This window comes from Rhinolophus sinicus, chromosome 12, assembly GCF_057876585.1.
Source record: "Rhinolophus sinicus isolate RSI-liver-muscle chromosome 12, RSI-T2T, whole genome shotgun sequence".
Taxonomy (NCBI): domain Eukaryota; kingdom Metazoa; phylum Chordata; class Mammalia; order Chiroptera; family Rhinolophidae; genus Rhinolophus; species Rhinolophus sinicus.
The window spans coordinates 6,005,941-6,149,728 of NC_142512.1; the positions used below are offsets into that span (position 1 = coordinate 6,005,941).

The 143,788-nt window shown below is 44.5% G+C and overlaps 3 protein-coding genes, 1 long non-coding RNA gene and 1 pseudogene across 11 annotated transcripts; 2 read left to right on the top strand and 3 right to left on the bottom strand.

Annotated features, from left to right (window-relative positions):
- The first annotated feature begins 15,576 nt into the window (after positions 1 to 15,576).
- Positions 15,577 to 16,247, top strand: LOC141568961 (sorting nexin-24 pseudogene; annotated as a pseudogene).
- Positions 16,248 to 17,637: 1,390 nt separating this feature from the next.
- Positions 17,638 to 28,864, bottom strand: LOC141568924 (uncharacterized). Of its 3 annotated transcripts, XR_016022837.1 has the most exons (4): positions 28,725 to 28,861; positions 19,692 to 25,119; positions 19,436 to 19,530; positions 17,638 to 18,057 (listed from the first exon to the last, which is right to left on the bottom strand). It is a non-coding gene; the product is annotated as an uncharacterized LOC141568924 (long non-coding RNA). The 3 variants fall into 3 exon arrangements; XR_016022836.1 differs by having other exon boundaries at positions 19,436 to 20,343; positions 28,725 to 28,864; XR_016022835.1 differs by having other exon boundaries at positions 19,436 to 25,119.
- Positions 28,865 to 29,180: 316 nt separating this feature from the next.
- On the top strand, positions 29,181 to 49,022 carry ALDH3A2 (aldehyde dehydrogenase 3 family member A2). Its single transcript, XM_088801893.1, is given in 10 exon segments — positions 29,181 to 29,695; positions 31,136 to 31,367; positions 32,111 to 32,196; positions 33,989 to 34,197; positions 35,373 to 35,490; positions 37,882 to 38,023; positions 39,602 to 39,768; positions 41,344 to 41,443; positions 47,798 to 47,838; positions 47,840 to 49,022. Coding segments are annotated over 10 exon segments (1,275 nt in total). The 5' UTR covers positions 29,181 to 29,542; the 3' UTR covers positions 47,867 to 49,022.
- A 2,521-nt stretch (positions 49,023 to 51,543) lies between these two features.
- Positions 51,544 to 76,304, bottom strand: SLC47A2 (solute carrier family 47 member 2). Of its 6 annotated transcripts, XM_088801892.1 has the most exons (17): positions 76,087 to 76,303; positions 75,033 to 75,134; positions 74,702 to 74,770; positions 73,519 to 73,667; positions 72,102 to 72,148; positions 69,359 to 69,399; positions 69,009 to 69,106; positions 68,483 to 68,580; positions 67,274 to 67,387; positions 66,408 to 66,475; positions 65,332 to 65,440; positions 64,369 to 64,444; positions 63,888 to 63,957; positions 54,591 to 54,723; positions 54,418 to 54,512; positions 53,175 to 53,268; positions 51,544 to 52,118 (listed from the first exon to the last, which is right to left on the bottom strand). In XM_088801892.1, the coding sequence occupies exons 1-17, from the start codon at positions 76,207 to 76,209 to the stop codon at positions 51,898 to 51,900; spliced, it is 1,707 nt and encodes a 568-aa protein (XP_088658018.1). In that variant the 5' UTR covers positions 76,210 to 76,303; the 3' UTR covers positions 51,544 to 51,897. The 6 variants fall into 6 exon arrangements, with proteins under 6 accessions (XP_088658018.1, XP_019612990.2, XP_088658014.1 ...); XM_019757431.3 differs by lacking the exon at positions 69,359 to 69,399 and having other exon boundaries at positions 72,106 to 72,148; XM_088801888.1 differs by lacking the exons at positions 69,359 to 69,399; positions 74,702 to 74,770 and having other exon boundaries at positions 72,106 to 72,148; positions 76,087 to 76,304.
- A 29,914-nt stretch (positions 76,305 to 106,218) lies between these two features.
- On the bottom strand, positions 106,219 to 115,739 carry ALDH3A1 (aldehyde dehydrogenase 3 family member A1). The gene is made up of 11 exons (XM_019757385.3): positions 115,633 to 115,739; positions 112,795 to 112,961; positions 110,885 to 111,116; positions 110,307 to 110,392; positions 109,850 to 110,058; positions 109,096 to 109,213; positions 108,459 to 108,600; positions 107,629 to 107,795; positions 107,082 to 107,181; positions 106,525 to 106,655; positions 106,219 to 106,428 (listed from the first exon to the last, which is right to left on the bottom strand). The coding sequence occupies exons 2-11, from the start codon at positions 112,954 to 112,956 to the stop codon at positions 106,414 to 106,416; spliced, it is 1,362 nt and encodes a 453-aa protein (XP_019612944.3). The 5' UTR covers positions 112,957 to 112,961; positions 115,633 to 115,739; the 3' UTR covers positions 106,219 to 106,413.
- Between the last annotated feature and the right edge of the window lie 28,049 nt (positions 115,740 to 143,788).

Below are 143,788 nucleotides of genomic sequence, written 5' to 3' on the forward strand. Positions count from 1 at the left end.
CTATACATGCACTAGATGGCTATAATAAAAAACATAGATAATAATAAGTATTGACAAGGATGTAGGAAATTGAAACTCTCATACATTACTGGTAGAAATATAAGATGGTGCAGCCACTGTGAAAAGTTTCACAGTTCCTCAAAAAGTTAAACATACTTGTAGAGTTACTGTGGGGACAGAGTCCCAGAGAGCAGTTTCCAGACTCTTCGCGTGGGGAGGTGCTGACTCCGGTGGTGAATGACCATCGACTGTGATTGGTTGGCCGTCAGCTGTAACCAGTTAACCAATTGGCTACTGATGTAACTGCCAGGCTGCATTGATTGGTTGGTTGGTTGGTTGTCAGGCAAAGAAGTGAATGGCGGACTGTGGATCATGTGGATCGTACTGTGTGTGCCACGCCCAGCTGCCAACAAGAATATAATGGTATGATTCCCCTATCTATGGCTCCATGGGTGTTCATTTTTGGCCTCCCCATATCCTGCGTTCTTATGTGAGGAGTGGGACCAGAGACCCTGCTTGAGTCCCTGCAAGACAGTTACCATATGACCCAGCAATTGTATTCTTAGCTATATCCCCAAGAGAACTGAAAACATGCCTATGCAGAAACTTCTGAATGTTCCTAGCAGCACTATTCAAAATTGCCAAAAACTATTTAAGGAAATCTTTATCAAATCACTAGGTGACTGCTAAGCTAATGGAACAGAGACTCAGTGGCAACACACAATAAAGAATACTGTCTTAACTAAAATAGTTTAGAAAAATAACTAAACAAACAAAAAACAACAATCCTTATTAATCAGCAGTGAAAAACCCTGGGGAGTGGGGGAGAATTTGTTTTCCATAGTTGTTGAATTATAATATTCAAAATGCCCAGTTTTCAATACAGAATTACTATGTATGCAAAGAATCAGAAATGCATGACCATTAATATGAATGAAAGATTAATAGAAACTGTTCTTGAATACGCCCAATGGACAGAAAACTAAAGGAAACCAGGAGTATAATGTCTCAACAAATAGAGAACTCCTATAAAGAAATAGAAAGTATGGGCACCAAATAGAAATCCTGGAGCTGAATAATACCATAACTGAGATGAAAATTTCAATAAAGGGGCTTAGCATCAGATTGGAGCACGCAGAAGAAAAAATCAGGGAACTTGGAGGTAGGACTATTCTGATACCTATTATCTGACAACTGGTGTTACTATTCAATTCAGTTCTGACACCAACTAATTGGAATTTCCACAAGTTAAAGAATAATGTCCCCAACAAGGCTAGACTTACTTCAGATGCCAGCCACAAGTGGGGTCCCCAGGCTACCCACAAATGACCAATAAACACATGAAAAAATGCTCAACATCACTCATCATTTTGGAAATGCAAATTAAAATCACAATGAGACACTACTTCACAGCTATTATAAGGGCTATTATCAAAAAGTAAATTTTTAAATAACAAGTGTTGGTTAGGATGTGGAGAAATTTCAGCCCCTGTGTTGCTGGTAAGAAGGTAAACTGGTGCAACCACTATAGGTATTTGTCTTTCTCTTTCTGACTTATTTCACTTAACATAATGTTCTCTAGGTCCATCCATGTTGTTGCAAATGGTAAGATTTCTTTTTTCTTTATGGCTGCGTAATACTCCATTGTATAAATGTACCACAGTTTCTTAATCCAGTCATCTACTGATGGGCATTTCGGTTGTTTCCAGGTCTTGGCTATTGTGTATAGTGCTGCAATAAACATAGGAGTGCATAAAGATTTTTGAATTGGAGTTTTGGATTTCTCCGGATAGATACCTAGGAGTGGGATTGCTGGATCATAAGGTAGTTCCATTTTCAGATTTTTGAGATACCTCCAAACTGTTTTCCATAGTGGCTGCACCAATCTGCATTCCCACCAGCAGGGCACCAGCGTTCCCTTTTCTCCACATCCATGCCAGCACTTGTTGTTTGTTGATTTATTGATGATAGCCATCCTGACTGGGGTGAGGTGGTATCTCATTGTGGTTTTTATTTGCATTTCTCTGATGGTTAGTGAGGTTGAACATTTCTTCATATGTCTGTTTGCCATCTGTGTGTCCTTTTTAGAAAAATGTCTCTTCATGTCCTCTGCCCATTTTTTAATTGGGTTGTTTGTTTTTTTCGAGTTGATTTGAGTGAGTTTTTTATAAATTTGTGATATTAACCCCTTATCAGATATATCGTTGGCAAATATCTTTTCCCAATCAGTAGGATCCCTTTTTGTTTTATTGATGGTTTCCTTTGCTGTGAAAAAGCTTTTTAGTTTGATGTAATCCCACATGTTTATTTTTTCTCTTACTTCCCTCGCGCGAGGGGATATATCAGTAAAAATCTTACTCCGGGTAATGTCTGTGAAGTTTCTGCCTATATTTTCTTCTAGGAATTTTATGGTTTCAGATCTTACATTTAAATCTTTAAGCCATTTTGAATTTATTTTTGTATGTGGTGTAAGGAGGTGATCCAGCTTCATCGTTTTGCATGTGTCTGTCCAAGTTTCCCAGCACCATTTATTGAATAGACTGTCGTTACCCCACCGTACATTCTTGCTTCCATTGTCATAGATTAAATGGCCATATAGGCATGGATTTATTTCTGGACTCTCTATTCTGTTCCATTGATCTATGGGTCTGTTTTTATGCCAGTACCATGCTGTTTTGATTACTGTAGCCTTGTAGTATAATTTGAAGTCAGGTATTGTTATACCTCCCACTTTGTTCTTATCTCTCAAGATTGTTGAAGATATCCGGGATCTTTTGTTATCCCATATAAATTTTAGGATTATATGTTCTATTTCTGTGAAAAATGTCGTTGGTAGTTTGATAGGAATTGCGTTGAATATATATATTGCCTTAGGCAGTATGGACATTTTAACTGTATTAATTCTTCCTATCCATGAACATGGTATGTGTTTCCATCTATTTGTATCTTCTTTCATTTCTTTCTTCAGTGTCTTATAATTTTCTGAGTACAGATCTTTTACTTCTTTGGTTAAGTTTATTCCCAGGTATTTTATAGTCTTTGGAGCAATTGTAAATGGAATTGCTTTTTTAATTTCTCCTTCTGATGTTTTATTATTGGTATATACAAATGCAACGGATTTCTGAATATTAATTTTGTATACTGCTACTTTACTAAATTCATCTATCAGCTCTAATAGTTTCTTGGTGGAGTCTTTAGGGTTCTCTAAATATAGTATCATATCATCTGCATATAATGACAGTTTTACTTCCTCCTTACCAATTTGGATGCCTTTTATTTCTTTTTCTTGTCTGATTGCTGTGGCTAGAACTTCCAGCACTATGTTGAATAGAAGTGGAGAAAGTGGGCAACCTTGCCTTGTTCCTGATTTTAAGGGGAATGGTTTTAGCTTTTCCCCATTGAGTATGATGTTAGCTGTGGGTCTATCATATATGGCCTTTATTATGTTGAGATATGATCCCTCTATTCCCACTTTCTTAAGGGTTTTTATCATGAATGACTGCTGAATTTTATCAAATGCTTTTTCTGCGTCAATTGATATGATCATATGATTTTTATTTTTCATTTTGTTAATGTGGTGTATCACATTAATTGATTTGCGGATGTTGAACCACCCTTGCATACCAGGGATGAATCCCACTTGATCATGATGTATGATCTTTTTAATGTATTGCTGAATTCTGTTCGCTAGTATTTTGTTGAGGATTTTTGCATCTATGTTCATTAGCAATATCGGCCTGTAGTTTTCTTTTTTTGTGGTGTCTTTGTCTGATTTTGGGATCAGGGTGATAGTGGCTTCGTAAAAAAGTGTTTGGGAGTCTTCCCTCCCTCTGGATTTTTTGGAAGAGTTTGAGGAGAATAGGTGACAATTCTTTTTTGAATGTTCTGTAAAATTCACCTGTAAAGCCATCTGGTCCAGGGCTTTTGTTTGTTGGGAGATTGTTGATTACTGATTCAATTTCCTTGGTGGTAATCAGTCTATTCAGGTTTTCTGTCTCCTCTTGAGTTAGCCTTGGGAGGTTGTATGCATCTAGGAAATTGTCCATTTCTTCCAGGTTGTCAAATTTGTTGGCATACAGTTGCTCATAGTAATTTCTTAGGATTTTTTCTATCTCTGCGGTGTCTGTTGTCACTTCTCCTCTTTCATTACTGATTTTATTAATTTGGGTCCTCTCTTTTTTTTAATGAGTCTGGCTAAAGGTTTGTCAATTTTGTTTATCTTTTCTAAGAACCAACTCTTGGATTCATTGATCTTTTGTATTGTTTTTCTGGTTTCTATTTCATTTATTTCCGCTCTGATCTTTATTATCTCCTTCCTTGTACTCCCTTTGGGCTTATTTTGTTGTTCTTTTTCCAGATCCCTTAAGTGTGAAGACAAACTGTTGATTAGTGATGTTTCTTGTTTCTTTAGGTAGGCCTGCAGTGCTATGAACTTCCCTCTTAGGACTGCTTTCGCGGCATCCCATAGATTTTGGGTCGTTGTATTTTCATTTTCGTTTGTCTCAAGATATCTTTTGATTTCTTCCTTGATCTCCTGCTTGACCCATTCATTATTTAGTAACATATTATTCAGCCTCCATGAATTTGTGTGTCTTCCAGTCTTTTTCCTGTAGTTCATTTCTAATTTCATAGCACTGTGGTCAGAGAAGACAATTGGTATGATTTCAATTTTCTTAAATTTATCCAGACTTGCTTTGTGGCCTAACATATGGTCTATCTTGGAGAATGTTCCATGTGCGCTTGAGAAGAACGTGTATTCTGCAGCATTGGGGTGGAATGCTCTGAAAATATCAGTTAAATCCAAGTGGTCCAATGTGTCATTTAAGGCTGTTGTTTCCGTATTGATTTTCTGTCTGGAAGACCTGTCCCTTGTTGTCAGAGGTGTGTTGAAGTCCCCTACTATGATAGTGTTACTGTTGATCTCCGTCTTTATGTCAGTCAATATCTGTTTTATATATTTAGGTGCTCCTATGTTGGGTGCATAGATGTTTACTAGGGTTATGTCCTCTTGTCGAATTGATCCCTTTATTATTATATAGTGTCCATCTTTGTCTTTTAATATTTTCTTCATTTTAAAGTCTATTTTGTCAGAGATAAGTATTGCAACTCCAGCTTTTTTCTCATTTCCATTTGCATGGAATATCTTACTCCAACCCTTCACTTTCAGCCTGTGTGTGTCTTTTGCTCTGAGGTGAGTCTCTTGTATACAGCATATACAAGGGTCTTGCTTTCTTATCCACTCAGCCACCCTATGTCTCTTGATTGGAGCATTTAAACCATTTACATTTAAAGTGATTATTGATAAGTACATAGTTATTGCCATTTTTAAATTTGTGGTTAGATTGTTTTCATCTTTCTTCTATTTACAGAAGTCCTTTTAGTATTTCTTGCAATGCTGGCCTGGTGGTAATGAATTCCTTTAGCTTATTCTTTTCTGGGAAGCTCTTTATCTCCCCATCAATTTTAAATGATAGCCTTGCTGGATAAAGCAACCTAGGTTGTAGGCCTTTGTTTTCCATCACTTTGAGTATCTCCTGCCACTCCCTCCTGGCCTTCAATGTTTCTGCAGAAAAGTCATTTGATAGTCTTATGGGAGTTCCCTTGTATGTAACCCTCTGTCTTTCTCTTGCTGCTTTTAGGATTCTCTCTTTGTCTTTAATCTTTGCCATTTTAACTATAATGTGTCTTGGAGTGGACCTGTTTGGGTTTATCCTGGTTGGAACTCTCTGCACTTCCTGGACTTGTATGTTGGTTTCCTTCATCAGGTTAGGGAAATTTTCAGACATTATTACTTCAAATATGTTCTCAATCCCTTGTTTCTTCTCTTCACCTTCTGGTATTCCTATGATGCGCATGTTGTTGCACTTGATGTTATCCCATAGGTCTCTTAAACCATCTTCATTGTTTTTTATTCTTTTTTCTTTCTGTTGTTCTGTTTGGGTGATCTCTGCTAACTTGTCTTCTAAGTCGCTGATTTGATCCTCTGCTTCATCTAACCTGCTGTTAATTCCTTCAAGTGAGTTCTTTATTTCGGTAACTGTGTTCTTTAGTTCTAACTGGTTGTTCGTTATGATTTCTACATCCTTCTTAATGTCCTCTCTAAGTTCCTTAAACATTCTTATCATCAGTATTCTGAACTCTGTCTCTGATAGTTTGGTTACCTCTGCTTCATTTAGTTCCATTTCTGGAGGTTTCTTCTGTTCTTTTATTTGGGATATGTTTCTTTGTTTCCTCATTCTGGCTGACTCTCTGTGTTTGCTTCGATGTATTAGGTAGATGCCCTGGAGTTCTTAGTTCTTGCTGGATTAGTATATAATAAATGTCCTTTATATTTGACTTGCACTACTTCGTTCTTCTCCCCTGCATGTGCTCTAAAAGTGACTCTTGTGTTGTGTATATTGTCCTGTTAAAGAAGATCCTTAATTGCTTTTCGCTTGTGAGTAGGTGGGGTTAACTCCTAGGCTGACTAGTTGTGAGACTTGGCTCTGCCCACGCAGGGTATTCTGCTGCGTGAGGGTTGACCGCTTAGATGTGGTTTGCCCTTTGGCCTCTATGTGCCTGTAAAGAATCCCCTCTGGGTGTGTCACTTGTAGGTCAAACCCGGTAGTACTCTGGCTTGGTCTGGAGTTGGCCGCTGGGTATGTTGAATCTTGTGCCTCTTAAGCTAGGCACTGGTAGGGCAATTACAGAACAAAGCAAATCACCAAGCACAACAACAACAACAAGGAAAAAGTCAAATACATTCACATGTAAAAAAACAATCGACAACCCCCACTCGACACAGGCAAAGATGTCAAAAATATAAAGACAAATCAAAACAGAACAAAAATACAGCGCCAGTTGTGGCTTAAGCCCACCAAGTAATCTCCAGGTTGTTCTCTGCTGTAGCACAGAGTCCCCTGCATATTGTGCAGGTAGAGCCGGTCACCTGGTGCCCAGAGTGACGCTGGGGCTGCAGCTTTAGATGCATGGGGCTGAGGGGTCTGGACAGTAGGTTTTACAAAGCCAGTGCAGATTCTGCCCTTGCCTGCACATATGCGCACTGAGAGTAGCACCACCAGCCCTGTGTCCAGTTCTCCTGAGTCTTAGGGCACCTCTTCCCTGTGTGTGTGTGTGGCAGGCGGGGGATTCCTCAGCTGCTGAAAGCTGAGAGCTGCATCTGCCACTTACTGCTGATCCCTGGGAGTGCCTCCGCCGATGTAATTGCCCCGCCCTAGGCAGGCCAGAAAGGGTGGGGGCTGGGGATGGAAAGAGGGGTCTTCTCTTTCCCAGCCCAGCTGTGTCACACCCCACCCACAGGCCAGAAAAGGTGCTGTCTGGGGATGGATGAGTCTCCTGTCTCCTAGGCCAAGGCAAACCACACTCTTCTCAGCCTCTTCCCTGGGCCAGAGCCTCCGGCCAGTCTTCCCATAGCCCAAACCCCGAGGCTCCTCTGTAATCTGACACTGCTCTTCAGATCAGGAGCCAGTTCAAGTCTCTGGAAGGGTGGGGGTAGGATTGGAAGAGTGGGGGGAGGGGCCCAGGTATGGAGTTTGTGTCCTTTGTCCAGCTGAGGTTAATTGCCTCAAATGCTAGATATCCTGCCTCTGCGGGGGGGGGGGGGGGGGGGAAGGTCTGCTGTGGGACGCAGAGTAGAGTCCTCCACCTGGCTTTTGTGTTCTCTCTTTTGTCCTGGGAACCCCTGCGTCTCTGCAGCTGGGGATGTGGTTGCCCCGCCCTAGGCTGGCCAGAAAGGGTGCGGGCTGGGGATGGAAGGAGGGGTCTTCTCTTTCCCAGCCCCGCTGTCTTACACTCTTCCCGCAGGCCAGAAAAGGTGGTGGCTGGGGACGGAAGATTCCCCCCTCTCCCAGCCCAGCTCCTAGCCTCCTCCCTGGGTCAGAGCCACCCGCCTGTCTTCCCGGAGCCAGGGCTCCAAGGCGCCTCTGTAATCTACCGCTGCTCCTTAGTGCAGGGGCTAGATCAGGTCTCTAGAAAGGCGGGGGTAGGGTCGGAAGAGCGGGGGGAGGGGCCCAGGTATGGAGTTTGTGTCCTTTGTCCGGCCTAAGACTTATTGGATGTATCTGGAGTTATTGCCTCAAATGCTGGATATGCTGCCCCTGCAGCGGGAGAGGTCCGCTGTGGGATGCAGGGCAAAATGCCCACCTCCTGGCTTCCGCGCTCCCCTCCGTCCTGGGATATCCTGCGTATCTGTAGCTGTGGGTGTGGGCTGGATTTTCACAGGCACAGGTGCAGAGCAGATTTCCACAACCCAAGGGTGGGGGCCGAATTTCTACAGCCACAGGTGTGGACCACGATTCCAACCCGCGTCCCCTCCGCCGCCGCAGGTGCGGCGTGTCTCCACTCCGCTCCCTTCCTTCTTCCCCTGCTCGCCCAATTTTTCCCCACCTGCAAGAAATCCCTGCGCGAGTCTCTTCGCTGTTCTGCGTGATGAGCAGAGAGTCCTTTGATGGGTTATAAGCTTCCCGTTTCTGATAAGATCGGACGGAGAACTCAAAAAGTGCGCCCCACTGCCGCCATTCCTATGACGTCCTTGGTGCAACCACTATAGAAAACAGTTTGGCAGTTCCTCAAAAGTAAAACACAGAAATACCACATCATCTAGCCATAGACTATGTCCAATGTGCTATACACCTGAAGGTGAAGTAGAATAATATTGAATGTCAACTATAACTAAATATATATGTATATATAGTCACAGGATGTGGAGTACAACATAGGGAAGATAGTCAATGGTATTGTAACAGCTATGTAGGATGTAAGAGGGGAAGTAGCTTGGGGGGTGCGTTATCACTTTATGAGGGGTTTTAATGTCTAATGATTATGTTGTTTTGTACACCTGAAACTAATAAAAAAATATTTTAAAAAAGGTTTATGAACTGATAGCAACACCCTCTGCTAGCAAAGATTAGGACTCGCTTTGTTGCGACACTCGCTTTATTGCTGTGGTATTTGCAATATCTGTGAGGTATGCCTGTAATATGAAGCATGGGAAGTGACCTTGTCATTTGGAAAGTGGTTTGGCTCTCAACTGGGTGGAAAGGACATTAGTGATGCATTCTTAGTTCTTCCGAGAATCTGCACTATCCTATTGGAGATCAAGAAAGCAGTTATAAAAAAATAAAATGAAAGGAGTTATAATTTTAAGTGAACTTTTCTCCCAAATGTGAACTTATCATGGTTTTTAAATCCGTGAATGTGACTTTCCCTGCTGTAAGTTTCCTTTATTCTTTCTTAAATTGAATATCTTTCTTTTTCCAGGAAAGCAGTTCATTGTTTTCTAAAATTAATTGCTCGTCTAGTTTGTTTATATTTCTCTGTTAATGTACTTAATCTTGTCAACCTGTTCAAGTCCTATCTCAGGTGTTGCTATATAAGCTTTTATAAAATGAACACCTTAAAATTTTAAATGTGTATGGATCATATTTGGGACTATAAAATCTATGTAATTGATAACTTCGAGTGTTTTGCCTTTTAACAAATTTATGTGCCAACTTTCATATTAATTTTAAAAATATATCTATATTTCATCTGCTGCTCAGCTGCTAGAATGCTGGCAGCTATGGCTGCACCCTCCAGGCAGGAGTGTTATGGAGCTTTTTATAGAGAATTTGACCAAACCAAATAGAAAATTCTAAAAGCATTGCTAATATCGGGGATTCCCCAGCACAAAGCCCACAGATGACCTGGCATATAACTCACAGTTCAAAGCCCACCAAGTGACACCAGTGTTCCCGTTCACTTTTCATCTCCCTCTCTGAAATGTGAGAAAGCCTAGGATGATCAGGTAACTGTGAAAAATGAATCATACAAGAAAGCAACTACAAAGAAACAGACTTTATAGGGAGAAGAAAACATATATCCTGAAAGGGAGAATGCCAAATATTGCAACCATGATACTGAATAAGATACTATAGAATAAAATATTCAGAAAAACAAATTGAGGTAAAACCTACATAACATAAAATTTCAAGTGTACAATTCTGTGGGGAGCCATGGTTACAGGAAACTCTGAGCTTTGCAGAATGGCTCAGTTTATGCTACCTGTTTCCTCCCCCTGAGGCAATTGTCTCTGCCTGCACCTGAGGGGATCTTGAGCTTGTAAGCTGCTGAGGAATTTGGTGGGAGCGGCCAGTTTCCAGACACAGAAGGCTGATGCCTATCAGGGCAATTGATAAGATAATTACTTGTGAGTTTTGGTGAATTTTGTATCCTCTATGTGAAAGCTAAAGAATTTACATTTGTTATGTTAATACATACTTGCACGTGCTCAAACTGCTTATATGGGTGCAGTAAAATAAACTTAGTGTCTTCAGGATCACTGAAGTCCCGCGATCGCCATCATATGTGAGAGTGTCTTTTATTCATTCCCACTCCCCCATTCGGGAACCCATCGACTCGTGACGGCTTGCCCGTCACACAATTCAATGACTTTTACATTTAGTATACTTGTGATTTTGCGATGTTGTTTTTTAAATTATTATACCATCTTAGTAGGAGTGAAGTGTCTCATTGTGGTTTTAATTTGTACTCTATGCAAACGAATGATGCAGAGCATCTTTTCATAGGTTTGTTGGGCCATCTGTATGTCTTTTTTTGGAGAAATGTCTATTCAAGAAAAATGTCTGTCCTTTGCCCATTTTTAAATTGAGTTGTTTGACTTTCTGTTGTTTAGTTGTAAGGTGTGTGTGTATATATATATATATATATATATATATATATACATTATATACAGATGGCCCAACAAACCTATGAAAAGATACTCAGCATCATTCATATATATACACACACACACACACACACTCATATATATATATATATATATATATATATATATATATATATATATATAAACTACCAGACCCTTATGAGTTGTATGGTTTGCAAATGTTTTCTCCCATTTAGTTGGTTGTCTTTTCACTTTCTTTCTAATGTCCTCTGTTGCACAAAGTTTGTAATTTTGATGAAGTCCACTTTATTTATTTTTTCTTTTGTTGCTTGTTCCTTGGTGCCATATTTAAGAATCTATTACCAAATAATCAAAAGAAAAAATTAAGTGTTGTTGGAATCTAAAAATATTACAGAAGAAATTAACAACTAAATGAAGGTTTGAGTTTTCAGTCTAATATGTAAGTAGCTCTGAAGTCATCTCTGTAGGAGAGGCAATATTTTACCTTTCACCTCTTAGCATTTTTCAGCTGGGCCTGAGAATTAAACTGACATAGGACAAATTAACAGGAAAAAAACATATAAATTTACATGATTTTTATGTGATACACAAGCCCTCATAAGGACATGAAGATACAATGAAATGGTAAAATCTACATGCTTTTATATTAGGTTGAACAAGGAGAGTCAGTTGTGGAAAAGTAACTATGTGAGGAGGCTGGAGGAAAATAACAATTATTTTTACACGGTCTGTTTGTATAGAATTCTCTCAGTTTTGACTCCCTGTCAATTAATGTTTCTTTTTTCCTTTCAAATGTGAGTTTTTATCTCCTGTTTTAGGAAAAAAGGTAGAGAGTAGAATAATTTTTCAATGTCTTTCTAACAATTTTTCAATATCTGCTGTTTTTCAAGTGCCTTTATCTCAAGATAATTCTTATGCCAAAGTGGCATGTTTTGGTGTGACATAATATGCTACCCTTCATTCCCCACTTTTTGAAAATTCTCCAAGAAGTTTCAATTGATCAACTCAGTCCAGAAACTGAGTTGATAATTTTTTCCATAGCTCATTGAACTAGTCTTTTAGTCTTTGGGATATGTCAATTCAGTTAAAGAGTTTTGTCTTCGTATTGGTATATATGGGAGTGTGTGTCTACCTAAGTTAGGTCTCTATATGGTGTGAGCAATCAGGCATTTAATGAGGGGAATTTCTATGGAAGGGAAAGAAAACCAAAGATAACAGTTGAAAACCTAGTTTCTGAGTCCAGAATGCAACCATTTAAGGAGATTTCTAGATCTATTGTGGTGACTTCTCTGAAGTTTACATCAAGTCATCCAGCTTTTGCTTGTAGGGCTTTGAGAAAAAGAGTTTTAATTTTCAGTGATTCCAAGTCAGCAGAGTGGGAGAAAAATTGGAAATGTTAGTTTGGACAATTGTAGCTAGATTTTGGAGGAAATTAAAACAATTCAGGATCCAGCCCAGCTTACAGGTAGGTAACAAAACCTCAACGAAAATGAACAGGGCTAGAATCTATAACCATGGGGTTGATCCCCCTGGAAAGTCCAGTGCCCATCTGGTACCTTACATGATCTTTACAACATTGTTGATTATATTCCCCATACTGTATTAACTGTCAATTTGTATTTCTTAATGCCTTCACCTTTCACCCTGCCCCCAACCCCATTCCCATCTATCACCCTGATAGATCTAGTACCTATCTGGCACCAAACATAGTTATTACAATATTATTGAGCACATTCCTTATGCTATAACCTGCATCCCCATATCCCTTCCCCTTTCACCCATCCTTAACCCCCTGCCCATCTTAAAAAAGTCCCTCTAAAATTCCTTGTAATATTGGTTTGGTGGTGATGAACTCCTTCACCTTTTTCTTGTCTAGGAAGCTCCTTATTTGTCCTTCAATTCTAGGTGATAACTTTGCTGGGTAGAGTAATCTTGGTTGTATGTCATTGCTTTTCATCACTTGGAATACTTCCTGCCACTCCCATCTTGCCTGCAAACTTTCTGTTGAGAAATCAGCTGACAGTCTCATGGGGGCTCCCTTGTAGGTAACTAACTGCTTTTCTCTTGCTACTTTTTAAGATTCTCTCTTTGTCTTTAACCTTTGGCACTTTAATTATGATGTGTCTTGGTGTTGGTCTCTTTGAGTTTATCTTGTTTAGGACTCTGTGCTATCTAGGTTTGTATGTCTATTTCCTTCACCAGGATAGGGAAGTTTTCTATCATTACTTCTTCAAATAGGTTTTCAATTCCTTGCTCTCTCTCTTCTCCTTCTGGTACCCCTATAATGTGAATGTTGGTATGTTTGATATTGTCCCTGAGGCCCCTTAAACTCTCCTCAATTTTTTGGATTCCTTTTTCTTTTTGCTGTTCTGGTTGGGTGTTTTCTGCTACCTTGTCTTCTACATCACTGGTTGCATCCTCTGCTTCATCTAATCTACTGTTGATTCCCTGTAATATATTCTTCATTTCTATTACTGTATCCTTTCTTTCTTTTTGCAGTTTTAGGGGTTGATTTTATTTTTTATTTGTAATAAAAGATTTTTTGAATTAGTTTCATGTGTACAAAACAATGTAATCATTAGACATTTATCATTTATATCCCTCACACAGTGATAACACCCTCCCCCATTTACTACCCCTCTGACATCGCATACGGCCGTTACATTTCCACTGTCTCTCTTCCTAAAGCTGTACTCCACTTCTTGTGTGTGTGTGTGTGTGTGTGTGTGTGTGTGTGTGTGTGTATATATATATATATATATATATATATAATTATAGTTGACATTCATTATTCTTCAGCTTTAGCTTCAGGTGTACAGTGCAGTGATCAGGCATCTACATCATCCCTGAGGTGGTCTCCCTAATGAGACAAGTGTCCATCGAATATCCTACAAAATCTTTACATTATTGATTACATTCCCCAAATTGACTTTCATATCCCTGTGGCAATCTTGTGGTTACCGATTGTGTTTTCTAATCCCCTCACCTTCCCCCTCATCCTTCCCCCCATCTAGCAAACCTCAGTTTTTCCTCTATGTCTCTGAGACTGTTTCTGATTAGTTTGTTCATTTATTATTTTCTTTAGATTCCACATATAAGTGAGATCATATAGTATTTGTCTTTCTCTGTCTGACTTATTTCACTTAGCATAATGTTCTCTAGGGCCATCCATATTGTTGCAAATGATAAGATTTCATTCTTCTTTGTATCCTTTATTTCTGACTGGTTCTTTTTCATGATTTCCATCTCCATTTTTATGCTTCCTAACTCTCTGTTGAAGTTCTCCCTGAGATCACCGAGCATTCTTAAAACCAGTGTTTAGAACTCTGCATCTGATATATTGCTTATCTCCATTTCACTTAAGTCCCTTTCTGGAGCTTTGTTCTGTTCTTTTATTTGGGACATGTTTCTTTGTCTCCCCATTTTGGCCGCCTCCCACCCCGTGTTTATTTCTATGTATTAGGTAGGGCTGCCATGTCTTCCAGTCTTAGTAGAGTGGCCTTATGTAGTAGGTGTGCTGTGGGGTTCAGTGTCACACTCTTTCTGGTCATCTGAGCCATGCACTCCAGGTGTGTTCCTGTGTGGGTTGTTTGTGCTCTTCTTTTGTAGTTGAGCCTTGGTTGATACTTGCACATCAATGGGAGGAAGTGGCACTTGGGCTCACTGTAAGGACTGGCCTTGACTACAATGGAACAGTTGTTGTGCAGGGGCTGATCCTACCGAGCAGGATCTGCCTCAGCAGGGTTCTGATGCCTGCCCACTCCACCCCTTGGGTGTGTCGTAGTTGGAGGCATCTAGGTAATGCTCCACCTGATTTTGAAGCTGGCCACTGGGAGTACCAGCCCTAGGACAACCTTGGAGGAGATCTGCTATGGGTCAAGTTCAGTAACAGCCTGTGCACCACCTAGGGCCACCCAGAGGGAGCCACAAAGAAATCTACAGATGTCTGCCACCCGTGCTGTGCTTGGAGGTGCTTTGAGAGGCCAAACTGCAAATCAAGACAGGCTGCCACTAGTGACACACTTAGGGCTGCTCAGCCAGAGGCACAGGACATGCTCAAGCCAGATGATGCTTCTCTGAGTTCCTCCAACCTTTGAGAGACCCTAGGAAAGTCTGCAGCTTGAACCAAGGCAGGTGATTTGCATGAAAAAGCTACTAGAAGCACCTGGGTATGCCCAAAAGTTGGGTAGGGCCAGGTCTCAAATCGCCAGGGCATGGCGAACAAATGGTGGAGACTTAGAAATGGCGGCCGCCTGTGTTCCCACACAGGGAAGAGGGAGGGCTCAGCAAAGAAACAATCTCCACCAGCTCCCCTGTCTAAGAGAAAGCCTCCTCTCCAACCCCTGTCCCAGCCAGACAACTCAGTTCCCCACCTGCTGCCTTTTCAGCTGCTGCCCCAGTGCTGGAGCATAGAGTGAGTGATTCTGTTGGTGGGTAAGTCCCAGGAGTGCCTGGGACTGTAACCACACTATCTCATTCAGTCACAATCTCCGCTGGTTTTCACAACCAGAAATTAGGGGGACTTCTCTCCCAGGCACTGGAACCCTGGGCTGGGATCTCTTTCTCTTCTAGGGGATGGGTGGACCCCCACAGCTGAAATTACCCGCCCAACCTTTCATGGTCACAAGTGGGAGTGGGACCAGACTGTCCTGAGTCTCTGCCCTTCCTACCAGTCTGGAGATGGCTTCTTCTGTGCATACTTAGAAAGGACTTCAGTTCAGCTTGATTTTAGGTGACTCTCAGTAATGGCTGTTTTATAGATTAGTTGTAATTTTGATGTGGTTGTGAGAGAATATAAGCACAGCATTTACCTACTGTGCCATCTTGGTCGTCTCTCTCATAAAACTTTTAAAACCTCTACTCCACCCTCTGGTCCAGGCCAACTGTACATGGAGCATCGTGGGCGGCGGGGCCTGCAGCGGAACTGGGTGGGGCATGCCCAGCCTGTGGGTCCCTGGGGCACAGAGAAACCAGGCCCCCTGCCCAGCTCCGGGCAGAGCAAGAGCTGTGCCCACTTCCCACCCCACCTTGCTCAGTCACCTTCCCCTGGCTGGCTGACGTGGCCTTGGAGGTCTACATCTCATCCGTTCCTAGGAAGAGAGTGACCTGGAGCAGGATACCTGGTGTTTAAGGTAGAAGTGTTAATGAATGGAAGAAAACATTTTGTTGAGAAAACATGCAGTGAATTTTATGCCTTGCACAACAAACTTAAGATATGTATTAAAACTCCAGAAATTCCATCGAAACGTGTGAGAACTGGGTCCCAAAATTCTTGGAACAATGACAATAGGTTTGGAAACGTATTTAAAGTCTGTCTTTTAGAAGATGAGGAACTTCCCAAACTGTTTCCTGATTTCCTGAATGTGTGACACTGGCCATCTCTACCAAGGAGAGTTGTGGGTCTTTTGATGAGACAGAATCTGAAGAGGCTGTCAGCAAACTGTCCCACCAGCCGGTGCTGCTACCTCCGGGATCCACATCTTGCCCGCAAACAGCGATTTTCCAAATGTGGTTACTGGAGTTCTGTGGGGCTTCTTACCCTCACCTCCAGCCCGCCTAGAAGTCCCACGTGGCCAGAAGAGGCTGAAGCAAGTTTGGAAGCTGCAGTCAAGAAAATTGTATCTACCAAATTAACCTAAATTCTGTGACATCACAGCTGGAGCTAGTGGTAAAATTCACAGTCGCAGTTTAATTCAGGGCAGGGAATTTCCATTCCAATGGTGCTTTTAAAATGCACCCCAGGGCGGTGCTGAGATTAAAGCCACGTGTTTATAAAGTAGAAGGTAGCTGCCAGTTTAGAAATCCATGAAAAGGAGGCTACAGATGTTCCCAGGAGCATGGAGTGTGACAAAACAAAGTGACTCACTGCTTCACTCCCACCATTGGCTAATTGAAAATCTAATTCTGAATCGTACTGAGACTGATCAACTTTGGTGGCTTTTTTGTTCAGATTTTGTGACACACTAATCTTTTCATTATGAGATTTTCTCAGCCAGTGATAGATCCATTCTGCAGTGCTGACATCAGGAGAGTGTCACAGAAACACACACTGCTAAATGTGAGGGAGGAGCTAAACTGGAAATTAAATTATGCTGACAATATTAGGGCACTTTTAAATCATGGCATTTTAATTTACATTACAGTGATGATGCATCCTGCCTAGGGGTTAGCTTCTAATGTCAGTGCATAAGATAAAATGGGGTGTTAAGATGATCCTTGAAAGCCCTTTGGAAAGGTGCCACGTTAGAAATCTGTCCATCTGCCACAGCCTGTTCTTCTTCCAGTGTTGGAAGAAATGACTGTTGTTTCGGTTGAAGAGCAACAGAAGGTATTGGTGCTTCTCTAGAGGCTATTTGGTATAAAAAACACAGATCTTTAGACACTAGAATAACACTTGCCCCTGCAAGATGCTTGCCCTCTCAGAGACAGACTATGAACTGACAGTGACTGAGGGAACCCCACATTGACGACACTCAACCTGGTTTACTCATGGGCATCCAGTCATTGAAGAGGTGGTATTGCCCTAGGATATACTGTTATTTTCCTTATCATTTCCTTTCCACTGACCTCACATATTCAATTAATCTAATTAAACGTGTTTATGACATGACTCCACTGGACATCTTACAGACATCCATATTTTAAGTAGTAAGGATACAAGCATTTATGCAACCTGTATATGTGGGCTGTATTGGGATATTTCATTGAAAACTAATGAATAACTAGCCTATTTATGGTTATTAGTTTCAGTAGGTATCTGTGTGGAAGAAGAATACTTATATTTAAAACTACTGAATCATGTTGTTTGGTTAGAATATAAATGTACAAATTTAAAAGCCTGCTGTAAACTTTCAGAGAGATATACGCGAAGATATGTTACTATACGTTGGAAATAAGCAAGAACTAAATAATCAAATATCATCAACCAAAAATAATTGAACAGTCAAGTATTGAAGATATTTAAAAAATTTTTTTTGTTATAAGCTATTTTGAGTTAAATAAAAGCAAAGAACAAGAAAAAAACTTAACACCTGTGAAGCGCAATAAAGCGAAGCACATCAAAGTGAGATACACCTGTATGGAACATAATGATCATATCCAGTGGGTGGGTGGGCTGATGATAATCCTTCTATTTTAGCCACAGTCATTGAAAACTCTTATTAAAATGCCTGTTAATAGAACAGCCACAGCAACAACTAAAGCTATTCCATAATAGAAAATCAACTGTCTCACTGTCAAAATATCCCTAACCGTGAATATTGTATGCTGGTTGTTTTCTTCCATTACCATCAGTTGGATAGCCTGATTCTCTGGTCTGATGACATCCGGTAAAACTCCATTCATGTCTTCTTTTTCCAGGCCAGAGCCATCTGTTGGCAGAGAACAGTGTAGTACTAAGTTATGTGCCTGACTAAGTACACGATGTGACACAAAATACACTGTAAACAATGACCACCAATCGTTGGTCGGTATATGTGAAATCACATTGAAAACATTTCATAGAAGAACACAGAGTTGATCTCCCAATTATCAGGGCAGATACAAGTTTTATTGAGCAAAAGAGCAGGATCTCATGAACCAAACAAGTGTGGCTTCACGTTTCATCTTGTAAAACAGAAACAGAGTACACCAGAGGAGGTCTTCTGCTACCTGTGGAGGTAAGTGGGGTCTCCTGAATCCCTTTCATCCTAGCACGAAACTGTGCCTAAAAACAGGTGTCACAGAAGTAAATGAAATGTATGCCAAGTTAGACTAGTAGTCTTTTGTTAAAACTTCATTTCAGCTACTGCTGAAACTACTGCTAAAGGATTGCAACATCTAGGACAGTGGTTTTTGGTCCTGAAAATGACAATACCGATAAAACTTATCACTAGACAACTACTATTCTTCTCCCTGACACTCAGCTCACAATGGTAATATAAAATGCTACTGGTTGCTATAGCTGCAAATCTAACATGTTTTCTGCACTTGTGCTCTTTAGTGTTACTGAACAACAATAAAAGGAATAAAGTCTAAAGATAAATGGCACTGTGGTCTCATGGGTAGTTCATGGTCCAACTTCATGTCCTGTACACTTTATTCCCTCCAATAATCAAACTGAAGATAGGAAAGACATAATACATCACAATTTAAAAAACCAAAAGGGATATGAAACTTAGAGGGTGGTCAAAACTTAGACTGTGACAGTCTGTGCACCCAAAGCCATCCTTCATGTCTCCTTGTCACTAACACCTCCCCAAAGCCAACCTCCCGTACATCTCATCTGAGGCCTCGACACCATGAACAGGGTCCACAGTCACTACAGAGATGCCCATATGGTCACGACCCATCCTGTCCTCATCAGTGTGGTCTGTCCCATGTACTTCCCACTAGTCACAGGGACTTAGTATATTGTGTTTGAGGACACCACGGACAAAAAGATTTTTAACAGAGGCCTAAAAATAGACAGCAAGTCAGTAGAAGTAGGAAACAAATTCCTAGTTTTCTAAGAGTATTACACCAAAATATTTTCCACGATAATTTTTTTTTGGTTGATCCCCAGTTGGTAGATATTACATGAGGTCATATTAAGAGGAAAATGCTGAAACTTGACATTCTTCTGCTCCCAACCCCACAGTAGATGCATTTCATGATTCAAAGTGACTCATGCTGCTGGTGGCATTCTTACTATTTTGACCCTAAAAGATTCCTTACCATCCCCTGGGATCAAGTAGAGCCACATTTCTAAATGGACAACCTGTCTGTTACCTGCTCTGCGACTCTCTTCCAGTTTATCCTCCAGATGTTCACCAGATAGAAAACACCTTGAAAGAATACACAAATCGTCAATCCAGGTCAGACACCTATGGATGTAAATGAATATCATGGTTTAGATTTTCTTCAGTTCTGTACCCTTCATCAATAAAATTCTTCCCCAACTAGTGTATCTGCAGAATAAATTTCAGCTGAAGTAACTTCCCTAAAATTTTAGGTATTTATGGACAAGGAGTAGACTTAAGCTTACCATGGACCTATCAATGGTAATCAATTGATCAATCAATAATACAATTAGGGCCGGCCCGGTGGCTCAGGCGGTTAGAGCTCCATGCTCCTAACTCCGAAGGCTGCCGTTGGAGTCCCACATGGGCCAGTGGGCTCTCAACCACAAGGTTGCCAGTTCGATTCCTTGAGTCCCGCAAGGGATGGTGGGCAGCGCCCCCTGCAACTAAGATTGAATACGGCATCTTGAGCTGAGCTGCCTCCTGAATGGCTCAGTTGGTTAGAGCGCGTCCTCTCAACCACAAGGTTGCCGGTTCGACTCCCACAAGGGATGGTGGGCTGTGCCCCCTGCAACTAGAAAATGGCAACTGGAGCAGAGCTGCGCCCTCCACAACTAAGACTGAAAGGGCAACAACTTGACTTGGAAAAAAGGCCTGGAAGTACACACTGTTCCCCAATAAAGTCCTGTTCTCCTTCTCCAATAAAATCTTAAAAAAAAAAAAGTTGAGACAGTTAAAAAATAATAATAATAATACGATTAAACACCCTCCCCCGCAAACTGTTTGCTCCTTTCTATGTTGATTTAACAAATATTTACCGGCTTTGTGCCAAGTATTGTTTTAAGTGCTGGAAACACAGAACTGAACAAAGTTCAGTGGCCTCATGGAGCTTCTATTCTGTGGGAAACAAACAATAAGCAAGGAAACTGGTTAATTTTAAGGGTTGTAAGTCCCGTGAAAGACCTGGGATAGAGCCTGTAACAATGACCTGCACTGAGTTAGGAAGATGGTCAGGTGTCTCTCTGAGTGGGAAAGAGGAATGGTGAGGAGTCGGCTGTGACAGGTCCGGGAAAGGCCCTACAAGCAGAGAGAAGAGCAAGCCCAGGCCCAGAGGAACTGGTTTGCATGTCACAGGAGCAGAAAGGCCAGTTAGGAGGGGCAGGCGAGCAGTGGAATGCAGGAGGATTTCAGGGAAGCAGGACACACAGGGCGGGCATCAAGTCCTGAGGATCCAGCTAATGGGAAGCTACTGAAGGGTTTTAGACTGATGTGTGCATTTACATTTAGGAGACCAGGTGTTTTCAGAAGCCCACTTTGAAAACCATCTCTCCAATTGCTGTGTGGAAAAGGTTATTGAGACTACAAAGGGCCCCATCACAAAATGTAAAAATGCCTAACTACTTATGACAAGAAACCATTTAAACCACTAACATATCAATTATATATCAAAGCATATATAAAATATATACTTTTATTTCTTACTTATATAAACCCATATATCAAACATTTCATTGCCCAGCAAGCCATTTTGGCTCGAGATGGAATTTGGTGTGCACTAACTCATTCATTCCATGCCTGGCAAAGAAATACTGAGGCTGGGCCTCCCATAGATTTCTCACAATTACGCAAAACTGGAATAACCTCTCCAGTTGAGAATTAGATGGACTGACAGTTTACACCCTTTGATTGAGTGAATCCATTCCTCGGAATCCATCCTAAGGAAAGATTCAGGAATGTCATTAATATTTCATATAACTAGGATGCTCATCACAATGTTATTTATAAAGAGGAACAATTTAAATGTCCACTATTAGGAAAGTATTAAATAAATGATATAAGGAAATATTACATAGTTACTAAATCCCATCTCTTCACCATGGGATAAGGGGAAATTGCATATTCACTATAATTCCACATTTGTGAATAACAGAAAAATTACTGGCATAAAAATAATTTTAAAACACTGGAATAAAATACGTTAATGCTTGAGCTTTTGTATCTGAGAAGTGACATTATATGTAAATTTAATTTCTGCTTGATATTTTTATGTATTTTCAAAAAATTTCCATGTTAATGTATAACTTTAAAATTTTAAAGTGTATTTAACAAATCTGAGCACCTACCATGTACCATAGCAAGAAGAACTTTTGTGGACAAAGTGGGAAATCTGAAGTATCGTTATTCTTAAGGTGCTTATACGGGAGAGGTTTTACATTTTTGTGTTTTTTTTTAAATAAAGTTAAATTGTGAAACCTCAGAAGTTCATTAGGGCAGGGGATCTTGCTATTTGGCTAAATGTATTTCTCTGGTGTCTAGAACAATGCTTGGTAGAGATGACACAGTAATAAATACGTGGCAGTTCTATGTACCAAAAAGAGAATGACAAAGTCCAGTTTGACATTAATCAAATACCCCACTGGCTCCCAGCCTGTAATGGTCATTAAAAAGAGAGATGACAATGAGGACAGTTACTTATTAAGCCATCAAATGACATTTCAAAACAGTCAAGATAAGAAACTAAGCAACTTGTTTGTGTGGGTGCAAGAATGTTCTTGTAACAGCTGCAACGTTAAAATTTCACAGAGAAATGGGGACAGATTCAAAATTTTTTAAATAGCAAAAATGTACTTGTAGGATACAGAACAAAAGGTGCTATTTTAATACATTCTACAGTGTTTTGTCTGCGAATTAGGCTATTATTTTCTCCAATTAAACTCCCCTGTGACTCAGCAAATGGGAAGTCACTATACTTGGAACTCCAGGTTTCCTCCAACAGACATTTGTTTATTAACAGCCCCTTCCAACACCCTCCTTTTCTCTAGAAAGTAAGGTTCCTCCCTTTTGATCTCCGAACTTGCCTATAGTTTTGCCATAGGCTGCATGTCCCAAATTGCAATTCTTCTGTCAATCCCAAGTAAATCCATTTTTCTAGTAAAACAACTGGTTGTTTTATTTTTAAGGGTGACATTACTGAAAGAAGTCTATAGAAAATACAGATGTCAATATATATGCAGAACACATACAGTATATAACAACTTACCCCCAAAGCACATAATAGATTATTTTGGACAAATATATACATTTAGAATCTTGATAAATACATTATTTTCTAAAAATATATAATTTGCCAAAGTTTACCCAACAAAAGATAGAAAAGCTAAACACTGATTTTCAGAGAAGAAACTGTGAAAACTGTAAGGATAAATTTCTCCAAAACACCAGGTCATGACAGCTTCATAGAAGAACTACACCAAATCTTTATAAATCATTCCTATACTATGTACATTTTAATTATTTTTATCAAGTGAGTGTAACATTAATATCATTAATATCAAACCCTAAGAAGATTACACAAAAATAAAACTACAGACCAATCTTACTTATAAATATCTTTGCAAAATTCTTGAATAACATATTAAGAAAATCCAGCAGTTCAATAAAAGAATAGTACATAATAATCAGGATTGGTCAACATGAGGAAACCAATTAATATCATCTATCATCATAATTGATATAAGGAGAAAAATTATCAGATCATCCCTCCAGGCAATAAAAAGTCATTTGACAAAAGGCTCAACCATTCTTGTTAGAAACATTCAATAAAATAGAGTTCATGAATACTTCCTGAACATGATTTAACAAACATACATACACAAACTTATTTATGTGTAAGCCCCAAACCCAGCATAATATTTGGTAGAGATAATCTTGGAAGCATTACGTCTAAAGTCCTGAACAAGACACAAGACAAGCACACTAATACCAATACCACAATACCAATTCCACTAATACCACATCAGTTCATTATACCATGAGAGGCATTAGGCAGGAAAAAGAAATCTGTGGTATAAAATCTGTAAAGGAGAATATAAAATTAAGATTATTTTTAGATGATTATCGACTCAACTGAAATGAAAATCAACTGAAAACTAATGCAAACAATAAGATGAAGTCAGAATTGTAACAAGATACAAAATTCACATATAGTAATTAACAGCCCTCCTACATACAACCACAGCCACTTAGATTATATAATAAAAAGAAAGACCTCATTTACATTGGCAACAAAAGGATCAAATGTCTGGGAATAAACTTAATAAGAAATGTATAAAAGCTTTACAAGGAAAATGATAAATGCATGCCTGAGCAGAAGCTAGCATTTCCAAAATGTTCATCAGATAATTTAATATAAAAGCTGAGAAGCACCCATTTTATGAAAACACAGATGGCCCCCAGGTCTTGGACCAAGATAATAACAAAGAAAATTTTACTCTTCCCTTCCAATTTGAATGCCTTTTATTTCTTTTTCTTGCTTAATTGCTCTGTCTTCAACTTCCAATACTGTATTGAACAGAAGTAACAAAAGTAGACATACTTGCCTTGTACTTCATCTTAAAGGAAACTCTTTTTCACCATTGAGTATGACGTTAGCTATCAGTTTTTTATATATGGACTTTATCATGTTAAAGCATCTTTCATCTTTTTTGAATCACTTTTATATCTTTTCCCCTCCCATTTCATTTTTTAAATTGTGGTAAAATGTACATAAATTTACTACTTAAAGTGCACAATTCAGTGGCATTAAGTGCATTCACCAGCATCTATCACTAGAACTTTTTCATAATTCCAAATGGAAATTGTGTACACATTAAACAGTAACTTTCCATTTACCACCATCCTCCTTCAGTACTTGGTAGCCACCATTCTATTTCTGTTTTTATGAATTTGACCACTCTAGGTGTTAGGGAACTCAAGGAGTTCACTGTTTGGGGTACTTTATTCAAGAACAAGACATGGTTGTCCTTAGGTCGTTTTATTTACTTGCAGCAAGCAAAGGAGACGGGATTCACATCCAAAGCTCTGTCTCCCCAAAAGGGAGACTTAGCCATTGCTTATATACACATTTGGTAATTACAGGTTGGTATCTCCCTTGCAGTTGGCTACATGTATCCTCTTGAGTTCCTGTCAAGCTCATTCTGTTTACAGCTGCATCTGCAAAATGTTACGTTTTAACATTTAGCAAGAATAGTATTTAGTAAGAACCGCCCAGAACTTGTTCTAACATAGGTACCTCATGTAAGTGGAATCATGCAGTATTTGTCTCCATTCATTTTATGTGATTTTGTCAAACTCCTTTTTATATCTCTTTTTTACTCTACCTTTTGTTATTTCTATTAGGTTGGTGCAAAAGTAACTGCAGTTTTTGCAATTGTTTTAAACCTTTTAAACAGCAATTACTTTTGCACCAACCTAATAATTCTTTCATCTCTGTTAAAGTATTCTTTTTCTCTTCCATTTCTTTCCTGAGTTTTAATTATTCGTTTGTCCTCTATTATCTAATCATTTATTCTTTAATCTCTTACAGCATTTCTTTGGGCTTTTTCTCTTTTTTTCCCCAAAGATTATGTTTCAATATCTATAGATTGTGAGAATTATACATCTGGGTGCTTTTTTATCTCCTCTTCCTTAATGGTACATGTAGCTATGCGTGTGGTATCTATGCATGGGTCCTATGTTTGTTCTATTCTGACTATTACTGATCTGTGGACACAAACAGTTGTATTAGGCAGGTATTTGCCGAAGAAGGATGTGGTAAGAGGACAGGTGTCCAGTGCAGTCCGAGGCTTTAATTCAGATTTCTTGTCTTAAACACCTTTCACAAAATGTTATTCCCTGAAATGAAAATATATGTAAATAGCCAATAAACATAGGAAAAGGTGACCACCGTCATTAGTCATCAGAGAATTGCAAATTAAAATCACAATGAGAAAACATTAGACATCCACCAGAATGGTTAAGTTTTAAAAACTGACGTTATCAAGCATTGGAGAGGCTGAGGGCTTTTAGGGTGTCATATATTATTAGTGGATAATATAAATTGATTCAAGTATGTTGGAAAATTATTTGCCTACTAAACATGTTAAACATTTATTTACTTTCATCCAGAAATTCTGGAGTAGTGATTGGGTAGGAATATAAGAGGGATGCTGGTAATGTTCTGGATGACATACATAGATGGGTTAACTTTGTAATAATGTATTGTTATATTTATAATTTATGCGCTGTTTTGTATTAGTTTCATATCCAGTAAAAACGTAATATTACCAAAAATAAAAATGGTAGCCTATCTGTAAGGTTTGGACATTTGATTTCCACAGTTGTCAGCAGGGAGGGCTTTCTTAAAGGCAAGGGTGAAACAGACACGCTTATTTCTCACCACCTCAGGGGGACTAAAGTGAGTGTATTCCTGGGACTTCTATCTTCCTTCTGGCCTTAATTTAGTTTCCTAGAAAGTTGAATGACTTGCTTATAACTCATGCTCCCGTGCAAGGAGTATAGTGACTGCTTACATGTTTTCACAGTTTTACGATCTTTTAATTTCTTTTACCCCATAGTGGAATTAATCTGAGGACCTGGACAACAGAATTAAGGGAAATGTGGCAAGTCTCTATAATAATCAAGTCTCTTGGTACCAAGTGGCGAAAATTCAATTCAAGCCTTGAGTCCCTAATATTTGGAAATTTATTGGCTTATGGAACTGTGAAGGTGTACTTCACAGATGTACTTTTAGCTTCAAGCCTTAACTGGATACAAATAACCTTATGAAGACACCGCCTCTGATCTCTGCTGTATTCTCAGTAAGTCATTTCTCGCTGAGTGCCAACAAATTAGCTTCAGGGGGCTTCAGGATTACACCATCCACATAGCCAGTGGGCCCATGGAGAAAAGCATGTCTCTTTCATGATAGTTCTACCAAAAATTCTAGGGAGGGCTGAATAGGCAGGTTTGCCTCGCCCACACATTCCTGAATCAATTACTTTAGTTGGAAGATTTGACACTCTTGACTACAGGCGTAGGTCATACAGAAACCTTGAGGTTGTAATGGGGAGGGGTCATGGAGTGGATCATCCACAATAAAGAAACTTCCTTTACCAACAAAAAAAAAGAGGGGATTAGGAAAAATATTGTGGGCAGGCATACAAAAATTACTGCAGTCTACCACATTTCCTGAAAGAAATAGCTTGTGAGCACTCACCCGAGAGTACTATATGCTGTATTGGTGATATCCGTGGCCCACAGCTACTTGTCAATGAGTGTATCATTCAAAAGCTGGGAGAATGTAGTCCCCTTTAATCATGGCATCTCCAAATGTTTTTGGGTTTTGCTTGTTTGTGTTGTTTTTTTCCCCAAAAGAATGCAAGGGAGAAGTAGAGGCAAAGAAGAGTTTGATGGTCACGCCAACTTCTGTTTTTCACCAAGAATCTCTTTAAATAAGCCTCAAATTTTACATGCTATTGAGAAAGCCACAAAAGAGGACAGCGCCAAGACACTGAGACTAAGGTATTTGAAAGTTTACCATTCATTCTTCCAACAAATACTTACTGAGTACTTACTATTGGCCAGGTTCTATAATAAGCACTGTTTTTACAGTGAACATGAAAAAGTCCCTGACTTTTAAGACATTCCAATGGGGAAGACAGACATAAACAAATAAACTAAAACAGGGTAAGGAACAGAGTAGCAGAGCCTGCTACATACTTTAGACATGGTGGTCAGTGAAGGCTTCCTTAAGGAGGTAACATTTAAGCAGAAATGAAACTATGTGAGAATGTTAGAACTTTGGCAAAGAAAACAGCAGAGTGCAAAAGGCCTGAAGTGGAATGTAGTTAGTGTTCAGTGAACAGCAAAGAAACCAATTCAACTAAGTGAGAGAATAATACAAAATAAGGATGAAGAAGAAGCTGGAGGCCAGAACATACAGGGCTTGGAGAATATGGTGTGGGTTTGGGATTTTATTCTAATTGTCAGAGTATGCCATTGGAAAGTTTTGAGCAGGGAAGTAACATGCTCGAGGTATCTTCTGCAAGAATTACTGACAGCCAGGTTCAGAAAAGGCTGTATAGCGAGTTGTACTAGTCAGGATCCAGCCATGAAAAGAGAAACCACTCTAGTTATTTCAGGTAGAAGGAATTTTAAGAGTAATAGATGTGAAGGGGAAGAATGGGGTGATATGGAATATTCAAAGCTACTAAAAATACCCCTGGCTGGAACCCACAGGAGCTACACCTGCTCCGGTGCAATTTGGAGATGATGTCACTGTCATTAGCTGTTTACTAGAGGTGCCACCTCGACCAAGGAAGGAACTGCTAGAGTTAGGAATTATCCTACCTCCACTTTCATTATAGAAATGGCCAGCAATTGCCACACTGTTGAATCCAGAGGCAAAGGTTACTTTCCGGCCTTCAGATTTCTTGCTCATGCCTCCTACTGGCAGAACTTTATTGGAAGCCAGGTGGCATGAGAACTTTGGACAAGTTGTTTATACACTCTGGGCCTCTGTAGTACAGAGTATAAAATAGCAAATGTAGAACTGATAACCTCCAGGATCAGGAGTAGAAGCAGGGAAACCAGTAGGATGCTAGTGCTTTATGTAGTGTAGGTGAAAATGACTATGGCTTGGGCCAGGGTAGAAGTGGTTGGATTTAATCTATTATTATTATTATTATTATTATTATTATTATTATTTTGAAGATAGGGCCAAAGAGAAGAGTTAAGGATGACTCCAAGGACTTTTGGCCTGAATAAACACAATAAAGGATGGTACCATTTATTGAGATTGGGAACACGGGCGGAGGTGTACATTGTATTTGTTTGGTGGATGAGAATACATCAAAAGTTCTATCTAACGTTAAATTTAAGATGGTGAATAAGATGTAGTTGAACATACAACCCTTGGAATTCAGAGGAAAGGATGGGACTAGAGGTTGAATTTAAAACCATGGGATTAGATGAGGGAGTGACTATGACAAGAAAAGAGGTCCAAGGACTGACCCCTATGGCACCTGCACACTAAGAGGTCTGGAAGGGGAGGACGGTTCAGCAAAGGAAAACCCAGAGGACTCGGGGAGGTATAAAGAAAATCAGAAGTGTGCAGGGTGATAAAAAACAAGTGAAGGAATTATCTCCAGCACACAGCAATCAATGATTGTGGTGCCAACTGTTGCTAAGCAGAGTAAAATGAGAGAACTGAGAATTACCTCCGAGAATTTGGCAACTAGGAAAGAGAGAGAGAAATCTGAGTGGAGCGAGTTCCCTCTTCGGAGGACTTCTACTCTAAAGGGGAGCAGAAAATGGGACGGTAGCTAGCGGGTGACATGCAGCCCCAGGAGAACGTTTTGTAGAGCTGGGCAGTGCTGACGTTCGCACATTGCGGGAAAGGATGGCCACACTAGCACAGCAGGAATGAAGCCCTGGCTCCCTGCTCTCTGGGGACTAACCTTAGAGGGGATTCTTGAAATCCGTTCTGGCTGCTTAAAGCCAAGGCAGCTAACAGTGAGAGAAGGTGTTGGAGCTGCAGTGGCTGGAGACAAGGAGGAGGGCGGTGGGCACATCATCTTCGCCTCGCGGGCTTCGGGGTCCGGGGCGCTGATGAGGCGCTGGGTGACGGCAACCACTCTCCACAGACGCAGAGGCCCAGCCAACGACGCCCGGGGAGTTTGGAGACGCTAGGCCTCCTGCCTGTGTCCACTGGGTCACATGACAGCCACGAAATGGAGGAGGCAGGAAGAACCCCTCTCGAGAGCTCGTTTGCGTGGGCCGCTTCGCGTCCCGGTGGCGGGGCGCTAACTGCCTTGCACCCGCTTTTGCTTCAGCGTCTCGGCTGCCCGCCCACCGCGCCTCAACCCACTTCACGCGGACTCCTCGTTCCCGGGGCTGGAGCCACCCCTGGGCTCCCCTCACCACCCTGGCACATCCCCCGCACCCCACCCAGTGTTGCGATCCACGGACTGGGCGGGGTCGGCGTCCTAGAGGTCACGCGTCCCGCTCCGACCAATAGGCGCGCAGCTCGGGATCGAGCCCGGCCGCGCTGAGCTGCTCTCGGGCAGTCGGAGTCCGCGCGTGCAGGGGTCGTTTCGGGCGTTCCGGTCCGTGAGCGAGGTGTGGTTCTGGGCCTGCCGTGGGCGTCCACCCCGCGGGAGGGGAGGGGAAGGGAAGGAGGCAGCGCCCGCTGACACCGGCGTCCGGCGTGGCCCCGCTACCGCGGAGCCCCCCCCCCCCCCCGCCCCGACTTCCCCTTTCTCCCTAAGACAAGGCCATGGAGCACGAAGTCCAGCGGGTTCGCAGCGCATTCCTGTCCGGCCGGTCGCGACCTCTGAGGTTCCGGCTGCAGCAGCTGGAGGCCCTGCGCAGGATGCTGCTGGAGCGCGAAAAGGACATCTTAGCGGCCATCGCCTCCGACTTGTGCAAGGTATGCGCGCGACGGGAGCAGCCGGGACACCCGTCTCCCGCTGCCCTACTTAGGGAGCGCATTCCGCCTGAGCTTTTGCCATTTTTTTCTTTATTTTTGATTACACAAGCACTGTGGGACTGTTATCTCCAGCAGTACAGATAAAGCAAACTGTGCCTTGACTTTGCTAATCCTCCCACCTTGTTTAGAGCAAGCCCGTTACGCAAGTTTGCAGACACATAGAAATGCGTTTTCTGATTTTTGTAATAATTACTCTTGTGAATTGCCTTTTGTATTTTTGCCTGTTTTTCTGTTGCATTTATGACCCTTTTCCCGTAGGAATTCTTCGTATATTTTGGATGTTAGTCATTTGTCAGCGTAACATAATGCAGATACTTTTCTCAGAGTCTTTTCCTTGTCTTTTAACTTTGTTTATGGTTTCTTTTGTACAGAGGTTCTTTGGTTGTCGTTGCACTTAAATTTTCCTCCATGACTTCGTTTTAGGTCACTGCTGCTCAAACTCCAGTGCACTGGCGAATCACCTGGGGATGTTGTTAAAAATGTAAATTATGGTTCAGTAGGTCTGGTGGGGCACTCTGAGAGTCTAAGTTTGTAATGAGCTCCCAGGTGATACTACGCTGCCTGTTTTGGAACCAAACTTAGAGTAACAAGGTTTTGGGTAGTTTTTAGGGTATAAATATATTCCCCTATATTTTCTAATAATATTATTATTTTGTTTTTACTGTTTATTCCAGGGGTAACAAGACCTTACTCTGGCTTTGTGAGTCTCCCTCCTCACTTCCTCCCAATCCAAGATTATTTTGAAGGGTAGTAACATCAGTAGTAGTAGTAACAATGGCAACTATAAAATTTCCTTTATAGTATTTTAGGTGGAGAGGGGTTGTGATATCAAATAAACAAAATGGGTTAATAAAGATTTCAAAATGTCTGAATCATTCATTCTACAAGCATCAGATGTTTGTGTGAATATGTGCACATATAGAATTACTAAAGAAATACAATAAGTTCCTTGCCCCGAGAGTTTTAAATTCAGTTGGGAAACAAAACATAACACAGATGAAATGTGAGTATAGCTTTAAATCATTGTATTAAGGGTAAAATACTAAGATACAGGTCAAAAGCATAATTGCTATAGTTTATAAAGTGTGATCAAAGCAGGCCATTATTAATCAGGCAAGTCATCATGAAAGAGGTAACATTTAAGCGTGTTTTTAAATGACTTGGATCTTTAAAGAAGGATTTAGAGGAATTGAATATATTACAGAGGGAGTTAGCAAGTCTTTATTGAGGGCTTGGAGGACTCAAAAGGAATCAGAATGGCAAACCATCTAGTCTGATAATGCCAGTTGTCACTACATGTATACCTGGCCTGTAGTTCTTGACATTCAGGGCTGAGTGTGTCATACTCATGCAAGGTTAACTGTGGTTCTCTTATAACAGAGTGAATTTAATGCATACAGTCAGGAAGTTGTTACCATTCTTGGGGAAATTGATCTCGTGCTGGAGAAGCTTCCTGAATGGGTTACTGCTGAACCAGCCAAGAGGAACCTGCTCACCATGCTAGATGAGGCCTATGTTCAACCAGAGCCCCTGGGAGTTGTACTGATCATAGGAGCTTGGAACTACCCCTTGGTTCTCACCATTCAGCCGCTGATAGGAGCCATTGCTGCAGGTCTGGTGTCAGCTTATGTCTCTGTACCCTTTTAGGGGGTCTTATTCTGTCATAGTGGTTGTAAATTAAGATGATGGCTAATGAAATACATTTGCATTGATGGTTTGCCATGGTTTACACCAGCAATGTATTGAGAATTCATAAATATATTTTTAAATGGGCTCCAGAGGAGATTTGCATAGTGACCATTTTTTACAGCACCCAGGAAATGAACCTGTGAGGATATAAAGGCATGAGTTGACACGCTCAGGAGTTAAGAGTCAGGCATTCATATCCCAATGTAGTTTCAGTTGTGAGCTCTGGCCTTGGATGAACCATTTGATTCTGCCTGACCAGCTTCTTCATTCAGATAAGGACTGTGGAAATAATGCTACTTGGGTAGTGTGTAGCAAATGCTAAGAAATTAATGTCTCATTTGTGCAGGGTCCAGATCAACAGCGTTCTGTTGACTGTTTGCTGAGTAATTCCATGGCAGAGAGGAGAGTCGGGTGGAAGTGGGAGAAAAGTGATAGAAAGATGGAGTGGGGGAGGCAGATGGAGCCTGTTGGTTACCTAAAAGTAATAACTAAGGAGTTAGCATTTGAGAAAGAGAACATGAGACAAGCTCTTGTCTTCCTTATGAGGAATTGCCGCAGAAGCAATGGGAATGTTTAGTCTGTACTCCCCACATGAGCACTATTTGGGTAGCTATTAAAGTTTACTCAAGCGTTAGACAATACTGTCCTGCTTTTTGCTTTGTTTAGGAAATGCTGTGATTCTGAAGCCTTCTGAACTAAGTGAAAATACAGCCAAGATCTTGGCTAAGCTCCTCCCCCAGTATTTAGATCAGGTAAGAACGTCTTGTCCATCTTCAACACGACTGTTTATTGTGGTGAACAAACACTTTACTCTCCTACTAGTACATGCCTTGATGGCTGGGGATCTCTTAAGCCTTCAGCAACTGGCTTACTAAAAGAAGTTAAGTTCCAAAATAAACTGTGGAATAGCTCAGCGATTGTGGTTTCTCAATACATTTGGGCCCATAGCTTCATAGACACCCGGGGCTACTTACAGATCCTCTTCTGCCATTTGGCATTTTGGATTAACCTTTAACCTTTGATTTAATATGATTTTAGGTATGTTCATTTAGTGAATTACTTAATGAGGAACTGGTACTGTGCTGAGTTCTGATAATCTCTTTTGTCTTAATGGCATGACTATATAAGAACACTTCTAAAACAAGCATGTTTGTGGCATGGGAACCACAGAAAGAAAATGGCCTCCTAAACCACAGGGTGGTTCATCTCTGTCCAAATCAGTTGTTCACACACCCTCCTTGGAGGAAGTTTATGATGCCACCGTGGAATTGGGACTGCCTGGTTCTATATGGAAGCTGCAGGAAGGAGTTCTCATTTCACTCATTGAAAGTCACCTTTAAAATACATGTCAATTTATAATAATCTAGAGACCAGCTCCAGCCCTCGGGATAATACTGTTCTTTGTTGTCTTTATCACTGGTGCGCAGCCCACAGAAAATTTTGTTCTAACAGTGTGGTTATCTAGCGCCGAAGGATGATGACGACTGTGAGATGTCATGGATTGAGCAGGATTTAGAACCAGACAGAAGACAGAGGTTGATAGTCGCACTTTGCCCCTCACCAGGGGTTAATTCTTTACTATCTGACTGTGTCCGGATGGGGATAATAGTGCCTACCCTGCCTCACTTAACTTGTTGGCCCACCAACCACATGTGCTCTGGAGATTAAGCCATATGCATGTTAAAACTTGAAACATTTGGGCAGTCGAACTATGAAATGATTGAGGACTAGTTAGCAGCAGACCAAGTGAGGAAGCACGAGGTCCACACGCCAACTTTTACTTCATGCCTGCACCTCAGAATCTTTTGAACATACCTCCCTCTGTCTTCCTTGCCATCTGTTCTCTGTCATTGCTTTTCATGTTATTCAAAATGTTCTCTCTCATAATAGCTGCTAATAAAAGCACAGTGTGTATAAGGGACCAGTCCTAAGGTATGTGACTTCTCCCCCATAACAGGTGAGGAAACTGAGGCTCAGAGATGTTCAGTAGCTTGGCAAAGGTCACATAAGCTAGTAAGCGACAGAGTCAGTCCAGATCTGACTTCAGAAGAGAGTGTTCTTGTGTACTCTGTTTTGCGTACCTGTTCATTCAGCAGATATTTACTTGGTTCCTACCCTGGGCTAAGCCCTATGCGGTGTTATGTAGAGAGAATGTTCAGGTTAAGACATTAAGTTGGGTCTGTCCTGTGGTCATTCACAGCAGCCGCTTTCTCACCCAAATCCTCAACTTACGCAGCCCCCACCTCATACATTTCCCTGGTCAAATCCAAACGTTTGCTTTCTTCTCTTTTGTGTCTTCATGGCTGAGCTCATGTAGAAAATACTGGACTCTCCGGTCAGTCCCACTGTAGGTTCATGGTTCTCAGATGCTGTCATACTGTCCTTCCCTTATTCTCTGTCAGCTCCTCCTCTATCCTCACAAGGGTCAGTCTCCATCTTTTCTTGGTTTTACTGAATGTTACATGTTTATGTTGAAGAAACTGCTCATGTTAGATAATTGGGTTAATTTGGCAGTGCAAGTATTTATTTGTTTGTTTCTTTAAGGACCTGTATGTTGTTGTTAATGGTGGTGTGGAGGAAACCACGGAGCTTCTGAAGCAGCGATTTGATTACATTCTCTATACGGGAAGCACTGCAGTTGGAAAAATTGTTATGACAGCTGCTGCCAAGCATCTGACCCCTGTGACTCTTGAACTGGGAGGAAAGAGTCCGTGTTACATTGACAAAGACTGTGACCTGGACATCGCCTGCAGGTGAGACCAGCTCTCTGGTTATCTGGCGCTTTCCCAGCACAGTGGAGACTTTTCCTAACAGGTTGATGTGCCCTCTTTGCACGGGAACACTCTGCCTCCTGGCTCCAAGAGACATAATTAAGTTTTGGTGGTTGATGTCCTCAAGGGTAACAGAACTCTCACACACTGTCTCTCGGTGCCACTGCCAGAGGAGATGAGCAGTTGGTCTTGACATCACATGGTGGTTCTGATGAGTTAAGGAAAAGGTTCTTTCTGTTCTCGAGATTATAAATCTGGCAAGAAATTTTACTGTTTTGCTGGTTAATGATCCCAGAAGTAGGTAATCCAAAGTATTGTGTGTGCCTAATAAAATCTTTAAATCCCCAACAGAAAAGGTATTATGTTGATCTCTTCACTGAGTTCCTTTGTTGACAAAGCCAGTATTCTCTTAACTTAGAATAGCATCTTGCATCTGGGAACTAGAAAATAAAAGGTGTCAAATTCTCTCTGCTAAATCAGGTTTAGCTACCAGGAAGTGCCCAAACCCAGAACTAACTGTGCTCAGGGTGGTATGGCTTTCACTCCCCTTCAGAGATGGGGGAGCAAGGAGGAGGTACAGGGAGTTAGGCGAGGGTCTCAGTTGGCTTCATAAGTAGAAGCCTACTTGCCAGAATATGGGACTCTTAGTTAGTGAATGTTCCAGTTGTGGACTTGGATGCGCACATGGGCACGGCTTTTCAAAATGGGGAGGGGTTCATGACCTGTTTCTACCCAGACATCTTGCCAGCAGGATCTGAAGCCACAACCAGGAGAGGTAGAGTCTGTATGGAAGTCCTGCCATCCCGGATGTCCTCTTAGCTGGAATGGGAAGAGGAAGAGGGTGTTGGGAGGTTGTTTCTCTCTTTTGCTGTAGCAGGGAAGGGCTTCATTGCTTACAAAGTACTGTTTCCCATGAGCTGGTGTGAGAATTTCCCTGCTCCTTAGAGTATTCTACATCAGTTGGAAAGCATTCTAAGTCCCAGCCACCTGATTTAGAGATGAGTTTTTAAAACATGAGTTTCTATTTTCTATAAAGATTACCAAGTAAATCTATGAATACTTGCTAGTTGCAAAACATTCAAACAACACAAAAGTACGTATGTGACAAGAAAATAGTAGACGGAATTCTGTGGCTATTCTGGGTTTTTGCCCCATAGACGCATAACCTGGGGGAAGTACCTGAACTGCGGTCAAACCTGCATTGCTCCCGACTACGTTCTCTGTGAACCATCTCTCCAGAATCAAATCGTACAGAAGATTAAGGAAACTGTGAAGGTTTGTGTTGAACACATCTGATTCCATTGGTTTCATTAAGATAAGGAGTGAAATCAACTGTTTGCAGGCAGCATCCTTATTCCCTCCTTTCCCCAGGAAAACTCCAGTAGTATATGTGACCAAAGTAGTTACTGGCTAATTAAAAGTGCTGTCTGCACCTTTCGTAGAACGTCTGCTGGGAGCAAGGTTAGGTTGGAGTTAAACCCACTTAAACTCTGTAGTTGGTTTGTTGATGAAACAACTGGTTAGTTATGGCACATGCTTTAAAATAAACATTTTGTGGTTTTGAGAGAATGTTGCCAGTCCTCTGAAGTCCCGTCAGAGGCCCCTGGCCATATTGGCATTGCAAGTTAAGGTTATCAGTTCTTGTGTATGTTGAGGGTTTAGGAAGGCCAATAGTTTGGAGGAGTGAGTGAGTTAGATACATACTTACACATAGTATACTCCTGACATGGTTTTCAGTCTTCCAGGGTGTTTCAAGATCTCTAGCGAGGGAGTCAAGGAAGGCTGTATGGTAGTGTCCTGAGCTAAGCCTTGCAGAAATGGATGATTTAGATTGGAAGAAAGGAACGGGATGAGCCAGTGTGACTGAGTTCTCCAGTGGGAGGAAGTCGTTAAGCTCCCAGGGTGGAGGAAATTATTAGAACAATCATTGTTCACCTAACAGTTGCTAATTGAGCACAGAAAGAAGGATCAAGAACACCAAAGAGTAATGATTATGATCAGAGAATGGAAACTATACCAGGAATTTTAGGGAAGTACAGGGCTCCAGGCAGGGTAACTCGGGGCCTGAGCTTCCGAGGGTCTTGGGCATAAGTGATGGGACTGAGGGTGGAGCCAGACAAGGAGAACATGAGAGGAAGATTGGCCAGACTCAGGGAATGTGGAACAGCAGAGGGGTTCAAGATCCCAGTGAGACGGAAAATACTTGGGAATTGGAGAAAACGTGCTCAGTTGAATATGGTGTTTAACTCAGTTTCAAAGGAATAAGAGCCCCATTGCCTTTTTTTAATTTTTATTTTTTTAGTTTTTCCTTCCTTCATTCCTTCCTTTCCCCTTTCCTTTTCCTTTCCTCCCTTTTTTTCTTCCCATCACCTTGCTTTGAGGTGTTTATACTCTTAACACAGTGGTTGTCAGCCGAGGTTCACTAGGGAGCCATTTAAGAAAAGTTCCCAGCTCTTACTCTCCAGCTGGTGATTCAGTTGACCTGGGGTCTCCAGATGATTGTAAGGTGCAACTAGCATTGGAAACCCTGGTTGGTGGCTCCACAGTTGGGGCCCAGAAACATGCATTTCAGTAAGCTGCCTGGATGATTCTCGCCACCCAGACTTGAGGCTATTTAGGGTGGGTGAGTAATACTCATTTTAATTTGAGATTAAGTAAGTTGAGAGCTTTCACAAGACTTTGAAGTGATGGAGCAATTCAGTAATTTTATGTTTGTTTTACATAATATTATGGTTTTTAAGGTTCTTTTACCTTGTTTAATTTACCAAAACTGTATTTTAATCTTTTGAGTTGTTTTCCCTGTCATCTGTGACTGGTGGAAATACCAGTCCAAAGAAGATACAAAACAATGAAAGAGCACAAAGCTCAGCAAACCGTTTCTGTAAAGGGCTAGGTAGTATTAATACATATTTTAGGCCTTGCCAGCCATAGGGTCTCTGCTGCAACTACACAACTCATTGCAGGAGGAGAGCAGCCACAGCTCTTGCTTGATAGGTAAACAAGTGTGGCCTTAACACAGCAAGAGCTCCCCCTACACCTGCTCCTGCATTTCCCCCGAAAAGGGCCCGTGGGTAGACTTCAGGAGGTCCATATGAACCCCTGAAACCACAGAAAATGATAGATCTGTGTGCATGCTTTAATTCTTGTCTTTGAACCTGCCAAAAGCCTTAAACTTACTACTGTTAACACAGCAGATTCTCCTCGACTTACAATGGGGTTACATCCTGATAAGCTCCATTGTAAGTTGAAAATATCGTAAGTCAAATTTATTTTCTATGTCTAATGTATGGCATATCATAGCTTAGTCTACTCTACCTTAATCGTGCCCAGAACACTTACATTAGCCTACAGTTGTGCCAAATCATCTTGCTGCTGCTGCCCAGCTTCACAAGAGTAGTATTGAAGCACATATTGCTAGCCCAGGAAAAAAATGGAAATTCAAGGTACGGTTTCTCCTGAATGTGTATTGCTTTGGCACCGTTGTAAAGTCAAAAAAACGTAAGTTGACTCCTCCTAAGTCGGGAATAGTCTGTACTACTAAAGTACTTGGTGGGGTGGGATGTGATGATATAAAACCAGATCAATTTGTAAGCATGAGTGGATTTTGTACTTAGGAAAGCAATTGAAATATGGGCCTTTTGTGACAAAAACTATTGTTTTAAATAGGAATTTTACGGAGAAAATGTAAAAGAATCCCCAGATTATGAAAGGATCATCAATCTTCGTCATTTTAAGAGAATACTAAGTTTGCTTGAAGGACAAAAGATAGCTTTTGGTGGGGAGACTGATGAGACCACCCGCTACATAGGTAATGGAAGTTCACCTTTTCTTATGGGGAGATGGCAATTTGACAGCTTTCATTGATATGTTACTGGCACTAACTAAACAGATGAGTAGTGTTTAATAAACTGGTAAATACTGCTGTCTGTTAGACTGTTTTTGTTATAAAGTGTTTAAAGATGGTCATGTATGTACACACATTGAATAATACTACCTGTGTTGCGCTAGTTTTTTTGTATTCACACATATTTTATCTATTTTTTTTCTTCTTAACTACCCTGAGCAGCAGAATAGAGTTCTACGTAACTATTTTCAGTGTATGGCTGGAAAAATAGCACAAAGAAGGAAATAGCTTAACCATAATTCTACAACTCGCAGTGCTATTGCAGAAATAATGTTTTGTTTTTTATTTTTTGCCATGAATATGTATTACGTTTGAATTTTAAACATATTTTTCTAAAGTAACATACATGATAACAGAAGAATTACACATTAAGTTGGCGAAAAGCTGCCCCAACTAGCTTTACTTATCTCTGATTGGCTAGGATGCTGCACATTACCGAAGCACCCCACTTAACAATTACTTAAAGGACTTAAACAACAATGAAAATATGTTCTCTGGTAATGAACAGCTCTGGGGTGCTCCCACCCTGTTAGTGCAGTGGTTTAGTAACACCCTCAAAACCTCATTCTTTGCTCTTTCTGTTCACCCATCCTCAGCATGTTGACTTCTAGGCCAGTCAGTGACGAGAAGAAAGGTCTGTCATGATTAGCTCACACTGTTTAGGAACATTTCCCTGACCTGGAGTCAGGGTCCCCTTACCTGAGCACATGGCTGTGCAGAGGAGGGTGGACACCCAAACCAAATCGGTTCTCTGACCCAGGGAAGCGGCAGGTTTGGGTAGCAGCTTATATACCTCTGGAGTGTGCTGGCAAGAGCTTCCCACCACATTGCCAGGAGAACCTAGTAGGAAACAAGGGGTAAAGAAAAAGAGAAAACTTGTTATTGTCAGGTGTCTTCCCTTTTAGTTGGTGATCTGGCTTGTTTACAGGGTCTTTCTGAGTATTGCTACCTGGTGACTTATTTGGCATGAATGGTGGGACATAGTGCAAAATTTCTTCAACGTCCACGTTGCTCTCCTTTCTTGTGCCCTTTCCCCGTTTGGCCCCCTGGACCATTTAAATATGTTTTCTTAGTCTAACAGAGTGAAAATAAAGGTCAGTGAGATAATATGCAAGAAAGCACTTCAATTAAGTGGTGTTGATTTGATCCGCAGGGGCTGCCTACGCTCCCAGAAAGCTGTAAACGTAACCTCCTATTATGAATGTGGATATGAATATGGCTATGAACAGGGTTAAATATGAGTAGGATATGCCCAGGTATATATCTTTCCCCCGGTTTGCATGAGGAGCCCCTGATGCATGTGCTTGGAAATAGTTATTGACTTTGCACAGTTCATCTATATACTCAGAACTTTTTTTTTCAATAGATACTATTTGGGTGGGACTGGAAGGGATGGATAGGTGACGGTATGAAACAAATGTAAAATGAGAGTTTTGCATTTCTGTCTTCTGTAGGATTTTCATTTTGTTGTATCCTTTTCAGCCCCAACAGTACTTACTGATGTTGATCCTGAAACCAAGGTGATGCAAGAAGAAATTTTTGGACCAATTCTTCCAATAGTGCCTGTAAAGAATGCAGATGAAGCTATCAAATTCATAAATGAACGTGAAAAGCCCTTGGCTATATATGTGTTTTCTAATAACAATAAGGTAAACGTTACAGAAAACAGCACTCCATCATAAACTACTATTATAAATCATATTCCCTCTTTGCTGTAAAGCAAATGGTTTATATTGTGTAGTGCCAGAGTCCACCAAGTGAGGCAATACTCCTAAATTGCTATCTCGGGTAATGAGGCCTTGGGGTTATCGCTGTAATCTTTCCCATGTTCTCTGGAGTTAGATCTGAGGTGAATGTCACAAGTTTTCTGACCCCCAAACACCTCCTAGATAATTGGAAGACTCATCTACCAGCGTTAGAAGGTTTGCTGACGTTACTCCACAGGTCATTCCTGTGTAGGAGCCTTTCCCCCCTTCCCGAAATGGCGTTCACAGCCACTCCGGTGGGGCTGTATGAGACAGAAACCTCTGCAATTATCACAGAAATGGTTGTTATATCTTGGACTTGAGTTTCTCCAGTTACGTTACTTTGTTGTTAGAGGGATGGAACCGTACCAGGCAGGCACGCGTTTCATACATACGACATGAGCATGAGTAGCCTGGCTACTTGCTGCTTATCTCATGCATTTGCATCACAAGGAGACTGGCTGCTGCTAAGGGACAATGGCCTCAAGGTGGGCACGTAGGCTCAAGAGCCCTCTGAAGAAAAGGGAAAGAGTGAGCGGTCAAGAGTTCACAAATCACATGCGTTGTGAGAGCCTCTGATGTTAACATACAGGCAGTCATGTGGCAGCGTCAAGAGCTTGCGATGCTATTGAGATGCAGATCTCTACAGATAGGTTAAGTGAGACCAAATGTGTCTTCTGGAAAAAGAATGGGTTATTGACAGGCAGTGACCTGACATTTTAAATGACCATAGATAATGCGGTGGACAGGACCCTGAAGTCTAAAATCTACTGCCCGGGGTTCAGGTCAGTGGGGAGTGCTTCCCAGCAGTTGGGTGGCCTGTGGTAACCACAGTCCCCTACCAGATTCCCTATGAGGAACTCTCAAGGGCTTGTTGGTACCCAGTAAAATGACATTTACCAGTCAAGTGTCATTGTGCCTATTCCAGTCTTAGGTCAACCATTTATTTCTTCAAAAACTGGATGCTAAATCTTAAATATTCGTTGAATTTAATAAAAACTAAATGACATCTATTGATCATATGCTATAATTTAGAGCAGAGATAAATACTAACAATTTTTAAAAACCAGAACGCAGTCTGATTGTCCCTTATTTTAAAAAAAGGCTTTTTGCTGCTGTTTTGGGTAGGCCAACTCCAGGTGGTGACTGAACAGTCCCAGCTCGGTGCTGCCTCCCTTGAAGCACCTGATGTGCATCTGAGAAGTTAGATAGTCATCACATTTGCTGCCTGTCCTCTGTCCAGGGATAAGCCTCTCCTTGAATTGTTTCATGATTTGGGAAAAGCAAGAGACTAGATAGGACGAGCTGAAAGAAATTCATTCTCGGTAAAGGTCTTTAGACACTAGATTGTTGACGTGCTTGGCACAGTGTCCCCAAAAACCTTGAGTAGTTGTGTGGACACATGAAGCCAGGATGTGTGTTACAGCACACAGCCCACTGCGGCCGCTGCTGACCTGGGAACCTTTGTTCTCTTCTCAGCTCATCAAACAGATGATTGATAGCACATCCAGCGGTGGTGTCACCGTCAACGACGTTATCATGCACTTCATGCTTAGTTCTTTGCCGTTTGGAGGAGTGGGTGAGTATTCCTCTCTGCTGTTCACAGCAAATATTTCAAAATATTTCTGGAATAGTTGCTGCTTCTGCAGGTCTCTGTTTGATTGTCCTGTCCTGAGAGAGACCTTCCCTGACCACCCAGGTGAAGGTCCCCTTCCTGCCACCTGTCCAGGCACTCTGCTGAGGGGTTAATCTCTGTCCTGTCACCCACCTTTTATCCTTAGTAGCAGTTACCAAACTCATTATTTTATTCCTTTTCGTTGACTTACTTGTGTATTGTCCTTCTCTCAGATTTAGGGGAATTTTTTGGCCAACAATCAGATCTTAAATTAATTAGTAAGGTCCCTCTTGTCTTTGTTTTAAGGGAGGCAGTGCACAGCAGGTTCCGGATGCCAGGAGCAGTCAGCAGTCCAAAATCCCTGTGCTTCTGCTCAGAGTAGCGTTAAGGGTGTCCAGGGATCGGCCTCTACTTGAATTGTTTCATGATTTGAGAAGAGCAAGAGAATCCCTGTGTTCTAGAGAGGAGGGGCAGAAAGAAATTCATTCTTGGTGAAGCTCTGTGGACACAGCCTGGTCCCTACTGCTCCCTTAGGGCTGTGACCTGACTCCCTCTTTTACACCTGGGATGATTGACTCAACTTTTTATTTTTTCCTTCAGGATCTAGGTGGTAGGCTTCTCTATTATCTATTAGAGATATTACAAATGAGAAATGCATAAAAAATTCTCATAGCAAAAACCAGACAATAAAACCACTGTCTTAAAAGTTCCTGCTTTATTCTCTTCGTCTAATAGCATAAACTACTCCATGGGAATGAAATGGCCCAGTTTCATCTGTTAACCACCTGTTCCTATTTAAGACAAGCTTGTCCCAAGAAACCCTGGCCTGCTTCCCATGATTGCTACAGGTCCCTTTTTAGGACATAAACATATTGCCAGCACCAAGCACAGTGCCTGGCATATGTGCGGGACAGGTGAGGAGAGACCGGGTCAGTATTGTCAGATCCGGACTGGAGCTGGTGGTGGTTTGGACTAGGTTGGTGTCGGGAGCTAATGGAAAGAGAGTGGTTATTTTGGAGGCTTAAGCGACATGATTTATTAATGGATTGAATGTGTTTGAGTGTGGGGAGAGATGGTGGGTGAAAGAGGATGGTTCGGGGGATTTGGGCTGGAGTTACTGTAATTTCACTGCCCAGATTCTTGGGGAATTGGGTTGACTCTGTTGTCTCTAGTTCTTCTGCACCCCATAGGATCTTCGCTCCCAACTACACTGGCAACCAAAGACTTGTTGCTCCACATGAGGTCACAGGCAACTTCTGAGAGCAAATCTGGTGACCTGGGCTCTGTCCCTCTCTTCCTTGACTCTTAGATAGCATTTGGGATCATTGACCATACTCTCTTCCTTATAACAACACAACCCTCCCCCTCCCCTGCCAAATGCAGAAGGAATACAGGCATTTAAAGAAAACTTGGAAAAGATAGAAGAGACCAAAGAAAATTTAGATTACCCATGCCCCCACTATTTAAAGATAACCTCTGGTGTCCTTAAAATTCTTTTCCTTGCATATATATGCACATACACACACATAAATGCATGGCTACTTTATTGAAAAATGGTATTCTATTGTATTGCTTTTTGCCTCATATGTGACGATATAGTGTGACATTTTCCCTTGTCAGTATGCTTGCATGTCATGATTTTAGTAACTGCATACTGTTTTATCATATAAATGCAGCATATTTAACTAATTTCTGATATTAGGTTTTCGTGATTTCAATTTCTTGGCATTATGATTCTAATATATATTTTTCTGCTATGTCTGATTATTTCCTTAGGAAAAATGTCTACATGTATAATTGCTGTGTTAAAAGTGCTTATGTATTTTTTTTGAAAATGAAATGCTTTTTTCTTTTAATTCTAAAAGTAATAAAGGCTTTTTTTAGGGGAAAGGGCAAGAAAAAAACACTACAGAAAGTTACAAGGAAATGTGTAATAACCTCCCAGGCATAAACATTACTATTTGGCGTAGAGTTTAGATTTTCCTTTAAAAGTGCGTATCTTTTGATACATGTTGACAGATTTCCCTACAGCTTCGGCCGTCATCTAAATGACGCCCCAGCAGCCCAGCCCCAGTAAATAGCTTCCTGGCCTCCATTCACCGGTGCCTTATGCCCCTGTACCATACATATGTGTCTGCCTGGCACACATGATGGATACAGAAATGAAAACTGGCACAGAACATGGCTTTTTGAGAGGGCAGAGATTTGCACTTACTATCACCCAGCTGCGAAACCTGTCATCCTGGTCTTTGTTATTTTCTAGGAGCTTAAAGGACGCCACTGGGTTGTAGGTAGGGTTTCCAGGCGGGAATTCCCACCTGTTTTTGGGAATTTTTTTCACTTTTCTGTTCCTGAATCCCGAGAAAAGTTGGTCAGGAAATTGGGAAAATCAATTCCTTGAACCCAGGTGGTTGGTAGTATCAGCTGTCACTTTGTGGAAATGATTCATCGTGGAGAACAGAAAACAGTTTTTATCTGGGGCTTCAGGAATGGGAAAGCAGAAAAATTTCCTGAGAACGGGCGGGAATTACCACCTGGAAACCCTAGTTGTAGGGCTATGGGTAAATAAAGCCACGTGTAATGGTGGAAAAAGAGCACACACAGCACTTAAAGCCAGGCCAATCTGGGTTCACATTCTGCCTCTGCATTTTTCACCTTGGGCAGGTACCTAACCCTGCTAGGCTCCCGCCCTCCCTGGAATTGTGGGCGGTAATACTTTATGTGGTGGGGTGGGCGTAGGGAGGCAGAGCCAGGACGTGGAGCTGAGCGTGGTCCTGCCACCACCCCTGAGAGCTGTAAACCCTTGCCCTACTCTTGGAAAGCCTCCTGTTTGACAGGGAGATTCACCTTGCTGGGGAATGCTGGGGAGAATTTCCTGAAAAGAATCACTTGTGCTGGCCATGAAGTTGAACAGGGCTGTCCCAGGCAGCAGGGCATACTGTAGGTTTCCTCTGTCGGTGTTTAGACACAAGTTGCTGGTGTCACCTACAGTGGAGCCTGTTTTGTCTGTTCCCTTTATTTCAGGTTCGAGTGGGATGGGAGCTTACCACGGAAAATATAGTTTTGATACTTTTTCTCATCAACGTCCCTGTTTATTAAAAAGTTTAAAGAGAGAAGGTGCTAACAAACTGAGATACCCTCCCAACAGCCAGTCAAAGGTGGATTGGACAAAATTTTTTCTCTTGAAACGGTTCAGCAAAGGAAAATTTAGTCTCCTGTTCCTCGCTTTGCTAGGCATTGTGGCTGCTGTGCTTGTCAAGGTAAGTCCCTGTGACTCTCGAGGTGCCAGTCCTGATGATCCTGCCTGATCTCTCTCTCTCTCTCTCTCTCTCTCTCTCTCTCTCTCTCTCTCTCTCTCACACACACACACACACACACACACACACCCTTGTTACTTAGTATCTCTGCTGCTTTTGTGCTGAGTGGTTGCAGCAGAGCCTAAATTATTACAGGTAATAATTTCTGACCTCTGGTCTAAGCGTTTCAAACACTGTAGAATTCTGAGCTATCTAACCCTCTGATCCTTTTGCTCTTGGTGTCTTTGTTTTATGTTTTTTCTTGAATATGCATGAAAGTCTCATGCGATGTGGAGAGCGATGTGGAGATGGAAGACAGAATTCTGTGGTAGACGATAATGGTGGTAAAGTGGCTTTGGTGATGGAAGTTTGAATGTGTTTCCTCCAAAGTTGACTACCACATAAAGTTTATCTTTAGTGATAAGTTATAGACACGGGCTTGCTAACAGGCCCGGTGACAGCTGGCTTCCCAAGGCACTTTGTGTATCCTTGGGGTGAAGAAGAAAATCGAGATAATGAGAGTGAGGATGGAGTGGGGAAAGGTATTTGTGTTCTCGGAACTCTCAGCCAGCCAACTGAGGAGATGCATCGAAAAGATTGACAACATTCATGAAGAATAGGCTTGGAAGAGAGGCAGGATTCACACATGTATGGAAATAGCAGTGTTTATATCTGTATTTTGTCTAACATTTGAAAGGGGGCTGGCTCATCTTACAGTATCCACAGCGTTGATGGAATTGGGGATGCCAGTTGCATTTGAAATCACTTGGGTTTTCTCCAAATTACCAAGCTGCGCTGAGGAGAAAGGGGCTGTTGATTTTTCTGGCAGTTCACAGGCTGCATTGTCCCATAAGCAGTGATGAGCAGGAGATTTCAGAACCCAGTTCTGTTAAGAGTGAGGTAGGAACTCCTCATTTTCTTTTTCTGTGTAAAGTGGGCCACATTGGGGTATGTGTTCTTTTAGTTGTTTGTTTTTATACAGCTAGTGGCTTAGGGGTTATTGAAAAAACGTTTAGCTTATTTGTCTGTAGGCATTTTGGACCTTGGCACAGAGAATCACAGTGTTAAAACTTCACTTTTCCACAATTGTAAAAGGGTGAGGTTGCTGGAATCTTAAAAAAAAATGTGGAGAGGGACCAGCTTAGCTGGGTGTGGATGAAGCATACACCATTCGTACAGATAGGATGGTCACGTGTGCGCCTCCTTCCTCCCCCATCCACTCAGCTCTCCTGGAGGAAGTGCCAACTGGCCAACTCAGACTGATAGTCACCATTTAGACAGTGAACTCTTTTGTTTCATAATTTGAGAATAATCTTTTAAAAATCTCGGAGTCACTTTTTGTTTGGAGTTGTTTTGGTTTTTAAAAATGTGACTTTAGAATTTGTGGCAGCAAACAGTGAATCAAAACATAGTGTACGGTGTAGGGGCTTTATAGTCTGTTCTTCCGCATCATCTGAGGCGCGAGCGGCGCTGGATCTCTGGTCCTTGTCGGCCTATTTTGCTCTTTGCCCAGGACATCAGTCCCTAGCCTGATAGGTATCTTCTTGGCTGGGATGGAAATCCTTAGCCTTCAGGAAGATTTGGAGGCCCAGGCTGACTGTGCCCCCCAGGCTTGCCATAGGGCAATGCACCATAGTGCAGACAGGCTGCAACAGGCCAGGTAGCCTCTACCCAAAGTTTCCCAAAGGGTTTGGCAGACCAGTCTTTCTCTACTGGGGTCTAGAGAAGCAGCAATGTCCGAAAACATTTAGCTGGGAGCAAGCAAATGTGGCTTTGGTTCCTGGTTCTGAGGTCAACTTAATTATGGCTTTGGGCAAGGCCTTTTCTGAGCCCATTCTTAGGCCTCAGCTTACTCATTTGTAGAGTGAGGGAGGAGGCAACAGTGAGTTCCCAGGTCCCTTTCAGCTCAGTGTCAGTTCTCATTACTTAAGCTGATGTACTAGTTGTTCAGCTGTTTTGGATTCAGTGTGAAACTAGGTAAAGATTGTGTTCTCCTCTTTTCTGCTTCTCTGCTCTTCTCTCTGAGCTTTTATCCTTTTTCCTTTTTTTAAATCAAATTAGCTTTTATTTTAAATAAATGACTGAGCCCACATTGGGCATTTACTTGAGGAATCTTTGTTTATTGTAACTGCAAACGTTTTTCTGAAGTTGCTTTTCTGCACTAGTTATTTTGTTTATGTATGGATGCAATTTTATTAATTCACTTTGCTAGAATTAGAATGGATTTGGAATGTTTTTAAGTGGGAAATTGAAAGCAGTGATTATCGTCTTAAAGGGAGCATGTCAGAATCTCAGTGGAGGGCAGTTTTCTGTATACATTTAATATATACACATATTATATATACATTTATATATATTATATTCATATACGTAATATACATTATATATATTGTATGCATATATATGTGAACACAAAGTAAAGTTCTAATAAAACTTAATATAAGCTACGGAAAGCATTGTAGGGGGTATGGGTTTTAAAAGGATGACAAATTAAAAAGTTAGAATTGATAAATGTCATTAAGCTTTTGAAAATTAAACATGACTTGAACTGTGAGGTGGTGGCAGCACTTCTTCAGCCTCGGTAGATATGGATTCAATTCACCTCAATAGATATGGATTCGATTCAGTATTTGGCATTTTTAGTAGTTCTGAAGCTATTTCTGTTTTCGATTTCACGTGGAGACTTCAGCTTCCTACTCACAATGTGAGGACAGTAAATGAGCATTTTCAGCTCCTGTCTCTAGTATTGTCCCATTGATACTGGACAGATTACCACCTCCATCACCACCTGTCTTATTATAAAAGCTGTTCTGGGGGGGTGGGGTGGGCATAATCTTTTGTCCTCAGCTTAAACCACACTTAGACTTCTTAGGGATACGTGGGCCTTTTATACGCAATGCTTTTAGAGTCTCTAAAGACAGATGTGTTTGTTCCAGTCCCAGTACTCACCTCATGTTCCAGGGCTGGATGGATAGGTTTTTAAACTAGCAGAGTAACCTGGATCCCTTTCTCCTCTCTACAGGCTGGATACTACTGAAGAATGATCCAGTTCAACCTCCTAATTGCCTCTACTGAATTATTCCTCTATTAAATAGTTAAGGAACCAGTGATTTTACTGTCCTACCAAAAATAGTAAAATATGCACCAGAATTAACCCTAAAAGTCACTGGCAGGCACCTTTAATAAAACTTGTCATTTCAGCCAAATCCCAACATTGCCCAATAATGAGGATACTCAGAGAACCTGTTCTTGATTGTGTTACCCAGATTTCAGAGCTTTGGGCTAGGGGAAAAGAAGGTCGCAGGCTAAACCCTCATACCCTGGGAGATGTAAAGGAGTCTCAGCCTGCTCAGTGACTTCCTCACTACAGTTCATGGGACGTAGAACACCAAGTGTCATCTGTCATTCTTATGATGTAGCAGTTGTAGAATTCTGCATCTTATAAAACCTGACTGGTGTTTTTAAAATGTAATAAAAGTACTGCACTTATAACAATACGTATCCTCTCTCAGGATCCTAAAGTTGAAAGTTAGTGGATCTCCAAGGATAAATCTTTAAGTTTTTTGTTTCTGTGCCACAATGCAAGTAAATTTCACTGTTTTAAACTTCAAAGAGATCCCTTTCGGAATAAATTCAACCTACAAAACTTAACATGGGGAAACCATTTCCTGTGTGTCATGGATAAGAGGCTTTGGATATTCAGGATTTTGGAGCTTGAGAGCCTCAGGGGACGGATGGTGGATCATTTGGAGAAATCTGCAGAAGAACTCTCAACCATTTCAGTTGGCCATGTTGAAGGGGATGGAGGATACAGGAAGAAGATCTCCTGGGCATGGCCAAGACCTCAGGTCCTCTAGCTAGTGGGCACGTGCCAAAGGAGAGCACAGTGGAATGTGGCCTCCCTGCTCAGCAGTGCGCTGACTGGCGGCCAATCCTCCCTCCCATTTGAAAACATACTTGGCCCACTGAACGAGAGAATATAATTCACTTTATAGAATGTATCATCGGCTTTGTTGACTGAATTTGTTCCATTAAAGCTGTCTGAAGTATGTCTTTATCACAGGATGAGGTGTCAAGAATTAATCACTAGACTAGGAAAAAGCTGCTTAAACTATAATCAATCTTAAATGTCTTAGACAAAATTTCAATATGGCATTTTCATTTAGTATATTGTACATTCTAATTTCTAGTTAAATTTACTGATTTGTATATTCTACTTCAAAATAAATGCATTATATTTGATAAAATGGGCATGATTTTAATATTCTTAGTGTGAACCTTAGATATGACCTGTTGATAATTATTTTATCATAAATTTTCTCCAACTATAAATCACATTTTTTCTTGATTGAAGGTGATATTTGTCAATTTTCTTTAAGTCATCTTTTCTCATTTTAAATTCTTAGCCAAGATTTTTATAAGCTTTACTGTCTGACATTTGTGTGTCTGGTTTTGTTTTTTTAAAGTAGCTATGTAGTAAATAGGGTTTTTTTCCAACTACATCCTCTGTGCTATGTAATTTATAATAAATATATACAGAGGGTGCCAAAAAAATGTACACGTTTTAAGAAAGGAAAAACTATTAAAATTGTAATAATATATACTGATAACAAAAGATGAATACAAGTCACATGCGACTTCTGCAATTACAAGAGGTGCTCAAAGGAGTTACCATCAACGTAATTTTAATAGTTTTTTCCTTTCTTAAACTGTGTATACATTTTTTTGGACTCAGTATTTCCTAAAACCCTTGGAATTTCCTAAGTGATGAGAGTGAGAAAGATGTCTTTGTTGTGTTAATGATATGACTAGCACTGCACCTAGGATGGGGGCGGTTGCCAAGGAAACCAGCCTTGTGATTAGCAGGTTAGAACTTTCAGTCACACACCCTAGACCTCCGAGGAGGGGAAAGGGGCTGGAGGTTGACTTAAATCACCAGTGATCAATGATTTGACCAATCATGGCTGGGTAATGAAGCCTCCATAAAAACCCAGAAGGACAGTGTTTTAAGAGTAGGGTCGGCAAACACGTGGAGATTCAGGAAGCGTGGACGCTCCATGGCCCTTTCCCCACACCTTCCTCTCTGCATCTCTTCCTGACTTACGTACTTTTATAATAAACTGGTAATCTAGTAAGTAAAATACTTCTCTGAGTTCTGTTAGCCACTGTAGTAAATTAACCCAAGGAAGAGGTCATTGGAACCTCCACACTATAGCTGGTTGGTCAGAAGCACAGGTGACAACCTGGACTTGTGATTGGTGCCTGAAGTCATACGTGGGGGGTAGGAGTGGGATGGGGTGGTAGTCTTGTGACTGAGTCCTTATCCTTTGGTATCTGATGTTATCTCTGGGTAGATTGTGTCAGAATTGAGTTGACTTGTGGGACACTTCAGCTGGTGTCAGAGAATTGCTTATTGGTGTGGGGAAAAACCCCACACATCAGAACTGGTGTCAGAATCTTACCCTCATCCCCATTTCCTGATCTAAAACAAGTGTTTCTGTAAGTGCATCCATAGGACAAGATTTTACACAAAAACAGTCCTACCACCAATCCTGTCTGCTACAGATTTGTAAAGCATACCAGCATATTAAAGGATCCAAGTTCTATAGAACCTTTGAAGTGCTAGTGTGTTTCCAAAACTCACTTGATGATAGAACTTTTTTTCCTCAGTACTTGTTAACTTTAGATCAAACTTGGAGAAATAATGACATTGCTTTGCTATACTTTTGTTGACTGAAAAATACTATCAACGAGGTATTTCATCGCTAAACGGATTTATTTGGGAAAAAGAAAGGGTTGCGACCCAGTGCATGCAGACATGGCAAGCCCCGTGCACACTTTGGCCTGTGTGCCAAAATGGAGGGGTATTTATAGAGGGGAAAATGGAAGTTAGACCCATAGAGCTTTATTATAGAGTTCTTCCTGTAGGGTTCTCGCAATCACATAGAGTGTGAGAACTTCCATAAGCCCCAGCTCCTCCCATAGACCCTCCTGATTGGTACGTTTGCTTCAAGTTCCAGTTAGTCTTTATCACTGTATCTAGTTTTGTTTGGGTGCTAGAAACTCACTAAGGTATTTGTGTCACAGACTAGGTAGGATATAGGCTTTGCCTTCCTGTGAGTAGGCCTGGGATTTCTCTTTGGACACAAAACACCGTGAAACTGAATTTATAGCATGTTGATTGATACTTCAAAACAATTACACTATGCGTTCATTTTTCTTTTTTTTCCAATTATTGTTGACATTCAATATTTTAGTGTCAGGTGAATGCATCCATTTTTCTATTGTCTAGTCAATAAATCCGTTTTGTTTGTGATTGTATTTATAACTATTGATACTAAAGGGACTGGCAGTGGAGGCCAGGCTGACCTCCACCTTTGATGGCCGTGTGAGATGTGATACAGCAAGGAGCCGGAAAATGTTCACCAGTCCCAGTCCTCAAAGCATACTAGAATTTAGATCAACATTGAATCCATCCTGAGGCTATGTGGCAAAATGATCTGGGTTTTGCTGCCCATGTTTTTATTAACACTGCTGTAAGATCAAGTGTTTCTCAAGGTCTGTGATAAGTGAAAATGCCAATGGAATAAACGAGTTGGAGGAAAGGTGAAGGGTGTGTGGACAGCCTCCCTGCCCTAGTGTGTAGAGTCTCACAGCAGGGGTGTGGGGGTAGGGAGCAAATGGGGGTTGAGACCCACTGGCCCCTTTTTCAGAGCTTCACAAAGGCTTTGGGAACAGACCTGGGCAGAAGACTGGCTAGGAAATGTGTAATTTTTAATGTAATGGTGATTTATTTTTTATTTGAAATGTCCAATTTGAAGCCGTTTACATTATTGAACAATAGTGGCGACCCCAGCATCCTCACTCTTCCAGTCAGCCGATATCTTCTAAAGAGCAATCCGGGTCAGAGAAGAAAAAGCAGTCTGACCATGACAGAATTGTCAGTCTGCACAATTAAGATCCCGCTGTCACACGAGGTACCGGCTGAAGGTCGTTTTTTGAGGAGTGCTCCAAAGTATCCACCTGCACCGGATTCCATGGATGCTTTTGTAGAGTGGCCCCGTGGGTGTGGGTGTATGGTGGGGGCGGCCACTCTCGGCTTCCTTTCTCCAAGTTGCTTTGCTAGTGCCTGGTGGTCAGGACCCTGATGATGAACCCCGCTGTCAGTGTGGCTGATGCCACCCCCAGAGCAGCCCCACGACGGATGGCCAGCTGTTTCCCTGACAGTCTGCTGGAAGGAGCTGGAGGGGTGTGGGCTGCTTCTGAAGTCCTGAAGATGTCCATCTGGCACTCGGACCTTGAATACAGTGTCAGGGTAATGCCAGGGGAGAGGCCCGTAGCCACTGCAGAGGCAAAAGGGAGCAAATTCAGCAGTACTGGGGGTGGGGGAAGAGCCTTGGAGTCAGGAAACCTAGGTTAACGGCCTGGCTGCATTTGTTCTGCTGTAGGACTAGAGAATTGACCACTGTGCCTTACAATGGAAAATGCCTGTGCAATAGTAAAATGCATGCATTACCTCTTTTGCAGCAGGATCGGAGGAAATTATATGGGAAAGCATTTCAAACTGAACTTTACAGATAAAGTTTACTACTAAAATCAGATGAGGCATGTTTCTGTCTTTGTCATGACACATCGAATGTAACTTTCACATATGGTTTCAGGGAGCATATTAATGGTTAGTTGATCATGCCTTAGCTGCGTGACAAATTAAGCTCCCAGAGTTTCAGTTAGCTGGCTCACTATTGCACTGATCATAGCCTCCCAGTACGAGAAGGAGTCACTGAGATAACTAAGCGGTTTGGGCCATATATGGCATGCCTAGCACTCAACACTGGCCGTGGGGCAGGAGGGCACCTGTGCCTTGAAGTGGGGCTATCACTTCATCACATAGATATTGGATGTAAGCCAGAGGTGCCTGTCTGTCTGATGGGGTGCAGAGAGGTAGGTAGAGGGGGTTCATTTTCCACCTCCCCCCGACCACTACCACCCGGCCATGCCAGTTAGTCAAGCCAGCCAGACCTTCCTGGACCAATAGCTGTGGGCAGGATGTGGCTTTCTGCCCTAGTCTGGAGTTAGGTGGTGAGAACGCACTCTACAGTCTGATGGGTCCATGCTTGGATCTTATCTCTTGCCTTTTCCAGTCCTAGGACAGTGGAGAAGAGACCTAGCTCTCAGCCTTGCTTCCTCATCTTAGAATGGGGCTACAGCTTGCTGCCTCACAGGGCCAAGGACATGAAGTATATTCATGTCTTCCTTGCGCTAAGGACGTTTTCATGCTGAGAGGAAGAAAGGCACTTTGGGCTTGCATGGTTCCAGATCGCCAGAGGTGCACAGGGCAGCCAGGAGCGATGTGCCCTGGCATTTGTGTGGATGCAGCAGAAGCACCTTGACAGCGTTACCTGAAGATACAACTGCTTTCTCAGGGCTGGGTCTGGGGGCCATGCTTGCTGGGCTCTCAGTGCTCTGCTGCGGCAGCCCCGCCTGTTTCTGAGCCTAAAGAACAGAGTTCACTTGTGTCAGCCTGCCAGCCCTCCCGTTCACCACTGGCCTTGGTGGGGAAGGTCACCAAAAAGATGTGTGACTGCTGGTTTGACCCAGGAGCTGGACCCGAAATGGGAGGCGCCTATTCCTTCCCCTGTGCTTGAAATGTGTGTTCCGCTTGGCTTCCCTGCTCTAGAAGCTGCCCAAGGACATGGCCTTGAGAGAGAAATGTGGTGATGAGATCCTCTAGACCGTGTATGTGACTGACCCCAGTTAAGGCCTCTAAATAAACTTTTAAGATTCTGGCGGGCGGGTGTGGAGATCTACCCGTCTTGCAGCCACCTCATAAGTAAGTTCCCTTGCTCTTCTTTTGGTCTCTCCCTGCCCTCTAACTACTGAGGGGTGGGGAGGGGGTGCAGTTCAGATTACACCTGGGAAGCTCCCTGACAAGAGGTTGTGATGCAACAGGCCTCATCCATGGCCTGCCTTTAAAATATTGCAAGCTAAAGCAGTACACATTCATATACTCATACTCTGGGTGGAGCGGGTGGAGGGGGAGGCAGGAGGGGGCAGGGAGGAAGGAGCTTTAAAGTGGTATTGTTTTAAATCTGTATTTATCCATTGTCTTAGGTGCCAAGATGTCTTGCTCTCCATGTGAGGGCAAAACCATACCCTGCGAGGAATCCGGGTCATTAAGAGAACAACACCCCCTTCTGTTCTCTACCTTCAGGTTGAGCTGTGCCTCTGTGTCTGAGAAGCAGATGCTGGCCTGCCCTGCTTAAAGAGTTTTCCAAGAGCATGGTGAACAGAGTAATTTATTATCTCTTCCAAAGTCACGACACACACTTGGGAGCTTATGTGGGTTCAGACTAGTTTGACTGAGCTCTTTGTTTTCTTTGGTTTTCAGCAGCTGGGGCTGGCTCAGGAAGGTTTTTGGTGTGTGTTCATCTTTGTAATTAGAGAGTGTGCTGCTTTTACTGGTACTATCTGGGGTCTAATTACAATGACAGGAGCTGATGTTGAGGCTGAGGTGGCCTCTCTGTGACCCCACAGGTCATTGCTGCTGAGGCCTGATGTGCTCTGGGCATTTCTGGTGAGCAGTCACTCCACCTAGTTGGGCAAGTGACAGTGTCCCAGGGCAGGGGTGGCTGATTCACTCACCTCCTCTGCAGCCAGCTTCCAGTTTATCTGGGAGGTGTAAGCAATAAAGGCAGCAGCTGCCAGCATGGCACAGACTAGCATGCTCAGCCAGAGGCCTGCAGGAGACAAGTGACAATGGAGCAAGTGTCCAAGGACCACTCAGGCCTCTTTCGACTCTTCCTCACACCACATACCCATGATTCTCATTCTGACCACGAAGGTCAGAACAATGCCCAGTGGCAAGCCGATGACATAATACATGATTGCATTCACAATGGCTCCAAAGGCTTGCCGGCCGGTTCCTCTCAGGACTCCACCATAGACACACTGGGAGGGAGGCAGAAGGGGTGGGAGCTTAGTTATGAAGAGACTGATGGTGGGCCTCACGCAACATGCCCTTTTCTAAGCATTTACATCGCACAGCCTCACTGAACTCTCACAACAAGAGGATGGTGCTCTTATCCCCCTTTCTTCCGTGAAGAGACTGAGCTGAAGAGGTGAAGTCACTTGCCCAGTGTTGCACAAAGGGAGCTGCATTTCGAACATGACTCCAGAGCCCCAGCTATCACCTCTACCCCATTATTGCCTCACTAGAAAGTACGGGTAAAATTGTGACTAACCACCAGCGGGTCTGGGAGATTGGACTAACTTCGTATGGAGATGTGATGTGTTGGTTTCCTATTGCTCCTATTACCGCAAATTTAGGGGCTTAAAACAAGACACATTTATTATTTTATAGTTCTGGAGATTAGAAGTCCAAAATGGGTCTCATTGCACTAATGTTAGTGCTGGTTCCGTTTGGAGGCCCCAGAGGAGAATCTGTCCCCTTTCCTTTTCCAGCTTCTGGAAGCTGCCTGCATTCCTTGGCTCCCAACCCCCAGACGATGATGGCACCACTCCAACCTCTGTTTCTGTCATCACATCTTCTCTGACTCTCTGCCTTCCTCTCTCACTCATAAGGACCCTTGTGATTATATTGGGCCATCTGGATAACCCAGGATCGTCTCCCCAACTCAAGATCCTTAATCACCTCTGCAAAATCCCCTTTTTGCCACATATCATTCACAGGTCTGGGATTAGGATGTGATATGTTTGGGGGCCATTATTCTGCCTACCACACTTGGCAAGCAAAGGTGTTGTCTTGTTCCATGTGAGACAGGCAGTCCTTGCCCCGTCTGGAGAAAGTACTAATGCTTTGCTTTATGTTACTAGTCTCATCCTCCCAACTTGATCCCAGATGTAATGAACTAAAGAACCACAGGCACAGCTCATCCTTGGTCCACACTGTTGATAAACAGATTTTTAGTTATTTTTATTTTGTTAAGGTGAAGGATGTGGAGTATTTTGTGGTTTGTTTTTATTCATTTGAGCAAAGAGGTGATGCACTAGAGATAGGAGATGTGAGTCTCTTGAACTTTGAAATATGGTGCACACATTTCTCATATATCATGAGATAGACAATGATCTTTTTTGGTTAAAAAGAGACTTCTTCCAAATTATGAGTGATGTGGACAAGTATTTCACTCTGGACCAGTATTTCTCAACCCGGGGGCAGCTTTGTCCTCAGTGGGCATTTAGCAACGTTTGGAGATGGTTTTGGTGGTCAAAACTGGGGGATGCTACTGGCATCTAGTGGGTAGAGGCCAGGAATGCTGCTGAAGACCCTACAATGCACAGGACAGCCCTCCTACAACAAAGAATTGTCCTGTCCCAAATGTCAGTAGTGATAAGATTGAGAGGCCCTTTAGAGCACGGTGAGTCACAGTGATAATTTCAGCAGCAGGCACATAGGAAGGGCCAATAACCCAACTAACCTGAAGTTGTCGGCCTGTTTGAAAGAAGCAGTGGACTGGTGGACTAGATAGGGACTCAACAGAGAGCACCATGAGGTGACACAGCCAGGGGAGGTTGGGAGGGCTTGGTAAGTTCTCCATATATCCCAAGTGATGGAAGGCTGTGCATATGTATAGCAGAGACTGGAGCAGGCCCAAGTCACCCCACACATCCTGGACAGTAGAACATGTGCATGGACAGAAGAGACACAAGAGGACCCAAAAGGAAGTAAAAACTGGGCCGACCTGAACTTTGAATGTGCCCCCAGCCCATACTCAGATCCTTCAGCAGAAAATGGAAGCCTTACCAAAGGTCAGAGGTATCTGAACACAATCTCTAACCAATATACCAATATTTGGCTGAACACAGAGCTATGCAGACATAGGAGTAACCCCCTAAGAAGCTAAGCTTAAAAATAAACAAGAAAACAGACAAACGGAAAACAAGACTAAGCAGAGATAGCAGCTGTAGGTTGTGGAGGAGTCCGGATTCACAGAAATAGTCCAGGCAAGTTACTAAACAAAACAACAGTGCTTAGGAAAGATCACACACAACATTCTTCAGGATGGACTTATGCTAGGCCACAAAACAGGTCTCAATGCATTTAAAAAGATTGAATTTATACAAATTATGTTCTCTGACAACAACAGAATTAAATTAGAGATGTCTAGCAGAAGGAAATCTGGGAACACCCTAAATATTTGGAAATTAAACAACACACTTCTAAATCCATTGGTCAAAGAATAGTTCACAAGAAAAATTTTTAAATATTTTGAATCTGAATGAAAAGAAAAACAACATATAAAATGTATTAGATGCAGCTAAAGCTGTAAGTACTTAGAAGGAAATGTATAGTTTTAAATGCCTAGATCAGAAAAGAAGAAAGTTTCAAATCAATAGCCTAATATTCTATTCTAAGAAACTAGTAAAGAAGAGAAACTATACCTATTAATAAATAAAGCTGAAGGATGAGAATAATGATAATTAGAGTAGAAATCATTGAAATGGACAAGAGAAAAACAACAGAGAAAATCATTGAAACCAAAAATTCTAGTTCTTTGATAAGATCCATAAATCTAACAAACACTCACCAAAGATTTGACAGTGGTAAAATAAGACCAAGAAAATAGGAAAGTGAAGACACAAATTACCAAAATCAAGAATAAAATAAGGGATATTACTACTGACCATAAAGAAAAGAATTATAAGGGAATATTATGAGCAACTTCATGATAAAGAATTTTAGACAGTTGAAATGAATAAACTCCTAGAAAGATACAAACTAGTAAAATTAACTCAATAAGAAATAGAAGGTGAATAGACCTGTAACAAGGAAATAAACTGAATTAATTAAAAAGGAAAAAAGGGCCGGCCCGGTGGCTTAGGTGGTTGGAGCTCCGTGCTCCTAACTCCGAAGGCTGACAGTTCGATTCCCACATGGACCAATGGGCTCTTAACCACAAGGTTGTGGTTCAACTCCTGGAGTCCCACAAGGCATGGTGGGCAGCGCCCCCTGCAACTAAGATTGAACACAGCACCTTGAGCTGAGCTGCCACTGAGCTCCCTGATGGCTCAGTTGGTTGGAGTGCGGGCTCTCAACCACAAGGTTGCCAGTTGGACTTCCGCAAGGGATGGTGGGCTGCGCCCCCTGAAACTAGCAAAGGCAACTGGTCCTGGAGCTGAGCTGCGCCCTCCACAACTAAGATTGAAAGGACAACAACTTGACTTGGAAAAAAGTCCTGGAAGTACACACTGTTCCCCAATAAAGTCCTGTTCCCCTTCCCCAATAAAATCTTTTAAAAAAAAAAAGGGGGGGGGGGAAGTGTGAGCCATAAAAGAAAAGAAATTGAGAAGCTGGACTACATTACAAGTGCAAACTTTTGCAGCTCAGAAGATATCAGTAAGAAAATGTTTTCATTGCAAGTCACAGGCTGGGCTTGCAAATTATGTATCTGATAAAGGACTTGTATGTTGAACATATAAAGAATTCTTGCAACTCAGTAATAAGAAGGTAAGGGTTACACTGTGTCCCCAAAAAGATGTTAAAGTCCCAGTTCCCAGTACCTGTGAATGTGACCTTAATTGAAAATAGGGTCTTTGCAGATTGATCAAGTTGAAATGAAATCATCAGGGTGGGCCCTAACCCAGAATAACTGGTGTCCTTATAAAAAGGGGAAATTTGAACACAGAAACAAACATATACAGAAGGAAGACAATGTAAAGACACGCAGGGAGAAGATAGCCATATACAAGTCAAAGAACTCCTGAGGATACCAAAAGCCAGGAGACAGGCCTGGAACAGATCCTTCCCTAGTGCCTTCAGAGGAAGCACCATCCATCTGATGCCTTGACTTGGGACTTCTGATCTCCAGAACTGTGAGACAACAAATTACATTATTTTTATGTCATTCAGTTTTTGGTACTTTGTTACAGCAGTCTTAGCAAGCTAATACAACAAACAACCCAATTTTTCAAATGGCCTAAAGTCTTGAATAGACATTTCACTGAAGAAGATGTACAAATTAATAATAAACACACAAAAAGGGGCTCAACATTAGTCATTAGTCATAGAGAAATGCGCTCTAAACCACAATGAGATATCAGCACAGACCCACTAGAATGGCTATAATAAAAATGAGAAACAATCCCAGAAAGTTATTTTGTGGATATTGACAAACTGATTCTAAAGTTAGTGTGGAAAGGCAAAAGACCCAAAATAGCCAACACAATATTAAAGGAGAATAATATCAGAAGACTGACACTATCCAACTTCAAGACTTAATTATAAAGCTACAGTAATCAAGACAATGTTATATTGGTGAAAGAATAGAAAAATAGATCAATGGAACAGAATAGAGAGCTCACAAATAGACCCACACAAATAGTCAACTGATCTTTGACAAAGGAGCAAAGGAAATTCAATAAAGAAAGAAGTTTTTTTCTAGAAATTGTGCTGGGACAACTAGACATCTGCATGCATAAAGATTAAATACAGGGGCGGCTGGATGGCTCAGTTGGTTAGAGCGTGATCTCTTAACAACAAGGTTGCCGGTTCAATTCCCACGTGGGCCAGTGAACTTCACTCTCCAAAACTAGATTGGAAACAATGGCTGGAGCTTGGAGTTGAGCCCCTGATGCACGGTAGGTTGGCTCAGAGGTTGAAGTGAGGTGCTTGTAACACCAAGGTTACTGATTCAAGTCCCATATGGGCCAGTGAGCTGCGCCTTCCACAACTAGATTGAAAACAACGTCTTGACTTGGAGCTGAGCTGCACCCTCCACAACTAGACTGAAAAACGACTTGACATCCTGGGAAAACACACTGTTTCCCAATATTCCCCAATTGAAAAACAAAAAGGAATAAATACAGATGCCCCTTGACTTATGATGGGGTTATGTCTCAATAAACTCATCACACATTAAAAATATCAAAAGTCAAAAATGCACTTAATACACCTAACCTACCAAACGTTATAGCTTAGCCTAGCCTCCCTTAAACATCCTCAGAACACTTACATTAACCTAGAACTGGGCAAAATCACCTAACACAAAGCCTATTTTATAATAAAGTGTTGGATAGCTCATGCAATTTATTGTGCAGATGGCTTTCACACCATTGTAAAATTAAAAAATCATTAAGTTGAACCATCGTAACTTAGGGACCGTCTGTATAGACATAGATCTTACACCTTTCACAAAAAGTAAAATGGGTCATACACCTAAATGTAAAATGAAAAACTGTAACACTCCCAGTAGATAATATAGGAGAAAAATTTTGGTCACTTTAGATTTGGTGATGACTTTTTAGATGTGATACCAAAAGCATGATCCATGAAAGAAAACAACAAAAACTTGGTAAGTTGGACTTCATTAAAATTAAAAACATTTGCTCTGTGAAAGACATGGTTAGGAAAATGAAAAGACAGGCCATAGACTGTGAAAAATATTTGAGAAACACATATCTGATAAAGGACTGGTATCCAAAATACACAAAAACTCTTAAAACAATAATTTAAAAAACAACCCAATTTTAAAATGGACAAAAGATCTGAATAGACACCTCATCAGAGAAGATATATTGATGACAAATAAGTATACGAAAAGATGCTTTACATCATTTGTCCTCAGGGATTTGCGAATTAATCAGTGAGATACCTCTACACACCTATTAGAAGAGCTAAAGTCTCAAACTCTGATGAGGATGTGGAACAATAAGAACTCTCACTGCTGATGGGAATGCAAAATGGTACAGACACTTTGAAAGACGGCTGGGCAATTTCTTACACAGCTAAACATAATAGTAGCATACTACACAGCAATCATCCTCCCAGGTATTTACAGAAAGAGTTGAAAACTATGTCTACACAAAAACCTGCACAAGAATGTTTATAGCTTTATAATTGCCAAAGCCTGGAAGCAACTGAGATGTCCTTCAGTAGATGAGTGGATAAACTGTGGTACATCTAGACAATGAAGTATTAATGCTAAAAAGAAATGAGCCGTCAAGCTCTGAAAAGGCAAGGAGGAGCTTTAAATGATTATTACTAAGTGAAAGAAGCCAATCTGAAAATGCTACATACTGTATAATTTCAACTATATGACATCTGGAAGAGGCAAAACTATAGAGACAATAAAAAGATCAGTGATTGCCAGGGGTTGGGGGAGGAGGTACACAAGGAGAAGGGAAGGAATGAACAGGTGGTACACAGAGGATTTTTATGACCGTGAAATTATTCATATATATAATGTTGGATACGTGTCATACATTTGTCAAAACCCATAGAATATACAACACCAAGAGTGAACGCTAATATGAACTGTGGATTTTGGTTAATAATAATGTGTCCGTATTATTTCATTAATTTAACAAATATGCCACACTAATACAAAATGTAAATAGTAAAGGAAATTAAGAGGAGGGAGAGGGTTATGGACTTAAAGAGAATATCACAGGCCCAAAATGGCATCACTCGTGCCCATGATACCAAACCTAGATTTAACATATGACCTAATTTCAGTTTCAATCTCTTCCAGAAGCCTACTTTTAATCAACCAATTTGGAATTTTCTGGTCAAGCACAAGTAAGGTAATCAGTCACATGGGCCCTCTCTATCCCCCATAGAAAGAAGAGGCAATCTGCGTGATTAAGAACACTTCCAGGTCTCTTCTCCCAAAGAAAAGATGTCGGGGCCCAGAAATAACTGTCTTTTCTTTCGTTCCTAGCTCCCTTGCCCCACTCTGTTTCCTATAAAAACCTTCCATTTTGTACAAATCTTCAGAGCGCCCTTCTAGTTGTCAGATGGGATGCGGCTCGATTCATGAATCACTTAATAAAGCCAATTAGATCTTCAAATTTACTCAGTTAAATTTTTTTTTTTTAACAATAGGAACTCTATTTTCTGTTCAATTTTTTAAAAAGTTGACTAACTTTTTTTTAAAGACAAACAATGCCAAGAATTGGCAAGGAAGTAGAGAAACTGGAATCCTCATGCACTGGTGGTGGGAATGCAAAATGGTACAACCACTTTGGGAAACAATTTGGCAGCTTCTTAGAAAGTTAAATATAAACTTATCATTCAGCCCAACAATTCAACACCTAGGCCTCTACCAAGGGAAATGAAAACATACATCCACACAAAGACTGGTGCAAGAATGTTCCTAGCAGCCTTAGTCATAATAGCCAAAATCAGAAACAACCCAAATGTCCATCAACTGATGAATGGATAAATAAAATGTGTTATATCCACACAATGGAATATTATTTGGCCATAAAAAGAAATGAAGTCCTGAAAAATGGTACAACATGGATGAACCTCAAAAACATCCTAAGTCACAAAAGACTACATATGATTCCATGTATACAAAATATTCAGAAAAGGCAAAGTTCACACAGACAGAAAGCAAATCAGTGGATTACCTGGGGCTGACTATGGGAGCAGAGATTGACTGCGAAACAGGCTCCAGAAAATTTTGGGGGGTGATGGAAAGATTCTAAAACTAGATTGCAGTGACAGTTGCACAACTCTAAATTTATTGGAAATGATTAGATTATGCACTTAAAATGCATGAATTTTATGGTACGTAAATTATAACTTAATAAAAGTATTAAAAAACAAGGTCCATGGAAAACATATATTAAGAATAATACAAATGTAGCCAGGAGGAAAGATGTCAGAAGGCAGATACACAAGCTATAAGGTCCCTTACAATTGCTAGTTGTCAATTTGCTTCCAAGTTCTTTGGTAGCCAAAGTGAGCAGAGAAGTCCTGCCCATTGGAGGGGAGGCATGTTTAATTCTTTGAGAACAGCTATTCCCAACTAGTGTCAGTAGTCAGAAGAAAAATATGAATAGTGTCCTAACAATATCCTGGGACAAAAACAGTAATAGATTCCATAAGATAATCTATTTTAATGTTCCATAATAAAAGCTTTGTATATGATGACAAAACACAACCCAGAGGAGGCAGTTGTGCTGAGGCTAAGAGCACATGCTCCAAGTATGTTGCTTTCTGAATGTCCAACTAGATTCAAAGGTAAATCCTAGAATATGTAGCGAACTGGATAGTTCTTTGGGAAAATCCTCCATAAATATAATTACATAAGTATAATTTCTCTCAATGGGTTCTTCTTTTTTTTTTTTTCCATGCATTGATAATTATTGTGCAGGGGTTTTTCCCCAGGCAAGGAACAGCCTAGAGTGGAGGTGTTGTGTGTGGCCAATCATGCACACATACTCCTAGGCAGAGCTGTTGGATTTTATGCAAGGGATGCATTCCTGAAGAACTCACTTAACTCCCTCCAGATGTAAAGGAGAAAACAAGATTTCAAATTCTTTCAAGTCTATAAAACAAGACTTTAGTGTTTTATTTTTTTATGTCATACTTTTTAAAATTTACGTAATGTATTTTGCAGTGTATAATGCACATCCATGTTTTTGGCCCAAACTTTCAGGGGAGAAAAACCTTTCGTTTCAATTTTTTAGTTCAAATTTTTATCTGTTTATATTTAGGTACTTATTTTTTTATTATAAAGCAATTTTAGCATCTATCTATCTATCTATCTATCTATTTATTATTACACTTTTAACTCATAAGCATAAATAAAATAATTAAAAACATTTATATAGACACAGAATTAGCACTACCCACGTATAATGCACACCCTTATTTTTCCCTCACAAATTTGGGCAAAAAAGTATGCACTATACAACGGCAAAATATGGCAATTCAAACCTGCACTGAAGGGGACCTGTCCTTTAGTGGTTAAAGGAGCAGAAAATTCAGGGAGTGGGGTTGATTCACTCCCTTTCAGAATGTCCCTTTGCACTGGCGACACGGTGTAGTTACTGTTGAGTTCCTGGCCAGTCAGGGGCATGGGCCCATGCCTGTGGCCCTAGCTCATAAGCAACAAGGAAGGAAAAGGATTTGTGAGTTCACACTTGGTGTGATTTTTCAGCTTTTGGCTAATCTGCATTCATCTTTTGGCACATTGGAATTACAGAAGGCAAGGGGAGTCATTGTTTTGAATAATAATAATAGAACTGATATGAGCAAATACTTTGGACATTTACTGTACAGTTAGCCCTTTCCATGTACTGATGAGTTCATCCTCACAGCCCTATGAGGCCTCAGGTAGCACAGGCCTATCAGTGGTACTCACACACATGGCCTCAAACAGATGAAAGACAACGTAAATCGGCAAGACCTTGTTCACCAGGGCAATGACGTCTCTGCAGAAGAAACAGGAAAGAACATTTGTTTGGAGCACCAAGACATGACTATATTCTTAGAGACCCAGTTATATGCCTTCTATTACAGCACCTCCCCAAAATGTTGGGAACCTAACATACATGAGCCACATGAACCTGACACCCCTGCCCTGAGTTTCTACGTGGCTATAGGTCTTCTTAAATTCCAGAAGAGCTCCCAATTTTGAACTGCCCTTTGATTAGCATCTTGTCTCTGAAAAAGCAAGGAGGCCACAACCTGGGGAGCAAGCATAGATGTTGGCCTCTCAGTGAGGGCAAAGCCGGGGCTAGTCCTGCTCCCTTTGGACCCAGCACTGAGCCACATCTCTGAGGACCAACTACAAGCCACTCTGAACATTTCCCAGAAGTCAGGAAGGAAAACTGGTTACCTACTCATCATTGGTAAAAATATGCCCCAATTTATTTTTCAGGATGCTCAACAGGGTGCTCATAACCATTGAGATGCCAACTGGAAGAGAAAAAGGAAGAGCATTTGGCTGGACCCAATCCATAGAGGAGCCCAGCTTAGGCCAGCACAAGTCAGTGCAGCCCCTTCACCCAGGAGGCTAAAGTCCCCTGCATTAGAGCCATTCATTTGGATTAAGACACCCTTTTGCAGTCCAGTAGGAATGACAACATATAAAACGTCCTTCCTCCTAAGTTTCTCAAAGTGGGGTTCCTGGGCCAGCAGCATTGACATCACCTGGCAACTTGTTAGAAATGCAGATTCTTAGATGCCCATCTCCGACCTACTGAATCAGAAACTCTGCCTGGTGAGGCCCAGCAATCTGTGTTTTGACACGGCCTCCAGAGGATTCCAATGCAGTCTGAAGCCTATGAACCATTGCTTTCCACAGAGGCACTGATCTGAATCTGTTCGCCTCAGAAAGTAGAACCATGACAGAGGACACAAGAGTGTTCTTTCTGAGGAGTGGGATGGGCAGGTCCCAAGCTCCTGGGGATGCTGGGAGGGCGAGCTTACAGAGGACCTGGACGGCTGGAGGGAGAAACCTGGGGAGGAAAGGCCTTCACAGGGTCACACAAAGGTGAGTAATGGAAACCGCTGAGCTGTTCCTGGAAGGGCCCAGGAACCCCAGCAGCAGGGAAGGAGTGGAGAAGGGGCATGGCAGGCAAGAGAGATGTTTGCTGCTGGGGGGAGGAGGAAAGTAGGGGGCCCCCATTAACTCATCAGCAGGGGCTGCTCTGGGCCAGATGGCAGGTATAACAGGTTTGGGAGGTAAATCTGTCCACTCCCAAGGCCAACCCTCCCTCCAAAGTGCCAGGACTTTCCCTGGCCCAGGCCCTTGACTTCCTGCTTTCCAAGTTCCCACTCCCACAGGAGAGGACTCCACCCACCTGTGCAGAGCACGCCGGACATGGCCGATCGCTTAGCTTGAACAGTATCTGAAGCTCCCAGGGCTGTCCCCACTCGGACACAGACCGCGATACTGAGCCCCATGGGAATCTGGGATCAGTGATAAGATGGTCATTGGAGACACCCTCCTGCCCCTGGGATGGGGTGGCTGCTGAGCCAGGAAGAAGCAGAGGAGCAGCACTCCAACCCTCCAACCTGGGCCAGGATGGGGGAGAGCAAAAAAATAGGATGGATCCCAGGGAGGGAGCAGGAGGAGAGAGGGCATTTCACGGTTGCTGACAATAGGCAGTGACATCTGAGGTTGGGAGATGGAGCCACCAGTCCTGCCCCCACCACTCCATCCAACATAACTGGCAGACTGGCCTTGCAACCAAAATCACTGTGTTCCCAAAAACTCATGAGTAAATCAATTTTATAGAGGTGAATGTGGCCTAAGAATACCAGCAAAGCTCCCTGTAAGAAAAAGATATTCAGTGGAAACCATTTGTAAAACTACGAATCACCTTATAAATTAGTTCTATAAGTGTAGGTTTTTGTGAATCTTTTGCTTAAACCTGGGATCACAGACTGCATGCCCCCAGGAGCCTGGCACATGAGTGACAGGGGACAACCCATGTCTCAGAGGAGAGGAGGGCACTGGGGACCATGTTGGAGGAGAGCAATATGCCCCTCCACCAGGGTATGCTTTCACCCAGCTTTCTCCTACTGGGGTGTGCAGGAACATGGGCCCACTGCTAAATGGAATGTCCCATTTTTCAAAAAAATGCAAAAATCCAGATTATGATGTGAAATCTCCCAATTTTTATGGTGTCAATTCAGAAAAAATTCTAACATCATGTGAGTTCAATATTACTCCCAGTGGAGTGTCTGTGGGCTACCTGTGTGTGAGTCTGGCAGGGCCTGAACCTGCTGGGCATGGGAAGTCTGGGAGTGGCCCTCAGGAGACAGAGATGGCTTTTGAGGTGATAGCATTCCCCTCTCCTACAACACCCCCAGGCCAACAGGGGAGCAGGGCAGGGATGGAGGGTGTGATAAAGGCACCCCAGAGAAGCCTCACCAAGTAGGTGACGGTGGCCACCTCGTAGATGATGGCTTGGGCAGAGAGGTCCAGCATGCTGATCAGGCCTATGGGAGAGCACACAGTGAGCGCCCTGCCCTGGGGTCAGCTAGGGGACCCTGGGCTAACAGAATGCCTCTCTGCTTTGGAGGCCAAGGAGTAAATAATTTCAAAGGGCAGATTCACAGCAAAAAAATGTTCTTACTTGGCCTTCAGCTTTCCAGGAAAATCCTGCTCAATTGTTATTTTAGAATTTGGAATTTCCTGCAGGCTGTTACCCAGTATGGTCTGTCTTTCAAGTTGAACTCCTCGGAGTATGAGGCATGGTGAGGGAGGTAAAAGAGACTGGACCAAGATCAGGAAACCCAAGTTCAGGTCTTAGCTCTGCCATGGTGTGACTCTGGATAGTCTCTCTTATTCTTGGGCCTTGATTTTCCTATCTGTAGATGGGAGGGGGGCAGAAACTGGACTAGGTCCCTCAGGGCAACTCCAGCACTGACCTTCTGATTCTCAGGCTGTTTGGGCTCTGCACTGAGTGCTCCGATGAGCACACACTATGTCAGGTGAGAGCCTCACACCTGCCATGCCTGCTCACACTCATGCACCAACCCACTCAACCTCTCAGTTCTTCACTGACTCAATCACCTCCACCAGGGTGACCATGCAGTGCCAGGCCTATGCTGGGCAGTACTGAGATCCAGACACAAAAGGCCTAGGCCTGCCTTCAGAGAGCTCACAGTCCGGTGGGGAGATGAGTGAGCAACTGACCTAGCCTGGGCCAGGCTGGTGAACTATCCATTTGGGGAGGGGGCTTCTGAACTGGGTGAGCAACTGACATGTTTCCCCCACCCTGCTCTTCCACGTACCCGAGAGGAAGCTCCAGATCTCATAGGCCCACCACTCAATGCATATCATGAGCATGCTGGGGATGGCCAGCTGGAAGAAGGAGCCCCAATCCTGCAGGCACTGGCTGGACCAGCCTAGGAACAGAAGCACTGAGAGCTGAGCAGTGGCCCACCTGTGCGTGCCTGCCCACTGCCAGGGGCCCCTGATGGTCTTTGGCTCTGCCGACTCCTGGGCTCAGCTGAGCAGGTCCAGGCACTTGACATTTTGCACAGGGCATGCCAGCTGGTCCAGTGCTGGTGGGGGGGTGGGAGGGTGATGCACGGACAGGGCACCAGCTCACTTGGCCAGCACCATGGAGCAGCTCAGGATAGGAGCCTCAGGCACGGGCAGGTGTTCCCACTCTGCCTGTGACACTACAGGATCTTGGGCAACTACCCTCCCCTTTCTGGGCTCTGTTTCCTCAAGTGAAAATTTGAATCCTTATCTTTGTCCTTCCTCCCCAGAATGGTTGTTGGGAAGATGGCATGAGATCAATGATGCAAAAGGATTTGCAAGGCAGATATGGCTATGCAGACTTGGAGGGGTGTACAGCCACACAGCACTCCCCTGCCCCCAAAATGAGGCGCTGGGCCCCCAGAGATGTTTCTGAACCACCTGGAAATGGAGCCCCCAGGCTACCGAGTTAGGTTTTAGGAGGCAGAAAAGCTCAGAACCCAAAGCCTGGGAGTTGACAGGCGGAGGTTTCAGTCCAGCTTCCACCATGTATCACCCTGGGCATTTTGGGAAAATTACTTAATCTCTGTCTGTCTTAATTTCCTCCATGTAAATAAAGTGGGAACAATAAGGCGCTGTGCAGTTTGAGGTCAGGAATGTCTAGCACTCGGCTGGCTCACTCCTGAAACCTAGGATTTACCTGTGTTACTATTATTACTGTAATCACTGTCCTGAGATCAAGGAACCCACAGAAAGCTCCCTGGGCCAGTCCCCAGCAGAGCTCTGCACTGTGACACATGGCATAGGGGAACCTGGGGCCTTTGGGGGTGAGGGTGCTGAGGGATGGGGCAGGGGGAGGAGGGCCCTGAAGGGAAATGGAAGCAGGACCAGGATGGAGCTCCTCCAATGGGGCTCCAACTAGGCCCTCTGCCTTCCAAAGGAACACCCTATGCCCATGCTGGGGCCTGCCTGCTGCTCGCACGCTCAGCCCCTAAAGGCAGGGCAGCCCTCCCCACCTGCCCATGTCTCCAGGTGCAGCTTCTTCAGCACAATGTAGAAAAAGAGGAAGATGGTCTGCACGAACTGGGAGATGGTGTTGGCGTAAGCAGAGCCCCTGGGAAAAGAGAGAGAGCAGGAATGGGGCCGATGGCTACCTCTGACCCTGGGGAGGAGGGTCTCCCCTGCTGAAGCCAGCACAGGGCGGAGGAGGCATAGGCATGGCTCACCCAGCATCCCCAACCTAGAATTGGCCTCCTCAGCCAGGAGCCACCTGTGCCGCTGGCACCATTACTACACTATCCTGCCAGGTCCTCACTCTCAGCCTCTCCTGGCAGGCAAGGGCAGCGGTGGGGAGTGGCTCCATTCCTTGTCTTGTTGGTGGGGAGTTCCCACAAAATCCCCATGAAGCCCCTTCTGGACGACACAGGCAGCCTCCACAAATTTTTTCATGGGTGAGGCAGGGATGATGACTGCCCCAGTCAGGGGTGGGGCACTTGGTGGGCAGTGCTCCCTAATCAGACCTCCAAAGCCCACCAGCCTCACCTGACCCCCAGGTTCAGCACAGAAACCAGGATGTAGTTGGCCAAGCCATTGACACAGTTGCCCACGACGCCACTGAGGACTTGAGGCCAGATGATTTCCTGAAATAAATGAAAACTGGCCTTGCTATGGGGTGGGCAAGACCAAAGGGGTGTGAACAAGCCTGGGCACATCTAGGGGTTGGAAGGAGGCTGGGACATGCAGCTCCTCACTGTGCCCTGTACCAGAGAGCAGGACATGGCTCGGCAGGTTCACAGATGGTGCAGAGCGGGAAAAAGGCCCAGGTGCCTCTTCCCACTGGAATAGGACAGTGTGCTGGGGGAGGGACCACCCCTCTAGCCAGGGACCTGTACCTGATTTTGCAAATATTTTGCCAGCAGGCTGTAAAAAAAAAATCACCTGTATAAAATAAAACACATATACATACAAATAAACAACTATAAAAAAAAAACCAAAAAATAAAAACAAACAAACAAACAAAAACACCAAACATTAACAAGGTTTCTTAGATATATGAGTTTGGGGCAATCAATTTCACCAAAGTATGTCTGGAACCCTACAGGTGGGCTCTGAGGGAGAGCACGCTTCAGCAGGCTTGTGAAAGAGGCAGAGTGCCTGGCAAGTCTTCTGGCTGCCACCAGCCTAGGAAGGCCACTCAGGGACTTGTGCACAGAGGATACACCAGAGCCCAAATCCACAGTTTGCAACTACTCCAGGGCTTGGTTCTGGCTTCTAAAGAATCTGGAAGGAGTGGCCTTGGACTGAGGGAGTGGTGGCAACTGAGCAATGCTGGCCACCAGCAGCCTCTGCTGATCAAGTTTAAGGCCCCACGGAGGGGGGCAGGGCCTTCCCTGTCTCTGGAGGACAGGGCCATGCATGTCACTGTGTGTGTGTGTGTGTGTATTGGGGGCACTGCCCCTGCTCCTTCTGTCCTCTGTCAAAGGCTGGCCCAGGGCCTGTGCCTTCCTGCCCTATCCTTTCCATTAGCTCTCCACGTAGTGCAGTGTAGTGATTACTAAGAGCATGAAACTGGAACTACACTGCCTGGGTTCAAATATTGGTTCTGCCTCTTGTGGTGTGTGATTTTGAGCAATCTACATAACCTCTCTTTCCTGTTTCCTCATCTATAATGGGGATAATAATATGTGTATACTTTATATACACATATGTATACAAAGTGCTTACAAAACAGTATTTGGTGCATTTAAACATTCCAAGTGTTAAGTAAGCATTATATAAGCATTATTATTATTTCATTGGTAATGAAATCTTGCAAGTGCATTTTGTGGGAGGGACTTGCTTTATTTGATAAGGAGTTACCACAGTGATAACTTTATAGGATGTTTTCCCCTGACCCAGCCCTAACGGCCCTGTTTGACAAGATAGCATCACCTTGGTCTAAAGAGCTAAAGCATGGGCACTCGGGAGAACACCAGCCTTTTCAGGTACTTTCCATGATACAGAAGAAATCTGGTGCTGGCAGGGCCCCAAAGAGGTCATGGTACTGGCCTTTCAGTGTGTGGCCTGCCAGACTTCGGCACGCTTTAAGGCACCCTGAATTCGCCGACTCATCCCCTTCCCAGCTCCCTTCTCAAGAACTTCGCCCCCTGGTAGCTGGAGGGTAAAGTGGTGCTGCATGCCAGAGATAGGAGGATAGACTCCAGCTGGCAAGGCCATCCCTGATACAGAACTGCCAGGGAATAAGTAACACGTGTCACTAAGCTTCAACAAATCAAATAGTGTAGCAGTGGATTCCAGAGTAGACATACAGACTGCTGGGTCAGGCCAGAAATCTCAGAAACTGACCAGACTGGACACACTGCTTATTTAGTACTTAGTAAATTCATGGAGAAAAGAAAGAAGGGAATAGTCAATGATGCATCTTAGAAAAAGTTTGTTAGATTAAAATTTTACATGTAAAAATGGAAACCATAAAAGGGTTCAAAGAAAATATAGGCGAACGTTTATACAATCTTGATGTGGGTTAAGTGTTTTTAAGCTCAGCAAAGACAGATATCATAAAGGATAAGATTTATGGATCTGTTATGTATACATTAAAAATTATTTAAGTAAAAAATATCAAAATAAGAAAAAGAAAGTGACAAACTGAAAAACATGTTTGCAACATATATGACAAAGGATAAAGCTACTATTAGTATAGTATAGTATCAAGATACTATAGTAACAAGAGTTACTATAATTAGAAAAAGATTAACTCACTAAAATAAGCAAAGGGTATAAACAATTCACAGAAGCAAAACAAATGATCAGTAAATACATGAAAAAATATTCAACTTCATTGGCAATAAAATGCATGTTAAAACAATTTCTTTCTAACAGGAAAAAAATTGATAATACTACTCTGTGCTGATGAGTGTTGCCAGTGGGATTAGAATCAGTACAAATTGGTATCAAAAACCATTGAGGAGTAACTCCAATTACAATAATCCATTTTAAGGAAATCATTACAGATGTTCACAAAGTTTTTCTGTAAGAATGTTAATCAAATCTTGTTTATAATAGTGAATATTGGAAACAACCTAAACACATAACATATAGGACTTGGTTAATAAATTATGACACTCTGGGATACTATATAGCCTTTGAAATGGGTATTGCGGAAATGGGAAAATGGAAATTGCTATTTAATCATATCAAGAAATTAATGACACATTTGAAAAGGAAAAAGCAGATTATAATACAATATACATACATTGGCCTCATTTCAAACCATATGTATGTAGGTGTATGTTTGAAATCACACACCCATGAATAGAAATAATCCTGAAAAGAGATATTAACCTATGTTCTTTCTGGGTGGTAGGATTATAAGTGATTTGAAATTTTTCTTCCCCCGGATTCTATAATTTCTTCAATAAGTGGTTTTCTACTCACAAAATATGTTCTGTTAATTTTTAGAAATTCAATCTGCACTGACTGGAAGGGTCATCCTCTCCTGCCTGTCAGCCATCCTCGTGGCACAGCGGGAAGCCACTGCGAGCTGATGGACTTCACAGCAGAAACATGGAAAGGCAAAAAGCCAGAATTTGGGAAAGTGGAACTCCACCCTCCTCTGGGCTCAGCAGACAGTGGGACTTACCGGAAGTGCTGGCATGAAAATCAGCACGTATTCCTGGGTTAGCCTGCAAGAAAACCAGAAGCTCTGGAGCTGACCAACCTATGCTTTCTCGACTGGGGACATCCTGGGCACCCCGAGTTTGAGGAGAGGCTTTCCCAGGCCCTGCAAATCTCCATCAAGACAAGTAAAACTTTAGCAATCGAGGGTGGTGCTGCCACCACATGCCGGAAATATGCCAGGAGGAGCCCAAGGACCCAACCACTAGTCTCATGACTAGGGAACTTAAATTCGGAGTAACATGTGGTTTGCAAGGAGGAGAAAAGTTCTATCTTATCAAGAAATAACAAAATGGGGGCAGCCGGTTAGCTCGGTTGATTAGAGCGCAGTGCTCTTAACAACAAGGTTGCTGGTTCGATCTCCACATGGGCCGCTGTGAGCTGCGCCCTCCACAACTAGATTGAAACAACTACTTGACTTGAATCTGATGGGTCCCAGAAAAATACACTTAAAAAAAAAAAGAAATAACAAAATGAAGTGCACATAATATAAAATCATAATATAAAATGAACACGGTATTCCCCTGAGGGGATGTTTCTAAAAATAATGAACTGCAATTCATCAGAAATTAGTTCAGTCCTCTTCCTCCTTTTTGGAATGTGGGGTAGTGCACATTTCATTTCTTCAAAAGTATCTGTGAAGGAGGCCGGCCCGATGGCTCAGGCAGTTAGAGCTCCATGCTCCTAACTCCGAAGGTGCCGATTCTCAACCACAAGGTTGCCGGTTCAACTCCTCGAGTCCCACAAGGGATGGTGGGCTCCGGCCCCTGCAACTAAGATTGAACATGGCACCTTGAGCTGAGCTGCTGCTGAGCTCCCGGATGGCTCAGTTGGTTGGAGCGCATCCTCTCAACCACAAGGTTGCCAGTTCGACTCCCGCAAGGGATGGTGGGCTATGCCCCCTGCAACTAGCAACGGCAACTGGACATGGAGCTGAGCTGCCTGAGCCCTCCACAACTAAGACTGAAAGGACAACAACTTGAAGCTGAACAGCACTTTCCACAACTAAGATTGAAGGGACAACAACTTGACTTGGGAAAAAGTCCTGGAAGTACACACTGTTCCCCAATAAAATCCTGTTCCCCTTCCCAATAAAAAAAAAAAAAAGTATCTGTGAAGCTCCAACTAGTGCAGGGACACAAATGCAAATAACATGCAAATCCCTATTTTTCTTTCCTCCTATGTAAATCAAAACTGGCCATTTTGTCTGCTCCCTGCTGGTCACAACTGGAGCAGCACATTGTGCCAGAGAATTCCAATAGCTAACCCAGAACCATCCCTGGAGAAGCTGCTCTTGTGATCCAGAGAAGCATGGGGCCTGGGGCGGGGCTTCTTTGGGGGTTCCCTCCCAGGCTTCCCAGCAGGAGCCAAGTGCTACCTGGCAACATCCGGGTCCTGCCTGAAGAGCAGCAGGATCTGCTGAGTGTTGAGGAAGAGCGCCCAGCAGGGGAAGCAGCAGAGAAGCAGTATGAGCGTCCCCCTCTGCAGGATGACCCCCATGTGCTTCTTGTTGCAGCTGCCAAAGCTCTGCAAAACAGCAACAACTATGCTCAGCACCATCCCTGTCTGCTAGGTGAGCTCATCCAGTGCATCAACCTGCTAGCGGTGCTAGTGCTGTGGGATGGCAATGGGCACCAGCCAGTGCCTCAGAATAACTTTGGTATGCTTTGGTATCATACTAATGTGATTAAAATCACCAATGGAAATCAAGTGAGGTAATGTCTTTGGTTCACATTATAAAGAGTAGATCATCACTTTTTTTTTTTTTTTTTTTACATGTGGAAGTAGCTATTACTTACCTTCTGCTTCTTTGTCCTTCCTATTTAGGAGATAGTTACAAAATGCACTGTAAAGCTAACCACACCACAAAAATAATCTGAAAGACCAATTGAATCCAAAAATGGCCTCTGGTGTTTGAATGCACTTTAAACAACTAGATAGGAAAGGGACATTTGGCAGCCCTAGGTATAGCCTGGGGCAGCTCACTCTGCAGGGGCTCAACCTGCTCACAAAATTATAATAGCAGCAATGTACCCAGCACAAGCCTCTGTCTACCCATTGTCCCCAGTTCTTCAAAAGTGTCTAATGAGGAAAGCATCATGTCCCTACATCACAGCTGAGGCAAGGGAGCTCTGAGAGCATTTGTCAAGTCACCCTGCTGGTAAGTGGCAGCCAGGTCTGAGCCCAGGTTCCTAGGTCCACCATGAATCCCAAACTCCAGGGGCACCTGAGTCCCCACTGGGCTGTGAAGGCAGGGGGCTCCCATCTGTGCACCCTCAACACTTGACACTCCAGGGCAGGGAACTAACTCCACCCATTTCTCTCCATGGCTCTCTTGGCTTCTGCCCACACTCAAAGGGAGTGTCTCATTCCCTGACAGCACAAGGTCCTAGGAAACATCAGGGAAGAGGGGGCATGTGCCCCCTCCCCCAATGTCTGCCTGACAGGCTCCCAGCTCCAGGGGGCACTGAGGCGTCTTTGGGGGGCCTCCACCCCCTACCATTTCTGCAGCAGCTGAGGGATCAGCTCTGCCCCTGCCCAGCTCCAGGAGGCCCACCTACCTGGGACATCAAGGTGTCACATGCTGAGGAAAAGCCGACTCCTACAGAAACTCCACAGACATTGACAAACTGGGGTCACACACAGGAGAAAACATGAGGCTTGTCAGGTGGGGACCTAGGAGGGGACCCTGCCTCTGGGGTAACACCACCCAGCAACAGCTGTGATGTGCAGCTGAGCCACAGACCCCCCTCTAGGCTGGGCCCGGCCCGCATGTGCTGTGTCCCATCAGGTCACAGCTGTGAATGTAGCTGTCATGTTATGTCTTCTCCTTGAAAGCCCGGGGGAGAAGCCCAAGAGAGACCATCCCGGCACAGTCCCTGCTGTACTCACGGCCACCGATAGGGTCACCGATGCCAGCTCCACTTTGCCCAGATGCCCACAGAACACTGAGCTCACGACATAGATCATGAAGGATAGCGCCTGGAACAGGACCTGAAGGGTGGCGGCCAGGGTCAGGGGCGTCACTCAGCCCTGCCTCAGCCTGCCAGCCCCCATCAACCCCGAAGCTCCCACCCATGACAGCCCAGTCCTACATGCACAACAGCGACCTGCAAAAAAAACATTCACAGTCATGGGGCCAATTGCCCACATGCGGAGAAACAAGCATGTGTCTAAGGCTGACATAGCAGCCAGGGCTGGAAGTCAGGAGACCTGAGTGCTACTCCTATTGTGCCGTCAGCAGCTTCACTGACCCTCATTCCGGTTTCCTTGCCTGAAAGTGCAGAAGTGCACGAGAGGCATCTAGCACAGACCTCTCAGAGCTTAACACAGGAGAGCATTCGATATTGCTGTTGATGTTGTTATTATAATCACTTGGTAAGGCCATATCCAAACAAAACAGAGGTGGAATAAAGTCCACCAATATCTTAGTAATCGCTATGTCTAGGGGATGGGATTAGAGATGCATTTCTTTCTTCTTTATAACTTTCCGTTTTGTCTGAAACTTTTACAGGGAGTGCATATTTGTTAGTTTTTATGGTCAGAAAAAATTTATCTAAAGCCATTTTCGCACTAGAAATAAAATGGGCAGAGGGCCCCTTCTTCCCCTGTAAACGCCTCTTTGGGGAGACCTGCAGGCTCCTGGATCAATGAATCTCACTTGTCATTGTGGGATCTTTTAACACAGCATTCCCCTGGTTTCTGAAGGAGGACACACTCGTCCCGGCTGAGCAGGGCCAGGCCCCACTGCACCCTGGCACTGTCCAGGGACAGCCATCCTGCTGTCACCTGCTCTGGTCGGCAGCCTCTGGTGCAGCCTGGACATGGTCAATGGTCAACACGGGCAGTTCCTGGGGAAGGTTGTGAGCAGACCCTGGCAAACCCCGTGTCACACCTGAATAGCATTTAGCTCCCAGACTCACTGCCCCCCCCCCCACCTCCTTACCAGGGGTCCTGACAGGACAAAGAGCTTCCACGCCTCAGCCCTAAAGCCAACGGGGACCAGCCTGCGGAGGGCAGGGCAGCAGCCCCTTTGGTTCAGGGAAAATGTGTCCTGGAGGCTGTCCATTCCAAGCCCAGAGCACTTGCTGACTACCTTACACGCCTGAGCACTCCCAGCCTTGACCCGCCAGCCTGAAGTCACCTTGCAGCCTGACTAATGAGTAAGGAGAGGGAGGAGTGTCCGCCTCAGCAACCTGTGGGATGTGCCCTGTTTCCCTGGCCAGCCTACTGGCCCTGGCCCCAGGGAAGGACAAAACAGAGCCTTAGACACCTACGAGTCACCCAGGCTGAGCCTTGTGGGTGCCTCGTGTCTGTTCTCCCCAAGCGTCAGCAGTGAAACCCCAGGAAGAGAAGGTTAGGGGCAGTGAGAAGGTGTGCTAGGCCAAGGGATGGGGCTGCTGGGGTGCTGGGTATCTTACACCTTGGGATGATTGTGCCCAGATGACTCTCACTTCACAGATGAAGAAATGGAGACTCATAGAGCCAGGCAGCAGAGCCTGGGTTCCATGTAGGTGGGCTGCCTCCAGAACCCTGTGCTGGGAGGGGTGAGGTGGGAGGGGACAGAGGCTGGGGTCAGGACTTACCATGTTTCCCCGAAAATAAGACCTAGCTGAACAATCAGCTCTAATGTGTCTTTTGGAGCAAAAATTAATATAAGACCACCTGGTCTTATTTTACTATAAGATTTGGTATATAATACAATAATAATATAATAATATAATATAATATAATATAATATAATATAATATAATATAATATAATATAATATAATATAATTAATATAATATAATATAATGCCAGGTCTCATATTAATTTTTGCTCCAAAAGACACATTAGAGCTGATTGTCTGGCTAGGTCTTATTTTTGGGGAAACAGGGTAGGATGCCTGAGAAGAGTCTCCTAGCCCTCCCTTTGCCCACCATCCCTTTCAGTAGCATCCCTTAGAGCCAGGTGGCCCCGCTTGGGCAAGCAGCCCACCCTTCTTGCCATCTATTTTGCCCAGCAGAGCTGTTACTGGGCATCCCACCAGGTTCCTCTCTGTTGCATCTGGTCTACCCTCTTTTTTCTTCCACACAGGAGTGGCCTGTGACCCACCAAGGACAGGCAAGGCAGGGCAAACCATGGGAAGCTCATAACTACTACCTCACTTGGCCCAGTCCTGCATCAGGCTTTGAAGTACGGGTGCAGCCACGAGAAGAAGGGGGCCAGCAGGATTTGCAGACAGGACATCTGGCCATGGGAGCGCTGGGCCCTAGTCCCTGCCAAATGCACAGCTGGGTTCCCACACCCACCTCTGCAGTAAGAGAGTGGCCAGCAGATCCCAAGGTACAGCCCCCAGAGCTGCAGGAAGGGAGGGTTCAGGACAAAAACAAACAGGAGATATGCCCTCCAACCCATCCTGTGGTTGCCTTGCATACATGCCCCTCCCCACATTCACATACAACCTCCTTTCTTTACAGGGAATTCCAAAATGCTTCACTGGTTTTACCATCTGGGTTATCTGGGTGATGTATATTCCCTCATTCTGTCGAGCGCTTATTGGAATATCCTACAACCTGTGCACTAAATAGCCAATTTACCACTAACAAAGAGGAAAGAGAAGACATTTTATTACCACTGTAATTATTATTAGGATATGTAATGATGAGTGGGGGGAAAGAAAGAGGAGCATACGCTAGAGAGGGACTAATTAATTTATTCAGCAATATCCAACCAATTTATTTAGCAATATACAATAGCAAAAGACAAAGGCACTTAAAAGAATATGTTAATGACAGAAAGTAAAGGCGGTTAAGAATAAATTATATACATTAATAACAATGTCATGTCAAAGGAGTATATATACATACAAGTTTAAGAGATCCCAACATATGTTTACTATTGATCAAAAATCACTTGGCTAAATACACAAATGACATCAATAGGGAATATCTAAAAGCAGTAATAAATTTTATAGGATAGCAACTATTACAGTAGATGCCAAAAGCTCACCAAACTGTGGGGAAAAGAAAACAACAGTGGAAAGGTCAGGAATCAAAACCTTGACAGATCTGTGGCTGGAAAACTGCGGTGTCTCCTGATGCTGCAAGCTCCAAACTGCATACAAGTTTCCAAAATGCTAACAAGTTCCCAAGAATACTGCTGCTGTTGCCATTGTTGTTGTTGTTGTTGTTGCTGGAAGTTAGGGCATCTCCTGATATTGCAAGCTGCATACAAGATTTTAAAATGCTAACAAGTTCTCAAGAATGCTGTTACTGTTGCCGTTGTTGCTGCTGTTGTTTTTGCTGGAAGTTAGGGTGTCTCCTGATGCTACAAGCTGTATATAAGTCTCCAAAATGCCAACAAGTTCTCATTAAGGCTAACCACGGGGAACAACACTGGAGAGGTTGGGAACCAGCCAGACCTCACCAGGTCCGCGCCTGGAAGTCAGGGCATCTCCTGATGTTGTAAGATGCATGTTGTGTACAAGTTTCCAAAATGTTAGAATGATGAAGAATCACCAATGACAAATGACGAAATTGCACTGCCAACTGAGGTCTGTCATATATATTTTTTCAGGTATACCTTCGAGCCAAGCTCCTTGTTCCTGCGTCCCCCTCAGGGAATGGCTAGTTCCGGGAGGGTTCAGCAGTTACTATGATAGAAATATTTTTATCTGGCTGGAGGACCAGTTTATTTGGACAAACAATCTCTACTGTTCTTGCCTGGGACCATCGGCCCAAGGCCTTCCAAAGCCTGACAACTTACCTGTCATGTCATTCTGATATAACTTAGTTACTTCTCTACCTCATCTGCTGATGCAGGCAAAACAGACAGAAAGACTCTTCATCACCTCATATCTCCCCTGCCGGGAATGAGATGAGGGAGAATTTTCTTAACCAAAAGCTAATCATCACCTCACAAGCAGTTCCTCATGGGAAGGAACAAAAAGCAAACCAAAAGCTAACCACCACCTCACATGTAGTCTCTCAGGTGAGGGAACAAAAAGCTATCAGACCAAAGCTAACATCAGCCAATGAAGGCAAATTTTCCTAACATCTTTCTCACAGTATATGACATAGAAAGGGAGGAATACAGATTAAAAGCTACAACACTCTAGTTACAAGGTCATTGCCAGAATTTATGATGTCACTCCTCCAATGCCTTTTTCCGTGTCCTTCTCGTCGGTGGCCAGTTCTCAGCGGGTTTGGCTTTCTCTTCCGAAAGGGTGACCAAAGACCTTCCTTCACTCTGGGGACCTGAGCCTCAGTGTTCTCTGTCATGGGAAACCCACTTCTCCCACATGGCAGGTATGCAGTGAGGGCACCTGGAGGTTCAGCTGATTGGTCTGTGATGGCTGCCAGTGGGTGCCTGCTGTCAGCTGGGTGCTCCGCTGAGACTGTCACATGGTACACTTAAATCTCCTTCCATAGGACCTCTCTGTGCAACTTGGACTTCTCCTAGTGTGGCGTTGGCCTGAAAAGGAAACATTCCAGGAGCACAAGTGAATTCTACGTCCATGTCCAGACCCAGCCTGGAAAGTTAGAGAGCACTTCTGCCTCCTTCTGTTGGTAACCTCAGGCTGGCCCAGGTTTCACAAGAGAGGACACAGCTCCCATTCGTGCTGGGAGGAATAGTTTCTACGGCCCACCACAGACGCACTGGCTTTCCCTACTTCTTCCCCACCTCCATTCTCTTTCCTGTCCACCCCACACCCCATGCCTTGGCTCTGAACAAAGGAATGACAGATAAAGTCTCTCGCCCTAGTGGCAGGGGGCTGAAGCTTGCCGAAGACCCTCCCAGGGAAGGAGGACCCAAAGCTACAAAGTCCTGGGAAAAGTAAGAGGAAGGGTGCGGGGGGAAGGGGAGCAGAGAGTCATTGCAAGTGCCCCAACACACCCTGGGATTAAGGAGGTTTCCAACCAAAAAGCGGGAGTCTCCCTGGGGAGCTGGTTCTCCACACCTGTCAGCCTCACTGTGCTACGAGGCATTTGAAGCACGTGGAAGAGCTCAGTAAATGTGGGGTAAAGAAACAGGGAACTGGGCCAGAAGCCACTGGCCTAGGCAAATTCAGTGGCCCAGCAATCTCAAGGGTACCTCAGACTTCCCACTTGCCACAGAGCAGCTGCAGCCAATGCTAGCACAGAGCCAACCCAAGAAGATGTAGTCTCCAGTTGCAAGTCCTGCAGCACTAGGACAAGTCCCAGTGGGGGGTGGGAGTGGTCCTTGGGCCCTGCCCTCAGGTAACTGATTGCCTGTGGTCCGGCCAGGCACTGTTGGGGTGAGGGGTGGGGGGAACTCTGTTAACCTGTACTTATTAATATGTTAACTCTGTATACTTCATCTGTTACACTTCATTAGCCTGAAGCCATTGTATTTTCCCTTTGACCTCCCTGAGCCATGCACCCCCAGGCCAGGAGGCCAATGTCCCTGTTTCTGACTCTTCCTTTTCCACTGGGGAGGATGAGGACTCTGGCCTTCTGGTCCCCCAGCTCTACATACATCTTTGGGGCAAAAGACAGCTGGGCAGGACCAAGCTGTCTGCCTCTTGCCTGGCCCAAGACCTTCTGCTGAGCAATGACCGACATCAGCAAAATGCCTTCGATCACCCTGCACCTCCACCCCCCAACTACTGCCTTTTAGATTTGGCAACTGCTTCCCACTCTGTCTCCACCCCAATGCCTCTTCCCTCCATCCCTCACCCATTCCTGCTTTCCTCACTCCCTCCTTGCAAGGCTTCACTGGGCACCTTCCCCACAGAAATGCCTGGGGCTCAATCCTGACAGGATATCAAGGCACCCCAGCCCTGCAGAGTGGGGAGGGATAGTGCCAGCTTGCAAAGCCTCAGCAGTGGTACCTGCCAAGTGCAAGAGCTCCTAAAGTCCAGAAGATGGTGGGGCCATTTCTGGCTGGGGGGAAAGTTCACAAGAATTAGAAATGAATATTATTCAGCACTAAAAAAAATGAACTATGAAGCCATAAAAAGACATGGAGGAGCCTAAAATTTAGTTTGCTAAATGAAAGAACCCAATTTGAAAAGGCTAATACTACATGGTTCCAACTGTATGACCTTCTGGAAAAGGCAAAACTTTGGAGGCAGCAAAAAGATCAGTAGTTGTCAGAGATTTAGGGGGACGAAGGGATGAGTTGGTGGAGCACAGAGGATCTTTAAGGCAATGAAATTACTCCCATGGTTCTACAAGGGTAGATACATGTCATTATACATTTGTCAAAACCTATAGAATGTACAACACCAGAGTGAACCCAAATGTACAGGATGGACATTAGTTAGTAATATGTATCAATATTAGTTCATCCATTATAACACATGTACCACCCTCATGCAAGAGGTTAATAACAGGGGAATCTAGGGAGTGGGGAGTAAGGAGGTATATGGGAACTCTCTATACTTTCTGTATAATTTTTCTATAAACTAAAAACTACTCTAAAAAATAAAGTCTATTAAAAATAGCAGACAACATTATAATGATGAGCATTTCTTGAGGTTTTTAAGAAAAATCTCCTCCCTCTCGCACATTCAGTTTAAGATTGGAGAGATAGCATTATTCACAGGAACCAAAGAGTGGAGACAACCAAAGTGTCCATCAACTGATAAAAAGATGAACAAAGTGTGATATATTCAACAATGGAATATTATTAGAACACAAAGAGGAATGAAGTATTGAAAATATTACGCTAAGTGAAAGGAGTCAGTCACAAAAGGCCACATATTATATGATTCTACTTATATGAAATGTCCAGAATAGGAAAACCCATAAAGACAGAAGGTAGATTAGTGATTTCCAGCAACTCTGAATTTGATTCAAACCCAGGTCTTCTTGATGCCCCCGGGACCAGCAGGTGTGCTGGGAGCCCTGAAGGATGGAGAGAAAGTGGATGGGGTATGGCAGGCCAGCTAACCGAGAACCAAGGACCAGGAGAGAACACAGGGTGATGTCGCAAGGAGGGAGGCACTGCCCTGGCAGGAGGCACCCAGAAAGCCAGCCCAGGTGTTTGGATGCTCCTGCCACTGGGGTGCCACTGTGGGATTCTGAGCGTGGAGCCTGGAGTCCTCTGACTGCCAACGCAAGCAATTCCTTGGAGGGAGAGGATTGAGGGGAGAGACCAGCCCTGGGTTGGCACTGGGCTTCCAGGAGGCAAGCAGGAAAGAAGGAAAGGAGTGTAAAGAGGGCCTTTCATTTCCCTTCCCCCAGGACAGGCTCACCCCTTCCTTCCCCAGTATTGCAGTCCTCAGTTGTGGCGGCGGTGGTGGTGAATCCAGGTTTCTCCTTTGCCTCTTACTCACCTGTATCCTCTTTGTTTAAAAATCTCCATCATTTTTTAATGTAACCAAACAGACTGGGGAGTTGGGTTTTTTCCTGCCTTGGTGAGACAAGCCCCACAAGGTGTCCTGTGAACCTACATTCATTGACAAGCACATTTTTTTCTTGAGTACCTCCAGAACAGAGTGAAATGCTCTGCCTTTCTGACTCCATCTTATTCAAGTCTGTTTGTTCCTATGGTCTTCGGGTTAATAGCTTCTTGCATATGGACATGTTAATCATTAGAGGAATTCTGCTTGCAGCTTGAACAGCCCCTTACCAGAAAGTACCTCTCCTGAGGAGATAAGGGAAGCATACTGTTTATCAAAGATTTGCTGGAACCTCATGACAGGACTCATATCAATTAGGGTCAACAGACAGCACAATCTTCCTCGGACCCCTGCTGGCACCCAGATGTCTTCAGTTGTCAATCACCCCTCGCCCCTCCCATTTCCCCTTCCCCTTGACATAAAAGAAGCCTAAACTCTGTACTTTCTTAAGATGAATTTGAGGCACCACTCCCATCTTCTCAGCTGGTGCCTTCTTGATCAATAAACTTTTCCTTACTCCAAACTGATGTTTTGAGTTTTGGCCTTTCAAAGCATCAGGCATACAGCTTTGGACTGGTAACACCTCCTACATAGAAGGGACTGTTCTGAGAAGCTGTGTTGGGTGAAGAGAAGGCATCTTCCTGAGGACAGGACCCTGTGTTCTGAAGAAGGGGGAGGAGGAGGTTGGTGGGGAGCACGCCCTCTGATGGAAGAAGGGTCATCAAATCTTTGGTATCCTGAGGGACCTGAAGGGGGACAGCCAGGAGGCTGTGGTGGAGGTGGTGGCAGGGTGCTCGAGTCCCCAGACCTCCCTCTGGCTCCCCACCATGTGTCTTCCCACCAGGGCCTGTCTCCTCTATCCCCCTTCGATGCAAATTTCAAGGATGTATAGAAGCCAGGGCTGACTCCAGCACCCACACCCAGAGGTGTACCAAGGCACCAGAACGGGAGGGAGGGAAAGGGCGATACCAGCATCAGCTTCCTCTGGATTCCCATGAGGAGATGGCACTGAAGCCAGAACTCTCTGAGCACCAGCTCTGCGCAGGCCTGGGCCACAGTCAGGAGCAGGGCTTCCAAGGCATTCTTCCACATAACCATTCCAGCCACAAGGCAATGTAGGGATTTTCACATCACGAGGTCTGACAGTTAAGTTCGCAAACTCATTCTAGAAAAAGTGCTACATACCTCATTGCTGAATATCACTATAGTCACCTTCTAAGTACTCCTCTTGGAAAGCTATGCACCCATGCCAGTGCTTAGTCCATCCTTCAAAGCAATTTTGGAACTCTTTTTCTGGAATGGCCATCAGAGCTGTCTTCGTATTACCGCTTCCCCGAAAATAAGACCTAGTCGGACAACCAGCTCTAATGTGCCTTTTGGAGCAAAAATTAATATAAGACCCAGTATTATATTTATATTATATTATATTATACTATATTACACTATATTACACTATATTACACTATATTACACTATATTACACTATATTACACTATATTACACTATATTACACTATATTACATTATATTATATTATATTATATTATATTATATTATATTATATTATATTATATTATATACCTGGTATATAGTAAAATAAGACTGGTCTTATATTAATTTTTGCTCCAAAAGATGCATTAGAGCTGATTGTCCGGCTAGGTCTTATTTTCTGGGAAACACAGTACCCTTGATGTCCTGAATGTCATCCAAATGTCTTCTTTTCAATGTTTCCTTCATCTTTGGGTAAAGAATCAGGTGATTGGGGTCAGATCAGGTGAGTGGGGAGGGTGTTCCAATACACTTATTTGTTTACTGGCTAAAAACACCCTCACAGACAGTGCTGTGTGAGCTGGTGCATTGTCGTGATGCAAGAGGCATGCATTGTTGGCGAAAACTTCAGGTCATCTAACTTTTTCATGCAGCCTTTCCAGCACTTCCAAATAGCAAACTGGGTTAACTGTTTGTCCAGTTGGTACACATTTATAATGAATAATCCCTCTGATATCAAAATAGTTTAGCAACATTGTTGCAACAAGTTCGGGAATTTAACTGTCAGATCTCAGATGACAAAAGAAATGATTCACTCCTTAGCTAGAAGGCAAAGTTCCTCAGCTTTGCCCTAAGTGTTGGGGGGTAAAGGTTGCAAGTTGCCAGAAAGTACTACAACTTAAGAGAAGAGAGAGAGAGAGAGAGAGAGAGAGAGAGAGAGAGAGAGAGAGAGAGAGAGAGAGAGAGAGAAGAGCAAGCCTGCTGATTTCTGGATTTCAACATGAGAAAATGTGCTGCGAGATCAGAAAATAGTGACTCTGACCTTAGAAACCTCCTCCCCTTCATCCTGACCTTCCGTCCCCATTGCTGCCTCTTCACACAGGGCCTCTGTGTCTCTGGCCTCCCCTCTCCCAGACTGGTGTCATTCCAACCCATTCTTCACTTTATGAAAGAGAGGCAGTCAGTATTAATTTTGTCATTTTATTCTGTATTTTTGACACTTTGACATTTGGGGGCCTTGCTGACTCTGAAAGGACTGCCGCTCCCAAGACTAGCTAATTTCTAGAGATACAAACAATTCTGCCTGCAAATAATAGAGAACAACTCTGCACCTTTCATATGTAAACCAACCACCCAGGGTTCAATCTTAAACCTGATTAACCTGCCTCATCTGTTCCTTCTCTGGAAAGTACAGTAAAGCTTCTTGCCCACATTTCTCCGCCTGGCCGACCCTGGTGCTTCCCCATGTGGCTGCTCCGTGGTATTGAGACAGGTTAGTTAGTATGTTCTTAGGTAAACAGGGAAGTCCCTGGTGAAATAAACAAAAGGCGGCCCTATCCTGAAACTCCATGTTCTGGAATGTCTCCTTTACTCTAGGACAGAGATATGAGAATGAGCCTTAAGGTTAATAACTATCTCATAAATCCCCTTTGGCCAGACAAAGGAGCAGACCTGATAGATAAGGATGGGTTCGTTAATCCCTTTAGGGGGGCAAACAGGACAAACCTGATAGAATTCCATTAAAAGGTGCCAACACCCTTCCCGAAGCAGGCAAGGGAAGGTATAAAAGTAAAAACTTTTGCCTCAGTCACTGGGCAACCCGGTCGGGACCCCTCTTGTTCTGAGAGCTGCGACTTTTTACTTTTAATACATTATCCTCTTTTACAACTCCTCACCTCTCCTTGGTCCGTGCTTCCATTCTTTGGTTTCACGGGACACGATCCCAGCACAAAGAAAATATTCTACATCACTTGGAGGCTCGTCACAGGGTTGAAGAAGAGGTAAATATTATCTGTGCCTTTCTAATTGCCTGCTTATGGGCCGTCGTCGTTTTTTGTCTCTTTCTCCTGTCACACAAATATTGGGCCTCCATCAGCCATTTAAAAGCGAGTAGCACAGCTGCCGACCTTAAGCCACAGAGGTAAAGGCTTCGTGGAAGGGCTCTGGTCAATCCCCTCTGGCAGTGAGCTGGGGGAATGTTGTCCCCAGTCTGACCATTTTCTCTTGTAAGGAGGGGAGGCTGAGAATGGCGCGAGGTTGGCATGAATTACCCTAGATAGCAACTGAGGAACTTTGGCCATGGCTACTCTACGGCAAGTTTCCAAAGGCTCCCTGGGTCTTTCCCCAGCCCAACTGCCCGGAAGGGTGCCGTTTGGAGGCTCTCCCGCTCCCTCTCTGCTACTTTCTCCTATTCCTCTGCTGCCTTTTTCCCTTTCTGAGAGGAAGCTGAATGCTGGTGCGTGGCCAGGACTGTGGGCCTTTGCAGACAACTAAGGGACCCTGTTGGTGGCCACTCTGTGGTGGGTCCCAAAGGACTCTCTGGTCCCTTCCCAGCCTGACCACCCATAAGGTGCCAGTGGGATGTCTCCTCCAACCATGCTGCTCTTTCCATCCTGTCACTATCTCTCCCCAGCTCTTGAGACGTTAATCCGGGGTCCCCTTCCTGTGAGATCTCCTCAACACTCTCCGGTAACTTATTTTGACAAGCCAGCCAGGAGGTAAGCCCCTTTTAGGGGACCCTAAAATCTCTCACTCACTTTCCTATACCTCTTTTTCTTGCCATCCTTTGCAGGCACAAGTTGGACAGTTAAATTGACCATTAGGGTGTCCGCCGCTTAAAAACTCCTGTGACAGGATAACCCGGTTGGAACAGGTCATTTAGGACCTGCCGGGCTCAAGACAAATCCAAGCACCAGTGAGGTCTGTGTTTGTACAGCATAATGTCTCTTGAGACTTGATTTTTCATCCCCTCTTTTCTTCCACGATCTCATTGTACTCCTCTGGGGATCTCAGCCTGCACTTCTTTGCTGCCTGCCTCTACCCCCAGCTCAGAGCTGTAGCTGAGGGGGAGAGACCTCAAGAGCAGGGCTCCGGAACACCAGGCCGCAGCCCGCAGCCTGGCCACCACCAGGCAAAGTTTTTAAGGAGGACCGACATATTCCAGACTTGCTTTTCTTTAAGGAAGCAGCTTTGTCAGAAGCCTTTTGGGGAGTTAGATATCTCTTTCTGTCCTCCTTCACATGTTTGGCTTCAGGGCCTCCTTCCACTCCCTCTTACCTAGGCTGGATGCCTTCCCTACAAGCTTTAAGTATGTACTCTCTCCTTTACTACCTTTATTTAGAAGGCCACCATTACTTAGATCGTGCCATCAATTTTCAGGATGCCCAAAGTCAAGCCACGTATCCCTCCACTTTAAAGCACCTCATTATCGGCCACAGCCTTTATCGGCCTGTGGGCCGATGCCAGACCTTCAGGCGGGGACATACACAGATTTGGGTAAGCGCCCACTGGCCAGGCTGCTCAGGTAAGCATGACTAACCCTGGCATGTCGTGTCTCCCCACTCACCCCAGAATTGGTCGTGAGATGTCCGTGGCCCACATTTCTAGGGGACGCCCTAGACCAAGTTGTAGGAGATGAATAGTGAAGGGACACCTTTCTGTTATGGCTCCCTTCCACATGGGCAATCAGCCCTCACGCGCCTTGACCCCCCTGAATTGCATCTTGAAACATTGGGATAAATTTGAACTTCAGACTGAAAAACTGGCACCTGGTTTTTTGTTCTGAGATTTGGCCTCAAATCTCAGAAGATAGGAAAACCTGGTCTCCTGAGGGAAGTAACAACTATAAAACTATCTTACAGTTAGATTTATTTTGTAAAAGGGATGGCCAGATGTGCCAGGTTTCTAGAAACCCTCATTGGGGACATAAAAAAAAGGAACTAAATAGATAGTTCAGGAAAAAAAAGGAGCTCCACCCATCTCCTAATCCACTTATAAACAAGAATGCCTGAAGCTGAGGTAACTGAATGAAAAAAGTGGCACTTTTAAAATCCAAGCAGCTAATTCTCAAGCCAGACCCTTTCCCCTTACTCTGCTGCTCTGGTTCTAAGTCCTGCAGGGACCACCCTGTGGGGACAGAGTCCCAGAGAGTAGCTTCCAGGCTCTCCGCCTCACATAGAAAGGTGCTGGCTCGGGTAGTAGATGGCCGTCAGCTGTGGCTAATTGACTATTAGCTGTAACAGGTTAGCCAATTAGCCACTGATATGACTGTAGTGGCTGCACTGGTTGGGGAGTTGGGAGTAGAGGGTGAGTCGGTTGGTTGGCAGGCAGAGAAGCGGACTGAAAAGAGACAAACTAAGAGGGACAAACTAAGAGAGAAACTAAGAGGTTGCAGGTCATGTGACTCCAGCCTCCAGTGAGAATATAGTGGTATGACTCTGTCGTGCGGGAGACCCTGCTCGCTGCACCATTTGTCGTGCGGGGTGACAGGCAGGGTCTCTGCTCCCACTCCCCACACAAGAACGCAGGATATGGTGAGGCCAAAAAGGAACACCCACGGAGCCATAGGTAGGGGAGTCATACCACTATATTCTCTCTGGCGGCACTATACTCTCACTGGAGGCTGGATCCACACTGTCCGCAAACCGCCATCCACGCTTGCCAGCCCAGCCACCATCTTCTTGCTAGCCCCCATTCTTCTCTTTCCTCTCCCTTCTCCCCCTCGTAGCCACAGCAGTTATATTAGTGGCCAATGGCTCACTGGTTACAGCTGACGGCCAACTAGCCACAGCTGATGGCCATGCAATCACAATTGGCCATTTACCACCTGAGCCAGCACCTGTCTATGTGAGGCTGAGAGCCTGGAAACTACTCTCTGGGGCTCCGCCCCCACAGACTCCCCTACCGATGGTTCCGTGGGTGTTCCTTTTTGGCCTCACCATATCCTGCGTTCTTATGTGGGGAGCGGGACCAGAGACCCCGCAGGCCACCCCGCACGACAAATGGCACAGCGAGCAGGGTCATCTGCATGACACACTGTGGGGACAGAGCCCCAGAAAGTAGTTTCCAGGCTCTCGGCCTCACATAGAAAGGTGCTGGCTCAGGTAGTAAATAGCCATCAACTGTGATTGGATGGCCATCAGCTGTGGCTAGTGGGCTGTCAGCTGTAACCAGTGAGCCATTGGCCACTAATATAACTGCTGTGGCTACGCTAGCAGAAAATAGGGGCTAGCAAGAAGACGGTGGCTGAGCTAGCAAGTGGCGGAGTGCAGAGAGGCGGATGCCGCCAGTGAGAATATAGTAGTATGACTCCCCTACCTATGGCTCCGTGGGTGTTCCTTTTTGGCCTCACCATGTCCTGCGTTCTTATGTGGGGAGCGGGACCAGAGACCAAGCAGGGTCCCCCGCGTGACAAGTGGCTCAGTGCGGAGGGCCCCGCACGACAATCTATTTCTGGCTTCTTGTCACAGGAATGTTAAGAGAAATTAAGATCTGTTAAATATATCTTATATTTTATGACAAAAGCCTATGCTTTTGAAGGTTGCCAAATATATTCCTGGATTTGCCAGTGGAAGTGCTAATTGCTTGCTTTTAGTTGTCAGTAAAAATTAAGGTTCTGAAGGTTATGGATTCTAATATGGAAAAAAATGGTATGTGTTTTCAAAGAAGGTATAGGTATAGGAATGCATTTTTGAAGGTACTGAAAGAAAGTTTTTGTCCTAAAAATGGTTATTTCTGAATGCGGGAAAAGAGACAACTAAGAGGGACTGGAAATGTTGTAAAAGGTTTGTGAGAAGTTTTGAGAGTTTTATATATAATTAAGCTAAATGTAATTAAGTAAATTTAAATCTCAAAAGTAAGCTGGTACAAAATAAGAGTTGTTTTCTCTCTCTACTAAGATAAAGTTCGACTATTGGTCTGCTACTGATATGAAAGTTTCCTGCCTAAAGGAAAAAAAAAAAAGCAAAGATTATATACATCACCAAAATAATTTTCTATGTTTTATATTTTCTCAGTCAGGTCCTTGGTTACTCAAAAATTAAATTTTGATAATATATAAGTAAACGTCTATATTTTAGAACTGTTAGAGTGCATGTGCCTTCCTCGGTATCAGGTATAGGCCAATATAAGGAAGCTTAGCCTGATGTTTTCTCCGAACTAGCGAGGAATTCTAATGGTTCTAGCCCCCTGTTGCTTCCCTGATTAAGAGGCTTAGATCCTAGAGAAGGCCAGGAATTTGTTTAAATGTCTTTAACAACCAAGACAGGAAAAGGAGGAATAAGGAAACAGTAAGACCAGAGGATGAGACAGGCCAGACTTTTAGCCACAGTTATAGACAACCCAGGGTTGAAGCCACCTCAAGTCTCCCCAAAAGCCCCGAGAGAAAATGCCAGATAAAGTAGCTTGCTTTGGATGTGGAAGCCCAGACCACTGGAATAAGAAATGTCCTAGTCCTCCAAAGCAGCCATGCCCCCTGTACAAACTAAAGGGCACTGGAGGAGGGGTTGCCCCCTTGTTCTGAAGGGAACAGGGACCAACTCCTTCCCCACAAATAGCTGAGATGACTGTTGGGCCTGAAGTTCCCTGGAGCTCCCAAGCTATTTTCATCACGGGTGAAACTAGGGGTGACCCTCACGTGACAGGTAAGGCTATTAATTTCCTAATTGATTTAGAAGCCATTTATTCTGTCTCAACTGCTCACTCTGGACCTTTTTCCTCTGAAAACTGCTTGGTTGTAAAGATAAAGACAGCCCCCAGATTTGGTCTCATTTTAATAAGCCTGTTCCTTATCATTGGTCTATACCTTAAAGAAAATGTAAAATAAACAAATTAAACTAAAAAAGGACTCTAGAAAAGTTTTATCAAAAGACCTCAAAGCCCTGGCCTTAACTGCTGCCCATTGCTTTAGATTCTAACCTCAATTCTGTTATTTCTTATGTTAACTTAAGAAGTTCAACAGTCACTTCAAAAATATAAGGAACTCTCTCCAATCAACATGTTGACTGTCCTATGGAGTCACGGACAATCCAATTATTGCACATCAGGCTACCTAATGTTCTCCCATTCATTCTTAATTATGTCAGAAAGCCCTACTCCACTATTAGGAAGAGACATTGTGACAGTGGTGGGAATTATTGTTCTCCTAGGCCTTGGAAGTATTTCTAGCTGCCTCCCAGTAATAGAAACCAACATCAACCCTGTGGTGTTTGGACATCACAAGGGACAATTGGCTGCACCTTAATGGCCACTCCAGCCCTCATTCATCTGAAGGACCCCACTCTATTTCCTTGCTAGAAACAATACCCTCTATAACCTGAGGCACGGAAAGGACTAATCCCTATCATTAAGAGTCTCAAACGACAAGGAATCCTTAGAGAATGCAATAGTCCTCACAACACCCCCATCTTAGGTGTTCCCAAACCAAATGGAGAATGGAGATTGGTTCAAGACCTCCGGGTCATCAATGAGGCAGTTATTCCTATATACCCGATAGTTCCAAATCCTTACACACTCCTAGCCCAAATACCTGAAATAGCTAAATGGTTCATGGTGTTAGATTTAAAGGATGCCTTTTTCTGTATACCTGTGCACCCTGACTTACAATATGACTTTGCCTTTGAGGACCCTGAAAGCCAGATTTCACAGCTCTCCTGGACGGTCCTCCCTCAGGCATTTAGAGATAGCCTGCACCTCTTTGGACAGGCCCTCTCTAAGGACCTGTTAGATTTTTCCTATAATAGCTGTACTCTTTTATAATATGTTGATGATCTTTTATTGTGTGCTCCATCTGAAGAGCTCATCAGCCAAGGCACTACTGCCCTTTGAAATTTTCTAGCCTCTAAGGGTTACAAGGTTTCCAAGGCCAAGACCCAAAGGTGTCAGACTTCTGTCAAATACCTTGGGCTAATTATCTCTGAAGGAACTAGGGATCTAGGGGAAGACAGAATTTTGTCCCATCTCCACATATCCCCTAAGACCCTGAAACAAGGGGCTTCCTAGGCCTTACCGTATCGATTACTGCCACCTTTGGATCCCGGGATACAGACAAATGGCCAGTCCCCTCTACAATTAATTAAAGATACTCAAACCGCAAATACTCATCTGTTACTTTGGAGCTCAGAGGCAGAACAAGCTTTTAGCCTTTTAAAAGGCTTGTTTTAAAACGAGCACTGTTAAGTGCCCCAGCCTTAAGCCTTCCTGCAGGAAAATCCTTTCATTTATATATAACAGAGAGAAAGGAAATGGTTTTGGGAGTCCTAACATAACCCAGGGGACCCTCACAACAACCAGTAGGCTATCTAAGTAAGGAACTGGACCTTGTAGCACGTGGCTGGCCAGCTTGCCTCCAGGCCGTAGCTGCAGCTGCTCTCCTAGTTCCTAAAGCCACCAAGCTCACAATGGGGCAAGACTTAACCATTTTTGCCCCATACCACATTCAAGGGCTTTTAAATGTTGATAATAGTCGCTAGCTCTCTGATGGTCGCCTCCTGTGGTATCAGGCCCTCTTATTAAAAGGTCCTGCAATCTAAATACGAACCTGTTCCACCCTTAATCCTGCCACATTCCTCCCAGAGACAAAGGAAGAATTAACTGCCAACGAGTTTTAATGCAAACCTACACTGCTAGAGCAGATCTACAAGAAACAGCCCTAGACAACACAGATTGGATGCTCTTCACTGATGAGAGCTCTTTTCTAGAAAACGACATAAAAGGCTGGATATGCTGTAGTTCCTCTACATAATATCTTAGAACTAACTTGTGTCACTCTTCCCTACTGGCAGTTAGAGTTATGTCTCCAGAGGGGGGATTGAGACAGGTTAGTTAGCATGTTGTTAGGTAAACAGGGAAGTCCCTGGTGAAATAAACAAAAGGCAGCCATATCCCGAAACTTCAGGTTCGGGAATGTCTCCAAGACAAAGATATGAGAATGAGCCTTGAGGTTAATAAATTATCTCATAAATCCCTTTTTGCCAGACAAAGCAGCCGATCTGATAGATAGGGATGGGTTCCTTAATCCCTTTAGGGTGGGCAAACAGGACAAACCTGATAGAATTCCATTAGAAGGAGCCAACCCCCTTCCCGAAGCAGGCAAGGGAAGGTATAAAAATAAGAACTTTTGCCTCAGTGACTGGGCAACCCGGTCGGGACCCCTCTCGTTCTGAGAGCTGTGACTCTTTACTCTTTTAATAAACTATCCTCTTTTACAATTCTTTGCCTTTCCTTGGTCCGTGTTTCTGTTCTTCGATTTCACGCGACATGATCCCAGCACAAAGAAAATATTCTATATCAGTATGGTGTGTTCCCTTTTCTTGGAAACTTTGTGTAAGAAATTGTCTTTTCAATGGCAGTCGTCTCCTGATCTATTTGCCTTGCCATACCTGAATAATAACAAAACCTACACTTTAAAAGAGTCTAGGAAAAGGGGAGGAAAACCTTCATTGCCCAAAGCTTGTGATGACCAGAGTCTGGGCAGCCTTCCCTCCCATGACGCACCCTGAGTTATGTTATCAGCCCATTTGGCCTGTATTCAAGGACTTGATTGCCAAGGGAGTCCTGGGCAGGAAGTGGGAGGGGGACCACAGTGTGCAATTGTTGTGGGAGGTATGCCCTCCATAAAAATATGCAGTGTAGGTGGGGACAGAATCAAAATCCAAGTAACAGAATATACTGGGAAATGTAGGCTTTATATATTATACTGGTGCAGAAAATCAGAGATTCACGCCTAGGATGATTCTACCTCAATAAAGTAGGCTGCATATGAGAATCATCTGGGAAGATTTTTTTTGTTTTTAATTTCTGGAGTATGGCCTGGTCATCTACATTTTTAAAGCATTCCCTGGGTATTTCTAATGATCAACCAGTATTGGGAACTTAGCAGCTCAACAATGTCTGGGCTCTGGGTCAGTCAGCCATCTCTGCTCCCTGGGCTTTTCCTTCAGGACTACAAGATGGCTGCAGCAGCCCTGAGCATCTCATCCCCCCATGACAACATCCATACTTAAATCTCTGTCTGGACCCCTTTCAGGAACAAGATAACTTTCCCAGAAGTTCCTCAACCAACTTCCTCTAATATCAGACACACCCGTGCTTAAGTCCATCTCTGGAGGGATGGGATTACTAAATGTAGGTTGAACCAGCAGTTGTAACTTGACTTCACTTTATACTCACCTAGAAAGCTTTCAAAAAAAAAAACTCACTACACAGGTCCCACCCGAGATGTTCTGATTTAATTAATCTGGGGTGGGCCCAGACAGCTATTGCTTTAACTTCTTATTGAAGTACAATACTCATACAGAAAAGCACACATATAAGTGTACAACTCCATGAATTTTAATGAATTAAATGCATCTAAATAACCAGCAGCTAGGTCAAGAAATAGAATTTTACTAGCCTCCTCTAAGTCCCCCGGTGTCTTCTCCCGCTCACTATCTCCCACGAAAGATAACAACTATCTTGAGTTTTAGCACCACAGGATTCTTTTAGACCTCCCCAGGAAATTTCCCCAAGTGCAGCTGGGATTGAGAACCACTGGCCTGGACACATTCACCCTGGGGGCTGGGTGAATATATATTGCTGCCATAGCCAACCCGAATTAGTTCTCTTGGCAAAGGTGAAGTGTTCAATGGCATCATGCTCAACGGTTACTTCTTAAATTAATAGATGCATGTCCAGACTCAGCCTCTCCTAGTCCTCTCCCATATGGCAGGGGCCTCCTGAGCCTGACCTACTGTTGGTTCTCCCTACTGACCATATTTTCCCTGAGATGGCCCTTCCAAGCTTCAGGGGCTTGTCAGGACTATAGCCTGCCCAGCCCCAACTTTGCCAGCCCCCCTCCCCATTGGAGGATTTGGAAGGCACATGGTGGGCTGGGAGATCCTAGCATCCTTGAAGGCTATCCTGGGGGAGCTCACGGACAGGAGGCACCTGCTAATGCCTCTAGGGGCAGCCCTCGGGAACTTCCTCAGCCTTGATAAACAGGGTCTGTCTAGCCACCCATAGGTGCCATCCAGGGAGCAGGGGCTGAGGGTTTGGGCGCCCAAGGCTGAGAATCATTGTCCATCAGCAGGTGGGGAGTGCCTGGCCTGAAACAACGGGCTTTCTGAGGTCAAGGCAAAGCTGAACCCGTGTACCTGACTTAGGTGCTCAGGCAAACAGGAAGCCAGAGCCCTAGCTCCAGATGCCTGCAGGATAGGAATTCACCCACCTTTATTTTAAAACAAACCATAATTCAGACCAAACTTGTGCATAGATGGCCTGGATTACTGAGGCCCAGGGGTGCCCGGATGGGTTAGACACGCTTCCTGGAGCCACCAGCCTGGTTGGGGTGGCCAGCTAGGGGTAATACGTGGACCCGTCCCACTCCCCTTGAACCCCGCCTTGAGGAGCTGACCAGGGTCAGGACCAGAAGGCCGGGCAGGCCCCATCCACAGCACGCAGAAAAGGTGGTCCTGTGTGCCTCGTGATCACCTCTCCATCGCTGGCTAAACCAATCAGATTCTCTCTACCCGCACTTCGCGTGTGGGCTTAGGACAGAGGTCAGTGAGAAGAAGGCAGGCGGGGATGGAGACTATAGTTTCTTGTAGACTTGGGGAACCTGGAGCATGCCAGGCCTAGGCAAAACTGTATGAAATCCCAAACTAAACAGGAACAGGAGAAATGAGATATCAGAGGCAGCCAATTTGGAAGGAGAAAAGAGAAGGGCAGACCCCAGTGAGAGGCAGAGATGGGAGACCCTATAGCCCCCTGAGAGAAGGGCCACGGTATCATTCATTCAGTTATTGCTTTTTTCATCGTCTTTCCATTTCTTGTCATTATGTGGCCTAGCACTACTTCCTTTTTCCTATGAGATGATGCTATATCCTTACATCTTCATTTTTTACTTGAGATGATCTGAGTGGAGGTCTGTTCCTTGCAACCTCATGACCCCTGACTATGTGGCCTGTTAGGTGGTCTATACTTCCAGCTCTCTCCCTACCCCCAGTCTCTGTGTCTTCATATTACTGCAGTGAGCAAACCCTGGCCCTACTGTTCTTCACATGGGTCTTGCTAAGCACATGGGTCTTGTTTGCTAAGGAGAGAGGCTGCCTAACATGAAGGGTGAAGAATGCTTCCAGACCCCTAGCAAGACCCTTTGCCAGCCTGGGAGAAGAGAGGACATCCCCACTATTCCTCATACGTGTAACCCCCTTTTCCCCACCTTCTTCTGCCTCCCCACCCCACTCTGGTTCAAGCCGTTGTTTCTCAGTCTAGTTGTGTAGGACACAGCTCCCTGGCCCATGCTGGTATTTTGAGCCTTGTGTTCCCCCTCGCTGAGGCTGTTGGTCACCAAGGAGAGCTGTTGTTCACAATCTTAGCTGTAGAGGGCGCAGCTCACTGACCCATGTGGGAATCAAACCGGCGACCTCAGCGTTAGGAAACACGGCGCTCCAACCACCTGAGCCACCGTGCTGGCCTACATGGACACCTTTCATAAGGCAGTTTGTTGAACACAGCGTTTGCTCAAGGGAGTGTTAAATTGATTAAACAAGGAGGCCATTAGACTGAGGTGGTTCTAATACCTTAGCAGCCTACTGAAGCAAACCAAAACCTAAACCTATTAATGTCTTAAGGTTAAGAAATAAAAACCTGAGAACACCAATTAAAACAGCCAATGAGATACTTCCAAATAAGGCAAAGGCTTAAGCTATAGTCAATCAAATAATTTCCTTCCTTTGCTTCTGCCTCTTCTCTATAAGTCTTTCTTCTAGCTCCTGTCAGTGGAGTGCTCCTATCACTTCTGGTTTGGTACTGCCTGATTTGAATAGACTTTTGCTCAAATAAACTATGATAATTAATTCTTAATATACCTTTTAACAGGAGAAAGGGAATATGTCATTTAAGCTCAGTTAAACTAAATTTGGGTTACATTCTGATTCTGCCACTTTCTTACTATGTTGACCTTGGGGCAAGTCACTTACTTTCTTTAGCTTGTTCTTCCTTTGTAATGAAATGTGACATAGATAGGATATGACCCAGCAATTCCATTTCTGCGTATATACCCAAAAGAGTTGAAAACAGGGACTCAAACAGATATTTGTACACAATGTTGATAGCAGCATTACTCACAATAGCCAAAAGGTGGAAGCAACCCAAGTGTCCATTGGTGGATGAAAGGATAAACAAAATATGGTATATACGAGGCCTGATAATTAAGTTCATGAACTCATGCTAGAAAAAGTGCTACATACCTCATTGCTGAATATCACTGTGGTCACCTTCAAAGTACTCCCCTTGGGAAGCTATGCACTGACACCAGCACTTAGTTCACCTTTCAAAGCAATTTTGAAACTCTTTCTGGAATGGCCATCAGAGCTGTCATCGTATTACCCTTGATGTCCTGAATAGCAACCAAATGTCTTCCTTTCAATATTTCCTTTATCTTCTGATAAAGAAAGAAGCCATTGGGGGCCAGATCAGGTGAGTAGGGAGGGTGTTCCAATACAGTTATTTGTTTACTGGCTGAAAACTCCCTCACAGACAGTGCTGTGGGAGCTGGTGCATTGTCGTGATGCAAGAGCCATGAATTGTTGGCAAAAAGTTCAGGTCGTCTAACTTTTTCACGCAGCCTTTTCAGCACTTCCAAATAGTAAACTTGGTGAACTGTTTGTCCAGTTGGTACAAATTCATAATGAATAATCCCTCTGATATCAAAAAAGTTTAGCAACATCATTGCAACAAGTTTGCGAACTTAATTGTACATCCAGTGAATGTAGTATTCATCCTTAAAAAGAAGGAAATTCTGACATGTACCACACAACATGTGAACATTCTGAACATTGAAAACATTATGTTAAATGAAAGAAGCCATCAGAAAAAGACAAACACTGTATGATCTCACTTGTATGAGGGCCCTACAGTAGTCAAATTCATAGAGACAGAAAGTAGAATGATGGTTGTAAACAGCTAGGGAGAGGGGGTATGGGGAGTTGTTTAATGAACACAGAATTTCAGTTTTGCAACATAAAAGAGTTCTGGAGATTGATTGCGTAACAATGTGAATATACTCGTAATTAACACTACTGAGCTTTAAAATGTTTAAGATGATTAATTTTATATTATGTGTATTTTACCACAATTAAAATAAAAAATAATAATAAAACCTCACAGAAAGTATTGATACAGAAATAAATGAATTAACATATATGGAAGTACAAGGAACACAGAAAACACTTAACAGATGTTAGGGTTTCTTCTCTTTCTTCCTTCCTTAAATTCTGGTCCTTTACTCCTGATGTTTTAGAGATATAAACTAGATGAAACTAATTTATAAATCACCCAGACTTTACCTTTATGTTAATGAACACTGCAAAATTCTTGCATTTCTTTTCTTAAGTAAGTTAAATAATCTGCATAACAAATTTTGTTGCATAACAAATCTTTTTGAAGGAGAAGAAAGAGAAGGAATATGAGTAGAAGAACACGACTCAAGAAAACTTGAGCTTGGCTTGTGGCATTTTGATCCCTGCAGATTTTCTGTAGAATATGTTTGTGTGGAGTGTATGTGTTGATGTAATGGTATATGTAGGTAGAGGTGTCTGTCCATTATGTGCTAACTGGATCAGCAGCATTAGACACATTATCTCATTAGCTCTAGTACGGATCTTTTCAGGTAGGTAGATATGCTAATCTCCATTTTACAAATGAGAGAACCAAATCAGAGAAATAAAGTTCTTGCCCAAATAATATGAGGCTGGTTTGTATCACCTCCAAACTACATGTTCTTTCTACTACATCTGGGGTGGCAAAGAGCTTTTCTCCAGCCTGTACGTTCTGCACCATTGGGTGTGTTTCCTTGCACTGCTGTACTGTGAACCTCAGACCATTCAGCAGAAAAGAGTGCTGTGATCAACTCCCAATGTCTGCGTGGGCGTGGGATAGAGGAGTAATAGCATGTGTGCTCTGCAGTTGTCTCTCCAACATACATCATACTGAGCACAGGTTTGGAGCAGAAATAAGAAAACTTTTTTTCTCTCTGTCTAGCAACTGTTCTCTGAAAAAAAACTCAGCATTGGAATGCTCAAGAAGGCTCAGTCACTCCTCCCGCCAGGGCATCTAGCGGGGACTAGGTCTCTCGTCTCACCCCTTTACCTTCCCAAGATAGAAAAGGTGTTATTCATGTTTCTACCAGTTCCCAACCCTGTAAACTCCTCCCAGGCAGACAGGCTTTTGGGAACAAAGGGCCATTGTCTTTCTCAAGCACAATAGTTACTAGCACAAACATTTATTTCCCAGAAAGTCACATGAGGACTTATGTGCTCACGTCTGGCCCTGGTTCAAAGGGAAGATGTTCTGTGATTGCAGTTCTCTGTGACCAGGACTGAGCAGCGTTCCCAGGACGGGCAAGGCAGGTATTTTGGAAGCTTGGCAACTACAAGGCACCATTCTCATGTGAGGAAACAAAGGATATGAATTTGCTCCCCATCTCTTGATTTAGAAGCCTGGGTCAAGCCACACAGGTGAGAACAGCTTCCGACAGACCCCTGCCCTCCCTGCCCTCCCAGCCTGCTGTGCCTCCCTCTCTTCCTGTTTTGCTAAGAGGCTGAGGCCTGTCCAAAGTGTTGACAGAAGCCTAGAGTAAGCTCCCAGCTCACTCAGTGTCTGGCAGAGTGAAGTGCTGCCATCAGAGAACAGCAGAGAACTTCACTGTCAGGCAGGGAAGCAGAGGCAGAGGGCCCAGTCCTGTAGTGAGCATGGTTGGAAGCTGTACATCCCAGAGTACGTGGCTTCCTCCAGGCACTCGGGGTTCTGGAGTGCGCTGCCCGAGAGACTGCCAGTGGCTTCCTGCCCTGCTAGACCTGACTGTGAGCCTACGCAGCTGCTCTGCCTGTGGCTGCTTTGCCTGCCCAAACAATCTCTGTTGTCTTTAGGAGTTATGCAGCATGGCCACACCCAGTTGCTGTTTTCAAAATTTTGTATAAACAAAGTAAAAGATTCAGCTTATATAACAAACACCCTGGCTGGAGAGTCAAACAGTTGCTGGCATGGCTGAACAGCCCACAAGGAGCCCAGAGGACAGCATGGCCAGGGAGGCTGGAGCTGAGAGAGGGCGTGGGTTGTCGGTGGCCATAAGTGGGCTACCCTCTCAAGGCCATTCGCTCTAAACTTTCTGCAAACTCTCCACCAAACAAGTGATCTCTGGGACTTATTTCAGAGTAAGAGATCTAACTCAGGCTTAGAGAATCAAAGAGCTAGAAGGAAGTATCATTAATTAGCCCTTGATAAATCGCTATGCCAAGTGCTTTATGTGCATTATCTCATTTAATCCTCACACTAATCCTGGGAGGTATGCGTTGATACTGTAACTATTGAGTGATCAAAGAAAGGCTCAAAGAGGCTGAGCAATTAGCCCTAAGTTCACAGTGTTGCCTGAGGTCAACTGGCTCAGCATTCATTCCCACTCCCTGATAATGTGTTTCCCCCAAAATAAGACCTAGCTGGACTGTCAGCTCTAACGCGTTTTTTGGAGCAAAAATTAATGTAAGACCCTGTCTTATTTTACTATACTATAAGACTGGGTCTTATATAATATAATGTAATGCAATGCAATGCAATGCAATGCAATGCAATGCAATGCAATGCAATGCAATGCAATACAATACAATACAATACAATACAATACAATACAATACAATACAATACAATACCAGGTCTTATATTAATTTTTGCTCCAAAAGATGCATTAGAGCTGATTGTCCAGCTAGGTCTTTTTTGGGGGGAAACACAGTAGTAGCTTTCTATGTAGCAGTGGCCAGAAAGCTAAAAACTAGATTTCTAAGATTTGCAGCCAAGGTTCTAGGTGAGCATTAAGTTCTGTCTGTTAGACACACTTGTTAAGATTTGACTGGTTGGGTTGATAAATAAGGGCATGGACACGTAGAGCTTTCTGCACCAGACATCATGTGTCTAGTCACCACTTTTGTCAGGGTCAAGTGGTAGTCACTGTGGCAGTTTCACTTCGCAGTCCACGACAGTGAGTAACAGAGGTGGGCTTTGATTCCTCAAGCAAAAGGGGCTGGGGGGTGGGGTAACTCTCCTGGTAGGCAGTTATCATTCATCCTGGGAGTCATTCTTGGATGCTCAGCCCTTCCCTGATTTTGTAGAGACCTAATTCCCTTTGTGATTCTCTTTCTGTTGGAAATATCTACAGTGGTTTTCATTTCCTGTTCTGACCTGGCTGATACAGTCCTAGAGCAAACAAAAGGCAAAGCTGGGCCAACACCAGAGGCTCCTGCCTCTGCCGTTTCCCATTGATTCAGAGTACTCAGGCATGAGCACATCGATGTACATGGGTGTTTAGAATCAGGAGGCCTAGCTGACATTTGCTTGCGGGACTAGGGAGGGGACACCAGAGTGGAATAACTGCTGGGAAGCATGAGCAGTGTCTCAGGTAAGGGAACAAACCGGCCCTGCTTGGAAGACCCTGGAACAGGAATGGACCAAGAGGCAAGAGGAGGAGAGACAGATACCAGCTGAGGGAAGGGGAGGAGATTGAGTCTGTCCTGGGAAAAATGGTTGATGCCCTCCATCTATTAGGATGCGTTCAAATGTAAATAACTGAAAACACTTCAAAATGGTTTTTAAAAAGGTGGAAGGGGGTACAATTTATTTTCACATATAACAGAGTCCAAAGATAGGGTAGCTCCAGTAGCTTAGTCACATCTTCGAGGAGCCAAGTTGCATCTTTCTGCCGTACTGTCCTCAGTAGGACTGCTTATCCTCAGGCGGGCTGTCCTTGTGGTCACAAGGTGTCTGCACTATGCCAAGTGTCACGTCTAGACACACTGTCCTCTAAGAAGAGGAGTCATCCCTTCTTGTGCTTCTGTTTTCATCTGGAAGAAACCTTTCTCAGAGTTCCTGAGTAGACTTCCCCTCAGACTCTATTGCCCACAACTAGGTCACACGCTCATCCTTAACTAATCGTTGGTCAGGAAAACACACTGCATTATTGGCTTATGTCAGGGGCTCTCAACCCTCACAGTATATGAAAATCACTTGGAGAACTTTAAAAAAAGTGATTAATGTCCAGGCTCCACCTTGGAACATAGAGTCAAAAACTCAGGATTTATGATGTATATTTATGATATCATGATGATGTATCAATGTAAGTTCATCGATTGTGACAAATATCCCACTCTGAGGAGGGATGTGGATAGTGGGGGGGGGGGCTGTGCATGTGCAGGGTGGGGTAGGAGGTATTTGGTAAATCTCTGTACTTTCAACTCAATTTTGAACCTAAAACTGTCATAAGAAATAAAATCTATTTTTTTTAAATGTTAAGCTCAATATCCTGGGCATTAGTGTTTTTTTAAGTTCCCAAAATTATTATAATATTCTAGGGTGTCACCAGAGTTAAGGACCTATTGATTTAGACTATTTGGGACTTATCTCTGAGCTGGGGACAAAGTCACCTTTCCTGGAGGTGAGTGTTCAAACAAAATGGGGAATCTGTTAGCAAGGAAGGAGGGGTGAACTCTGCTTGGGCAATAATGCCACTGCCACACTCACCAAATCCATGTGGTCAGTTCAAGCAAGTCAAGGTGACTCCAGAGAAATTCTGGGAAAGTAGGAGAGTCGGAAAATGGGCCATCCTGCTGTTGGCCTGAAGGCAATGCATGCCCTCAAGAAGAGGCAGAGCCAAGAGAACCGCAGAGGCAGAGCTGGGGTTGGGAGTCCACAGCTAGCCTCTGCCCTCTGTCCATACTTCTGGAGTGTGAGATGGTGGATTTCCCATCATCTTACCTTTAGAGATGACCAGGGATCAAGAGTGGAATCCTGATGGTGGTGTGCAGGGCTCTGGAGATGGTCAGAGGAGGCCTGGAATGGCAGCAGGCCCAGCCTGGGGGACAGAGGGACAAGAGTCACTGCAGGTCCAAGTTAGCTGTCGAAGGCCTGTAGCAGGACTTGCATGATGAACCTTTCCCTCAGTCAACTTCTCAACTGGTCATCTCTAAATGCCAGTAGCTTCTTCACTATCTGCTTACCCTGCCCTTTTTTCAGGTAGGTTTTTGTCTGTTTATTCATACGATATGTTTATTTTCTGTCTCTGTCCATGTGACAGCGACATTTGCTGCTCAAAAAGTCACAATGTTCTTCCACATTTCCCAGCAGCCTTTTAACTGTGAGTAGTCCTGGCCAATGGGATGTGAGTGAAAGTGATCTGCTGTGTAACCTCCAGCCCTCCTTTCCTCTGCTAAGGTGGACACCCAAGGCCTGCTGTTTCTTCCACCATCATCCCCAGTATCTGGAACAGCCCACTCAATAAATATTTGTTGAATGAACAAATGAGTTGAAAAATCTTCCCTTCTGTTTTATAGCAACAACCAAAGTTTATAATTTGGAAAAGACTGTGACTACAGCAGATTGTGTTGGGTTTTTCTTTATTGTTTTTTGTTTCGTTTTTTTTTTGTGGTTGTTGTTTTTATCTGAGAATCTAAACTCTAGAAAGAACTGGAAAATGCAACCGAACAATGATTTACTAAGGTTGTAGCTACTGGGTCATCCAGTGCCCTTTCATGTACTCTGTTCAGATGTGGATGGATGAGCAACTCAGAAATGTCACCTGCTTTCTCTTGGTAACACGTGACTTTGACGAGTCTTGGCCATTTATGTTTTGGACAATAGCAATTGTTTAGAAAATTTGACTCATAATTGTGCAAATTTTTTTCAGCCCATTCCTTTATCAAATTAAAAAAATAGAAAGGAAAAACAGGAGATTGAATGACAGTGCTGTGTTGGGGCAAGATCAAGTTGTTTTTTCAATTGTTTTCTTTTGAGTTCAAATCTAGTTTGGAAATAGTATTAGTCCGGAACAGGCCAGCTTTGGGACAGTATGAATAAAACAGGTTATATTGTAGATTGTGTTATAATCATTGTAAATAGAAAAAGGAGAAGAAGGAAGAGGAGAAGGATGCAACGAAAAGGAAGGGGAAGGAAAAAGAGAGATGAGTATGATTTTTACCCCTGTGCTCTAATTTTTCCTTCTGGAAAAACTCAGATCAGGTCTTTGGAAACCCTGAGCCAGCTCTTCTACAAGTGAGGATTTCCAGTTCTCTCAACAGCTCCTCACGCAAAGGTTTTGAGGAGCCACTCAAATGTTACTGGAAGTGTCATGATCTGTGGTGTCAGGAAGACAGAGATGCTCCAGAGACTCAGCACCTGTACCTGGCACAGTGAGTCCAAGTGACATTACTTCCCGAACTTCAGTTTTCTAATCTGTAAATGGGTTTACAACCCTTACTACAGGGTTGCTGGCAGGTCGGGGTGAAGGAGAGAAGGAGGTGGGGGCCAGCCAGTGCTTTCTTCTTCCTTTCACTTCTGGCCTGGGGGTTGGCTCTGCTTTCATTTATCAGAGCGATGACTGTGGACATGCTGTCTTTGATCAGGATATTGTCTTTGTTGTTACTATGGTTTAAACTTCTGGGCTGCTTTACCCCACAATTGGCCCTGCCTCTGTGAGCTTGTATTCATCTAAAATAAGGTTATTTCAGATAAAAAGATGGCAGAATGGGGCTGGGGGAGATTCAGAGCAACAAAACACCAATGATGCCACTTACATTCATTTACTTAAATGTCTGTTGAGCACCTACTATGTGCTAGTCATGGTTCTAGCCTCTAAGGGTTAAGAGTGAATACATCAGACAAAAGTCAGTGCTTGTATTTTCATGGGGAGAGGCAATAAACATAAACAAATCAACAAGATAAGGACAGATTATAATAAGCCTTTTGGAGCAAACAAAGCAGGTAAGTGATACACAGTGAATGGGGAAAGGATTGGGCAGACAGGGTTTGAGCTGAGACAGGTGTGATGAGAAGTTGTGATGAAAAAATCTAGGAGAGGGTTCCAAACCCCGAGGAAGGGAAAGGTTTGTGGGTGGCTATATGTGTTGAGTGGGGGCTTTGAGGTACCAGCTGATGTCAGAGAATAAGGCAGAGCTCAGATCATACAGTGCCTTGCAGGGCAATTTGTGGACTTGAGGATTTCTTCTACGTGCAGTGGCAGGCCACAGAGGGTAGTGTTGGGGGAATATAATTAAAACTCAAATCTTCCAAACCAGAAAACCTCTCTATCAAAGAGTAGAGAAAGAAAATACTTTTATTGCTGACTAGGCATGCAAACAGAATGTGGTGTACATCAGAGGCAATCTGCTAAGAGATTACAAAGACAGAAAGAAATTTCACCCCTGTATATACAGCCAGGCAGTACGCATGTTCTCACGATAAATGCTAACTATTCCTCCAGTAAGAGGACAACACCGTTGGTCACACATAGTTCATCCTAACTTTACCTGGTAATCAGGGAGACTATCTGTGTTAGCTAATGGGCATTATCCAGAGGAAAAACAAGCTTATAGCTTTACCAAAGGAACTAATTCTACAAAAAGGCATCACCAACTGGTCCTACCCTCCCATAGGCAATAGGAGTCCCTGTCTGCCTTGATGTTTGCCTGTCAAAGAGATGGCTCCCAGGTCCCTGAGAAAGACATTCCTGTCTTTTAAAGCTGGCTAGAGGCTTATTTAGCTTCTAACAAGATTTGGAAGAGACCGAGGAAGAACGTGCAATGAAAATTTTCTAAAGTAAGTGCTCTAAATAAAAGGAGGGGAGAAAGATCCTTTCCTTTATTTTATTATTTTTCCCCTTCTTCCGCCTCCGTTCCCCCCCCTCCCTTTTCCTCCTCTTCTCCCCCCCCTTTCCCCTCTCTGAGAGAGGCAGGGGTCCTGGCCAAGTGGAGGGTTGGCCTTTGCTGTGAGCATGGACACTTGGTGCAGTTGTGGGAGGAATGGATGGCTAGGGTCCTGAGGCAGGGCCTGGCACACCTTGTGATGGCAGCATGGGGTCAGCTGTGCTTCACAGTGAAATCTCCTGTGAGTGCCATCACACTCATTCCAAAGATTGGCCAGCCATAGTTGTCATATCAGCTGTGGGGAAGGAGTTTCTGCTGATGGACTTGGCAGGCCTGCCAGCTTTAGCAGGCCTCTCCCCACCTGTCCCCACTCACCTGTTGGCCAGGTTGGGCTGATTTTTGGCTCCTGCTCTGACCAAAGTCCTACTTCAGACTGTCATCAATGGACCCTGTCCCAGTTCCTCAGATTCCTAAGGCCAGACTCCTGGACCCAGATGCTGCCTGGCAAAAAGCTTTTGGGCACTGTGGATCCTGAGGTTAACCTGGCTTCCTGTCCTTCTGCCCCAGGAGCAGTACCCAAAACGGAGCTGCCGCCCCAAAGTCTAGATGGAACACAAACACCTCCTGGACACCAGTGCCTCTTGCCAAGAGGCCTGGGTCAGGGGGTGGGGGCTAAGGTGTGTCTTTGAGTAGCTCTTCACTGCTTGTCAGAACAATGGGCGTGGGGGCATGGGCTAGAACTGGAGAAGATGGGTGGGTGCAGGGCTGCAAAAGAAGCATGCACGCGTACTCATTCATTCACTTGGAAAATTTTATTTGTCTTCCATGTCCAGTAAGGGGGTCGGGATTTGGGGAAGTGAGGCCTAGGGACAAATGGGTGTGGAGGTGTGCACTGATCCACAGAGTAGCAAAAGGGGGGCTTTAGGAGCAATTCTCCAAGGGACTGGAGAGCAGAGCGAGGGCAGAGCACAAGGAGGCCAGGTGCAGCAGCTTTAGTGACGCATCATCTGTGAGGAAAACACAGGGCAGTGAGTACCTTGTCCTGTGCAGGACCAGTCTCCCAGCAGCCTGGTCTTCCTAACAGCACCCCTACCACATCTCACCTTAGCCATGCTTGGTGGGTATCTGCCTTTGAGGGGGTCCTCCTTCAGCAGAGACCTCACCAGGCAAGCGCGGCGGTGGGAGAAGGTGTGGAAGCTGTGTTTGCCATGGTAGCTTCCCATGCCGCTGTTTCCTGTGGGGGAGGAGACGCTCAGGTCCAGGGGGCCCTGCGACCCCCAGACCATGCCTACAACTGACCCTCCCAGGGTTGGCCGATCCCTAGGTCATCCCCCTCCCCTGGTGTCCATTCTGGGGACAACAGAGAAAGTGCCCAAGACAAGTTTAATCCCAGCTATGCTATTAGACAGCTGTGTGGACTCTAGCTGGTATTGCCTCTCTCAGGGCCTCCATGAAACAGGCCCAGGACACCAGGGTCCTCCAGGGTCTCAAGGTTTAGTGTGGCTGATAGATGTGCTGGCAGAGGCCAGAGGCCCACACAGGAGAGGTTAGTGGGAGCCTGAGGCCTAGGGTTGTTCTGGCCCCTCCTGAATTCCCAGTCCAGGGGTAGAAAGGACACCTGCAGGGAGCAGGTAGGCAGTGAGCTCTGCCCCAGACTCACCTACGCCCCCAAAGGGCAGAGAGTGCACGGACAAATGGATTATGACATCATTGGCTGTCACCCCACCACTTGAGGTCTCTGCAATCATCTTCTTAATCACCTGCAACAGCACCCATTCCCCGGCCTCAGTCTCCTGCCCCAGGACATCCCAAGCCCTCCTCTGGGTGCATCTGGAGGCCTCAAGGATGTGAGCTGGTAGAGGCAGAGCCCCAGTCATGGTTTGCTCCCCCCAAGCCTCTATTGGGGTCTCCCACTCTCTCCACATATCAAGTATTAGGTGGGGAAACAGTAATAGCAACAGTTCCCATGACTGCACACAAGGCACTATGTCAATGATCATCTCATTCAATGCTCTGGGATGGATGCTACTGTCCTGATTTCAGAGCTGAGAAGAAAGGGGCTCAGAAAGGTTAAGTGACTGGTCCAAGGTCACACAGCAATGAGTGGGAAGGCTGGGATTTGAGATGAGGTCTGTGGACCCTAGGGTCCTATTTGCATGAGTGCCCAGGAGCTCCAGAACCCTGGGAAGAGGGCACCCCAGGCCCACCTTGTCATTTTGGGAGAACACGTAGAGAGCCAGGGGCTTCTCACGCTGGTTGATGAACTGGATGGCCTCCTCCAGGCTGCGCACACACACAATGGGCATTATGGGCCCAAAGATCTCCTCCTGCATCACCTGGGACTCGGGGTCCACGTCTGTGAGGATGGTGGGCGCTGAGGCAAGAAACAAGTCAGAGTCAGCCTGCACTGAGACCTCTGCCTGCCTGGCAAGTCTAGGCTTCCTCCTTCAACTCCTTTTTGGATAAGCCTGCCGAGGCTTAGAGAGGGGCAGGGATGAAGCCCCCACCTGCCCGAGCTTCATCCTGGAAGACTTTGGGGAGAACGATAGACTAAGTTGTATGGGAAGGTGCCCTGGGTCTACACCTCAAGGGGGCAGGCACTGCACCCGACTGGCTACCTGAGCCCCTGCCAGAGCCCTTTAGTCTCCTGGCAAGTTGGAGGGCAAGTTGGGCCCCATCTAGTGACCCTCAAGCCTAGGCATGGGGAACCCCTCCAGCTCTGCACACCTGGAGCTCTTGTGGCCTCTGCTGTCTGAATTCCCTGCTGACACTGCAGGGGTGGGGCAATGAAGCTGCTCTCTGGGCCTTGTGGGGAGAGGAGCTTCTGGGCTCGGGTGGGGCTTCCCAGGAGCTGTGCCCAGCCCCTGCCCACTGAGAGCCCCAAAGCCCACCCCAGGCCCACTGGTGAAAGCAATTTCTACCCTCCACAGGGTTGTCTGCTCTTCAAGTATCTGTGCTCACTTGCAGCCAACTTTTGGGGACCTGGTTACCCAGCAGGTGGGCAGGTGGTGCTTTTCCAAAGGGTGAGCACACACACCTATGTATCGGGTGGCCGCGTCCCCAGTTCCTCCATAGGCGACTTTCTGGCCCTCTATCAGGCCCATCACCCTCTGGAAGTGGCGGGAGCTAACGATTCTTCCATAGTCACGAGACTTCTTGACATCTTCCCCATAGAACTCCTGTGGAGAAGAGGTGACAGCCTTTAGGTAAGGACACAGCCAAAAGCTTCGAGGTCACCGGCGACCCTGGCCTGGGACAGCACATGGGCTCCACCCAGCCAGTGCAGTGGATGATGGCACAGAGACACCAAGAACTACTTGGCTGCCAAAACATCTGAGGCGCTCCACAATTTTCATGGCATATGAAGTGCTGTGAGACAGCTATGCTTGAAAGAAATATTTGCACAGATGTCTGGACATCACATCAGGAACAACTGTGTATGTTCACAGAAAGTGGAAGGGAACATACCAACAAGCTAGCAGTGACTGTCTTTGGGTGGTGGGATTCTGGGTGGAGCATTTTTCCTTCTTTATGCTTTTTAATCTTTTCCAAATTATTTACAGTGAGTGTGAATGACTTCCATGATCAGAAAAAAAAGTCCAGTGTTTTCTCAAGTCCACACCCATCTCTCTACATTGCAGCCTTTCACTCACCCACCGTGGGCCAACACTCACTTTCACGGACTTTTTGAGCTTCTCCACAATTTGGTTCTGGATGGAGGGATCACAGAGGATATAGTCGGGGGCCACGCAGGTCTGGCCAGAGTTCATGAATTTCCCCCAGGCGATGCGTCTGTGAAAATCCCAGATTAGACTCTAGCATTCTTCAAGACATGGGAGGCTCCCTAAAAGAAGCACCTTTTTCCATCAGCTCAAGATCAAGGCACAAGGGGCTGAGTGCTGGAGGAGAGCTCTCTCTCTGGTCAGCAGAAACCAGAGGTTGTGAGCTTTCCAGCGGGCTCCCTAAGTGGCCCACTGGCTTCTAGATAACAGACTGAGCAGTCCTGTGTCCCTGAACATGTTCACAGGGGCCTGTGGCACCACACACCTACACCTCATCACTGACTGGTAGGGAGTTGCTGGGGTGGGTAGCCTTTGTGCCCTCCATTCATGCCCTTGAGTCCTGCACAGCCAGGTGTCACCACTGCTGGGGGTCCCCACACCCCAGAAGGCCATGCACATGAGATATGGAAGTTGGGGAGAGCTCTGGCTTGACCTCTCCTCTGCAGGAAGCCTTCCTGGACTGCCCATACCTCTTCTGTGAACATGGTACCCCCTACTCCACCCCCTCCCTGAAACTCCTGCCCAGGACTTCAGGCACTATGAGGACAGGGACAGTGTCTATGTCACTCAGAGTGGAACTGCGGTCCACATGAGTTGGAAGGCAGCTAGTGGACCACTCCAGCGCAGGAACACCAAGCCTCCTCACCTGCAAGCAATGTCCAGATCACAGTCTTTGTCCACATAGCAAGGGCTCTTTCCCCCCAGCTCCAGTGTGACGGGGGTCAGGTGCTTGGCCGCGGCAGTCATTATAATCTTCCCAACACCAGTGCTCCCGGTGTACAGGATGTAGTCAAATCTTTCCTTGAGCAGTTCCGTGGTCTCGGAGACACCCCCATTAATCACTGGGTACAGATCCTTCCATGTGAGGAGAGAGGAAAAGCTCAGAAAATACCACAGACCCTCCTCACCATGTCTGGGCAGCCACCACCAAGTAGACCCCCTCTCTTGACCATGACTCAAGGGATCTGTTCACCCCAGTGGGAGAGGCCATCTGTCCTCACCTCCACCCATGCCTTGGCCCCGTGCTGCAAGAAATCACTGTCTCTCAACCCCAGAGACCTGGCCCCAACACAGTTCTCCTTGTGCCGTGGAGAGCAGCTCACCTTGTCCAGGTACTGAGGGATGATGGTGGCCAGCAAGTTTGCCATGTTCTCGCTCACCTCCGAGGGCTTGACAACCACTGCATTCCCTGCAGAGCACAGGAAGTCAGGGTGTGCCCAATGCTCTGCGCTCCCAGTGACCAAGCCTGGAGGCTCCCTCCATCTTCTGTGTCCTCCGAAGAGTGGACAGAAGAGCTATGGGCACATGCCACAGGAGCCACACCACCTGCCCCATGCAGTTGATGAAATGAGGGAGGAGAGAGAAGGAGAAGGGGAGAGAAACATTCTGGGCCCAAGCAGAGCGGACTGACTGGCAAGAAAACCGATACATCTTAGCTGAGGGCTGTCCAGCCCCCACACATGGCCAGGGAGGGGCGCTACATAGACATCTGAGCCTGGCTCAGCCTCGGGCCCCAGGAAGCCTTGCTAAATAGTTTAGTTCCTGCAGTCTCCTGTGAAAGACAGACCACTACTTGACCCCAGGACCTACTTTCTCAAAGGCCCGAGCTCCCCTGGCCTCACTCCCCAGTAGGGCACTGTGATCCTTCGTGATTCTCCTCCCAGAAGGGGGCCCATGGTACCTGCAGCAATGGCTCCCACCATGGGCTGGATGGTGAGGGTGAAGGGGTAGTTCCAGGTGCCAATGATAAGGGCTACACCCAGGGGCTCTGAGTGGATGTAGCATTCATCCTGCTGGGTCTGGGCAGTCTTCTCTGTGGGCTCATCCAAAATCCACTCCGGAAGATTCTTGATCGCATACTCAACCTCCTCCAGGCTGTACACTATCTCCTCTTGGTACGCATTCCATTCGTTCTATGGTGAGAGGGCTCCTGTGAGCTTACCGGTCCCAGAGCTATGAGCAAGGAATCACCGGGGCTGGCCGTGTGTGTGGGTCTTGGCTTACTGCTCCCTAGCTTTGTGACCCTGAATGAACCTGCCTACCCTTTCCTAACCTCAGTCTTCCAGTCTGCAAAATAGGAGCATAATCTGTACCTCCTAGGGCTGTTGGGTGGGCATGTTGAACAGAGCTGGGCATGTTCAGCTGCCAGGGTAACAGGAGACATTCACCATGGGCTCCCAGGGGGCAGGGCCAGAGAAGACACATGGAGTACAGAGCTGAGGAGCAGCCATTGGGGTAGTGGGTCTGCTAGGGCCCCTTTCTGCAGTACTGGCGATCCAGGCAGGTTTGAAGGTGTTGAGTTTAAAGTGCCTACAGGTATCTCAGACCTGGGCAGTGATTTGAAGGTCATTGATGAGTGGAGGGGAGTCAATCCAGTGAGTGCCCGGAACACTTACAGATTAAAATGACACTTGAATCCTTGAAAGAGCCCTAAGACCACCTTCAAGAAGTGGATACAAGAAAGAGGCTGCCAAAGAGTTAGGAGAAAACCCAGGAGAAATTCAGCCAGGGAAGGGAGGGAGTAGGTGCTGGGATCCTCTTGGAGGGGTGGGGAGGCAGTGCAGACAGCAGAATATACAGCTCTTCCATGAAATTTGATTGTGAAGAGCCAAACAATTTTGAAATCAACAGTGTGTTTTCTCATTGTCTTAGTTTATTGTTTTAATATGAGAAATCTTGAGAGATTAAAAAATACAGCAGCAAAGGGCCCTCTGCCCTGCTCCAAGGTGAGATGGAAAAGTGGAAGCAGGTCCCTGATGTCTTGGGGGCATCAACGTAAAGGGCTTGAAAATTTGGAGATGTCTGATTTTGCTTAGGGTAAGGGATGGAGGGGGGGCGGGAAGAAAGATGCCATGCAGAGCAGGTGTCCTGTGGGGTGTCAAGCTGTGCTATTCCCTGGTATAGAGAACCAGGTGGCCCTGGGTGGGGCCGAGGGCTGGAGGAATGAGACCGGAAGTTCGGTAAGTCGTGTCCGCAGAAGATGGTTGAAACGGGTGACATTATGCTGCAGGCCGGAAGGAGAAGCAAGTGAAGCCAGGAGGGAATGGCAGAAAGGTGGAGGAAAGGAGCTGCGGGTTCCTGCCATGGAGGACGGAGACCTGGGGCTCCGAATGGGGCGGAAAGAGAGGCCAGTCTGCCTCATCTCAGCATCTGATGGTTTGAGCCGCACTTTCCTCCTCTACAAAAGGGTCCTGACATTTGCAGAGGGTTTTGAAGACTAAGTGCAGTTCCCTGTAAAGAGCTGGGCACAGAGCTTCAGGGGCACAGCAGATGTGCTACAGGCAAGTAGCGACTGTTCCTATTCCTGTCCCATCCTTGCCCCCCACCTCCCGCGCTCTGTCCACGGGCAGCGGTGGCTCCTAGCTGGGAGGGCAGTGCTGCCCCTTAAGGTGTGTGTGTGTGTGTGTGTGTGTCTGTGTGTGTGTCTGTGTGTGTGTGTGTGTCTGTGTGTGTGTGTGTCTGTGTGTGTGTGTGTGTGTGTGTGTCTGTGTGTGTGTCTGTGTGTGTGTGTCTGTGTGTGTGTGTGTGTGTGTGTGTCTGTGTGTGTGTGTGTGTGTCTGTGTGTGTGTGTGTGTGTGTGTGGAATCGCACCCTGTGGAGGTCCGCTGCCAGCGCGCCCGCGATGTCCTTCTCGCGCTCCTTGATCATGCGCCGCAGCCCCTCCAGCTGCTGGATCCGGAACTGCAGGGAGCGAGTCCTGCCTGAGTTGAAGGCGGCTCTGGCCCGCTGCACGATTTCGCTGATTTTGCTCATGGTGCCTGGGAAGAGACAGTACCTTGGAGCAGGGAAGGAGGACGGGCTGTGCTCTGGCTCCCCGTCCTATCACTGGGACCTGGGGGTCGAGGGGACAGCATCTTCACTGCTCCTTCAAAGCTTCATTTTATAGGAAGAGGAAGATATCCCCGGGAGCGCTTGGAAAATGGCATTCTTTTGGCTTCTCAGCTCCCTAACCCAGATGTCTGGACCCTCTGGCCCTCTGGATAACTCCCTGAGTGGATGACAAACTCATCTGCAGTGAGGGCTAGGAAGCAGTGACAGGCGACCCTAAGTATAGTTGCTGAGGGTGGGTTCTTGGCAGTGCGCTGGGGCTATCCTGCCTCTATTTGCTTGCAAAGCTGGTGACACTTCCAGGCAAACACTCCAGGGGCTGTGCACACCCAGCCAGTCCACTTCCCAGATTATATTGTGATCCCACGCCCAAGCTGATTAAAGAAAACCCAGTGTAAAAATAATCCGCACCACCTTCTGACTAAGCAATTATTCTCAGAAGCACTGGTTGCTTGGCAGACGGAACTAGGCTTGGTCTTTAAACCAGTGTGTGCCTGCAACACCTGTGAGACACAGTGCAAATGCCAGCAACGGTTTCACAGAGCTTCAGATACCCACACAAAAGTGGGAGGGGATTCCAAGAAACCATACTGGCAGATTGGGATGGCTCTTCCTGGGAGTCATTTGGCTACATTTAGCAAAAAATCCTTTAAAACATGTTACTCTGACATTGTAGGTCCACATTCAGGAGCTTACAGAAATTACAACATTTCTAAACATTCATGAATAAGAAAGTTCATCAATTTTGTTTATAACAGAGAAATACTGGAAACATCCTAAACGTTGATCAGCAGGAGACAATTTAAATAAACTACTCTGCAACTATGTGGTGGGTGAATGTGCAGTATTTAGGAGAGAGACAGAGCAAGTGTTTCAGCACCTTTAGAAAGGGCACTCTCTCTGTGCCAGCTGTGTATGTGTGTATGCACGTGCAAGAAAGGGCCAGATGGGCAGCCCCACATGGTAACGATTGTAGGGTGGAATTAGTGGTGATCATTGTTTTCATCTTCTGTAGTTTTGACTTTTGTGCAATGAGCTTGTATCTTTTTAAGATATTTGCTAACTTTTTGACTAAAAGTAATCAGTAATAGGTAATACATACTCATGGTAAAAAATGTAAAAGATTTTAAAAAAGGGAGTACAGAGAAAAGCCTCTAATCTCCCTCAGCAATTCCTTACTGTCCTCCCAGAGATAGTCCACCCACTTTCAGACATTGCATAACTTCTAGCATCAGAAGACAAGGACGAAAAAAAAAAAAACAACCCACCACAATAAGGCTATTTCCATTTTGCAAGAAATTATATATACCATATATAATATATGTATACCTATACACCATATATTACATATATATGGTATATATTATATATGTATGTAAATATATGTATATATGGTATATATAATACATGGTATATATTATTGTATATGGTATATACAATTTTTTTAAAAAATGGAAATAGCCGTGTGTATATACATATATATGTGCACATACAGTGCATGCCAAAAAATGCATACATATTTTAAGAAATGAAAAACTATTAAAATTACACTGATGGTTTGATTCCTTCCACTGCCTCTCCACTCCACAGTACTGACCCCCACCCAAGGCTTTTTGCACAAGGAGGGGGTCCCTGCTGGCATGCAGGGTGCCCCTATCCTGGAGGTGCCATGCACCCCTCCCCAGAGTTGCCAGTGGGCTGGAGGGACCCTTCTCACTGGGAGCCCTGGCCCAGCCTTCCATGGATCATGTGCTCCTGCTGATCATGACCCCAGCCGCACAGTCCTTCAGGAAGGTCCTGCATCCCTCCCTAGCCTTGTGTGGTCAAACCAGGGCAGCACCTCTGGCCATCTGCCACCCAACGCTGATGGTAGAAGAGTCTGGTGTGAGTGAGATGGGGTGGGCTGGCACCCCAACTCCAGCACTCATGGTCTCTGAGAAGGAGCCTCCCTGGGCCTCCTCTATGGACAGCATTTATAATAGTGCTACCTCACAGTTATTACAAACATTAGTGGAGCCGGAAATCATCTAATAATGCACCTGGCACCCCAGTGGGGCAGCTGAAGTCCACCTTCCTGTCTCCCTGGGTCCTGACCGCCTCACCTGTGCAGACTTTGCCACCAGGCTTCTCTGTGGACGGTTCCCCCTTCAATATCCCCTTTGATTCTCAAAACCTCCGTAAGAAGGAACCGTTAGGAGTACACACTTTATAAATGAGGAAAGTGAGGCCAAGAGACATTAAATGCTGTCTTTGGTCTCACAGTTAGTGGAAAAGTCAGGATTTGAACCCACTGTCCTCTGCTCACACTTTTAACTACTGGGTTCTGCTGCCTTCTGTGGGAGTGAATTAGGGTTTCTCACACATTTCCTTGCCACCCCCTGCTGCTCTGATCCCCAGGAATTCCATCTCCCAATGCTGGGGGTGGCAGAGCTGCCAGACGTGGGCTTTGGACACTCAGGACACCCAACCCGAAGAGTCTCAGAAAACACTGCAAGTGGGGGGTGGAGAGGACCAGCCACAGAGATGGGCCCCACTCATCGTGTAGGCTCCAGCTAGATATTCTGACCTAAGAGAAAAAAGAACTGGGAGGAAGAGGATTACCTTTGATTCAGCTTATTCTTGCGACTGGGGCTCCTGGAATGAATATCAGCTGAGAGGGAATGCATTTAAGGACCCTTCTCCCCACCCAGTCAGACCTGGCAGTCCTGCCCAGGAAGATTGTATAACAAGACCAAAACAGTATTCAGATGTGGGGTGCAGCTCCTCCCTATGAGCGCCAGCTTTGGGGATTAGGCCTGGGGTTGTCTGATTTTGTTCTCTTCTAAAATACAACAATGTATCTTTGAGGCCTGGGTGGGGCTCACATCCAATCTTCAAAAAGAGTTCATGCATGTGTTTATCCTGGGCGTAGGGGCTGCTGATTGAGTCAGGCTGGTGTGGACTTCTTCCAGATTTCCAAAGTGCAATTGCCAGATGCTGTTCTCACGATTTTTCCAGTTACATAAGATTGGCAGGGTGAGGTACAAGTTATGGTGAGTGTGCACGCAGCTTCCTGAATATGCACCACTGCACTGGTATGTTCTCACCTCTCTGCCATGTGCACCGGTGCCAGGTCCCCACTGAGGCAGAGAACTTCAACCCTGGGAGCTGCAGGCCACGGGGCTTTCTCCACTGATACTCGGATCTGCTGTCTTGTTGGATAGCAGAGAAGAAGGCCAAGAACCAGTAATAACTGGCAGGGATCTCCCTCTGTGTGGTCACCCAGGAAACCAGACATGCTAGGGGAGGAATTAATCTGGAAGTCCCTCCTTCTGCTATTACCAGATGTTTGCTGGGCATCTGATTTGTGCCATGCAGTGGGGGTGAAGGCAGATGTGAAAAAACACAGTCTGTCACGTCTCACACCTCCCCCGCTATCATGGGCTCTTGGTCTCTTCCTCCTTCACCCACTGCAGGCTGTTCTGTAGTCAGCATTTGGATGCTCTTAACTTCCCATTTTACTAGGAGGGAAACACAAGTTCTCCATGATGGCCTACAGGCTCCTGAAGATGTGTTCTTGTCCTCCCCCTCCCTCCAGCTGGAATGCCCTTCCCCATATATCCACCCATGTAGCTCTACTCAAATCTGAGGTAAATAGCACCAACCTCTCAACATCATTCTGTGTCCTCTTCCTTCAGAGCAGTTATCACCCTCTGACATGCTGTTTGTCTACTTATTTTGTCTGTTACCTGTCCCTCCCAACCCAACTAAAATTTGATTTGTCCCCGCTGTAAGCCTTAGCATCCGGAACAGTGTCTGGCACATAGTAGGTGCTCAATAAGTATTTGTTTAATGATGGAATAAACAGAAATTTTCAAAATAATATGAAAACTGTAGTGATTGGAATATGCACAAGATGCTACAGGGACTCAGATAAGGGTCCCACGGGAGGAAAACAGCATCTGAGCTGGATGAGAGGTATTTATTTATTTATTTTTAATTTATTTTTAAAATTTATTGGGGTGACAATTGTTAGTAAAATTACATAGATTTCAGGTGTACAATTCTGTATTACATCATCTATAAATCCCATTGTGTGTTCACCACCCAGAGTCAGTTCTCCTTCCATCACCATATATTTGATCCCCCTTACCCTCATCTCCCACCCACCCCTCACCCGCTGGTAACCACTAAACTATTGTCTGTGTCTATGAGTTTCTGTTTCTCATTTGTAATGAGAGGTATTTAGACAAGGAACAGAAGGAGGGCTTGGAATAGCAAAAACAAAGGCACAGAGGCAGAGAACAAAGTCATGCGTTCACCACAGTGATTAGTAAGTTGTGACATGTACATTATTGCAGCAGGAGATGAGGGGATGGATGAGACTCCGGAAGATGGATGGGTGGGGCTCATGGATGCCCGTGGGTTGGGCCAGGGTGTGGGTGTGGGGGAGCATGAAGGAGTTTATCATATGTCTGAGATGTTTTTTTCCCCAGGAATCCCTCTTAATAGGGCACAGTCTTAATAAGGTCCACTCTGAAATCTGCAGCTTCCAGTAATGGAGGAAAGAAATTACAAGACCCCAATCTAGGCCAACAGAGTGGGAAACATACCAGAATAGCAGGAGACAACATTGGCAGGATATGGTACCTGGGGTGCCTGGGCTGGGTGGTGGGCAGAATCTGGGGCATCCTCTGAGATGGGGAGGAGAAGGTGGGTGGACCAGGCCTCTTGTGTCAACCTGGAACACCTGACCCCCAGCTTTTCTGGTGATAGTGAGATAAGAAAGTCATAGGAGAGTTAGGGACAGGACCGCAGTGGACGGCACCAAGGCCCAGACAGTCTCAAAGTTACATGGGAAAATCGTGGGCAGTCAGGGACGCACGGAGGAAGGCTGCAAGGCCAAAGCGAATAGTAACTCACAGAAAAAAAAATGTAAAAAAGGGAACTAGATGGGAGGGGCTATCGCATCAGACTGCAGAGTCAGCCAAGATACCAGCCCAGGTGAAGAAAGGGGAATGGGAAGGAGCCCACCGGCTCCTGGTAAATAACTTAGAGATTACAGACCCAAAGACATATAGCCTCCGGCTTAGCTTAGTCTGGGGGGCATTCCGCTCAGATCCCCCCTTTCTCTAGTATCTCCCCTCAGAGAGCTATACTCTTGTGCATTTCGCTTCTCAATAAAACTATATACTACTTCAATTTACCTCTCCGGGTCCTCATTCTTATTCTTTGGTGCCTGAGGTCACAAACCCCGGTCACCAGACATCAGAATCCTACATCCGTGTCACCTGATTATCTTTGGAGATGACCCTTCCCCTCTGCTTGTAGGCTCAGTGAGGTGGTGAACAGGGCGCTGTGCTGCAGACTAGCCAGGGTGAGCATGGGCCCCCGTTAGGCCACCCAGACTCTGCTGGGAATTTCTTGGCTGCGTAGAAGGCAGGATGCAAGTCCCAGGCTGAAGGAGATGATTCATCACGACAGCAGCACTCTGGAGAGATGGGCCTCTCAGGAGCTTGCTGGCGCCTAACTGCCCTGGCCCCAACCCTGCCCAGGTCTGATTTTCAGCTCCCTCTTCAATTCCCTGGAGATCTTCACTCAACTGCTGAACACAACCAGCTGTGTGTTCTTAGACAAGTTATTTAATTTCTCTGGATCTCAGCTTCCTCATCTGAAAAATGCTATAGTGCAAAGAAGTTGAAAAACTAGCCCCCTGAGCTCCTCTGGTCCTTGGCTCCAACCCCTTTCCTTTCCATGAGACTCCTCTGCAGTTTTCACTGCTACTAAGGCACCTTCATCCATCTCATTTCTTCCTTCATCTTTCAGCATGAAGCTGACCTCCCTGAGGAGAACCGTGGAAGCAACTGGAGAAAACAAACACAGGCAGCAATGGCTATGTAAAGCCATTAGAACAGTGTCTGTCATACAGAAAGCTTTGTGTAAATGTTGGGTTTTTGCTATTGCTACAAGTAGCAGCTTTTAAGTCCTGGTAGTGTGGAGCAAGGGGCCTTGCAACTTGTTTATGTCTATGGAGTACAAAATCTTTAGGTGATGATGATGATGATGATGATGATTTTGGTTCAGTTTCAGTTCTGACACAGTTTGAATTGTTATGGAAACTGTTGCAGATACATGCTTTTTAGATTTTAATCTTTGCAAGCCCTAGCATTCCATCCCCAATGTTTCATCCTACCCCTGGTTATCACCTCTCTCTCTGGGGCTCCTGTCATTGCTGACTGTCTGCTCTCTCTCAGTCTATGTTCACCTCCTCATGACACCTTCTCCAAAAAGCTGCCAGAGGGACCACTGGGCAATGAAGACCTGAGCCTATCTCTCCCCCATTAACATCCTTCAGTGTCTTCCTACTGCTCTTAAGAAAAAACCTCCCATGGTCTTAAAGACCCTGCGTGGTCTGACTCCTGATCGCTTCATCACCCAACATTTTCACTGCATTCCAATTTACTGGCATCCCTTGAATGTACCAGGCGATTTCCTACTGCAGGGCCTTTGTACATACTCTTCCTTCCCTGGAACACTTCCCCATCTACTCTGCACCATGTTAACTCTTATTCCTGTTTTAATGTCAGCTTCTCTGAGCCCATCCTCCCAATAATACCTTCTTTATTTCCGGGGACCAGTCACAAATTGCAATCATGTATTTGTTTGTGTGCTTATTTGTTGATTATTTTTCTTTGCTTCTTGTCCCCCTGCAGACTGGAATTTTCATGTATTGTTCAATACACAAAATCCCAGCACTTAGCACAGTGCCTGGCACATAAGAAGACCTCAGAAGATAATGGAAACAGGTCAGCATACCAACTCATCCCACAGATGGGGCTGGGCAGGGTCTAAGCTAAGACTGAGAGAAATTATCAATCATTTAGTAAAATGATTTTCAGCAAATTCACCTAAAACTAACAAAAAAATTTTGAATGAATGAAACAATTGGCTTAAAAATTACTTTGCTTAAATTTCAAGGAATGCTTAGGTTAGAAATAGATGCTGGGAAAGGTAAACCACTTTCTTTTAAAGAGCAGAAGGGAAAAAATGAAGCAGTAAGTCTGTGGGATTATTTCTCTCCTTTCTGTTAGAGAGAGGGACGAAGGAGAGGCTTGGACATACGGGACATACAGGAACACTTTGTGCAAAGACTGTGGAGGAGATGGTTCTGACCTTTTTTCTGAGCTGAGGCAGCCAGGGCTGGACAGTCCAGGTGGTCTGACATGAAGCTGAAGTCACCGGTAGGATGTGAACAAACCCTCAGAAGGGGGCTTTGATACCTCACTGGGCTGAGGCTGCATATCCAAGGATCAGAGATGTCCTTCGTGGTGATGTAAAAAGCCACTTGGAATTAGAATCTTGAAATAAAGCCTATGACAAGATCCTAAGATGCCCTCCAGAAACTTCAAACTGCAAGTTGAACACATAAACTCAAACAAAGTATCTCTTGTGAGGGTACAAGGACCAGACTGTAAGCATGTGATGGAACATTCAGGAACAACCAAACCTCCAGCCAACATGGAATTCTCTCTGGGTACAGGCCTGGCAGGCTATCCTAATACATGGAAACTTAATGAAGCACTTCTGTGGAGGACCACATAACCAGAAGGGGCTGTGGGCCGGGACAAGGAGCATTCCAGAGGCCAACATTCGCAGAGCCCCTGTGGGGACAGAGTCCCAGAGAGCAGTTTCCAGGCTCTTGACCTCACGTGGAAAAGTGCTGGCTTGGGTAGTAGATGGCCATCAACTGTGATTGGATGGCCATCAGCTGTGACTAGTTGGCCGTCAGCTGTAACCAGTGAGCCATTGGCCACGAATGTAAGTGCCGTGGCTACACTGGCAAGGGGGTTTTTGGGTTGGTTGGCAGAGAAGCAGATGGCAGATTGCAGCTAGCAAGCAGATGGTGGCTAGCAAGTGGGGTTAGCAAACGTGGATGGCAGATAGCAGATCGTGGGGATCCTGTGTCTTGCCCAGTGGCCAGTGAGACTGGGGTGCAGTAAGACCTCTTGTTGGGGTACTGGAAGATGTTTGCTTTTGTGTCTCGACAAGCCGCCATCGAGAATATAGTGGTGTGACTCCCCTATCTATGGCTCCGTTGTTGTTCCTTTTTGGCCTCACCATATCCTGCGTTCTTGTGCGGGGAGCGGGAGCAGAGACCCTGCATGACACATGGTGCAGTTGCAGTGAGCAGGGTATGGTGGTTGCTCCTTTTCAGCCTCCACATCTCCTGCGTTCACCTGCCAGGAGCAGGAGCCTAGTCCCTGCATTACACATGGCGCAGCGAGCAGGGTCATTCCCAGGCCGACACTCTCCGAAAGGTGGTGGAACAGCTTGTGCATATGAGCGCTCAGTTTCGGGAAGCCCGTGAGGAGAGGCGCTGGGAATAGGAGGCACGATCTGCTTAGGAGAAATGTGACTGTGGGGGCAGAGCCCCAGAAAGTAGTTTCCAGGCTCTCGGCCTCACATAGACAGGTGCTGGCTCAGGTAGTAAATGGCCATCAACTGTGATTGCATGGCCATCAGCTGTGGCTAGTTGGCCATCAGCTGTAACCAGTGAGCCATTGGCCACTAATATAACTGCTGTGGCTACGCTAGCAGAGAGAGGGAGAGATGAGAGAAAGAATGGGGGCTAGCAAGAAGATGGTGGCTGGGCTGGCAAGTGTGGATGGCGGTTTGCGGACAGTGTGAATCCAGCCTCCAGTGAGAGTATAGTGCCGCCAGAGAGAATATAGTGGTATGACTCCCCTACCTATGGCTCCGTGGGTGTTCCTTTTTGGCCTCACCATATCCTGCGTTCTTGTATGGGGAGCGGGAGCAGAGACCCCGCAGGCCTCCCTGCACGGCAGATGGCGCAGCGAGCAGGGTCTCCGGCACGACAGATGGTGCAGCGAGCAGGGTCCCCTGCATGACAGCCACTAACTAATATAACTGCTGTGGCTACACTAGGGGTTGGTTGGTTGGCAGAGAAGTGGACGGCAGGTTGCAGATCGTGTGGCTCCTGCTTCCTGTGTCTCCAACCCAGCTACCAGCGAGAATATAGTGGTATGACTCCCCTATCTATGCCTCCATGGGTGTTCCTTTTTGGCCTCACCCTATCCTGCATTCGTGTGTGGGGAGCAGTACCAGAGACCCTGCATTATAGCTCCTCACAGCCCGGGTCTGGAGAGCTGAGTCCCGGCTAAGCAGGGTACAGCCTGGCAAGGCCCCCACCCCACTGCAGGTGAGGTGCCAAGGCTTGTGCACATTGACAGCATGCCTTGGTTCCCACCCCTTACCCACCAAGCTACCTTCCAATACCCTGGCCTCCCCGGCCATTTGCAAACAGGGAGAGTGGCTCTGGTTTGGTTGACTCAGCAGTTATTCTCATTATTGTAAACTGACAAATTGTTGGTTTATCTCTACGAGCTCAGAAAACGTCTACCCCGTCCCAAACAATAGCTCAGCTCTCATCCTGCCCATGCAGGCAAATTTCTGCGCCCACAAAGCCTGTGAGGACCAGACCCTAAACCACAGTGAAATGATCAAGATAAACGCCACTTCACGGGAACCTATCTGATGACCCCAGGCCTTAACATCACCTATTTAAAAAGTATAAGACTAAGTCAGTGGTTCTCAACATGTGGCCTGCAGACCAGCAGTATCAGCATCACCTAGAAATCTATTAGAGATGTAGATTTCCAGGCCTCACCTGTTCTGAATCAGAATCTCTGGGATGAGGCCCAGCAAACGGTGTTGTAGCAAGTCCTCCAGGTGATTCTGACGCGTCCTGGTGAAGTTTGAGAACCACTGATGTAAGCAGTTACTAATAACAGTTCACTGGGAGGGGTTCCGTTTGATCTGTGTCTTTATTCCTTTAAGAAATTGCTGTAAGAAAATCATGTTATTTACTCTTTAACATCTGCTACATGTTATACATTTGTAAATATATTGTGATTTATAAGACATCTGGCCTTCATCCACAGTTCCTAGCTCACAGCACCTAAAATTCTTGGAATTTCCTAAATGTTGAGAGTCATAAAGTTGTCTTTTGTTATGTCAATGAGGTGACTTTTGGACCCCAACCAAGGATGGGGGCTGGTTGCTGGAGAACCAACCATGTGATTAGAGAGTTGGAACTTTCATTCCCACCCCCTGACCTCCGGGGAAAGGAGAGGGGCTGGAGGTTGAGTTCAATCACCAATGGCCAGTGGCTTAGTCAATCATGAGTAAGTAATGAAAACACCATAAAACCCCAGGGGGACAGCTCTTCGGCCTTTTCCGGAGACCTTCTGGGTGGGTGAGCACATGGAGATGTGGGGAGAATGGAGCCTGGAGAGGGCATGAAAGCTCCGCACCCCTTACCACATGCCGTGCCCAATGCATCTCTTTCACCTGGCTGTTCCTGAGTTATGTCCATTTACAATAAACCAGTCTTCTAGTAAGTAATATGTTTCCTTGAGTTTTGTGCGCCATTCTAGCAAATTAATCAAACGAAAGGAGGGGGTTGGGAGAACCTCCGATTTATAGCCAGTCAGTCAGAAATACAGGTAACACCTTACATTCTGAGTTGGAGGGGATCATTGGAACCTCCAATCTATAGCTGGCTGGTCAGAAGCACAGGAAAGAGCCAGGGTTTGCTTCTGGCATCTGAAGTGTGTGTGGGTAGGAAGGAGGGGCAGTCTGGTAGGACTGAACCCTTAACCTGTGGGATCTGATGCTGTCTCCAGGTAGACAGTGTTAGAATCTTGGATGCCCTGCTGATATCTGAGAGTTGTTTGTTGATGTGAGTGCACCCCCCACCATCACCACCATGTTGATTGGGTCCAGAAACCTAATTCAATATTCAACCCAATTTACAAAATTATATTTTGTAATTAAATAAAGCAGGGTAGATTCATGATAATGATGTGAATGTAAGATTTTATATTGGTACGTGGCACAGAATTCAGTTCACATTTTTCAAATAGCCAAGAAGCTAGGGTGACAGCAAAAAACCTTCTAATAAATTGTTCTAAGGGGCAAATAAAATGTTTTAGTGGCAAATATGAAGTTATCAGATAATGGCAAGTGTCATGTCAGGCCTGGGGCTCTTTATAATCATGGCCACCACTTATTGAACACTTACTGTATGCCGTAACTGAAGACATGGTACCTTTGATCATAATTCTACAAGTGTTTTTAACCCCATTTTGTAGAAGGGGAAGAAAGGCTCCTAAGAACTTTTTTCCAGGCCCTCACAGCTTATCGGTGGCAAAACCAGGACTTGAACCCGTGCTTGATGGGCACCAAGTGCAGGCTCACTTATCCAATTCATGTTATCTCCCTGAGAAGTAAGATGCATCCCAAAGCAATCCAAGAGGAAGCAGCACAGTCCATGCCTGTTCCTCAGAGTGGAGCCCCTTCAGCCCTCCTTTGAATGTACTGAATCTCATTACCCAGATGGTTCTAACCAACCTGGGGAACCTCTGGCCTGGGCAGATTAGACACTGTAAATGAAAAAAAGAAGGATGAGGGAGTGGACCTGCTGTGAAGAGCAGTGAGGAGTGATGCTGATCAGAAGAAACAATCTAATTTACAATAACATCGAAAAGAAGAAATAAATTTAAATATAAATTTAACAAAGTTTAACAAAAGGAGAGCAAGACTTGTACACTGAAAACTGCAACACATTGTTGAAAAAATTAAAGATCTAAGTAAATGGAAAGAGATCCCATATTCATGGACTGGAAGATGTAATAGTGTTAAGATTCTAACACCCCTCAAATTGATTTATAGATTTCATGCAATTCCTATTACAATTCCAGGCTTTTTTGCAGGAATAGAAAAACTGATCTTAAAATTCATATGTAAATTCATGGGACCCAGATAGCCAAAGCAATCTTGAAAAGAAAAACAAAGCTGGAGTGCTCACTTTCAAAACTTACAACAAAGTTACAATCATTAAGACTGTGATGCTGGCATAAAGACAGACATAAGATGTATGGAATAGAACTGAGACTCCAGAAATAAACCCTTACATTTATGGTCAATTGATTTTTGACAAGAATGCCAAGATAATTCAATGAAGAAACAATAATCTTTTCAACAAATGGTACTGGAATGACTGAATATCTACATGCAAAAGAATGAAGTTGGACCCTTACCTCACACTATATACAAAATTACCTCAAAATGGATTGTCAGCTTAAATGTAAGAGCTAAAACTATAAAACTTTTACACGAAAATACAGGAGTAAATCTTCATGTTCTTGGATTAGGTTCTTGATTTCTTAGATACAACACCAAAAGCATAAATGACAAAAGAAAAAGATAGATAATTGGACTACATCAAAATTAAAACTTCTGTGCTGCAAATTATACCATCAAGAAAGTGAAATGAAAACACACAAAATGGAAGACTGTATTTGCAAATCATATATCTAATAAGGGACTTGTATCAAAATATATAAAACATTATTATAACTCAATAATACAAAAACAAATAACTCCATTTAGAAATTGCAAAGGATTTGAACAGACATTCCTCCAAAGAAGATAAACAAATAACCAATAAACACATGAAAAGATGCTTGCCATCATTAGTCGTTAGGGAAACACAAAATAAAACTACAATAAAATACCACTTCACACCCACTAGGTTGGCTATATATATATATATATTATTGGGGAAGGGGAACAGGACTTTATTGGGGAATAGTGTGTACTTCCAGGACTTTTTTCCAAGTCAAGTTGTTGTCCTTTTGATCTTAGTTGTGGAGGGCGCAGCTCAGCTCCAAGTCCAGTTGCCGTTGCTAATTGCAGGGGGTGCAGCCCACCATCCCTTGCGGGAGTCGAACCGGCAACCTTGTGGTTGAGACAGGACATGCTCCAACCAACTGAGCCATCTCAGTGGCAGCTCAGCTCAAGGTGCCGTGTTCAATCTTAGTTGCAGGGGGTGGAGCCCACCATCCCTTGCGGGAGTCGAGGAATCAAACCGGCAACCTTGTGGTTGAGAGCCCACTGGCCCATGTGGGAATCGAACCGGCAGCCTTCGGAGTTAGGAGCATGGAGCTCCAACCGCCTGAGCCACTGGGCTGGCCTTGGCTATATATTTTTTTTTTAAAGACAGACAATAACAAATGTTGAGAAATTGAAACCTTCCTACATTGCTGGAGGGAATATAAAATAGTGTTGCTGTTTTGGAAAACAGCCTGGCAGTTCCTCAAAGAGTTAAACATAGAGGTCCCATATGACTCAGTAATTCTACTTCTAGGTATATTAACCAAGAAAAATGAAAACAGACGTCCATACAAATTTTACATGTGAATATTTATAGCAGCATTATTCATAACAGCCAAAAATTGGAAGCACCCTAAATGTCCACCAACTGATGAACAGATAAACAAAATGAGATATATCCACACAATGGAATAGTGTTCAGCCATAAAAAGGAATGAAGTTCTGATACACACTACAACATGAATACATTTTATAAGCAGTATGCTAAGGTAAAAAAAATCTAATCACACAATGCTACATACTATATGCTTCCATTCATGTGAAATATCTAGGAAAGGTAAATTTATAGACATAAAGTAGATTAGGGGCAGCCTAGGGCTGAGGAAGGGGATTGGAGGTGGGGGAGTGGGGACTGACTGCTAATGGGTACAGGGTTTCTTTCAGGGGGACCAAAAATGTTCATGATTAGATTGTGGTGATGGTTGCACAAAAGAACTAAAACACTGAACTATACACTTAAATAGGTGAATAATACAGTGTTGAATTATATCTCAATAAAACTATTAAAATATTTATATTATATTTAGTATTGTCACTCTAAGAAAATAGGAAAATGAATTGAAAATACTCTTGAAATCTCCCTTACAGAAGAATTCAAAATACAGTGGTACCTCAGTTTTCTAACATAATCCATTCCAGAAGACCGCTCGAGTTCTGAAACGTTCGAAAACTAAGGCGTGGTTTCTCCATAGAAAGTAATGTAAAATGGATTAATTCGTTCCAGACTTTTAAAATCAACCCCTAAAACTGAAAATTTAGCATGAAATTTACTATCTAATGATACCATAGATCCATAAAATTTATGGCATTCGTAAACCGAAATGTTCGTCAACAGAGACGTTCGAGAGCTGAGGTACCACTGTAATTGATGTAATGCCCCCCGGAAGAAAGTGGAACATAACGCCTCTCTTTAAATGTGGGATGAGTGCTGTGACTTCCTTCCAAAGAGGACAGTGTGGACAGGTTAGGGAGTCACTCTATAGTGGAGAAACCTGCTGAACACAATCTCACCAGGAGATCAAGGTCAACATCATTAGCCATAAGTCATGGTGACAGCATGTTTCCTGGAAGTGATGTGATGAAAAGGGCACTTTACCTCTGTGGTCTTACTCCCCAAAACCCATAACCCCAGTCTAATCATAAGAAAAACATCAAACAAACCCAAACTAAGTGACAGTCTACAAAATACCAGAACTCTTCAAAACTAAAAGGTCATCAAAAACTAGGAAAGTTTGAGCCAAGAGGAGACTGAGATATTAATGTAAGGTATTACCAACAGGGGAATCCGAGTGTAGGCTATCTTTACAACTTTTCTGCAAATCTAAAACAATTCTTAAGTAAGAAGTTTATTTTAAAAACTCATTTGGAGGCAGTTTGTAGGGTGAAATGAATTATAGCTTCATGGCTCTTTAGCTGTGTGACCTGGGAAAGATACCTTCTCTGGATCTGATTTCCCCATCAGTTAAAATAGTCGTGCCACAATCTCAAGCAGTTGTAAGATCCTAATGAGGCAACTTGTATTAAACAACATTGGTAAGTGAAATTCCCTCCAAAATAGTCCACTGAAAGAGGTAAGCTTTGGTTAACTACAAAATTTACTCATGCAGACATTTTATTCTCCAAACATGCTTACTTCCCTAATTTAATATATATGAATTGGTCTGTACCTCTGGCGACCTACGTATGTATAGACCCTTCAGCTTCCAGGTAGCAGCATTTCTTTCTTCCGTGCTATCCACACACACACTGCCTTCCCTCTATTACCTGCAATGGCTCCCTCTGCAATCTGCTCTTCCAATTGCCTGGAGTATGCCCTCCTTGCACTCACAGATGTCACCGCCCCACTGAGATCCAGCTGTGGCGCCCTCCGACTGGGTGAGGGTCCTTTACATAGTATAAACTTCTGGATGAAGCACCAATAGTGGGGCTTGCTAACCTAGAGGGCTGACTGCCAGGGCTTGGCTGGGGTGAGAATGATGAGGGTAGAGGGAGGATGAGGGTAGAGGGAGGACGAGGAGGGATGCAGTGGGGCAAGCTGATCTTGGCTTCACCCAGCTGCACATCATTTCTGACCTCGGGTTTCTCCCTCCTGGGTCCCCTCCAATCCTTGCAGCTGGCAGGCGGGGTCCTGGCCAAAAACTCTTAAATGCCCACCAATGAACCACAAACTGACACCATTGTTTAAAATCCGCCTGTCAAGTACTGTTTACAGAACCTCTCTTTAGAGGGGAATGCGTGAGCAGAGTGGCCCTGCTCCTGAGCCTTCCCCAGCTGCTGCTGCACCTTCTGGAGGAGGAATGCAGGAAAGGGCTCCAGGGCTCTCTTCATGTCTCTGCGGCTGGTCACAGTGCTTGGGGTCGGAGAAGCTGCAGGTCTGCAGCTGGGGGAGTCAGTGGGAAGCAGAGGGAAACTTTCCCCAGAATGCTGCAGAGGTCCCCTGCTCTCACCCGGATCCCTCGACCTTCAGTCCTGTCATGCAGGCTCTCAGGAAACACCCAGGAAGCCAGGGCCTGAGTCAGGACAAAGGGCAGCAGCAAAGTGCAAGTCATGGTGAGCTAGGCACCGGCAGCCTGGCAGCAACCCAGAGCTCCCCTCGAAAGCCCGCCTCGGGCACCCCACCTCCAGGAAGGAAGCCAGCTGGGCACAGAGGAGGACACGCCTTCCCCTCCTTCCCCCCCCCCCCCCCCCCCCCCCCCCCCCCCGCAGACGCCGCCTCCGCATTCCAGTCCTGACCGGGTTTGGGGAGCCTCATCCTGGATCACAGCAAACATACTGAGCGCACCCCATCACACATGAAGTATACTATTTACTCCAAAAATGACAAGAATCCGTTTTATTTCTGCACAATAACACACAAATATAATTCCACAAACATGCATAAATGTGATGAATATTTTTAGAGCAATCTTTTCTTTCACGCTCAGCTTGCCTCTGCCTCAATATCAGCATCCATACAAATTCTAGTATGTTTTCCCTTTGTTTTTCTCAATGCTTATCTAATACCCAGTAAAGTTAAAATGTACATGACATATTAGGGGTTGTCATTGTTTTTAAAAATAGGGTCTTGTCAAACATGTTTCTGCATTTCTGTTCCCACTCGATAGTGGGTGTGCACACGGTCCCTCCAAGGCAGCGGGAACAGGTGAATCCATTGTAGTCACTCTTGTGGCTGTTTAATATAAATAAAGTTTATATGCATGTGGCCAGAATAGTCCTTGTTGATGGGACTCCGTCTACGTTTTGACAAAGGCTCCACAAACTTCCTGGCACTTACAGGTGATTTTATTTCTATTAATAGGTTCCTGATTCTAGGTTATTCATCTAATTCTCTAAGATGTTCTTGTAAGATTTTTGTTGTTTTATTATTTACTCTGAGTCCATACAGAAATTATTTTACATATGAAATAAGAGGGAAGTCCATGGTTACTTTCTTTCTGATGGACAGCCTGTTGTCCCAACACCATTTAATAAAAACACCAGGGCAGCAGGATGGCTCAGTTGGTTAGAGCACGAGCTCCCAACACAAGGTTGCTGGTTGCATTCCTGCATGTGATGGTGGGCTGCGCCCCCTGCAACTAAGATTGAAAATGGCGACTGGACTTGGAGCTGAGCTGTGCTCTCCACAAGTAGATTGAAGGACAACGACTTGGAGCTGATGGGCCCTGGAGAAACACACTATTCCCAGTATTCCCCAATAAAAATAAATAAATATTAAAAAATAAAAACACCAACAACAGCACTTACTGAGCCTGTACTTACTGAGACTGTACCATGTGCAATTTCCATTTATTAACTCATTTAATCCTCACAACCACCCTCAAGGAAGAAACTATTATTCTCTCCATGTTATAAAGGAGGAAACTGAAGCACGAAGAGGCTAAGGAATTGGCCCAAGTTCACAGGGCTAGTCAATGATAGAGCCAGATTTCTCCCAGGGCATCTAACTTCAGTGTCCCCTTTCGGAAGCTCATACCTTTCTGCCTCATCCATTTCTTCCGGGGTTTCAAACTTGTTGCCATAGTGTTGAATATAGTTTCCTCAAAATTATTTTAATCTCTCCTGAATTTCAAATTATGTCTCCTTTCTCTTTCCTAATCCTGTATATTTTTACTACCATATCTCATTTTGCCTTTATCGAGGAAAGTGCAAGTCATGATGAGCTCAGGTTTTCCTGTTTGTGGTTGTTTGCAAGGACCTCCTTACCCTTTCTAATGTAAATACGCAGGTAAATGTAGGTTTGGCTTTCTAGTTCATTAATTTCTGTTGTCTTTATCAATTCCTTCTTCCTACTTTGTTTTGGTCTTTAAACTGAGTATGTAGGTCTTTTTATTTTTGTCTTCCTATTTTAATACTGAAGGCATTTCATTTTCCACTGATTGCGGTTTTGCTATGTCCCACAGGTTTGGTAAGGAAGTATTCTTATTTTCTTTGCTTTCTGAATCGTTCTTAATTTAATTTTCCTCTTGATGTCCTCTTTAACCTAAGTGTTTTCTAGAAGTGTTTCCTAATGTCCAAGTAGTTAATAGCCACACCTTTATGATTTATTACCAATTTGATCAGATTATGATAAAAATATGGCCTTTTTCTCTACTTTTCCGTCATGGTTCAGGGTTTCTTTGTGGCTAAATATATCATTAATTTTTGTAGACATTCCAGGGACATATGAATAATAAGATGTATATTTTCTGTTTATAAATGTAAGAATCTCCACCTATTAAATCAAATTTACTGATTATTCCTCTCTATTATTCCTTTTTATTTACTTGGTCTGTCTAATTCTGAGAGATGTGTCTTGAAATCTCTCCTTACAATTCTACTACCGTGTTTCCCCGAAAATAAGACCTAGCCAGACAATCAGCTCTTATGTGTCTTTTGGAGCAAAAATTAATATAAGGCCCAGTCTTATATTATATAATAATCTTATATTATATTCTTATATTCTTATAATATATTATATTATACCATACTATATTGTATTATATTATATTATATTAGACTGCGTCCTATATTATATTAAAATAAGACACGGTATTATATTATATTATATTATATTATATTATATTATATTATATTATATTAATCTGGTCTTATTTTAGTATAAGCTGGTCTTATACTAAAATAAGACCAGGTCTTATATTAATTTTTGCTCCAAAAGACGCATTAGAGCTGATTGTCCGGCTAGGTCTTATTTTTGGGGAAACACGGTACTTTTGCCTTGTGTATTGTAATGACGAGCACAGGAAAGAAAGGGGAGGGACACAAGCTAGAGTGGGGCTAATGAATTTATTTATTTAGCAATATCTAATCAATTTATTTAGCAATATGCAATAACAAAAGACAAACGCAATTAATAGAATGTGCTAATGACAGAAAGTAAAGGTGGTTAAGACTAAACTATATACATTGATAACAATGTCATGTCAAAGGAGTATACATACATATGTACAAGTGTAAGAGATCCTAACACATGTTTACTATTGATCAAAAATCACTTGGCTAAATACACAAATAACATCAGTAAGCAGTAGCCAAAAGCAGTAATAAGCTTTATAGGATAGTAATTATTACAGTAGATGCCAAAAGCTCACCAAACCACGTACCAGGGAGAACAGCTCTGGAAAAGTCATAAATCCAAACCTTGCCAGGTCTGTAGCTGAGAGAAACTCAGGCGTCTCCCACACCGCTGCTTGCTAGTTCCCAAGAATGCTGCTGCTGTTGGCGTTGTTGGCTACTGTTGTTGTTGTTGGAAGTTAGGAAGTCTTCTGATACTGAAAGCTGCATTCAAGTTCCCAAAGATGTCAGAATGATGACAATTCACCAACAAAAGAAGTCTCTACTGTCCAATGAGGCAAGTTCCGATCTCTTACTCTGAAACAGTCCAATCCTGAAAAGCAATTCTGAAACAGCAAATCTTTTGAATAGCAATCTCTTGAAACAGCAATCAATCAGTATCAATATGCCCCCTGAGGTCTGTCTTATATATCTCTTTAGATGCACCCCAGAGCCAAGTGTGTGTTCCTGCCTCCCCTCAAGGAATAGCCAGCTCCGGGAGTGTTCGGCAGTTAATGACAAGAACCTTGCACATCCAGCTGATGACAATAATACCTGCTGTTTTTGCCAGGGACCATCGGCCCAAGGCCTTCCAAAGCTTGGCAACGTCCCTGTCACGTCATCCTGACATAACTTAGCTACTTCTTCACTTCATCTGCTGATGTGGGCGAAACAGACAGAGAGCAACCTCGTCCCATGTCTCCCCTGTTCGGGAGAATGAGACCCAGAAAGCAACATCATCTCATATCTTCCCTGCTCAGGAGGATGAGACCAAAGGGGGAATTTACTCAACCCCTGATCACAGCACAGAAATCACCTCACATGCAGGAACAGATAAAAGCTAATAGACAAAAGCTCACATCAACCAATGAAGGTCAATTTTTTTCCACATCTTTCCTACATGTATTTAACCACCATTTTGCTTCATTCATACAGGTTTAGGACTGATCTTTGTAATTTCTGTTTTTCTTCTTCACATCACGTTTTAACCTTAAACTGCACCTTATCAGGTATTAACACTGCCTGTCATGCCTTATTTTTGTTTACATCTGTCAGCACACCTAATTATTTCCAGCCCTTATTGATCATGCTGCTCTGCATGCATTCTTGTCGGTAACATACAGCTGGGCTTTGTTTTATTAATACTTACTACCTGACAGTCTCTCTTGTTTAGTATAATGACTGAAATACTTGATATTATTATTTCTGTTCCTTTATGGTTACTATTTACCTTGTTCTTCCTCTCAAATGGTTCTGACTTCTTCCCCTTTCCGTGTTACTCTGTAAGCTCTCTCTACCTTCCCGTGGCTTTCATCCGCCCCCTTCCCACTCCCGGCTCCCAGAACTAGTCACACATTCTTTCACAATTATTTAAAAGCAAAATACCAACTGATTCGCTGTGAGCTGCCCTTTCCTGCCCTAAGAGAGGAGCTTTAAGATGCTTTACCTTCCTCCTTCCTGTCCCTACCCCCAGGCCTTGGTTGTTATATTAGGTTGGTCTTACTTTTGCCCTCCCCAGCCTCTGTACCCTGTGGTATTTCCTCTCCCCTTAGAGTTCCTCCCCACCCCCTTGGAGACTAGTATTTTAATTCTAAACTAGTATTTAGACCAAACTGAGATAGAAAAACCATAGGCAGTCAGGGATATGGCCACAGTGGAGGGGATTAAGGCGGAGAGCATAAACAAAGCCAGAGGAAATAACTTTAATAGCTAACAAAATAGATTCAAGCTGCAGAGCCTGCCAAAACTATCAGCTCAGGTGTAGGGGGGAAGGGTCAATCAGCTTGTAATTAACAATTTCAAACTGCAGAGAACATGTGGCAGTCTGAAGAGATAAAGTAATAGCCCCTTGTCAATCACAGGTGTCAATCAAGTGGTCCCACACCTGGAGAGGAACAGCCCATCCCAGATAAGACCCCCAGGCTCCTGCGAGCAATGCCTTTCCAAACCTTGTCTTTGTTCAGGGAGCTCCAAACCCTTTGGAGTGTACTTTCTCTTCTAATAATGGCCTTGAGCCACTGCTTTCTGTTCGGGCCCATTTTTACCTCTTTGAAGTGTACTTTTTCTTCTAACAAACTGCTTTTTCACTGCTTTATCTCGGTGTGGGGACAGAGCCAGGAACCAGGCTCTAGCCCTCATGTGGAAAGGTGCTCACTTGGGTAGTAAATGGCCATCAACCATGGTTGGATGGCCATCAGCTGTGGCTAGTTGGCTGTCAGCTGTAATCAGTGAGCCATTGGCCACTAATATAACTGCTGTGGCTACACTAGCAGCAAATGGGGGCTAGCAAGAAGATGGAGGCTGAGCTAGCAAGCGGCAGATTGCAGTTAGCAAGTGAGGTTGGTTGGCAGAGAGAAGTGGACAGCAGGTTGCAGACAGTGTGGCTCCTGCTTCCTGTGTCTCCAACCCAGCTGCCAACAAGACTATAGTGGTATGACTCCCCTACCTATGGCTCCGTGGGAGTTCCTTTTTGGCCTCACCCTATCCTGCGTTCTTATGTGGGGAACGGGACAAGAGACCCCGCATGACACCCTGCATGACACTAGGTATCTTGTTCAACTCTTTGCTCGAGATGCCAAGAACCTGGACTTGCTTGTCTTGCAGGGTCTCTGGTCCCACTCCCTGCATAAGAATGCAGGATATGGCAAGGCCAAAAAGGAACACCCATAGAGCCATGGATGGGGAGTCATACCACTATAGCCTCACTGGCTGCTGGATTGGAGAAACAGGAAGCAGGCTCCACATGACGCACAATCTGCCATCCACTTCTCTGCCAACCAACCAATCAACCAACGTAGCCACGGCAGTTATATCAGTGGCTAATGGCTAACCGTAACAGTTGATGGCTAACTAGTCACAGCTGATGGCCATCTACCACCTGAGCCAGAACCTTTCCACGTGAGGCCGAGAGCCTGGAAACCACTCTCTGGAACTCTGTCCCCACAGTGAGCCACTTGAAATCTCCCCTGGAATTTATAAGAAATTGAACAACTGTAACTCCACAAAGGACTCCCTGCACAGCAGACAGGCAAGACTAAGAGGCGCCCTACTGAAATCATCTAAAGGCAGGCAAATTGCACAAGTGGGGGAGGAGGGAAGGAAGAAGTGCAGAAATGGGGATGTGCGGGTGCAGGACGCAGACATAGCTCAGTGCTCCGAGCTCGCTGCATCCCGGATCTACTGCAGCTGCGGGAGAGGGAAGAACTCGGACTGCTAGGGCTCCGCTTATGGCCCACAGGGCTGAGGGGGCAGCATATAACACGGCTGAACCCAACACTCACGGCAGAGACCTCGGAGCAAAGACTGAGGGAAGAAGGCTGAAAACAATGGTTTAAGCGCTCACTGCCGAGCAGAGAACGGAAGCCTTAGGCACTGAGACTAGCCACCCACTCCCTATCCCAGAGCCAGGCCCGCCCCCACATGCCCGGTGCTAGAAACGGAACAGTAGCAGTATCAGATCAAAAGAACAGAACATTTGCAGTTCTGAGAACTATGGTCCGCAGACATAGACTTGCAGCCCAACTAGTTCCAGCAAAGGGGAGGGAGCTGTGGAAGCAGACTGGCTATGATGGTGGCTGCTGCCATTGCTCTGTGCCACCTCTCACAACCCACCCCACCCCTGTCCCCACCTATCTGGGCGGATCCCTGCAGGAATAAACAGAGCTGCTGAAACACAGAGGCTCTGAATCTGGTACAGGAAGAGCTTTGGAACTTCAGAAGCTCTCCACATCCCCCCACGGAGGCGGTGCCCTGAGACCCAGGTGAACTGTTCACAGAGGAGAAGTCCGCCTTCCAGGGGATCCCCCCATTGTGTGAGAAGCCGGAATAGTGCAGAGAAAATATAACTCTACAGTGTGAGTGAGAATAAAAGGCTGCAGTTGGAGAGAAAATAAAACATTCTACAAGCACCTACTGGAAAGCAAAAGAAAGACTTATTTCTATCAACCTGTTACAGGACCCATTCCTGTAAATGTCTAGGAAGAGAAATAATAAATCATTAATTGCCATGAATAACCAAGGTAACAAGACAGCTCAGGAAAAAAATGAAAAGTCTCCAGAAAATGAACTAAAAAACATGGAAGTATGTGACTTAAATGACAGAGAATTCAAGATTGCAGTTCTGAAAAAACTCAACAAGGTGCAAGAAAACACAGACAGGCAGTTTGATGAACTCAGAAACACAATCAAAGAACAAAATGAACATTTTACCAAAAAGATTGAAATTTTAAAAAAGAGCCAAGTAGAATTTCTGGAGATTAAGAACTCAATAAAAGAAATGAAGAATGAAAATAGCCAGCTTACGTAATAGAGTTGACCAGATGGAGGAAAGAATCAGTGACATCAAAGATAGAAATCTGGAAATGACACAGATGGAAAAAGAGAGAGACTTGAGACTTAAAAGAAATTAAACAACTCTACAAAAATTTTCTGACCCCCTCAGAAAGAACAATATAAGAATAATGGGCATACCAGAAAGAGAAGAAAGAGAGAAGGGAACAGAGAGTATATTCAAACAAATAGTCGACGAGAACTTCCCAAACTTGTGGAAAGAACTGGATCCTCAAATCCAAGAAGCAAATAGAACACCTAATTACTTCAACCTGTTGGCATGCAGCAGCCTACCGGTCTGTCTCCTTGTACCTGCCCCTAAGGAAAGGAGAGTCTGTGAGACGGATCCTTTCAGTGGCTTTGCTTCGCCTTTGTGCTTACACCTTATGTCTCCCTGTTTGGCCCCAAAATATAGCTGGCTAGTCAAGGACGAGTAAGATTCCCCACGGGGAGGACAACCCATGCCAGATACAGCCACATGGGGACCATCTGGGGAACCTGCTTGCACTCTATTCTTGTATTTCTTAACCCTGTGCCACCCTCCTCGCTCCCCACAACTCTTGTTGCGCTGGACGTGACATCAGCCTCAACAGGCCTCTCCAAGGCACATTGTATTGAAGCTGTCAAAAATTAACGACAATGAAAGAACCTTCAAGGCTGCCAGGGAAAAGAAGATGGTAACCTACAAAGGAAACCCCATTAGGTTATCATCAGATTTTTCAGCAGAAACTCTACAAGCCAGGAGGGAGTGGAATCAAATATTCAAACTATTGAAAGAGAGAAATTATGAGCCAAGAGTAATATATCCGGCAAAGCATCCTTTAGATATGAAGGAGGAATAAAGACCTTTCCAGACATACAGAAACAGAAGGACTTTTCTAATACATGACCTGCACTATAAGAAATACAGAAGGAGGCTATTCGACCAGCATAAATAGGGATACTTTGTGGCAACCAAAACATAAAAGGGGGAGAGGAAAGGCCTGAACCAGAACATGGGAATGGAGAGAGTAAGCATGCTGAAGAAAATGGAATACTCTAAATATCAAACTTTCTGCTCTCAGGATGACTAAGACAACAACAGTTTGCATGACCCCATTCCAAATCATCTGTATATACAATGGAATATTATATAGCTTTTTAAAAAGAAGGAAATTCTGACACATACTCCAAGGTGCACAAACCTTGAGACATTATACTAAGTGAAGTAAGCCAGTCACAAAAGGACAAATCCTGCATGATTCCACTTATATGAAGTACCTAGAGTCATCAAATTTATAGAGACAGAGAGTAGAGTAGTGGTTGCCAGGGGCTGGTGGGAGCAAAGTGGGGAGTTAAGTGTTTAATGAGCACAGAGTTTCAGTTTGGGAAGAAGAAAAGAGGGCTGCCAATAGATGGAGGCGACGGCAGCCCAACAATATGAATGTGCCGAATGCCACTGAGCTGTACACATTCAAATGGGTAAGATGGTGCATTTTATAGTGTGTGTATTTTACCACAATAATTTTTTTTCTTAAATCCTATTCACATTTACTCAGTAATGCTGCAAATCCATCAGCACCATTTAGTGAGCTTCCTCTGGGGCTGGATGCTGGTGCTGTAATGGTAAAAAAAAAAAAGGGCAGAGCTGACCCTTCCCCTCACAGAGTACCCACCTGGCAGGGAAAGCAGAGGTGGCCATGCTGAGAAGTGCAGAGGCTCCTGGGAAACTGGATGGATGACCAGAAGCACACGGCAACATGCTGTGGCTTTCTGTAGAAACCCAAGACTGGAGAGATGCACCAGGGTCAGATGAAGAGGCCCCAGCACATAGTGTGGTGCAAACCAGCTCCAGCTTTAAGTGTGCAAGATTGGACTTGCTGAAAAACATGCATGGGCAACGATACAGCCCAATCAGGGCAGTGGAAACCTCTGGGGTCAGGGAGAGGAGTAAATGGGAGATGCACAGAGGGCTTCCAGTGTATTTCATTTCTAAAGCTGGGTGGACGGATCACAGGTGTTCGGTAAATATTTTTTTATACATTTTTATATACCTAAAACATTTTATTTTTTAAAATTAAGACTATTTTTAGAGCAGTTTTAGACAGAGCAAAATTGAGGGGAAGGTCCTGAGACCTCCTGTGCACCCGTCCCCTCAATATGGACAGCCTCCCCCATTATCAACATCCCCAGCAGAATGTGCATTTGTTACAACTGATGCACCCACATTGACACGTCATTATCACTCAAAGTCCATAGTTTACTTTAGGGTTCACTCTTGGTATTGTACAGTCTATGGATTTAGACAATGTATAATGACATGTATCCAACATTATAATATTGCACAGAGTATTTCACTGCCCTATAGAAGAGAAATGTAGATTTTGAGGTGTCTGTGGGACATCCAAGCCCAAATGTCCGCAGATGGTTAGTCATTGAAATGTTTGCTGGGCCAGAGCCCCACAGTGAGAGTGCCAATATGGTCTACACTGCAGGCTAAAGCTGAGGACGGGCAGCCTGAGGGCCAGAAGGGAAAACAGAATAGACTCACAGAAGCCAAGGAGAGAAAGTTTTCTGAGGCAGAGGCATCAACAGGCCGAAGGGGCCAGGCAAATCAAGGCCGGTGAGGGATGCAATGGATTTAGGGGCATGGTGGCCATTAGGAGAGCAGCTTAAGCAGCCAGAGGAAACAGAAGAAGTGAGTGAAAACCTGTTTAGGTACTAGCAGCCTCACTGTGACATCATTTATGATAAGCACAGAATGGCAGCAGCCCTCAGGCCCGACGAGAGATGGGACTGGTTAAGTAAACGGAGGTGTAGCCATTTGATGCAAGACGTAACAGCCTTAAAAAGGGCAGATGTTCATAATATAGTGATCACTAGAAAAGCAGTTTTAAAAATAGTATATTTTCTATATTCTTATATTTTGTAAAAGATTTTGTGTGCACAGAGGGGAAAATAATCTGGGCAAGATGAACTAAAATGTTAATACATAATCTCTGGGGTTATGAGAGGTTTGTTCTCTTTTTGCTTATTTGTATTTTAAAAGGTTTCTGCAAGGAACACAAAATACTTATTAAAAAGCAGAAGTGGAGAGAGGGAGGAAGGCAGGAGGGTCTTCTGTGGAGAAGCAGCTCTTCTGGGCTCCCTCTATCAGTTCCTACGATGTTCATTGAGAAAGAAAAGTGAGCCCAAAGGTAGAACAGCGCTGTGCACACTGAGGACAGAAAAGGAGCCACATGTTAAACCTGACAAGCTCAGGAGACTGAAAATAACCACATAGGACAGTGTGTACATAAAAATTCCTAATTAAGGTGGGCCATGGGGGTGGAGAGGGGGTGGCAGTGAAGGGGCTCTGGGCAATGAGGGCATTTCAAGGGAAGAAGTGGGAGGCGAGGCACCCACTGACCTGACCTGTTCAGGAAGCCCAGAAAAGGTCTGATGGAAAAACTGACCTAAAATGGTGGCCTCAGCGGAGAGAGAAGTCCCCAGCCTAAGCCCCAGCCCACTTCCACACAACCCCCTCCAAGCCACACCCCAAGCCAATCACCAGACGACACCTACCCCTTCCCCGACTCAAGGAAGTCCCAAACCCATAAAAACCTGCTCAAAACCTTGCTAAGGGCTCAGTCTTTGGAAAGGATCCTGCTGAGCCTGCCACCGGCTTTATTTCTCTGAGTGCCGCTTGGGTTCTTTCTGGTCCTGGTATCCGTAACAGTGCCAGTGGGTTGGGCAGGGCCCTCACAGCAATGGGGAGCCACCAAATGTTTAGAAAAACACACACTGGTTGGAGCTTTATTGCAAATGACAACCTAAGTTGAGCCATCTCAAGCCAAGTGAGAGGACAATGCTTCTCCCACCTAGGAGGCCCAGGTGGCTCCTGTGGCAATCCAACCGGGGAAGACGTATAGGGCCAGCTTCCGGCCTGGGACCTGGGGTGGAAGGGCTTGCTTTCTCTCCTTCCCTGCCTCCTTCCCTGCCTCCTTCTCTTCTTCATTCCCTCCCTCTTCATCTACCTCTCTGAGTGCTACTTGTCTACACATTTCCCTCGTTCTCTCCTCCAGCAACCTGGAGAGGAAAAACACACACACGCACACGGCTGCTTGGGGCAAAATGAAGACTCTCACCTCCTGAGAGGTTGCCCTCCTTCAGCTCTAATCCCACCATGCCAGTATCCCTGTTTCCCAGCTCATCCACTGCCCTGTACCTGTGCCCCACCTGCTCAGCCCAGCCAGCCCCACTCCCCCACCCCATCCACCTAAACCCCTCCTCTGAGTCCTCTGGAAAGCACAGGTCTCCTCCTCCCTGTCTGAATTGGAAACCCGGTTTGCCATAAAGGACACAAAATGTGTCTCCTGCAGCCTTCCCAAGGGGACTTTTTCCTCTCACGTTCCTCAGTCCTCAGGACCCAGTGGGCAGAGCTTCTCCCGGCTCCCACAGTGGGTTCCAGACCACTGGTTCTCCCTCACAATTCCCAGCTCCCACGGCCCGCCCCGCCTCTCCTTCCTGGTGGTCCACATCCCCAACAGCCTGGGCCACTGACCGCCAACCTGCTTACTGTGTGGGGCTCCGGACCAGCCCCTCATCATTGCTATCTCTTAGTCAGAAGATACATATTGTTGACCATAAAACCAATCAACCAGGTGTTCCATCACCAAAAAGGATGCATTCCGGAAAAAGGAAGGATTGCAGTCCGGTCTGTGCGGACATGGCGAGCCAGGTGCACACACTGCACCAGACATAGAGGAGAAGGCACTTTTCAGAGGGGAAGAGGAAGTTAAGGGAGGCGCTGTTACCACCACAGAGCTCTGTTGTAAACAGAGCTCTTCGTGTAGGCTCTCGGGTTGACACAGAGTGTGAGAACCCCTTCCACACGCCCTCCTTACTATGTCCAGGTTAAAGGTCTCTGTCGTAAAAATTTTTATCAGTAGAAAAATTCTCCCACAGGTCCTGCTGGAGATAGGTGTGGGAGATGCTCAAAGCAGTGTTGGCCTAGCTTCCTGAAAAAGCCGACTGGGGATAAAGGCTCAGGTACACATGCATGGACTTCACCGGGAAATGTGATTCCAGGCGAGTGAGATGAGGAAGGAAAGTGAGTCAACAGAAGGACGCCTTGCTGAGTTGGTGACTACTCGACTCTGGCTGCTGGCTTCTGTGGGACCATCTGAGGGCCAGACTTCGAAATGCATAGGAAGAGCCTCGCTAGTCACCACAGAGGGTGGCATTCTGAAGTCAGCATTGCTCTTGGCTGCTGGCATGGTGGGAATTAGCAAATTGGCCTGCTGGCCCATGGATAACCTCCAACTCTGTCACCATTGCTGCTTGTTATGGGTTTTTGGTGCAAGCACCAGAGGGGCCAAGGACAAAGGCTGGTTGACCTCCCCTAGATAACCGGAGAGGGGTGCTCAGTGCCCCCTCTGGTGGCCATTGACATGAAGTGCAATATTTTGTGCCCACTTCCTACATCATCCACCTACCTGCCCCTTCGTCAGATGTCCTAGACTCCAGTTTTCCAGTCTTGCTTCTTCTGGGCTACTGGCCATTCAGTAAAGCCATTCACCACTGTCCACATGTCTGTGTATACATTTATCTCAGATCTCTTCTTCTCTACAAAGATGATACCAGGCATGCTGCTTGAAGCTCTGCCCACCTTATAAAACAGGATCTTGCTTGTGACCTAGCTGCACCAATCTGACAGCACCACACTGGGTCTTAAAGGAAGAGCAAAGAAGTCGGCACTTCAGGAGTCTTCCCCCTGACACCTGGAGTGGTTGCCACAGATCCAATCCCCAGAGCAGGCGTGGAGGTAGGGTTACAGCAGTGCAGGGATGTCCTTCCTATATGGTGCTGCAGCCTGATTTCTGATTGGGTTCCCAGTTCTCCAAGCCGCCCCAAAATTCTCTTTACAAACGTTTTTGACAAATCCCTTTCTGCTCAAATCAGCCAGAGTCATTTCTATTTGTGGTAGATTGCAAAAATGCCTGCAGGAATTCTTCCTATCCCTGTGTGCACATGGCTTTGCGTTACGTCATTGCCACACCTTTCAAGAGGTGAAGCCTATTTCTCTGCCCATAGAATCTGTACTTGGCTAATGGGACACTAGCAAATATGACTCACCAGGGGCTTGAAGAGTGCTAGAGCCCTGCAGCTTGCTCTTTTGTGTCATGGGACACCACCATGTGAACAGGGCTGGGCTGGCCTGCTGGATGATGACAGACAGGCAGCCAAGTCATCCTCGATTCCCCAGCTAAACATCAAGCAAATCTATAAACACAAGTGATGCCATCCTAAACCATTGAGCACCAGCCACGCTGAGCCAGACCAGAACTAACAACTGACCCACAGAAGGATGAGAATATCTATTTTTTGTATTAAGCAGTTACGTTTTGGAGTGGTTGGTCATACAGTAAAAACTCACACACTATTTCTAGCAACAGAGAACTCTACTTTACACTCCTACATTCTATCCAGGATGACTTACTTTTGGAATGTCAGAGTAATTTTCTTTCTCGACTCTTCAAGGCACAACCACAGGCACAAGAGCATGAGACCACAGAGCCCCTCATATTTATCTGGTTCCCCAAATACCATCTCTATGTGCTGTAAATATTCATTATTGACTATCCTGTACCTACAATGTAAAAGAAACATTTCTCCCTTTTGCTTTTTATCTTAGATTTTCCCGCTTTGCTTTCTCCCACTCCCTTAATCTACCACTGATGGATTTCATGTAACCTTCTTTACATCTTCTCCTTTGATTCTGATGTATAAAATAAGCTGCACAACTGCCATTCTCTGAAGCATTTTCTCAATCCATTAAGGTTTTGCTTCCAGGAATGTCCTCAAATTTTTGGCTCATATAAACTCTTATAAAACTTTTCTATAGGCTGGACATTCTTTCATTGACAAAACCATTCATCTTTTTCATCCAATTGTTTCAGTTGGTGTTCCTGCATCCATTTGTGCCCTCTCCAATCTTTTCTCCAACTTGCCAATTCAATCAGGCCACACTCTCTGCTAAAAACCTTTTAATGGCTGCAAGGTGACCTGCCTCACCATACCTCTCTCTCTCTCACTTTCCACCCATAGGCTCTCAGACACCATCACTCACTGGGACCTTCAGTCCCAGTGAGTGATGGTGTCTGAGAGCCTATGTTCCATTACAGGCCACAGTCTCTGGAGGAAGCTGCCTGAGGTTGACTCTTGACTCAGATACCACCTGTGAGAAATCATGTGAGAAATCAGCAAGTTTGCCTCTAACCATTTGATTGCAGAGGCATCCATTTCAAAACATAGAGAGTTACCCAACCTCTCTATGTTTCAGTTTCCTCACAGGCAGCTGTGAAGTTTACATGAGTCTATATATATATAAAGTAATTGCGGTAATTGCGGTTTTTGCAATTGACCTTTTATTTTTATTTTTTAAATTTTTTTATTGGGGAATATTGGGGAACAGTGTGTTTATCCAGGGCCCATCAGCTCCAAGTTGTCTGCCTTCAATCCAGGTGTGGAGGGCGCAGCTAGTTGCAGGGGGTGCAGCCAACCATCCTATGAACTGGCAACCTTGTTGTTGAGAGCTCGCTCTCTAACTAACTGAGCCATCCAGCTGCCCCCACCAAGATTCTTAAAAGTGTGGCTGGCACAATATATATCAGCCATCATC

What these genes read in the sequence shown, in the direction of transcription:
- ALDH3A1 (XM_019757385.3), bottom strand. Translation starts at nt 112,956, where the DNA reads ATGAGCAAAATCAGCGAAATCGTGCAGCGGGCCAGAGCCGCCTTCAAC. An exon ending in GGTGGGAGCCATTGCTGCAG is followed by an intron (nt 110,393 to 110,884) that starts GTACCATGGGCC and finishes TGTGCTCTGCAG; the next exon opens with GGAATGCAGTGGTTGTCAAG. An exon ending in TCTGCCCTTTGGGGGCGTAG is followed by an intron (nt 106,656 to 107,081) that starts GTGAGTCTGGGG and finishes CCTCCCCCACAG; the next exon opens with GAAACAGCGGCATGGGAAGC.
- SLC47A2 (XM_088801892.1), bottom strand. Translation starts at nt 76,209, where the DNA reads ATGGACAGCCTCCAGGACACATTTTCCCTGAACCAAAGGGGCTGCTGC. An exon ending in CAGGACCCGGATGTTGCCAG is followed by an intron (nt 72,149 to 73,518) that starts GTAGCACTTGGC and finishes GTTTTCTTGCAG; the next exon opens with GCTAACCCAGGAATACGTGC. An exon ending in GCACCTGGAGACATGGGCAG is followed by an intron (nt 67,388 to 68,482) that starts GTGGGGAGGGCT and finishes TTCTGTTCCTAG; the next exon opens with GCTGGTCCAGCCAGTGCCTG.